This window comes from Olea europaea, chromosome 2 (genome assembly GCF_002742605.1).
Source record: "Olea europaea var. sylvestris chromosome 2, O_europaea_v1, whole genome shotgun sequence".
Lineage (NCBI taxonomy): Eukaryota > Viridiplantae > Streptophyta > Magnoliopsida > Lamiales > Oleaceae > Olea > Olea europaea.
Genome location: NC_036238.1, coordinates 1,116,714 through 1,220,789, shown reverse-complemented (window position 1 = coordinate 1,220,789; position 104,076 = coordinate 1,116,714). Strand labels below are relative to the sequence as shown.

General features: G+C 31.5%; 5 protein-coding genes across 5 annotated transcripts; all 5 read right to left on the bottom strand.

Annotated features, from left to right (window-relative positions):
• Positions 1–39,154: 39,154 nt before the first annotated feature.
• Positions 39,155–49,811, bottom strand: LOC111370894 (UDP-glucuronate:xylan alpha-glucuronosyltransferase 1-like). The gene is made up of 7 exons (XM_022992792.1): positions 49,683–49,811; positions 48,597–49,235; positions 42,992–43,059; positions 42,183–42,389; positions 40,560–41,170; positions 39,760–40,410; positions 39,155–39,537 (listed from the first exon to the last, which is right to left on the bottom strand). The coding sequence occupies exons 1-7, from the start codon at positions 49,809–49,811 to the stop codon at positions 39,155–39,157; spliced, it is 2,688 nt and encodes an 895-aa protein (XP_022848560.1).
• A 232-nt stretch (positions 49,812–50,043) lies between these two features.
• LOC111370882 lies at positions 50,044–52,999 on the bottom strand. The gene is made up of 7 exons (XM_022992786.1): positions 52,981–52,999; positions 52,280–52,642; positions 51,462–51,950; positions 50,889–51,038; positions 50,577–50,711; positions 50,224–50,323; positions 50,044–50,119 (listed from the first exon to the last, which is right to left on the bottom strand). Exons 1-7 carry the CDS (start codon positions 52,997–52,999, stop codon positions 50,044–50,046), a joined length of 1,332 nt encoding a protein of 443 aa, XP_022848554.1.
• Positions 53,000–70,959: 17,960 nt separating this feature from the next.
• LOC111370871 (ankyrin repeat-containing protein NPR4-like) lies at positions 70,960–73,453 on the bottom strand. The gene is made up of 3 exons (XM_022992775.1): positions 73,348–73,453; positions 72,471–72,907; positions 70,960–71,778 (listed from the first exon to the last, which is right to left on the bottom strand). The coding sequence occupies exons 1-3, from the start codon at positions 73,451–73,453 to the stop codon at positions 71,131–71,133; spliced, it is 1,191 nt and encodes a 396-aa protein (XP_022848543.1). The 3' UTR covers positions 70,960–71,130.
• Positions 73,454–74,223: 770 nt separating this feature from the next.
• On the bottom strand, positions 74,224–77,138 carry LOC111370863. Its single transcript, XM_022992766.1, has 4 exons — positions 77,124–77,138; positions 74,958–75,192; positions 74,371–74,631; positions 74,224–74,228 (listed from the first exon to the last, which is right to left on the bottom strand). The coding sequence occupies exons 1-4, from the start codon at positions 77,136–77,138 to the stop codon at positions 74,224–74,226; spliced, it is 516 nt and encodes a 171-aa protein (XP_022848534.1).
• Positions 77,139–77,738: 600 nt separating this feature from the next.
• Positions 77,739–96,262, bottom strand: LOC111370855. The gene is made up of 11 exons (XM_022992755.1): positions 96,079–96,262; positions 95,463–95,749; positions 83,778–83,846; positions 81,714–81,735; positions 81,226–81,564; positions 80,409–80,897; positions 79,816–79,965; positions 79,491–79,646; positions 79,143–79,190; positions 78,639–79,075; positions 77,739–78,549 (listed from the first exon to the last, which is right to left on the bottom strand). Exons 1-11 carry the CDS (start codon positions 96,260–96,262, stop codon positions 77,908–77,910), a joined length of 2,823 nt encoding a protein of 940 aa, XP_022848523.1. The 3' UTR covers positions 77,739–77,907.
• Between the last annotated feature and the right edge of the window lie 7,814 nt (positions 96,263–104,076).

Below are 104,076 nucleotides of genomic sequence, written 5' to 3'. Positions count from 1 at the left end.
AAGTACTTCAACAAGTTTTATAAAAAAAAAAAAAAAAAAAAAACACCATGGATACATCAACATTTAAAATGACAGAAACCAAAATGAACAAAGAACACAGTTGGGGCACCATATTCAGTAGTACCATATAGTATGACTAATAATATTATTTTTCTTCCTCAATAGTATCAAATACTATTTATTCAACCATATGCTCGAAACTTAGGAAAACAGGATTTCTTCTTAGGTTTATCAAATATCCCACCTACATAAGTCCGAATTGTCATCTCAATCAAGAGAGGAAACTGCAAGATGGAGAAAATTACTATTGGAATTGTTGAGAGGATGATGATCGGAATGGTAACCCAGGACAATTTCTCATGCAGAATCAAATACAATGCAGAACCAAAGGATGCCATCATGGTAACAATCGAAAAGAACAGACACGTCAATCCAATTATTAATTTCTTAGGTAAGGACTTGAGAAAATGTTCTTCTGCATAACGCGCCGTAAGAATTCCTAAGAACATCAACAGCGACGTAGTCGAACTGAAAATCGACAAGGCATTTGAAATCATGAAAATCAAGAATGGAGCTCTTTGAGTTTCCAGCATTGTCGGCAATCCTGTGTTGTTTCTATTACCACCTGGTATTGTGAAAGCTGTTGTGAACATTACAGCAGCAATTAGAGTGCCTACTATCATGCATGATGTTGCTGTGCTTTTCATCCAGTCCTCTTCTACTTTAACTAATTTCTCGTGTTCATCAGTGAATAACATTTTGGGTGTTTTGTTGATCGCATTTTTTTCCTCTTTGAGTTTGGGTTGTACTATGCTCTCGACTTCCTGTGTATCAGAAGAAACAACATAAGATGATGAAAATTAGGATGCTTTGACTCGAATAACAATCACAATGGGATACACAAATACGTTACCTTAAACCATTGCAGTTCTCTTTGCATTTGTAGGGCTGCTCCAGATACCTTCTCAAGTTGAGGAGGAGGAGATAATTTTGCAGCAAGATGTAAATGATTGTTCTTAAAAATATCACGCTTCTTTGTAATTATCCTCTTCTCTGTTCCTAAATCAAATATAAGGCTATAAATCTTTTCTTGACGCAAAGCAATTGCGTGTGAAAAAATTGTTCTCTTCTTTTTATCTCTTCTCCATATAATTTCAGGCTTATATTTAATCATTTCTTCTATAAATTCATGAATTCCATGCTTTATGGCATCATATATTATTGTATTCATGTCCATTTTATCGAGCTCTGATTTGTTCAGACGATGCACTTCTTTAAACACGACAATTAGGAGATTTGGAACTTCGACATGGACTAACTTCCTCTCGTGTATGTAATAGCTCTTTGGAGCTGGAAAATTAAGAAAAATTTCAATTCATATGTAGCAGAAATAATATATAAATAGGAAGATGCTACTTACCGAGGAATTTCAATATCCGCCAACCTAATTTGCACCCCAATTATAGAACTGCAAAACAAGAATTGACTTAGAGGTATCAAAATGTACCTTAACCAATGAAAGCACAGCCGGGTCCATCATAGGCCATGGTATGGTCAGCCTACATCTACATTTGGCTGGGCTCAACTGTGAAGGAACATGGTTTCACATGTTTAAAATAAATTTAGAAAAAGACTTGGGCCTGAGATGGACTGGCCGAGCAGAGCCAGGGGTGGTCCAGGAGTCAATCATGGCCCGATTTATACCTCTAAACTAAATTTAGGTGTGTGAAGGAGACCTGAACAAGAAGGGGAGGGACTATTTGATGTACCTCGAGTAGTCATAGTTAGGCCACCATGTGCATCTTCGTCGCTTGATTCGGAAATTTGAATGTTATGATCATGACTAGTACTTGATGTTTGCATTTCTACTTGCTCTTTTTCATGGGACCCATGATGACTGTCCCAAGGTGTATCTACTCTTATACCTTGTGTAAAATATTCAAAATACTTTTCAAAATGATCAACATTCAAACATGTGTATTTATATTTTTATATTGCATTAGACAGTATGAAAAGGAAACTAAAATTTATCTAAATGTACCTTTGTGGTAAATTGTCTGTGAATGAAATTAATAGGAGAGCATTTATATACTTACAATGGGAGATCCATCTTTCCCAAAAAGTAAGCTCAGTCCCACTAAGAAATGCTGAAGGCTTGTGAACCAATATTTTGAGAGTGGAATTGCCACTATGATCTTGGGTAACACCCAGCTTTGGATACTTTTTCAATAGCATAGAAGCAACATCTACAATAAGAAAAGAGTGAGAATTTGGTATCCATATCATATGGATTAAGCCTTAATCTCAATCGCGATTGAAACTTCTAGTAAACCGAAATAAAAAATAAAAAAAGAAAAAAAAGCCTATGTCTGGCAAAATTTATGATCAATTTATAATGAGGAATAGTAGTAAATTCCACAAATTTTGTGGATAGTAATGAGTAGTAATTATGAATACACATTTGAAATTAATCTTTGACTTTGACTGAATTTGTAAACAATTTATAAATTGTATTGAAATAGTGATTTTGAGTGCTTCACACACTCAAAGTGAGAACTATGTCTTCACTACCGTGAAACAAAATGGCCACCTAAAATATGAAGTATATATGCATGGATATTAGGTTTATCTGCAACTAACGAAATTATCCAAGAGTGTGATTAGACTTCACACATTATACATTCACATACCATAAATTTCGGCAGTAATAAGGCGATTGAGTAGTGTGACTCCGTTTTCACCCTTTTCGGGACTCAGCTCATCTTTTGGTGTTACATTGTATAAATAACGAACCATTTTTTCTTGTCCATACGATGCAGCTACAATAACAGGAAGATGCCCATCTTCATGACCTTTAGTTACTATTGTAACTAATTTTTTGTTCTTACTTATCATTTTTTCAGTCAGTTTGTTCTTGCCACAGATTGTAGCAAGAGATAAGGCAGTAGCTCCATATCCATTTGTCAGGTCTAAGTCTTGTGGCTCCATCGATTTTACAAGTTTTTCTACAATTTCAATTTGTCCAGACAAAGTTGCAATGTGCAGAGCTATCTCTGTGTGCTGAAACTCTTGCATTAAATGGCAGTTTGTTCCGTTGAAAGAATTCATTAGTAGCATGCCAGTTACCTTCTTTAATTGCCTTGTACAATAGCCCGTAATCAAGGTTCTCGCTCGATCCTGCAAATAATGAAGTCATCCTGTATGTAAGGTGGTTGTATCGAATACAGAGTTCATATAAAAAAGAGAAAATTGGCACCACCACATTGTTCTTGTGAAGGTATATCTCACTTAAAATTTATAGATAACTACCTAGGTTTGCATGACAATTTAACGAAGATTTGAACGATTTCTCCGAACTGATTGTGCAACTACAATAAAAGGTTGATAACTCGATCATCTTTAATGAATGAGAACCAATAGTGTGATTTCATGTTATAAGTGTTTCTTATAACATGATGAGATTTTAGACGAGCTAGTGCATCACAAGGATTGAAACATTACCATTGTCTTTGTCATAACTTTCTTCGTTGTCATCCCAATCTCTCTCATGAGTCAAATGAGTCCATGCGTTGTGAGCAGAAATGTGTCCTTTAATCTCAGAGTACATTGCTGATCTACATGAAAGTTGAATTGCGTGCAGAGCCAAAGCATTCTTTTTCTTCCATTTTTCATGCTTTGGTTTGTTTTTCTTATCTGGTTTAGTCTCCTTCCAAGAGACAACACCCCAAAGTCCATTCCCAACAAAATAATTTTTCAAGCAATTTTTCCAATTTTAAAAATTCTCCATAGTTAGCTCCTCCTGCACAATTCCCAGACCCGCTAGATTAAGCTTTACGTTATCTGTTCGCCAATCAAAATGGAAAGTTCAATGGCAAACTTAAAGCAAAGGAAAAAAAAAAGTTTGATGACTAAATAAAACAATGCTATAAGTTGGGTGGCAAACAGTTTTTGTATTAAAAAAAAAAGGACATTTTACATACATACACTAACAGTCAAGAAAAGATACAATGCCCAGCAATGTAAAGGAACCACAAAAAGTAATATATTCTTTGTTGCTTCAAGAGTTACATTCAAAGCTTAATATCAATAATGCTAGTTGAACTAGCAATTAAATAATAGAGCTCAAGAAGATAAGGAAACTGGAGACATCAAACACAAAAAATAAAAATAAAAGTAAATAATAATAATAACACAAATAAGTTAAAGTAACTTACTTGACTCTAATTCTGTCATTTTCTCTAGCGAGGAAGTCAATTGTAAATATGCTGTGATCATCAAGAAGGGCAAGTAGTATTTATAGATGAACTAATTAATATTTCTCTATAATCCCCCCTCCCCCCCCCCCCCTCTTTCTCTTTTTAATTAAATTACCGCGACAAAGTAAAAGCATTTATTTACTGAAAATAAAAATAAAATACAAATTTAGGAAGAAGACATGTAACCTATCTTCGGACTAATTAATTTTCTCATGGGTAAAATCTCAAATCTTTCAGATATATATACAACTAATGGATTATGCCACACCTCTTAATATGTTTTATAAAATGTTTGAGTGAAATAAGAACATTTACACATCAGCATGGAAAGTTTATATAATTTGCTCTAAATAAAATGTTATTTAGATAAATTACATAAGTGGGTCAGAAGTTTATAGGGCGACAGTCTGGCAACCACTTAGCTGAAATCTCACAAGATAATAGTAGTTTGGGCCAACTTCTTTAAATGAAATGGAAATTACACCACCTACCTAATATTTAAAAAAATTCAAAAAATACGTATTAAAATTTTTTATCCCACAATTACTACAAAAATATAAGTAAATATGAAATGTGAAAAACAACCCAATTTCTAGTAGTATTAAATATGGCAACTAAGTTTACTCCACTAAACATGCTCTTCCTATAAGTTGACAAATATCAAAATCTGTAATGGTTGCCCTTTCAATTTCTATGAATATCGATTATTGGAAGAAGGCTCCACCAAAGAAATCCAAAAATCATCCCAAAGATTAATCCTATACAGATGTACGGCAAATACCATAACCTATAATATCATTCAAGAAATCAATTTCAAGATCATCATGTTCCCGTGATTAGGGCTATGTAGTTCACACATAATAGTGATGATAAATGCTTGGCAAGCCATCACTACTGATCGAATAGGAATGATCGAGCCTCTTGTGAAGATTGTTACTGACGTTCCTCTTTTATATTGTAGCATCGGTGCAATCCCACACATTGAACTGAATTGAATCCTACATTTCGAAGTGTTCTTCATTGTTCTCCCCGTTTTCTTGGGATGAAAACATAGAGATATTCCAATTAAAATACACGAAATTTCACAATTGTAGCTGTAGAGATAGTACACAATGATATGTAACAGTCTTACATTTTTCACAATCAATTAGATAACATATACGAATTTCCAAGAAAAATCATATGACGTGATCTAAGATCCAAATAATCCACAATCATTTCTAGTTATTACAACTAGTAGAGATACAGCATCGCATACATGAAATCAGATACGTAGGTGGAAGTATAAAAAGTAAAAGGTTAACATTTACATTATTTCCCGAAAGACGTATGATATTCACAAAAATGTATGATTGATTCATATATCCTGGAAGGCATCTTCTTCAAAACACTGGTTGTCCCTATAGCTTCTAGGTTATGTGTTATTTCAACTTAGGCAATGTTTGATTGGACACATTTTCCATGGAACATTTTCTATTTTCCACCAAAATGTGGTGTTTGATTGCTAAATTTTCCAGGGAATTTGATTTCCACATTTTCCCCCACACATGTGCCCTTTCCTTGAAATGGTGGAAAACCAATTCCCACCATTTTGGTGGGAATTCGATTTTCCAGCTTTTCTGTTTTTTTTTTTATTTATTTATTTTCAACAATGGAAACAAAATCTATCAACAATTGTAAAAAAATTATCCATTTAATTGACAATTTTTATGAAAAATAAGATCAAACTTACACCAAAAGATTCAAAATTTTAACATTTTCCGCTTGAAAAATTATACCAATCAAACACAATAATTTACAATTCTCAGGAAAACAATATCTAGGCAATTCAATTCCTTGGAATTCGTTTTCAATTCAATTCAATTCCATCTTTGCAATCAAATGGACCCTTAATTTAGGAACAAAGCGATTGATTATTTGTAATCCTTATTGGAGCCATATCACCACCTACATCATATTCTATTTTGAGATCAGCCACCCTCTTATGAGTGTTCAATTCCTTGAAATGGTGGAAAACCAATTCCCACCATTTTGGTGGGAATTCGATTTTCCATCTTTTCTGTTTTTTTTTTATTTATTTATTTTCAACAATGGAAACAAAATCTATCATCAATTGTAAAAAAATTATCCATTTAATTGACAATTTTCATGAAAAATAAGATCAAACTTACACCAAAAGATTCAAAATTTCAACATTTTCCGCTTGAAAAATTATACCAATCAAACACAATAATTTACAATTCTCAGGAAAACAATTTCTAGGCAATTCAATTCTTTGAAATTCGTTTTTAATTCAATTCAATTCCATCTTTGTAATCAAATGGACCCTTAATGTAGGAACAACGCGATTGATTATTTGTAATCCTTATTGGAGCCATATCACCACCTACATCATATTCTATTTTGAGATCAGCCACCCTCTTATGAGTGTTCAATTTAGCTGAAATTATATGATGAGGTCCACATATTTGCAACCAATAATAACCAGAATTCCAGATGTATCAGTATTGCATGTAATGAAAACGTTAACTGAATCGACAACAGCATAAGATTTCTGTCACAGAAAGGCATGTTAATTAGAAGCACAATTAAACATAAAATCTTACTTTGTGAGGAGAATTAATAAACCAACCACCAGAAACATTGCAATCTTATATGCATCGAGATAACACAAATTCTGACGATAGATAATGGTACAAAGAATGTTCTTGAACCTAGAAATTTTACCTGAGGACATTACAGTCAATTATTAGTAAGAATCTATGTGATGGGTTGAATTAATTTTAAAAAACCCATATACGAAACGCACTAGTCTGTACCCAATTCAAAGAATTCAGATTCAGGGTAGATGAGTTTCCACACTACGGCAGCTTTATGTCATTATATCCAAAATCAATCACAGTTATATATCACGTTCAATAACATTACTGTTTCATCAAAATGCAAATTATATAAAATAATTGACAAAAACCAAAAGATAACAAACATGATGAAGTCGATTTTGATTTTTGTGTATTTCTCGCAGTTGTACAGTGACCATTTTTGTCGAATTCCAGAATCTTGTTCACGAGAAAAGTAATTGAATTTGAATTTTGTATATCCATTGCAATTACAATTTAATGAGCGTAATGTATTTAGATTTAAATTTCAATTACAAAAGAATAAAAGAGAAAGTTTTTAAACAGTATTATTTATATATTTATTTATGTTATACAGTATATTATAAATATATTATCATATAATAGTATATAATGGAATATTTTTTTTTCTCTTTATGGGTATATATGATTTCACTTAGGGCATTATACTGTTGATTTAATTGAGCCTAATAATGATGGAGCAATTTATTGTGGAGCAAATTAGGCCCAATGCTCTAAAAAATTTAACTAATTTGATTAATATCCTATTAATTAATTAAATGATTTCATCACGTATTTAATGCATTCTAAAACTATCAAACCCACCCGTCCCACTCCCCATGCCCCCAAACCATCGGTCCCTATTTTCAGAAAGCTCCCAAAGGAAACCCTCTCACCCAATCAATGTCATTGTGTTGCTACACCTGTATCGAAATTCAAACTTGAAGAATTTCAGACTTCATCGCTTGAGGTTTTGGAGGAAAAACAGTCGGTGATTGGTGAAAGTGAAGAATTCGTTTATGGAAGCTCAATTGCTAGTGATCACAGTGATTGTGACGAAGACTTGGAGGATGTATAGAGTTCTAAGATGGATGAGGAATTTAGAAGTGGCTACTACGGTCGATAAGGCATTGAATGAGTTGCAATTGCACCTTTTTGACTAACTGTGTGCTCTTCTTAGTATGTTTTCACTTTTATCCTTTGGGAGTTGAAAATGCTAAATTTTAATTGCTTCATGTGATAAGAAATGAACAAATACGACCACAATTATTATGCTATATATACACTTGTTACTTACATGAGTGAAATGGTGGGAAGAAGAAGCGGAGAATAGAAGGAAAAGCTACATAAATAAGTAGAAAAAAAGTTGTACAAATGGTGATTCAGAGGTTGGAAATCTGCATACAAGTATTGAAGTTTGCAATTCAGTTTGTTATCATCTTTGTAGATGCATTTGGCACTATTATGTATCAAACTACAAATTTATTAAATCACACGGTTCCTTCTGTGGTGTATATCGATATTCTCCAATTTTCTTGCTCCATTTCTATATCGGAGGAGTTTTTTTTTTCTTTTTTTTTTTCACTTTTTTAAATTCGTCACCTTTTAATTTTCTGTCACTTTTTTTGAATATGTGGAACGCCTTTTTTTTTTTTTTTTAATTTGTGTTACTTTTTAAATTCGTCACTTTTTAAAATTTCTGTCACTTTTTTGAATTTTATCACTTTTTTCAATATTGTCACTTTTTTTTTTTTTAGCATTTGTCACCTTTTTCAATCTTTTTATTTTTATTTCTGTCACTTTTTTTAGTGAGAAACATCACTTTTTAATAAAATTAACATTGTATGTTATTTTTTAATAAAAAAAGTGATACTAAATTTTTAAAAGTGGCATTGTGTCACTTTTTAATTTTACACAATATTTTTTATTTCCAAAAATTTTTTCATATGATTTTTCAAAACATCCCTAATTTTAAGGTTATTTTGTATGTTGCCCTTTATTGTGGATAGTTGGCCCAATGAGTCTAATTGAAGGTGAACTGAGAAAAGGGTCACCGTTGTTAGTGATGGAAAACTTGGGTCTAATGGACAAGATAAATTTGTTGGGGCTACATTGGGACATGGTATGTAGGGCCATGTTTCTTTTGAAGGCCCGTGCTTATAACTACTAAGCCTATCTTATTATTAAGTGAGCCTCTATGGACCGAAATTAATTATGCAGAAAATACAGGGACTGACTTACAAAGGATTAAAAGTCGCTGGACTCATCCATAAATTAAGATAAGGGCGTATTTAGCAGATTCAGCAACTCTTCTGTTAAGCAGGGGCTTATCAATCACTTTAAAATCACTGGCTCCATGCAGGTCCAAAATTGAGGGAAGCTATGGAGGATTTAGTGCATATTATTTCAAGGACTCCCAACATCATAAGAGCAAGCTAACTCTTTATTGGCGAATTAGGTTTAAGAACTTAACAGTACAGACAAAATCCGAGAAAACATTCAAAGTAATATTGACGACTGGGGCTTGTGGATTGAAATGTTAATGTTTAGGATGATCCATCTTCATTGAATGAGCACATGATTTCAACTATAATGCTCAACAGTTTGATCACCACTCTGCTAATTATACAAGAGATGCCTATGGCTACCTACGTGATGATTTTTTGGAAATTAGGGATTTCCCTGTTGGTTACAATCCGAAGTCACCTTCTTCTAGTGGGTCAACTATGTTGATGCTTCATATAATTATATCACGAGCCGCATGAAGACACATGAAAGGCAGAGATATTTTTAGATTTGACTAAGTTCTATTCAATTTCTTTTATATACTTTTTACATTAGTTGCAATAAGTCTCATTCGCTTTGTTCATCACTTGCTGAAGGTTAAGTCCAGCCCCCTTCTAAGTTGTACTCTTTTTATTTCTACTATTAATAAAACGCGCAACTTCGAGTGATTTTGATATAAAAAAATTGTTGAGCATATTATTTTTTATAAAATCAAATAAATGTTCATCGGTCACATTCATTATTATTAATTGATCACTTAAATTGTTGAGTGCATTGCTCACATTTATTATTTTAGATTGATCACTTATGTCGTTAGGTGCACAGGAATTCAATTTATAATGTGATCAAAACTAATTGAATGTAAAGTTGGACTCCTTTTTTTTTTTTTTTTTTGGCAAAGTTGTATTATCTCCATTGAACTCAAAAATTAGAATGACATTGTTCTCAACATATCCCTTGTCATCACCTTGCTAACTTATATATTATCTGCACATTTGGAGAAACTAGTCAAAGTTAAACGTGCATTACACGTTATTTTAAAATACTTTATAAGTGATGTAAAAGTAATATTTAGTACCAATTTGTTAGAGGATTTGATAAGTCTTAAACGAAATAAGGAAAATAAAATTTAGCATAGAATTTTAAGAAAGGAAAATTTTACTCAAATTGTACTCTCAAAACTCAATTTCTATGATTTAAAATTTTTATAATGATGAAATACTATAAATGATCGATATTTTTATATTACATTTGATACATAAAAATTAATTGTTAATACATAAATTTAAACAATCATTAAAATTTTAGATACATGAATATGAATAAATTCATTTATAATAACTCTATATTCATATAATTCAAAATTCATCAAATGAAAATTCATTGAATCTAGGTTAACATGAATGTTAATGTACTCTCAAAACTCAATTTCTGTGATTTAAATTTTTTGTAATGATGAAATACTATGAATGATCAATCTTTTTATATTATATTTGATACATACAAATTAATTGTTAATACATGAATTTAAACAACCATTAAAATATTTAAATACATAAATATGAATAAATTAATTTATAATAACTCTAGATTCATATATTTCAAGATTCATTAAATGAAAATTTATTGAATCTAGGTTAAAGTGAATGTTAATTGATTGAGAATTAATAACACGAATTTCATAAATGGCAATAATTATGTAGTATTTATTACTTATCCAAAAACAAAAAGTAAGATATTATTGAAATATTTGAAATGTAACAGGGTTAAAATCTTCCTTAAAATTATTCTCCATTGATGTAATATTTTAATATACTATAGATAGTTAGGTACCAAGATCTTTGTTTCATAAAAAGGACAAGTGATCGTTGGTAATCTGATGATCAAGTCAACTAGCAAGTCAATTAAGAACGAGAACATAGGGACATGGGATGTGGGAGAGACAAGAAAGTAGAGTTTTGGCTACAATGAAAAAATTGCGTAAATGTGATATTAACCTATGCAAGGATATTCGTTGGTGACTTTCGAGATTAAATTGTATTTATATGTTGCAAATCCTAATTCACCCGTGTAATGCCCCCATTGGCTGGGGAATTGTATTTGTGACTATTAAAATGTTGTTTCCTTTCCCAATTGAATTACCCTATTGAAGATCATTCTCCCAGATCCTTCTTGATCACAAATGATTCTAGGCGATTATTTAAAAATGATAGAGTGGTTTCCTTGTAGAACATATCAGCCTAATCCCACAGTCTAGTTGTCCAAATCATCATGACACAGAAGCTGATCATTGAAGGCAAAGGTCCTTTTTAACTGGCCCTTGTATGATGAACCTATTGAGTGCATCAACGCCCTTAAGCTTACGCGAGGTTCAACAAAAGCCGATGCTTGATGAAGACATTATTCATGTGAAGACCATTGTAGATGTAATGCTACTAGAGATGAGGTTCTTAAGTCATATTGCTACACCACATCTAGGTGAAGCGTATGGAAAACTCTTTTAGACGGGATGAGTTACCATGATTTAATATTTGTCTCTCTTGTTTCTTATTTCTTGTCTCTCATGTTTACTACTTTTCTCTCCCCTATAAAATATACACAAAAGCTCAAATTTGAATTATGGACAAAACCCATTGGAGATAAAGTATTTATGTGTCGTGTTTTGTAGTGGGATACAGAAATAATGGATTATTATTGGTTATTTAATAATATATCAATCATAGTTAATTATATTAAGGGTTTGATTGATATAAACTTTTTGAAAATAAATTCTATAAAAAATAATTTTATTTTAGAATGCGTGGCCAAAAAATAGGAAAAAGTTATAGGTCCATATGTGGTTGAAAATGAGTTTTTTTATAAAATAAGTTTTAAAAAATAAGCTAACTAAAGTTAACTAGGGCTGTATGTAAATATCTTTAGTTTAAGGACTTAAGCTGCAAATTTAAAATTGCAAAAGACAAATCTAGGACTTGGAGTGGCAAATGGGCCAAGCCGCTTGTCAACTCGCCTCGTCTTGGCCCATGGACCGCTTGGGCTCGTATTGAGATGAGCCATAGACCAAGTCAAGTTCAAAATATATTCATGAGCCAGGGTTCAACTCGCTTTTCGAATCATTTTTGAATTATTTTATTAAAAATGAGCAGCTCGCGAGCCGACTAGTGCTCAACTCGTGTCCACATGGGCCAAAGGGTTGAGTCAAGCATTGTTTGTGGCAAAATGGAGTTTGGCTCAGCTCTTGTCAGCATGGGCCTAGCCCAACTTGGATGTTCAAAGGTCGAGTCAACTCGGTCCATTGTCACCTCTATGTAGGACTACAAAAGAGTCCTATATATAGGATGCGCCACACTATACTTTGCATTCTGGGCACATGTATCCTAAGAAATAGAGAGAAAAAGTTGTTACATTTTTATTTTATTTTTATATTTTATGTTTTATTTAATTAGAATTAGTGATCACAACTAATGGTATTTTGTTATTAGTAGAGGGTATAAAAGCAATTAGTGTTCCTTACTTTCAAGAAATTACGTATAATTTATTTTTTATTTAAACTTTTAGGAGTCAATTTCGGTATTCATCTTTAGAATTATTGTCTCTAAATATTCAAGTATTCACATAATCAACGAATATTTGATTGTATTCTTCTTTTATTGTGTGATACCGCTTTACTCTACATTATTATTACCATCATAAATCAAATAGCAATATCGAGGACAACTTAATGGGATAATTGCACACTTTGATAGTAAGTGGACAATTTTAATCTTTCATTCGGTTTGTATTGCAAATTTAATCTTTCTATAATTTGTTATGAATCAAGGTATACCTCTTAATTGATTTATGTTCATGTGAAAATCATTAATTTCTAAGATTTGGAAATTAAGGTATATGCAAATTATGTTTTTACAAGAAATAAATAAATTCTTATACATAGGTAAAGAGCTTAGTTAAGGAATTTGTGATTTTCCAATTATTGTTCGCCTCAGTTATAGTTTATTTCGATGATTTAAATTATTTAAGTGTTGTTTTCGCTGGGACTTCATATTTTGACAAAATTTCTTTTGTAATTGACTAAACTGGTATTGATGATTAATATTTTACCATTAAGTCATGATTAAGTAAATCTCTTAGGGCCTGCTTAGTAGTTCCATAGTGCTGGTTATGAGCATTTTTTAAAGTACCAATTTTTTTAGCATTTATGAATAGACTCATTATGAGCAGTTTTAATAGTGATTTTTGAAATATTTTAACCCATGTTTTAGAATTTATTATTCATTGATTCTAATTTTTTTTTTAAAGTAATGTCACATATACGTCCCTTAGTGAAATTTTGAATTTATAGTTTCTTGTATGAAATTTTTTTACTTATAAAGGATATTTTACTTATATATAATTTTTTTTTACATATAAGTTAACTTAAAAAGTTAAATAAACATAAAATTTTACTTAAAATTTTATGTTAGCATTTCTTATTTATCTACAAACTTTATAATTATAAGTTAACTCTGTACTTTTAAATAATTTTTATTCATTAATGATTTTTTTTAACTTATAAATAACTTTTTATATTTTATAAGTAATTTTTTGTCTTATTAGTAAGAATTTTACACAAAAATAATGTTTTATCTTATAAGTATTACTTATAAGTAATATTTTACTTATAAGTAATTCCAGTTATTACTTATAACTAATATTTTAATTATAACGTAATTTTTTTGCTTACAAATAATTATTTTAGTTAGTAAATTTTTATTTATAAGTTAGTATCAAACAAAATATGTTTGTTGGAAATAATTATTTTATAGAGGGTAAAATTAGAAGAGAATTTGAGAAAAGGCAAAATATCGTTGATTTGATGGGTTGAGAGAGTCAATTAAAATTACGCTACTATATTTTCAGGTGATTTTTATTTTGTTTGAAATAACTATTTTATAGAGGGTAAAATTAGAAGAGAATTTGAGAAAAGGAATAATATCGTTGATTTGATGGGTTGAGAGAGTCAATTAAAATTACGCTACTCTATTTTCGGGTGATTTAAAAATCACCCTAGAACCGGTGCCAAAAGAACTAGCAATCACTGTTATTCCAACCCTTCATAAATGGTGCCACCCAAAATCGGTTCTTTTGAATCCTATCTAAATGCTTAAGTTAAAACTCAAGGAAATAATGCGTTCGTATATCTCTACATTTGCATGCTTTAGATAGTCCACTATTCAATGGGCTCAATTCTTTGATTTCACTTAGGTGTTCTGGGTCTAGAGTACTTAGCATTTCAAGTGGAAAAATATGCTGATCTCTCATATAACTGAACATCACAAATAAAAGATTTTCGATAAGTTATAGGAAAGATCAAACTGACTAAGGACTATATAAATTTGTGAAAAATCATTCTCAAACACCTTTGCTTGCTAACGCACTAATGGATACTCTAAACCACCATGAAATTTGATAATTCGTGAAAGAGCATGTTATTGAGATGTCTAATATAGTAGCAAGACTTAAAGATTATTGGAATGACTGCAGATGACAACTTAGTGATACAATATATTATCCAGCTCCTTGCTTACTGAATAAGGTCCACTACAAATGACCTATAATACTTCAAAGGACAAGGCTTAAATTAAAAGAACTAATTCCATTCATCATGTAAAGTCATCAAAGAGCTGAAAAGAAATATAAAAAGGAAGTTTAGAAAGGACATTAAGAAAGGACCACAAAGATAAATGAATCTTATGTCCAAATGCACAAGAAAGCTATGTGTCATTTTAGTATAAAAAAGGCTGCTTGAAATGTAAGGCAATGTTCAAAAGTAAAGGTAAGCCTAATGCTTATGTAGGTTAGGAAATAAAGGTAAAAGTAATGCTTATGTATATTTTGTTTGTTAAGTAAAAACTCAATGATTGAAAGTGCAATTGAAAGAAAGAAGCAAAAATTAGCGAAAATTGAGAATTTCCATAGTTTGGGGACCTAATTTTAAATATCTAGTAGTTAGTTCGGACCACAAGAAGATGATTGGAGATCACATAGGATCAACTGGATGTGATTAGAAGTCAAGTAAGTGAAGTATTGAAATATAGTCAAAGTATTTTCACCAATCCAGATTTTCAGACATACATCGAGACACCCATTTTTTCATATAGTAAAAGTTTGAATTGGAAAAATGATACTTCTAGAATAATTTTACTTCTTTGAGTTAGAGTTCTAACGCACTTTAAATCTAGTCAATTGAACATTGAATATCAAAATTTGATAAAAATACTAATGGCTAAACAGAGACATAACCATGCACAACGCAAAGACAACTTTTTTTATTTGATTGAAACTATTTCGGAACCCAACTTAGACATGTTTCTTGACCTAATTTCACATTCTGTAAATCAAGAACATAGGCAAACATTCAAAGGACCTCTCATACACTATGTTTCATGAATTATTACAAGAAAAGTGTGGCCAATTCATCAAACTTTTGAAAGAATTAAGAGGAAATTGAAAATTTTCAATCAATTGAAGATCCAATTTTGATTCTTAGGCAAAAAAGAGAAGATGCAATTGGAGATCAATAGAGAAATCATTAAGAGATTCAAAATTTCAAGATTTATTTTCTTCTTCTTCTTGTTATTAATTTATCAATAAATCGGGTGATGTTCTACATATTATTATGATTTCTTGTACTTTTGTAATGTTAGGCTAGATTTCTATTTACTAAGTTATAGATGAACCCTTGTTATGAAGCTTTGAATATAAATTCAATATTTGGATGCTCAATATGTGTTTATTCTGAAATGATTGTTATTATGTTTAATGCATTTCAATTACTTGCTCATTAATTGGATCGATTTGCGAATTTTATTGTTATTGAGAGAGATAATTGGAAATTCCACTTTTAACAACCATTATGAGGTCCGAGAAGAGATAGAGATACACATTATGATTTTTATGATTCCAATAGATGTTCTAGTGTTTTTAGTCCTTGTTTGGTCCCCGTTATTTTTAAAATACATTTTTTCTCTTATTTTCAACTACACATCCTTCAATAAATTAATATTACATAAAAATTCAAAAGTTTTTCTTATTTCCTAACTACATGTTCACCATCAAAATACTATATCAAAATACATTTTGGGCAAAATAGAGGGCTCAAATAGGCTCTTAATGCATATTTTCATGTTCACATCTTTCATAGATATACAAAAAGGTCATACGGGGGATGAATTTAATTTTCCTTGAGAGATATTATTAAATAATTTAGGAACATCGATCAACAAGAACACATACATATTATCATGATATTGAATTATAATAAAATGGACTAAGAATGGGGATTCAAAGTGTTAGTAATCATCTTATCTAAATTTACAAAGCTTTCCATAAGCTTTCCATAATTTGATCATTAGAATAATTTAATTAGTTAACTAGTATTAATTCTTCAAGCATATTTGGCTATTCGATTAAAGTTAACATTTACTGATCATAGGTAAAGTACATAGTTTTTCATGGGAACGATCTAGTTTTCATGAGAACGATACTTTACTTATCATTTTATTTCTTATTCATGATACCGGACTTTTTCAGAATTTAATACGGTCGGAGAGTATGATGTAAGAAGACAATACCCCGAAGTGTAATTTAATTTTTCTTTTCCCGTCTTTTTGAAGATATGCGATTTAAAGTTGATTGTGAATATAGATAAAGGGGTTTTTCATAAGGTAGTTCCAATGACTCAATTTAAATACTAGATGAGAAGGTAGCCTAGTATAAGGCACTTGCATGTTGGGGGTTGTAAGATAGAAGTAAGAATTTGTAGTCCACATGGGAAAAAAAATTAACTCAAGAGTGACACGTGAACTTTATTGGTTATCCAAAAAAAATTAAAAGGTTTTAGATTTTAGTATCCTGGCCATAGTACTATTATTGTTGAAACTGATTGAGAATGGTAAAGTTTGTGGGATTGTAGCACCATGTATTATGGAAATTCAAGAAGTTAGAGTTCAAATTCTTTTGTGTTCAACTTCTTCTAATGTTGTTGTTCTTCCAACTATTGGATGTTTGACAATTTACAAGAACAAAAAATTAATGATCAAACACATCACTATGAAGTTTTCATTAATGAACCTGCACAAAATGAACCATAAGAAACGATACTAAAAAGGTCCAAAACAACGTAGACTTTATATTCCTGATGATTATTAGTACACAACACCTTCATTCTTCTAAAAGTAGAATCATATTTGACAATTGATGAAGGGTTTTAGTTTTCTTCAAAGAAATGCCTCTAGATCTCCTAGGCCCCTTGCAAGGACATAACCTTTGATCTTTCGGCCGGCAATGAGAAAACATCGTTAGGAGAAGTAGGCACATGAAAGCTTTTCTTCTAGCAATTTCCAGTTGGAATTGGATCAAAATCAATCCTCGCTATGAAGGAAAAATTAAAGTTAGAAGTGTTTCAAGACAAAAAGAAGCTTTTAGTATGCACACTTACCTATCGTAGTTTCTATCCCATTGTTGTAAAAGTTTGAATTAGAAGGATGAAGCAGTCTCTCTGCTTTGCAAAGTTTTGAATTCAAATTAAGAAATAGAGTCACAAAAGTTTGAAGGTCAGCAAGTGCTCGAACCTCTAGCAGATTTTTTTCCTTTCATAGAAGGAGAAATGTTAATAAAAATCGAAAGAAAATCAAACGAGTGCAAAGATTAAATTCACAATACTCACAGTATTCGTTGAAAAAACAAGGCATGTTGTACTCGAATGAAGAGGGAACTTTCTTTCTAGTTATGCACCTCATTTGGAGTAATTACAAGTTTGGGGCAGGATTTGGGCAAGCAAGGAGAAAGATAATAAAAGCCATTTTAAGGATTAGCTTTTTTATTGGCATTTATTGGGTGATAGTTCGACCCGAAAATATTAGAGAATAATTCTACTACTTGATGTGATCCAGAGCCGAGCCAGACGAAGGGGAGTGCGAGACGAGACCCGTTGATAATCGAAGGTGGAACGATGACGCGATCGAAAGAAAAGTAAGTGAAACAAGCGATGGAATTGCTCGTTCAAGAAACCATTGATGGGACGATGTTCAGCATGCAAAATGGGATAACTTTCATGTTCTGGTCGAGAACCGCATCAAAGTGGAGCAATTCAATACAAACAGACGAAGCCGAGGGCAAAAGTGAAAGCTATGCGGTCGCATAACTATAATAGACATGCGACCGCATGCATAAAGGCAGGGACTATGTGAACATAGTTCAATTGAACTATGCGACCGCATAGGTTTACACTATGCGGTCGCATAGTGTTAAATCGGGCAGAATTTTTCTTTTTTCGCGTTTTTTCCATATTTTATTATAGTTCTATTTTTAGTCAAATTCTAGAGATATTGGACGAATATTTTTCAGATTCTACTAGATTATTAGAATTTTATTCCTTTTCGACTTCTATCTAGGATCTAGTATAAATAAAAGTACAATTCTTCATTGTTTTTTTTTACGAGACATTATATAAATAACGAACCATTTCCTTTTTTCCATACAATGCAGCCACAATCACAGGAAGATGCCCATCTTCATGATCTGCAGTTTCTATTGTAACTAATTTTTTGTTCTTACATACCATTGCCTTGGCCAGTTTCTTTGCACCACAGATCACAGCAAGAGATAAGGCTGTAGCTCCGTATTCATTTTTCAGTTCTAAGTCAGCTGCATCCATCGTGATTACAAGTTTTTCTGCAATTTAAATGTGTCCAGACAAAATTGCAATGTGCAGAGCTGTATCTTTGTGTGATGAAACTATTTCCCTAATCGCATCTTGATTCTGCCGAAGGATTTCTTCTATAGAATGCCACTTACCTTCTTCAATTGCCTTGTATAAGTGCTCGTAAGCAAGGTGCTTTCTCGACCCTGCAAACAATGTCGTCGACCTGTATGTGACGGGCTTGTGTCGAATTCATTAAATAAAAGGGAAAATTGGCGCCACCACATTGTTCTTGTGGAAGAATATCTAAGAGTTAAAATTTATAGATAGTTACTGAAGTTTACATCACAATTTAACAAAGATTTGAACAATTTTCGTCTTTGAGAACTGATTGTGCAACTGTAATAAATGGTTGATGACTAACTTACTCATTTTTAAATAAATGAGAACAAACAATGCAATTTCGTGTTTCTTATAACATGATAAGTTTTTAGACAAACTAGTTCATTACAAGTATTGAAATAGTACCATTATCTTCGACATGACTCTCTTCATCGTGATTTGAGCTTGGCGCTGGTTGTCGAACCCGAGCCCAATCCCTCTCAGTCAAATGAGTCCATACATAGTGAGCAGAAATGTATTGCTGATCCACATTAAAGTTGAATTGCATGCAGAGCCAAAGCATTCTTTTTCTTCCATTTTTCACGCTCATGTTTATTTGTCTTATCTGGTTTACTCTCCTTAGAGACAACATCCCAAAGCCCATTCCCAATGAAATAATTTTTCAAGCAATTTTTCTAGGTTTCAAAACTATCCTCAGTTAGCTCCTCCGACACAATAGCCACACCTGCTAGATTAAGCTTTGTGTTATCTGTTCGCCAATCAAAAAATGAAAGTTCAGTGACAAACTTAAAGCAAAATAAAAGAAAGTTTGATGACTAAATGAAACAATGCTATAAGTTGAGTGGCAAGCAGTTTTTCAAACTAGTCAAGAAAAGTTGCTGTTCCTGGCACTGCGAATGGACCATAAAAAGTACTATCTTCTTTGTTGCTTCGCAAGTTTTATTCGTGAACTAGCAATTGAATAATAGAGCTCAAGTTGAAAAAGGAAACTTGAGACAACAACCACAAATGAACAAAAAAAAATTAATAATAATAAAATAAAATAACGCAAAGTAAGTTGAAGCATCTTACTTGACTCTAATTCTGTCATTTTCTCTCACAAGGAAGAACAATTGTAAACATGCTATTATCATCGAGAAAGGCAAGCAGTGTTTATACATGCACTCTATAGTATTGCCCTATGCTCAAGTAAGGTACACTATTATTATTATTATATATATATTTTTACTTTTACTTTCTATCTTCTCTCTTTTTGTCTCCTTCTTTGCTGTCCACAGACCTGGTGCCTTCCTTAGCAATTATTCTCAACTTCTTGGATCCAACAAGGCAACAATGTGCTGCACATTGTGCAGAAAAACAATATTTACCCAAAAAAATTAGAAAAAAAAAGTTCCTAATTGAAATGTTTTCAAATTTTCCTTTTTTTTTCTTTTTAATTAAATTAACCACGACAAATTAAAAGTATTTATTTACTGAAAAATAAAAATAAAATACAAATTTACGAGGAAAACATGTAACTTAACTTTGGACTAATTAATTTTCTGATGGGTAAAATCTCAAATTCTTTAGATATGCAGATAATAGTAAAAGTATAAGAGATTATGCTACACCTCTTTATAAGTTTTGTAGTATGCGAGTGAAATAAGAAAATTTATACAATAGCCTGGAAAGTTCATGTAATTTGCTCTAAATAAAATGTTCTTTTTACAAATTTTTAAACTAATTTAAATAATTGTAAAAACAACATTTTATTTAGAGAAAATTATATAAATTACAGCAGCCATTTAGCTCAAATTCACAAAATAATAGTGATTTGAACTGGTTTAAAAAGATTCAACCCTCATTAATTTAAAAAATTAATTTTTCCATAACTCATTTTTACTACTTTCAATAAAATAATTTTACTTGTAAATCTAAAATTTTTCCTATTCTCTAACTGCACAATCTCCAAAAAATTATTATTATAAAATTTATTTTTTCGCAAAGAGCTCGAACAGAGCTTCAGCCTCTGTTGGTAGGATAGCATTGGAGCAAGGCAAGCCCACTTCTTTAAATGAACTTGGGCACTTCGCATTATAGGAAAACATGTAATTAAAATTATATTATCATTAATCAAGTTTTAACTAATTTTATTCAAAGATTAGGTGTTAATTATATTATCAAATAAGGTAGGATTAGTAATTAACCCAGATTTGCAAGTTGATTAACTAATTTCAAAATCATCAAAACCTAGATCTCTCTCTCACATGCAGATATTCACACTGTCGTTGATGCACTTGTTTAGTGTTTTTGGGACTTTTTTATTCTACTGAAATTCGAAAGGGAATGAATGTGCTAAGATGAGATTGGGAAATGTAGCTTTTGCAAAGCATAAAACCACCAAATTCCTGTTTCATCGTCTTCATAGATCTGCATTGGGCTTCCTTTTCTTCGTCTAGGCTTTCTCTTCTTTGTATATATTCTCATTTCTCATTGTAGAGGTGGTGATGATGGTTGTGATTGAGGATGTTGTGGTGGTGATGCAGGTTGTGGCGCTGTGGTGGTAGAAAGAAATTTAGTGCAGAAAATAGGCATTTGTGAATTATTTGGTGGTGGTGGTTAATGCGGCATTTGAGGTGTAGTTGGTGATGTTGGGTTGGAGGTGGTGGAGGATTTGATGTAGAGATGGTGATGATGATGGTAGTTTTGATTGAGGTGGTACTGGTTTTGAAGTGTTAGGGTTGATGCTGGTGGTGGTGGGAATGGGAGCAGGAGCGGGGAGGGATAGGTTTGAGAAAGAGTTGTTGTAGCCAGATAATTGTGATCAATAAAAAGAATAAATTGTGGTTAATAAATAACATTTGACCTAAAAATATGTGACCTGTGACTAAATTTGTAATTGTGACAATTTATATTTTTTGTGATCGAGAAATGAGTTTTCACCAATTAATTTGATAATTTGTGATCATGAAATATGTTATGACCTATAAAATTTGTGATTTGTAATTGAGAAATAAGTTGTAATTAATTTGATAATTTGTAATCGAGAATTAACTTACGACCAATTTGTGATCGTGAATAAGTTGTGACTTATAAAGTTTGTTATTGTGAGCGATAAATTTGAGAAATTGTGACCGATAAATAACATGTCACAACTAGACATATATCTAATTACATCTTCTAGGTCACTGGTTACAAGTTACATGTCATTGGTCACAAGTATCAAGTCACATTAGAATTGATAAAAGGTCACAATAAGACATATTTGGTCACAAATCCCAGGTCACATTATATACTGATAACAACTCACAACTAAACATATAACTGATTACAACTTCCAGGTCACTGGTCACATGTCATTGGTAACAGATCACAACTAGATAGGTATTTAGTTACAGCTATAGGGTAACAGTTTATAGATCAAAATGCCATATATCACAGGTCACATTATGCATTGATAACATGTAACGACAAGATATATTTGATTATAGCTCCTAGGTTACATGTCAAACTAAAGAAAAATATTTTCGAAGAATTTATACAGAAAAAAATTGATTACAGAGAATCTTGTCTTTGTAATTACACAAAATTTATGAAATTCTACTCAATATCCATTTAAAAGTACCCCTAATTCGAAATTCAAAGAAAAAAAATTGCACTTTCCAACAACAATCAAGTTTCAAAACAGATTTTAACCCTTTAAACAATTAAAATAAAATATAAAGAATAATACTAAATCCTTTACATTTCTCCCTCATCCGTCTCCTTCTCCAACCTCAATTCCCCCCATTCAATTGAATGACCAATACATAATAATTGTTGCAAACCAAGTTAATAACCAATTCTCGCTGTATACCTCCAACAAAAAGTTCTCACACTATTCAAAAACAATAGACTATGCAGACACTATCACTTTTTGTATCATTTCATGCACATATAGTAGACAGGCTCTGAGCATGAGACAATAATTGCTTTGTTGTTGAACAATCTGGTGACTTATCTGTATGACTTAGATGTTCGACGAGGAATCCTTCATTGCTAAATAGTGGCGTATTTCAAGGATGAAACACAATTTCTTATCCGGTACCACTATTTCCATCAACACTTTTTATATATACATCCACTTTTAAAAATTAAATTTTATTATATTTTAAAATCCTATGTAAATTTACTTAAATAGATATAAACAAAATTAAATAAAACTACATAACTCTAAATTGATCCACTAGTTTTTATTTTCATTTATGCTTAACTAGAATCCTAATAGAAAGAGAAAAAATACATGAATATAATTATAGGTGATGGTGGCCGTAAATGTGATTTCTGTGTCGGGAATTGACACGACTTGTCCCGAATCACCCTAGTGGACCGGAAGCGTGATGTGCGTCGAGGATAATGCTGACTAGATGTCAAATCTATCATCAAAGCTGACATAATACGATGGGCCCAAATTATTTACTTTGTGCTTCATCAAAATGAGTTATAACACTCAACATGTCGTGTGGCTCTCATTCCGAAATCATTAGGCTCTTCCAGCTAAAAAGAATCAATTTCCACCTGTAGGAAAATTATGGAAAGATATATGAGTTGATAGCTCGGTGAGTGGAGAAGTTCGAAAATAATTATAATTTTTCATTTTTACATTTTTATCGAAAATCGAGCTCATATAATTGATAACTCGTAAGATAACATCATATAATTATAGTCAAGACATGAAACATTCAGATAACGTGGTAAAATATCATTTCAAGTCATGATATAATCATAAGCTGGTAATCATGCTATAATCTCATCACATCAAATGTATTGGAAAATTCACCAAAAATATACCCTCTGACTAAAATCTGTAATCCGCCCCTTGGGCTAAGAACTTTCGCCATGGGCCTTTGGCCCCTTTGTGAACGAAAGCGGGTCTCAAAACCTCTAATAATCAATTCTAGAACATGGCCAAAGCCCCTCAGTGAACTATATATACACGATCACGATCCCTTCATCCCCAGTCGACCCCTCAGTGTAGTATAGAACACAACCAAGGCCCCTCTGTGAACTAGAAGAAGTACATAATCACGGGTACTTTTCTGGTCGATCTCAATATCACGTCTCACTTACCAAGCAAATCTCAATATCACATGTCTCATATACCAAGTTACAAACGTACAATAAATAATCCTTGAAATTTCACATGTATCATAATAAAAGAGATTTCCATAATAATCATGTAATTCGAACACATAATTGCACATACTTTAACAATATACTTAATTTATACATACTTTAAAAGTATATATATTTTTCCACTCACAGAGCTATGTACACCAATATCAACTCGATTGGTAATCTGTCCTGATATCTGTATCGCCGTTTGAAATATGATATAATTTTTAAATCAACAATTAACTATTTTAAGTAATCTCAATAATTAAATAGGCGATACCCAAACTTAATCATTTCATTTTTAAGCGATTTCTAAAGCCTCTTTAATCACTAAAACTAGTTTTTCTTTCATTTTACTCAATTTCATAGTTTATTATATTTAACCCCTTTAGTAAAATTGAATTTAATCTAACAATTTAACAACTATAAAATTAAACATAACTTGACAATAAGTAACTTTTTACTTACCTTTAACTTTGAAGAATTTAAGTCTAATAGTAGAAGAACTTATTTTCTAACACGTTAGCGAGTTTTCCATTTTTTTTTTTTTTGCTTTTTCTCCTTCTTTTGTTTTTTCCTTCTTCCTTCTCTTTCTTTCTCCCTGTTTCCGTTTCTCTCTACGTGTTTTTGTATGTGTAGGCAAATGGATTTGTTTGGCAATGGATTGATATAAAATAAATGCACCGCCTCACCTTTTTTGTATGCCCTTTTTTTTTTTTAATACTTTTGACTTTTCTTTTAATTAAACTAATGTTTTGTTTTTTTGACTTTTCTTTTAATTAAACTAATATATTACAAAACTCCCCCCCTTAAAAGAATTTTGTCCTCGAAATTCAATTAATTAAGTGCGGAAAAGTCGTGGATATTGAGAACGCATCTGCTTTTCCCTCTCCCATGTCGCCTCTTCTACAACATGATTTCTACAACGACCTTTAAAGTCCCAAAATTTAATTTTTCCTATCATACTTTTAATAACTTCCTAAGCCAATATATGATATTCTCATCCTTCATTTTTCTTTCTTTCTTTCTTTTTTTTTTTCCAAAACCTTAGGAAAACTCAATTATTTTTTCAAGTTGAAATTCAAGATACTTCTTTTTATGTTCTCCAAATCTTCACCTTACGTTCTAATTTAAACTATTCCCTAATCACATTCTTTTTCTATAACAATGGTTACATATTAAGATCGAACAACATTCTTTTGCCCATTTCATCATACGTCCTTGGAATATTTCAATATTATATATAACATCAATTATCGTCACTTGTGTCTAGTTTTTATATGTCAATTCCATGAAAATAAATAGTTATCCAATTCTCCTTTAATTAACCAACCATAATTGATAACCTCTCTTTGAACTTATCTTCAGAGTGTCTGACGTTCTACTCTTTTGAACTTGTCTTTATAGTGTCTAGCATTCTATCAAAAGAAGATGCACAATGTAATTTAATTATATAAGTTCTTACAACTAATCAAAGATAAATACTCCAATTTTACCATGTAATTAACAATATTATCTATAAATAATTTTATAAGTCTATCCTATGAGCTGACTATATCATTTAAAAAGAATCTTGTAACCTTAATTAATAAATACATAATAATTTAAATACTATTTTGCCTCCATTCCATATATTTGGAATCCCCAAACAAAAATATTTGAGGGTAACTGCCTCCATTTTAAATTAACAATATCTCCAAAAATTCAATTGTTCATAATTTTGTAAAATTCTAGTTATCCTCAACAAAACAATTGAGATAGCTCAATATGGTGTTCTTTTCCTTTAATTCTATATCACCCAATGATAATATATACACAATTTCCATTTCCACTATTTCGAATAAAATATACATTAAAGTCTGATGATTGATAACTATTGATATTTTTCTCAATGTGATGACAAAATCCCAATATAACCAACTTCAAATCATGTTTTAATCATGCATCTTTAACAATCTACAGTATCATCTATAATTTATAAGTTTACTTCAGAATACGTTCTAAACCTTAACATAAATCATTATTGATATCATCTTTAAATATAAGAGCAAATATTTCCTCATAATTTCCTAATAGCAAAACTTTTGACATTTCTATACCCATACAAAATTTGTTCTTTCTTTCTATAAAAAGAAAATAATAACATTTAATCCATGAAAATCTATTTTCTTACTCCATAAATAGGTCATTGATCTATCATTAATGCATCATCCTTCTTGTATATCACATAAAGATCTTTAATTAAGATGATATAACCTAAAGATACTATTTCACAATGAGTAAAATCTATATTTGATGATCATCTTAAACTTTAGACATAGCCAACATGTCCTACTTATATTCCTTAACAAATATATTTTGATAAAAATGGAATACTTTGTTCATAATCCATACAATTGAAAATAGCCCAAAAATTACATCACTAAAATTTCAATAAATTCATCTTAACTTCAAAATTTAACTCAATGCTTCTCAATCGTATGGAATATAACACAATAATCCAATGAATGGCCTTAACAAAATTAATTAACTTGATAACCCAAATTTATCATCACATTATTTTGCTATAGGACAACCATTATATTCATTTACATGCTATTCACCATATCATGTTATGATCATGTAACCTTGGCGTTTATCGTCATATCGTATGACCTAAAACATTTAATTATGTCAATTTTCCTTAATATCATAAGATGATAACCTTCATATTTATCAACTGAACATTTCACACATCAATATACCGCATGTTAATTTCCCAATCTCAACAAATTTCGATTCTACCATTCTATATTTTTTTTCCACATAAACATATCTAAATGCACATATCCATTTAATTCTATTTTTAAAGAAACAAATCACCCCATAATAGGTAATCATTATGAAATTCATTCCTATTATTCTCACATTCCTTGTAATCAAACCACTCATAAATAATCGAAATAATTGGAATTACCGTTAATTTCCTCAATGCCTAAAATACACCATAACACATTGTCATCTATCAATCAACAAATCATCATTTTGTCTTCCACAATTTCTTATCATAGAGCATAAATATACACCATTATGATTTCTATTATCATCCCATATAAGTGGCCACAAATCACCACAAAATTTTGATAACACCAAAAGACCATTTGGCTTCAAAAATAATTAAAATTCCACGCTAGTTGTAAAATCTATAACTTCGAATGCCCTGTAAAATCATCAAAATTTGTTCAAATCTTAATAGGTTACATATAAACATATTTTCAACCCAACAACTAATAACATTTCCAACCATCGGATCATTATACTAGTCTTTTCTGGATCTGTTAAAAATATCTTTCTATCATTTTTGGTTCCATACATTTGAGTTAGAGAGCCTGTGATTTCTGCAACCATGACATGCAATCATATTCACTGAACATGCATGAACCATAAAAATTTTCAAAACCATGCTCTGATACCACTTTGACACGACCCGTCCCGAATCACCCTAGTGGACCCAAAATGTGACGTGCGCCGATGATAGATGTTGACTAGATGTCAAATCTATCACCAAGATTGATTATGAGTTATTTCAAAAAATACAACAAAATCAAATGCTTATGTAAAACATAATGCGGTGGGCCCAAATTATTTACATTGTGCTTCATCAAAATGAGTTATAACACTCAACATGTCGTGCGGCTCTCATTCCGAAATCATTAGGCTCTTCAAGCTAAAAAGAATCAATTTCCACTTGTAGGAAAATTACGGGAAAATATATGAGTTGATAGCTCAATGAGTGGAGAAGTTCGAAAATAATTATACCTTTTCATTTTTACATTTTTATCGAAAATCGAGTTCATATCATCAATAACTCGCAAGATAACATCATATAATTATACCCAAAACGTGAGATATTTACATAACATGGTAAAATATCATCTCAAGTCATGATATAAATATAAGCTGGTAATCATGCTATAATCTCACCACATCAAATGTACTGGAAAATTCACCAAAAATGTACATTCTGACTAAAATCTGTAATCCGCCCCTCGAGCTAAGAACTTTCGCCATGGGCCTTTGGCCCCTCTGTGAACGAAAGCGGATCTCAAAACCTCTAATAATCAATTCTAGAACACGACCAAGGCCCCTCAGTGAACTATATATACACGATCGCGATCCCTTCGTCCCCAGTCGACCCCTCAGTGTAGTATAGAACATGACCAATGCCCCTCTGTGAACTAGAAGAAGTACATAATCACGGGTATTTTTCTGATCGATCTCAATATCACGTCTCACATACCAAGCAAATCTCAATATCACATGTCTCATATACCAAGTTACAAATGTACAATAAATAATCCTTGAAATTTCACATGTATCATAATAGAAGAGATTTCCATAATCATCATGTAATTCGAACACATAATTGCACATACTTTTACAATATACTTAATTTATACATACTTTAAAAGTATATATATTTTTCCACTCACAGAGCTATGTACACCAATATCAACTCGATTGGTAATCTGTCCCGATATCTGTATCGCCGTTTGAAATATGATATAATTTTTAAATCAACAATTAACTATTTTAAGTAATCTCAATAATTAAATAGGCGATACCCAAACTTAATCATTTCATTTTTAAGCGATTTCTAAAGCCTCTTTAATCACTAAAACTAGCTTTTCTTTCATTTTACTCAATTTCATAGTTTATTATATTTAACCCCTTTAGTAAAATTGAATTTAATCTAACAATTTAACAACTATAAAATTAAACATAACTTGACAATAAGTAACTTTTTACTTACTTTTAACTTCGAAGAATTTAAGCCTAATAGTAGAAGAACTTATTTTCTAATACGTTAGCGAGTTTTCCTTTTTTTTTTCTTTTTCTTTTTCTCCTTCTTCCCCCCTTCTTCATTCTCTTTCTTTCTCCCTGTTTCCGTTTCTCTCTACATGTTTTTGTATGTGTAGGCAAATGGATTTGTTTGGCAATGGATTGATATAAAATAAATGCACCGCCTTTATTTGATTCGACCATTTTTATAAATGTAAAATACATGCCAGTTGGGAGTGCATGAAATTTTTCTTTATCTGCTTCTTGCCAGATACAAAAGAAGTGATGCAAAGATATTCAACATTATTTTCTTGCATCGTCTCAATGTGATATTCATTGCAGCGAATATCTTTAAAACTAAGCAAATTTCTTTTGGATTTGTTAGAATAAAGTGCGTCGTCAATATATAATTTTGTATTATTTGGTAAAATAATATAAGCTCTTCCGGAGTCTTCAACGATATTCGACGCACCCGATATCGTGTTAACATTATTTTCAGCTAATATTAAGTCCAAAAAGTCTTTTTTTTGTCTTGAAGAATAGTATGTGTAGTTGCACTATCAATTAAGCAGCTGTCTTGACTAACCATCATGAATCTATAAATATAACAAAATGAACAAAATTTGAAAAAAAAAACTTGAATTTAGATTTAAAGAAGTAAACATTACTTAAAATCATGAAATAAACGGTGCATAATAGAGTTTTATTATTATTTTTATTTTTGTGCGGAAAAGTAAAAACATATTTCAAACTGAATTTTTAAAATGAAAGAAATACTAGTAAATTAATCTATATCTTCTATCACACCACCCCCAATCAAATGGTCAATATTTCCATTTGGATCAGTAAAGAAATCGGAGACATCCAAATGAGTCACATCAATTGGACCCTCATAATCAGCAAAATTAGTCTCAAATTTTTCTTTTCCCTTGATTGATCTCTGGTAGAGATCTACAAGATGTTTTGAGGTACGACACGTACGTGCCCAATGCCCTTTCATTCCACATTTGAAGCAACTTTCTTCATGCTCCTTTTTAGATTTGTCACTCTCGTTTGCTTTGTGCCTTTTGAATTTATTGCCTTGTTGTTGATAACTTTGTTGATTATTTCTTTCATGATTTATTCCACGTACACGTCCATATCCGTGTCCACGTCCAAATCTGTGTCCACGTCCACGTCCACATCCCCATCTTGATATTGTATTTGCTTCAGACAATGTAGTACCATTTACTTCAGGCAATGGTACAGAACCAGTTGGACGTAATCCATGATTTTTCATCAACAATTCATTATTTTATTCAGCAACTAGTAGGCAAGATATAAGTTCTGAATACTTTTTGAAGCCACGCTCATGATATTGTTGCTGCAGGAGCACATTCGAGGCATGAAAGGTGGATAAAGTTTTTTCCAGTATATCTTCATCGGTGATTTTTTTTCCACAAAAAGTCAACTTTGAACATATTTTGAACAATTCAGAATTGTACTCACTAACTGTTTTAAAGTCTTGCAAACGAAGGTGCATCCACTCATAATGGGCTTTGGGGAGGACTATAGTCCTCTGATGATCAAATCTTTCAGTTAACTTTTTTCAAAGAACTTGTGGATATTTCTCAGTGAGATATTCAATTTTTAATCCATCGTGAAGATAGTGACAAAGGAAAATGAGTGCTTTTGCACGATCCTGCAGGGATTCATTGTTTCCTTCTTTTATTGTCTTCCCCAGACCCTTTGAGACGAGATGGATATCAACATCCAGTATCCATGACAGATAATTTTTACCAGATATGTCAAGTGCAGCAAACTCAAGTTTCGTAATATTTCTCATTTGTTTAACTACACAATAAAAAAATACAATTAGTTTCGAAGAATATGATTAATCATCACATGTTAATCAAATAGTCAATATCAACACGACTTTAAGTTACGTGTTTTCCTCTAGGGATAAACACTAATTTGAAATAATATGTTCTTCAAAACATATGCTACTCTGGAGTACATTATATTTTGCTATTATTTCTCCAAGTGCAATATGTCAATATTCTTCTGGAATATTGAGAGTTATAATTTATGCTCTTCAGGAGCAAATAATATTCTTATAATGTTGTGCTATTTCTGGAGTAACAACGAATAGATCTATGATTAATATTCTTCTGAAATATTAATTATAATGTTGTGCTACTTCAGGAACAACAACAATTAAAAATAAATTTAATGTAATGTTTCACAACTAAACATAAAAAAAAATGATAATACATCCAATTGCTCACCATTAATTAAAATAAAATAATCAAATAGTCAATATCAACATGACTTTAAGTTACGTGTTTTCCTCTAGGGATAAACACTAATTTGAAATAATATGTTCTTCAAAACATATACTACTCTGGAGTACATTATATTTTGCTATTATTTCTCCAAGTGCAATATGTCAATATTTTTCTGGAATATTGAGAGTTATAATTTATGCTCTTCATGAGCAAATAATATTCTTATAATGTTGTGCTATTTCTGGAGCAACAACGAATAGATCTATGATTAATATTCTTCTGGAATATTAATTATAATGTTGTGCTATTTCAGGAACAACAACAATTAAAAATAAATTTAATGTAATGTTTCACAACTAAACATAAAAAAAAATGATAATACATCCAATTGCTCACCATTAATTAATATACAAACACATGTAAAATATTATTTTGAATTAATAACGTGAGTCGAGTGAAATACAAAAAAAAAAAAAAATTGGTGACATGTAGAAACCTATTCCCATATTATAGCACGAAATTCTAATTATGTGCAATTAAAAGAATTGAATTAGTATTAACCAATTAAAGAATGAAATTTGCAGAAACCAATGTCATTCACTAATAAACTTTAATGGACTTTCCATTTACAACAAAAACTACTATAGGTAAAAATAAACACTAATCCCACATTCTCTTATAATTGTAAAAGCTTCTTATAAGTAAAAAAATATTAATTTAAAATTTTTTGAGTACAAATATTTAGATATATTTAATTTTTTAAAATTAAATATTAATAAAAATATTACACTATATAGAATGTAAAAAGTTACTAATAAGTAAAAAAATAACTTCAAATTATTTAAAAGTAATACAAAAACATATATTTGTAAAAGCTACTTATTGAGAAAAAAATATTAACTTCAACATTTTTAAATAAACATTCAGATACATTTAATTTTTTTAAATTAAATATTAATAAAAAATTCATATAATTAAAATTAAAATATGCATGGAGTGAGATTTTTCACTCCATGCATTTGCATGGAGTTTCTGATGACGACTTCGTGTATGGAGTTTCTGATGACCACTTCGTGCACGGAGTCAACTTTTCTTTTCTTTTCTTTTCTTTTTTTTAAATATAGTAATTTTTTATTATTATTTAATTTAAAAATTAAATATATCTAAATATTTACTTAAAAATATTAAAATTAATATTTTTTTATCCAATTATAAGTTTTTGTTATTACTTTTTAAATAATTTGAAGTGATTTTTTTTTACCTATAAGTAACTTTTTACGTTCTATATAGTGCAATCTTTTTATTAATACTTAATTTAAAAACTAAATATATCTAAATATTTATACTTAAAAATTTGAAGTTAATATTTTTAACTTTTAAATAATTTGAAGTGATCTTTTTAGTTATAAGTAACTTTTTGCATTTTAGAAATAAAAAATTACTTTTATGTAAAAAAATATTATCACTAATAAAATAAATAGTAAACCTTACATTCTCTCTTTTAAGATATGGAGGGATTTTTTTAAAATTAAATATTTATTAATAAAAAATAAAATAAAATAATTATCATCACTCCGTGCACGGAGTGTTATCACTTTGTGTAAAAGGAGAAAACTCTCATTTTGAAATCAAAGATTCTCTCTGTCCACGGAGAGATTTTTTTTAATTTAATTTTTTCATTTTTAATTAAATAAATAATATTTATATATTATTTATTTTTATTTTTGTAACTTTCTTTTATTTTGTTTGTTTTATTTGGTTTAATAAAATAATTTTTATACATTTCTTATGATATAAAGATATTCGTTAAATTTGAATGAATAATGTTTATTTTTTTAAAAATCGTTTTAATTTAATTTAAAAACTTTATAATATATTTTTTTTATTTTTATTTGCAATTTTTTTAAATAATCTTTATATTTAATTTCATTTCTTTATTATATATAATGTATAGTATTGCCTTCAATCAAGTGAAGTAGTGTGAAAATGGAGAAATAGTGTAGTGGAGGTGACATCACAGTGAAACGACGTGTGAAAATGGTGAAATGGCGTGTGAGAATAATGCTACAGCGTCATTGAATAGAATAATTTACTGTTGCCAAATCGATTTCAAACCAGTTTCATATGAAAACTTATGTGATGAAAATGAACGGTAAACCTCACACTCTCTCTTTTTAAGATAAGGAGTGAATTAATATAAATAAAATAAAAAAATTTATCACCACTCCGTGCATGGAGTGTTATCACTTTGTGCAAAAGGAGAAAACTTTCCTTTTGAAAGCGGAGATTCTCTCTGTCCACGGAGAGATTTTTTATTTTTTTTAAATTTATTTTTTTAATTTTAATTAATTAAATAATATTTATATATTATTTATTTAATTTTTGTAACTTTCTTTTCTTTTATTTGATTTATTTGGTTTAATAAATTAATCTTTATACATTCCTTATGATATAAAGACATTCGTTAAATTTGAATTAAATAATATTTATTTTTTCGTTAAATCGTTTTAATTTAATTTAAAAACTTTATAATAATTTTTTTCTATTTTTATTTGCAATTTTTTTAAAAATAATCTTTATATTTAATTTTGTTTCTTTATTATATAATATATGGTATTGCCTTTAATTAAGTGAAGTAGTGTGAAACTTGTGAAATTGTGTAGTGGAGGTGACATCACAATGAAACGGCATGTGAAAATGGTGAAATGGCGTGTGAGAATAATGCTACAACGTCATTGAATAAAATAATTTACTGTTGTCAAACCGATTTCAAACCAGTTTCGTGTGAAAATTTATGTGACAAAAATGAACAGTAAACCTCACATTCTCTCTTTTAAGATAAGGAGGGAAAATAAAATATAAGTAGCTTCTGCCTTAGCGTATTCCGTACTGCTTCAACACATTATTGTATTGTGATTTTTCATCTTCAAATACATCCAGTTTTGCGTAGAGTATTTTGCATTCTTCCTCCAAGATTTAGACCTTCCAATTCAAACTGTTGACTCGGTTAGTACAATGTTTATTCTCAGTCTGGTGGTCTTAGAGTAGTACTGTAGCTCGCGACATTTGAACATCAATCATCTCCTCTTTCTGTAGTAGTAAGGTCCTTGCCCCATTTCTCTCCAGATTGATTAAAATAGGGATAACATCACTTGGCAATTTGAGCGACAAAAATAAGGATAAGATTTTCTTATCCAATTTATCATGATGGCACGGAATAAGAAAGAACCAAATTCAATGGTGGAAACATTCTTGAGATCAAGCTTTACCCGAATTCGTTTGACCTATTCTATTTTCCATTCCCATATGGTTTTTAATGACAACAACCCTAAACTAAAACATAAGCAACGGGAGACTACAATTCGCCTTACCCTCGTGATAGGAGGTTTGACTGCGTGATCAAATTCCAAACAGGAATGTAGGTAGCCCATCCAGGTTTGTAAGAGCCTAAATTCATGGGTGAAGAAGTTCCTTGACATTAGAAATAGTTAAGGGAATTAAAAAAAATAATAGAAGTAGTCAATGAAATACCTTGGAACTGTAGATAAAGAAATAAATGCATCAACTCACCAATGTTGGTTTGAACATCAAAGTTGTTGAAGTTAGAATTAAATGGATGAAGCAATCTCTCCGCTTCATGGATCTCAGAAGGCAAACAAAGGATAATGGCCACTAGGGTGCAAAATTCATTGAAAGCACGATTAGAATATAAAAGTCTAAACAAAAAGAAAAGCAACGAATTAACATATACTGTTATCACCATAAGTTTGAGGGCACTACTCTACTTGTAGGATACATGGATGATTACCAATTTAGAGCAGGCCTTGGAAAAGTGATGGGAAAAGAAATAATACCCCATTGTAGTATTCCCCAATGGAATGGGGTGGTACATTATACTAAATATATCCGATGAATGCTCCTCTAATCAAGATAGAAGATAAAAAGTTTTTACTCCATGTATATCCAATTCCAAAAGAGCTCCCCAATATTTAAGAGAAAATCCATTAAATAATTAGAGTTACGTCTAGAAATGGCTTGTTATCTATGTCCTATAGAAAAGAGCCATATCCCACATAAACCTACTATACGGTATAACCTTTTGTCTCAGTATGACTTGAAAGAGAGAGAGAGAACTTGATTGAGTAGAAAAGACTTTCTAGATTGATATGGACCACTTACTTGGTAATACATATATAAATAAAATGAAGTCAAATGAAGAAAGCAAATTCATGGATAGAGCAACTCATGAAGACAATATTTGCTATGTGAAAAAATATATGCCAAGAAATATCTAAAGCTGTTTTAGTAATCAAGGAGAAAAGACGACAGCACATGGAGACACATCACATGTTGATTCAAAAGAAGATACATGTTCAAACAAATCTAGCTTGGTAAGTGTAATTTAACTATAGACCTACTATTACTTAGCATATGTTTGTAAATTACCTTTGCAATTTCACATATTTGCAGGAAATGTGAATTCACTCCATTAAGTAAGAGTAAGGGCGTGTCACCTGAAACTTTTAAAAGAAATTTAAGAATATGTAGGTGAATAAATGATACGTCATATGCTCCTGTTAAATAAACAATATAAATGGATAGGTAAAAAAATAAATCAAATTGATTATTCAATTACTATCAATATTGTTTTGAAAAAAAATAAAAATAAAATGAAAACATCTGCCTTTTTAAGGAAAATAAATCAGAAGAGCAAAAGTAGATGTGATTTCCGAAGTATTTGACCAAATCTTCTTCGTTTGGTAATACCTAATTTAGGAATACTTTGACCAAATCAATATTATTTTAGAAATAATTGACCAAATCTGTGACGTTACGTAAGACCTAATTTAGAGTCAAAACTGTCAATTATTTGTTTTCAATCTTCTTACAAACAAATAAGAATCATGTTATTTGCACAAACTAAATTGACAAGCTTAATTTACTAAGAGCTTGTTTGGCAGAGTTTTTAAGCTAATTAAAATCAATTTTTTGTCTATTATTTCTCTATTTTAACTGTCATTTTTGAATTATTCTCTTACAAATAGGACCCACTTTATCTCTAACGATAAAAAAATTAATTATCAGAATCCCTACCAAATAAGCATTAAGTATGTGTTGACAACATTTAGACCAGTTATTTCAAAAATAATTTTTCAAATCAATAGAAATCAATGGGCTAAATGTTGTCAACAGTAAATTCGTAAGCAAATCTTGTACAAATAAATTAATTCATCGAATAAACATAATACCTACAGCCTATCTAGGCCGATTAATCCTAGTAATATAAACTAAAGAAATAAGCTGTTTGCAAAATGGACTTGTATGGCTGATTTTTTATTTTTATTTTTTTTAATTCAACATCCAGTGAAAAATGGCCACGTGGATCACAGTAACATAATCTGTACAAGTTAGTCCTTAAGAATGGAAATTTTCAGAGTATATGATCAATTGTTGCATAATTTTCGTAACTCTAATTTATGAAATTGAGTTTTGCATCACACCCTAGATCATCCAAGAAATTTTATTTTGGAAAAAATGCATTTTTAAATAGTGTATTGATGAGAAATATGTGATTAAAAAATGAGAAAAAATTTTGGATTTATTTTTAATATTATTTTATTGAAAACTGTGTGATTGAAATGATGTTAAATTTCTGATTAAAAATGTATTTTTTCCAAATAATGTAAATCAAACATGGCCTTAAAGTCGCATTCTCATAGGAATCCTTTCAAAATATTTAACAAAAATTTAAATAATTTCTTCTATTATCCTTTTCACTATTATTGATAATGCAACTATAAGGCTTTCTCTAATTACAAGTTAGTCCCCAACATATTTGTCTATGTTTGCAACTATAAGCCTTAAATATTGCATGATTCTCGTTGTATCTAATTATGGAACTAGATTTTCCTTTAGAACATGCTTAAAAATACAAAATAGAAGTTCATAGCGTAATAGGTTGAGGATTGATGGGATGTAATTATTTGTATAGAAAGTTAATTTGTCTGAGCCAAAACTCAATATTATCAAAGCTTAGCTTCTGTTTGTTTCCCATTATTTGTCTATTAAAATAAAAATATAATCGTTATTCATCACATCAAACCATTATATTTGATTTTCTATCTCTTATGTGGGATTCGTAACGACTATATTTTTCATTTTTAACGGTTCAAACGGGGCCTTAATTTTAAACATTGATCCTTTAAATTAAAGAATATCTTTTAACAAGATAATGTCTTACAATGCTCTAATAAGATGTAATTTTATCTAAACAAAAAAAAAACGTTATTTGCAATCGTTCACTGCGACAATCATCCTATGTAACACACACATGATAAATAGTTGTTTGATGCATAAATCAATAAAAAACTACCACGTTGTGTTAATGTGTCAAAGAACTACTTGTCACATGTATGTAACCTAAAACAACTGTCGTAGTGAGCAACTATAAATAATATTAATCCTAAACAAAACCTAAAATGCTTTACGTGTATGCCATCTAAGACAACTACCGCAGTAATATTACCCTAAACAAAAACCTAAAAGGCTTTACGTGTATGACACTTAAGACAATTGTCGCAGTGAACAACCGCAAATAATATTTACCCTAAACAAAAACCTAAAATGCTTTCCAGCATGTCCATTCACAAGCCACTTCCAACAGGATCAGTCCATTGCAATTTCAATATTTCAAAGGGCTAATACAAAATGTTCCGATCTCCAAGAAATCATTGACAAGAAAATATAAAGAGAAATTAATAGGAAACATTAATATAAATTGCAATATCAGCCGAGAATAGGCTCCTGAGAAAAATGAGTTCAAAACTTGGAGCCAACATTTATCGCCTACACAAGGAAACACGAACAATTCTAGGAAATATCAAATATTATGTTAGAACCTTAGACATATAAGTAGAAAACATTCCTAATAAGACAAAATTAAGAACACACTAAAATGGAACCTTCCTTGAAACGGTAACAGCACATAGTGGATACTTCATTTCACAAGACAGCTTCAAAACTTCACTAAGATCAACCAAATTAACCTCGTCCTCCGCCCAATTGGAGTTGTTGGACTTTCTATGTTTAGTTTAAGTTTGAATTTGTTTATTGATCCCAATTTAATATTTTCGAGACAAAGTTATGTGCGTTTAGGAGTTGCAAGGTTGAACAAGCACTCACACTTGAGTTGAAAAAATTGGCTCTTGCAGCTTTTTCATAATTTTTTTGCAAATTTGATTGTGCCTCTAATTTAAAATGTCTGCGTCGCCACTGCACGTAGGCTATAATATTTGTATCTAGTTTCACTTTTTTGCATGGTCTAATTGTGCTAAGCATGCTGTCAATGTGTTGTACATAATACTGAATGCAATTGAACAATAGGATCAACGAAGAAAAATAATTGAGAAATGCAAGTATTAAAAGTGGGAGCTATGCTACACGAAAGATGGAAAGAAGCTTATGCCTCTGTTTGGTACCGCTAAAAAAATTGTTAAAATCTAAGTCAAAGTTATCAATTAATTTTAACTATTTCATATAGCACACAACTTTTTAATCATACATATTCCATCAACTTTTATCAAAATTTATTAAAAATCTGATTGTAATCTCTACATTGGCTATAATGCATTGTTACGAGTAATTTTGAGCACTACATTGGCTTAACCCAGCCAGCCCCAACCTAATCTAAAATCTATGGGACGTGCTAGGTCTCTGGTTATTTAGATTGTCTTGTGTTCGATCTATAGCTTGCTGGCATAGGATTACATAAAAAGGGTCGGCCGATCAAACTCGCCTAACACTACCCTTTCTACTTGATCTTCCATGTAGAAAAGATCTTATGTAAAGTAGTTGAAAACACAAAACAAAGAAAACCCTGAAAGCATCTATAATTAAACTATATCATATAGCATTCAAATTTAAAACAAAATCTCAAAATAAGCAAGCTTATAATCCCAAAGAGCTTATATTTATTGCTGGTGGAGTGGGAATAGGCATTGCACTGTTTGCCGGTTGCGTCTCCCCCCAATGATTCAACATGCCTCGCCAGTTGCAATTATGCGGAGGATCAATGCACTTGTCAATGCGTTCATCTTTTATTTCGATTCTCCAATGCCCATCAGAATAGTTTGCCTTTTGAGCCTGCCTTCTGTCCCATTCCAACTGAGCCTTTTGTTTTGATCGCAATAGACAAAACTGTTGGAGTGTTTCTGGCATGGAGTCGTGAAGTTTCCACCACTTCTTGTGGGCTATGTCGCTTGCGAATTCTTGTAGGAAATCTGTGTTCCAGTTGCAGTCGTAGTCACGAAAGCACATCCATGGCTTGTTACCTGTTGAAACGACGAATACTCAAGTTTTTAGATGAGTTGGTTCAACATGTTAGAATGATTGTGGAATCAAGTTTCGCAACTGTCTATTCTTGAAAAATTTTGCACATGCCAAACTTATAGCTAATCTCATCTGGATGACCTTACTTTCGAGACAAAATAATTGAGATGAGATTTGAATACAAACAATGTCACCATTTACATGAAATAAGGCTAGAACATTACCCAAATAATGAAGAACGTAAATAACCGGTGGTTCTGCTGTGAAAAGCCGAATTTTCTTCTGCTTTACTTCTTCATCGTCCCCAACCCAAAAATTCTTCAAGAAATTCATATACCTTGGAAATCTATGCCACCATGTGAAAACCTCATTCAGGTATCCCTGATCTCCACCATTATATGATTCAATTTCATTAATATTATCCATCAAAAACTGGAATGTGCAATTCGATGGCTCAATCACCATTACTCCAGAATTGAAAAGTGTTCCATGGTTCCCCGTTGCAGAGATTTCTGGCATCGAAAACAAGAAATCGATGTTTTTGAGAATAAGCAGATCGGAATCGATGAAGATTATTTTGTCATAATCTGTAAGTTGCCATAATCTGAACTTGCTGTAGTTCCATTCGTTGTAGGCATCTTTTTCGGCCTTAGGATTTCTGATTCTTTGTATTATTCGGATTTTCCAGCCTGCTAATTCGAGTCCACTTTTGTGGTATTCGCTGATTGTGTCATCGACAAGGATAATGAGATCCCTGGTGGATCCAGCCATGCGGATGCTCTGGGCTGCAGCTATGGCTCCACACACATAGACGTTGGCCGAGTGCAGGACGGTAGCGTAAGCCTCTCGTTGCCTGTTTCTGGTGTAATCCTGTGCTGTTATGTGCCAAACAAATCTTTATACGATTAGTGAGTATTAAGTAACACGCACTTCGTGATGTTATCAAAGAATCAAGTTTGACGTTTGGCAAAATCCCATATTTGGTATCAAGAATATTTAGTGCGCGAAACTAGATAGAACTTACCTTTGGCTCCAAGGGGAAGTGCAAGTTCACATGATCCTATTGGAAGCTGAAGCTTTTTTCTAAGCACATCCATGTTCGGTTTATATAACCACATGTTGCCAACACGAACAACTCGATCCTTGCACGTGAACAAATTTGGTATCGGTGGGCACTTTGTAATTAAAAGAAGATGAACAGGGTATCTACCTTTGCAAGAGGCAGCTAAACCAGCCACTGATATCTGCAAGTGTAGTCGAGCAATATCTTTCGACCAATTCACTTTATTACGACAAGGGAGTTTGACAGAAACAAGATCAGGGCGATGTCTTGGGACTTTAAGGTTAGATAGACGAGGGCAACTAGGAACTATGTCATCCTGTTCTTCATCAATCCATTCAGGATACAAGGAATCCCAAGTAATGTTTTTCTGGGCATAATCCAGGTGTAGAACTTCGTGATTAGCCGTGGGAATAAGCTGTTTCCATTGATGGATTTCGCTCTTATCAAAATTGAGAAGGCCTACTCGTCGAATCTTATTATCTTCAGGTAACTGCTCCAGTGCTCTTAGAATATCATGCGAATTGATGTCTAAATCTGATACGTATCGAGGATCCAACTCGCCCCATATCCACCTGTTCACAAAATGTGGCTTCAATATATAAGCTATGCATTATTGAAAAGCGTCGATCATATATTTGATGATATTGTCGTTGACTCGTCGTTCATTTGATTTACGTGTACATAGTTTATACTAATACTAATTATAAAAAAATAATTGATAACGATTTAGAAGATGAAAAATTAACTGACATGTGAATAATATTATAAATAAAAGAAATAAAAGTGAAAATTATTTATTTAATTTTTTAGATAAAATATAAAAACGAATAAATATTTATTTAATTTTTTAAATAAAATGTAAAAACTAACTTATAAGTCCATTTAATTTTTTAATTAATTATTTGGAGTTCATTTGTATATTTATTTTGAAAAATTTGGGAGGCAATTAATTAATTATTTTTTATTTTCTTTTTGTTTTGTTTTGTTTTGTTTAAAGAGGAGGATATATTCGTTATTTTGCAAGGCTTTATGGAGAAAATGGAAAAAAGGTTGTATTCCTCAAAGAAAATGTCATATAGGGGGATTTTCCGCAAAAATGAAAAGGTCGTATTCTGCAAAGAAAATGTCAATAGAGCCAAAGGTTAGGGGTGTTTTGTGTCAGTTACCCTTTCTTGAGGTCTACTTCTATTATGGTCTTTTCTATAAAAGTTCGCGAACAAGGTTTTTGAACAAAAGCACGGGGCCTCTATGTGTTCTATAAGTTCAAGGGAGTTTAAAGCCTGCAATGGAAGAATATCTGACTCGAATTCGAAGGGCCACGCACTAACACTTTAAATGGGACATTATTTATTAAGACGGAATCAAAATAGAAGACTTGTACAAGCTCAATTAAACCATATAACAGAGCTGCGGTGAGTTGACAGCCAGAATAAATTTTAGCACATCCTATGATATGAATTCTAATGGATTGAAAGGACCAGCCAAAAAGGAGTCCTATAGTCGACCCTAAATTTATCTGAGAATAAAATTTAGTTTGTTGTTGTTGATGCACAAGTGAAAAAAGTTGTTGAATGTAGAATTTACCTGGAAAAGTTGTGAAATATACTTTTCTGTTGATAAACTGGTGGAGATAAAAGAATTGTTACAAGTGTTCCAAGAACAATGGTAATCAGGACAATTTTTAGTGGGTGGATCTTGATTCTAGTACTCTTCCCTGCAATGGCAAACTGGAAAGGATTCTCAACACTTCTAAATTTGATTTTCTGCAACCTTTTCTTATATGCATCATCTCTGTTAATAGGGCATGCAGACGCATGTTAGAGTAAACAAGATGAACTGAATCCGTAATAAACAAATAAATAAGAACAGTAAGAACCAGTATTACTTGAATGTGTGTGTGTATATATCTTTGCACGTTTATGGCTTGTTGATATATCAAATTAGGTATAACTGGTCATAACTTAAGAAAAATGCCACGTGAACAGACTTATTTTGGTTATGCGCATTTTCGAGCGCGTCAGGTCTGACTTAACAAACAAGCCGTTGTATTATTCTGTCACTTCATCATGTCAATTACATAGTCTTTTGAACTATTTCCTATGTTAAAAAACCTTATTTAAAAGCTTAAGTCGTTAAAAGGGAAATGATATCTTTTTATTTAGACTCGTCTCTCTTATAAAAGTACCGCTCAAATGCAAATCATAAACTCTATTTTTTTTTAAGAGGCAGGTGAATATTCACAAATTTACGGCAGACGGGACTTGAACTGAGTTCTTTACTACATATGATATAATACCATGCGAAACCTTCGCATTCACAATCTGATGATCAAAACCTTCCAAATTTTTTATCTTTCTCGTCAACAGGCGTAGGCCTCTAGCATGATGAAGTGCCTTAAGTTCTTAGAAACCGAATATACGACATTTTTCCCAAGGAAAAAGTTCATGCGGGGCTTAAAGTACTACATAAGATTGAATGTTAAGACAATTGAGAAGGAGAATCCATGGATAAGAAACATACCCAATACAAGAATGAACTCACATTCTTTGTCTAGTATCCATGAGACTTCCGGAAAAATTTATCACTGAAATATCAGTTTGAATGACGTGATCATTTTATCTGCAGCACAATATAGAATCCAGGTCATGACATCATGGCCCACAAACTTTAGTAAACAATAATATCATAGGGTCGTTTAAAAGAAAAATAGTGCACGAAGATTGTTTCAGAAACTCGAACATGTGATTCCTTCTCGAGGGCCATTCATACGTTGGAAACGCTGTAATAGAATCTCCGAATTTACCTTTGAAAATGCCACAACAATTTCCATCCCGCAAGGATCGAGAGGTTAAGATGAAAACCAAGAGAGAGAAATTTTGTGACTGATGGAATATAGAGCAAGTAGAGAGTACAGCCTACTAATATGAACAATCATATATTGAATTCATGTTTGGTAATGTGATTATATAACGTTACAATATCAAGAAAGAAAACGAAACTAAAATCTTGTCTTTTAATGTACTATTCCATATGATCTAATACCACGTAGAAAACGTGCAGTTATCTCTTTCTTTTAAAAGAATAAGAAAATATTTCCCATTGTTAAAAGAAGATAAAAATCTTTCCTAGCTTTGGAAATTTTGTAGGTAATTCTAGGAACGTTTGATCTGTCTTAAGGTTTCTATTTAATTAGGAAAAACCCTCTTGTTTAATTCATGAAAAACTTTTATCCCCCTTGTCAGAAGAAAATTTTTGATCCCCTTTTCCGTTCGTTATGTATAGGACACATTTCGAAAGGTCATTCGCCCATCAATATTCACTTCCATCGCTGTTGTTTTAGAAGAAGTCATAAGTAAAATACGTGTAAATTTCATTTTTTGTCACTTAACATTCGACAAAATCTCAATTGGATCATTAAAACTTCAATTTATTTTCTAATTTCACCATTTTATCACCTGCTTTCTCCAAATTAATGAAGACCATTTAATCAGCAGCCATGCCACAATGAATCTTCCATGTAATTGATGCATGGTATGTCAATTACGTGAAACTGTTAAATAAAAAAAATACATTTAAATATTTAATCTAAAGACATCGCTATAATCTGTGTCTTACCATTTTCATTTTAATAGAATGATGAAATTTGAAACCAGTGACCTAATTAATATGAAGTTTATTGACCCAACTGAAATTTACGTAAAATTTAGTGGCCGCAGATGAAATTTATCGACAAAACACCTTATTATTCAAGTGGATTTGAAATATGATTTCTAAAGGAAAAAAATTGAAGCTTGAACTCAAGATGTGCTAGTTGAATACCAGTATGTCCACCACCTCAGATGGTGTGAAGGTTGGGTAGCATTATCGAGCTCCACCACCTATATTTCTCCATGATGTATGTATAATTCAAAATCTTTAATGTCGCAAAATCAACTATACCATTTAGATCATATTCTATAAGTTAGAGGTCGATCCGTAGTACAATAAAAAAGATTTACATTTTATTCTTCTTCAATACTGTCCATTGTTGTAGTGTTCACCATGCCAAATTTGTCATAAATATTTTCTTAATCAAGTAAAACAAATATCATTTTCTTCTTGCCTTTATGGCTATACAAAACATTATAAAACAATGGGTGTATTAAATGTATCGAGTTAATATAACATGTGCAATGTCTTACCAAATGGCAAAATTGTAATAATCTTTTATACATAACGAGGTAGAATATCTCAATTGTAACATTTTAAATTTTAAAATTCTACTAGGTCTTTCTGTAATCCTTTTTTTAATCAATGCTTTCAAAGTTTAAAATCACACTCGCTCGTAGGCAAACATTATTCGCTTTTGCAAAGTGGTTTTCAATTTAAACCATGATAAGCCTCATCGCAACATACATATGAAGATAATTACATACCAACTCGAGTATTCTTCAAATTATAATGTTGAGATTATTTGTGTTCTATGTTTCCTTTTCTGCTGCACTTAAATTGAACAAAATTTTCTTATGGTCAACTGTCCACTTAGTCAACTGCAAAAAACACTGTAGAATCATGCAATGCAAGCTGCTCGTATGTTTCCTAATCGCAAGGAAAGTTTTTACATTTTATATAACAACTTTAACATCTTTTAATTAAATTTCTGGCAACTTTTTGGAACAGAATATATATCCATAAAATCCTTCACTCAGATCCCCAAAAAAATATAGAAACTTTTGCAACCTACATATTTCACAGAGTAGTTTGTGCTTCAATTCATAATCGATGTTTTTAATAACGTTTTGAAGTACTCACAGTGTATTTTGCAATGCATATTTCAATCTGCTAAACCGCTAACGATGAGATCAAAATAGTGCGTTGGAAATCTAATTCATAGCCATCACCTCTTTTGGCTTATTTTTTGGCCTATATTTCAATCTTTGGAAAAGGTTCTGGGTATCATTTTGAAAAACTCAGGATTAGCTATATATGCCACCACATAGTTTGAAATGAAAAACTGTTAAGTGGTGGACTTAAATAAAATGATATTTGATGTCAGTTATTATCAAATTTATAAGTATGGCTAATTTTCTGGTTGATACGAGTTGTATATATATTGTTATTTTAATTGAATTGGTGAATTGAAAATTTGATATTATTTCGTTGAATTTGTATATTGTAGTTCTCGGCACTAATACAGAGTTAATAAATAATGATCATTTTAGTCATTTGAGGAATTGCAAAAAGCAACGTAGGGGGTGTGTCCAATGAGACTTTTGAAAACTTTTATAGACTTTTTTTTAAGTGATAATTTTGAGTGAATTGTCCAAATGGTCATTGAACTTTGCAAAAGGTTTTCAAAGGATCATTGAGCTTTAAAAATCACATAAATGGTCACTAAACTTTGGAAAATATTTTTACGGAGTCATTGAACTTTAAAAATTATCTAAATGATCACTGAACTTTACAAAATGTTTACTAGGAATCACTGAATTCGGTGACCTCGTGGAAACCTTTTGTAAAGTTCGATGATCTCGTGGAAACCTTTTACAAAGTTCGGTGATCATTTGGGTGATTTTTAAAGTACAGTGATCTCGTAGAAATCTTTTATAAAGATCAGTGATTATTTAGGTGATTTTTAAAGTTTAGTGACCCACTGCAAACTTTCTACAACTTTCAGTGACCATTGGGCAATTCACTCGATAATTTTTGTAATTTTTTTGGACTTTTCTATAGATTTGTATGGAATCAATGGAAGTCATTCGTAGACTTCTGTAGACTTTCATTCTAAAACTTTTATAAACTTTTGTAGAATTCAAAAGATTTTGAAAATTTTCATTTAAAATGAAATTCACGTTATTCTAATGCAACAGTGTGAAGTTCTCACTTCTCACATCGTATGTGCGCTGTGGTTCATTGGTTTCTACATTCTCTTTCCTCTCTTTACGTAATAAAAAATATTTTTAAAATAACAAAAAATTGAGTAACCTCAATTAAATAAGTAGTAATCAAAATAACATACGCGCGCTCACACATATATAGAAAATCAATATATAAGTTTAATTATAAATTAGTACTTTTTTATATAAAAATCTTATAATTTAACTATATAGATATTTTTCATAACAAATTGTTAAATTTTTTTTATAAGCATCTTTAATTACAATTTATTTTCATAGAAAATAAAAATAAAAAATAAAATAGAAAAAAGAAAAATAGAAACAAAAATAACCCGTAGAAAAAAATAATATTTTAATCATGACTCTAATGTCCATAGAAGGGAAAAAGGAAATAGAAATATTGAAAGAGATAAAAAATACATAATAATATATATTTTTTATTTGTGAAAGTTTTCCAAAATCTTAGAATGAATGAGAGACAAATTTTAATATTTTACTTTTCTACTGTCTCCTTAAAAGTTAGCATGTTAGAGACTTTTATAAAAAAATTTATAAGTCATTGACAATTTACATACTCCAAACTTTTTAAAAAATTTTAATTGACTATGCCGCGATTTTAGAGGGTGTCAATTAGACTAGTCGGTTTGGGTCGCTCGTGTTAGACTCGAAAAAAGCTTTAGTCGGCCAGGCTCGAGGCTCTAGTCAAGCCCCATTTTGGAGCACTGGTTCGAACCCGAGCTAGAGCCATAGCCAGAGCCAGCCCATGTGGCTCGACGAACCACACTGGCAGCTCGTGTCACGGCCAATTTTTGATTAGTGACGAGCAGATTCTTAAAAAAATTATTGCAGCAATGTAGCTGCATGTACTATTGCTTGCTTGCAGGTTGCTTGTGTATATATTTACAAAAATTTGAGCGGGCCCAACTCGGCTCAATAAGGCCTGAGCCTAGATTTTTTGTTCGAGGAAAAGCTTGAGCCTAAAAAAATTGAACCATTTTTACTCGAGTCGAGCCTGGAACCTCAAGTTTCAGCTCGTGAGCCAGCTTGATTCGGCTCATTGACATCCCACGTGATTTTTAAAGATTCTTTAAAAGTCTATAAGTTTTCATTGAATATACCAATACTTTTAGAAAGTCTCAAAATGTTCATATTAAATACTTTTAAACTTTTTAAATTTCAAACAGACTTTAAAAGTCCCAATTAAGTACACCCCATACATTAGTTTTTTAAGGTACTAGTATTTCATGTTTTTGATACTTTTGTAATATTTTTGATTTCGCTTTTTTAGTCTTTTAAGGTAATGTATTGCATTAATTACGCAAATTTAAAGGTAAGTTTCACCATGCCCTCATTTTCATCATCCTACCTTTTTTTTTAAATTGATTTTTGACATCTTATATTAAGTTTTTTTACTTTTTACGGTTCCTTGTATTGTCAAAGTCATCTTTTAAAGAACTTGCAAGCCCCTGTCTAATTAATCCTGGGTCTGCCCTATTAAGTCACTATTACTTTTTTAGTTTTCTATTTTGTTTTAAATTTTTCTCAACAATATGTTTCTGCTTTCTATCATTATTTCAAGGTCTAATTAATCTTGGGTCCACCCACTCCAAAATTTGATTTATTGCATGATTTTGAAGTTGTGCGATTCCTAGGGGGTTCTATGCATTTATTTGAATGATTGGATTTATTTATGGATGACTGAATGTATATATGGTTGATGAATGAAATAATAATCAATTTTTTTCCATCATAATGAGGCACAAGGGAAACAAGATTGTTGGACATTGTTTTTTAAATTGATTTTTTCAAAGCCCTATTACCAGTTTGAAGGCAAGATAATTTGTAAGACATGTAATCTAAAATTAACTTCTAATTTTGCATTATAAAATACTGCAACATGCGAAATAGAATTCACAATGGCATGCCATGTGGCTATAAGGAGAACATTCCATCAAGTTGAATTCATATGAAAAAACACCATGGATGCATCAACAATTAAAATGACAGAGACCAAAACGAACTAAAGAGCACATTTGGAACATCACATTCAATAGTACTATACGATAAGATTTTAATTTCTTTTCTTCCTCAATAGTGGCAAACACTATTTATTCCACCAAACCAAACCTGCTGGGAACTTAGCAAAGTAGGATTTCCTCTTAGGTTTATCAAATATCCCAGATCCATAAGTCTGATATGTCATCTCAATCAAGAGAGGGAACTGCAAGATGGAGAAAAGAACTATCGGAATCGTTGAAAGGATGATGATCGGAATGGTAACCCAAGACAACTTCTCATGTAGAATCAGATACAATGCAGAACCAAAGGATGCCATCATCGTAACGATCGAAAAGAACAAACATGTCAATCCAAATATTAATTTCGTCGGTAAAGACTTGAGAAAATCTTCTTCTGCATAACGAGCCGTAAGAATTCCTAAGAACATCAACAGCGACGTACTGGAACTGAACATTGACAAGGCATTTGAAATCATGAAAATCAAGAATGGAGTTCTTTGAGTTTCCAGCATTGTTGGCAATCCTGAGTTTTCTTTATTACCACCTGGTACTGTGAAAGCTGTTGTGAACATTACAGCAGCAATTAGAGTGCCTACTATCATGCTTGATCCTGCTGTGCTTTTCACCCAGTTCTCTGCATCTTTGGTTAATTTCTTGTGTTCATCAGTGAATAACATTTCGGGTGTTTTGTTGATCGCATTTTTTTCCTCTTTGAGTTTGGATTGTACTATGCTCTCGACTTCCTGTTTATTGGAAGAAACAACTTAAGATGAGGATTTAAAACTTTAGATAAAATAGATTGACGTACCATTAGAGTAGATAAAATGTCGTGAATTCAAGAACATTTGTGAGTAGGGAAGAGAAAAATTACAACATATTATATGTCACTTTGGACTAATTTTTTTGGGATGAAATCACGTGCACAATTTGAACTCCATATCGAATCACCTCATATAAAGCTTAAACTTTTGGAAACAAGACAAACTTATATATGTGAATTAAGTGTTCAATAACTATCACCTATTTATAAAAATTGTACGTGTTGTAGAGAGGGAGCATGTTGAAGATAAAATTCAAATAAATAAGTATACGATATCTCTCAACAGCTTGAACTTTTAGATATTATGACTTGAATAACAACCACAACAGTAACATGCATGCTCACATCCACACACATACATTAACATTACCTTATACCATTGCAGTTCCCTTTGCATTTGTAGGGCTGCTCTAGATACCCTCTGAAGTTGAGGAGGAGGAGATAATTTTGCAGCAAGATGTAAATAATTGTTCTTAAACATATCATGCCTCCTTGCCATTATACTCTTCTTTGTTCCTAAAGTAAATATAAGGCTAAAAATCTTCTCTTGACGCAAAACAATTGCATGTGAAAAAATTGTTTTCCCTTTTTTATCTTTTCTCCATATAATTTCGGGTTTATATTTAATCATTTCTTCTATAAATTCAGAAATTCCATGCTTTATGGCATCATATATTATTGTATCCATGTCCATTTTTTCAAGATCTAATTTGCTCAGATGTCGCACTTCTTTAACCACGTGACTTAGGAATTTCACAACTTCGACATGGACTAACTTCCTCTGGTGTATGTAATTGATCTCTGGAACTGAAAAATTAAGAAAACTAATGTTAAATAGCCAATCATGTGTTATTTATTTTCAATTCATGTGTAACGGAAATTATATATTTATAGAGGAAGATGATACATACCAAGAAATTGCAATATCCCCCAACCGGATTTGCGCACCAACTCTAGAGCTGTACAACAGGATTTTACTTAGAGTGTCAAAATGTACTTGGTTATCAAAGCCTAGGCCCACATAACACATGAAAGCCAGCCAGACCCATCACAGGCCATGTTGTGGTCAGCCCACATCTACAGTTGGCCAGGCTCAACTGTGACGGATCATGGGTCCATGTGTTCAAACTAAATTTAGAAAAAGACTTAGGCATGGGATGAACTGGCCGAGCCGAGCCAGGGATAGTCAATGAGTCATCATGGCCTGATTTATGCCTCTAAATTAAATTTAGGAAAGGGAGGAATGTGGTGGTATTTGACATACCTCGAGTAGTCATAGAAATCCTTCCCATCAGATCTTCGTCGCTTGATTCATCAATTTGAATGATGTGATGATCACTAGTACCTGATGTTTGCATTTCTACATGCTCGTTGTCCCAAGGTGTGTGTACACTTACACCTTGTGTAAAAAGTTCAGATTACTTTTTCAAAATGATTAACGTTCAACATTTGCATTTAAAGCATGTTTATAAATTGCACTAGATAGTATGAAAAAGAAACCAATATTTATCTAAATGTGCCCTTGAGGTAAAATTGTTTGTGAATGAAATTAATAGGAGAGCATTTATGTACTTACAATGGTAGATCCATCTTTCCCAAAATGAAAGCTTAGTCCCACTAAGAAATGCGGAAGGCTTGTGAGCCAATATTTTGAGTGTGTAATTACCACCATGATCTCGGGTAGCACCCAACTTTGGATACCTTTTCAATAGCATAGAAGTAACATCTACAATAAGCAAAAAAGCATTAATTAGATATCCATATCATAGGGATTAAGCCCTAATCTCAATTTCTACTAAAACTTTTGGTAAACCGAAATAAAAAAACCATCTAGCAAATTTATAGATCAATTTATAATGAGAAATAGTAGTGAATTCCACAAAAAATTGTGGATAATAATGTGTGGTAATTATGAATTCGTATTTGAAATTATGTTAGATTCTGACTGAATTTAAAACCAGTTTATAAATTGCATTCAAACAGTGATTTCTAGTACTTCACACTCAACGTGAATACTCTGTCTTCATTACTGTGGAAAAAAATGGCCACCTAAAATATGTAGTATATATGCAAAAATATTAGGTTTATTTGCATTTGAGGGAATTATTCAAAAGTGTGATTGGACTCCACTCATTATCCATTCACATACCATAAATTTCAGCAGTAATAAGGGAATTGAGTAGTGTGACTCCATTTTCACCCTTTTCAGGACTGAGCTCATCTTTTGGCGTCACTTTATATAAATAACGAACCATTTCCTTTTTTCCATACAATGCAGCCACAATCACAGGAAGATGCCCATCTTCATGATCTGCAGTTTCTATTGTAACTAATTTTTTGTTCTTACATACCATTGCCTTGGCCAGTTTCTTTGCACCACAGATCGCAGCAAGAGATAAGGCCGTAGCTCCGTATTCATTTTTCTGTTCTAAGTCAGCTGCATCCATCGTGATTACAAGTTTTTCTGCAATTTCAATGTGTCCAGACAAAATTGCAATGTGCAGAGCTGTATCTTTGTGTGATGAAACTATTTCCCTAATCGCATCTTGATTCTGCCGAAGGATTTCTTCTATAGAATGCCACTTACCTTCTTCAATTGCCTTGTATAAGTGCTCGTAAGCAAGGTGCTTTCTCGACCCTGCAAACAATGTTGTCGACCTGTATGTGAGGGGCTTGTGTCGAATACAAAGTTCATTAAATAAAAGGGAAAATTGGTGCCACCACATTGTTCTTGTGGAAGAATATCTAAGAGTTAAATTTTATAGATAGTTACTGAAGTTTACATGACAATTTAACAAAGATTTGAACAATTTTCGTCTTTGAGAACTGATTGTGCAACTGTAATAAATGGTTGATGACTAACTTACTCATTTTTAAATAAATGAGAACAAACAATGCAATTTCATGTTTCTTATAACATGATAAGTTTTTAGACAAACTAGTTCATTACAAGTATTGAAATAGTACCATTATCTTCGACATGACTCTCTTCATCGTGATCTGAGCTTGGTGCTGGTTGTCGAACCTGAGCCCAATCCCTCTCGGTCAAATGAGTCCATACATAGTGAGCAGAAATGTGGTCTTTAAACTTAGAGTATATTGCTGATCCACATGAAAGTTGAATTGCATGCAGAGCCAAAGCATTCTTTTTCTTCCATTTTTCACGCTCATGTTTATTTGTCTTATCTGGTTTACTTTCCTTAGAGACAACATCCCAAAGCCCATTCCCAATGAAATAATTTTTCAAGCAATTTTTCCAAGTTTCAAAACTATCCTCAGTTAGCTCCTCTGACACAATAGCCACACCTGCTAGATTAAGCTTTATGTTATCTGTTCGCCAATCAAAAATGATAGTTCAGTGACAAACTTAAAGCAAAAGAAAAGAAAGTTTGATGACTAAATGAAACAATGCTATAAGTTGTTGAGTGGCAAGCAGTTTTTCAAACTGGTCAAGAAAAGTTGCTGTTCTTGGCACTGCGAATGGACCATAAAAAGTACTATCTTCTTTGTTGCTTCGCAAGTTTTATTCGAAGCATAGTTGAACTAGCAATTGAATAATAGAGCTCAAGTTGAAAAAGGAAACTTGAGACAACCACCACAAATGAACAAAAATAATAATAATAATAATAAAAAAATAAAATAACACAAAGTAAGTTGAAACATCTTACTTGACTCTAATTCTGTCATTTTCTCTCACGACGAAGAACAATTGTAAACATGCTATTATCATCGAGAAAGGCAAGCAGTGTTTATACATGCACTCTATAGTATTGCCCTATGCTCAAGTAAGGTACACTATTATTATTATTATATATATATTTTTACTTTTACTTTCTATCTTCTCTCCTTTTGTCTCCTTCTTTGCTGTCCACAGACCTGGTGCCTTCCTTAGCAATTATTCTCAACTTCTTGGATCCAACAAGGCAACAATGTGCTGCACATTGTGCAGAAAAACAATATTTACCCAAAAAATTAGAAAAAAAAGTTCCTAATTGAAATGTTTTCAAATTTCCCCTTTTTTTTTTCTTTTTAATTAAATTAACCATGACAAATTAAAAGTATTTATTTACTGAAAAATAAAAATAATATACAAATTTAGGAGGAAAACATGTAACTTAACTTTGGACTAATTAAATTTCTGATGGGTAAAATCTCAAATTCTTTAGATATGCAGATAATAGTCAAAGTATAAGAGATTATGCTACCCCTCTTAATAAGTTTTGTAGTTGTGAGTGAAATAAGAAAATTTATACAATAGCCTGGAAAGTTCATGTAATTTGCTCTAAATAAAATGTTCTTTTTACAATTTTATTTAGAGAAAATTATATAAATTAGTCATCTCTCAGATGTTTATATGGCCCAGTCCACTGCAGCAGCCATCTAGCTCAAATTTCACAAAATAATAGTGATTTGGACCGGTTTAAAAAGATTCAACCCTCATTAATTTAAAAACTTAATTTTTTCCATAACTCATTTTTACTATATATTCTTTCAATAAAATAACTTTACATGTAAATATAAAATTTTTCCTATTCTCTAACTGCACAATCTCCAAAAAATTATTATTATAAAATTTATTTTTTCACAAAGAGCTTCAGCCCCTGTTGGCAGGACAGAATTGGAGCAAGGTAGGCCCACTTCTTTAAATGAACTTAGGCACTTCGCATTACAGGAAAACATGGAATTAAAATTATATTATCATTAATCAAGTTTTAACTAATTTTATTCAAAGATCAGGTGTTAATTATATTATCAAATAAGGTAGGATTCGTAATTAACCCGGATTTGCAAGTTGATTAGCTGATTTCAAAATCTTCAAAACGTAGATCTCTCTCACATGCATACATTCACACTGTCATTGATGCACTGGTATAGTGTTTTTGGGGCTTTTTTATTCTGCTGAAATTCGAAAGGGAATGAATGTGCTAAGATGAGATTGGGAAAGGTAGCTTCTGCAAAGGATAAAACCACCAAATTCCTGTTTCATCTTCTTCGTAGATCTGCATTGGGCTTCCTTTTCTTCGTCTAGGCTTTCTCTTCTTCGTATATATTCTCATTTCTCATTGTAGAGGTGGTGACGATGGTTGTGATTGAGGATGTCATGGTTGTGATGCAGGTTGTGGCGCTGTGGTGGTAGAAAGAAATTTAGTGCAGAAAATAGGCATTTGTGAATTATTTGGTGGTGGTGGTTAATGCGGCATTTGAGGTGTAGTTGGTGATGTTGGGTTGGAGATGGTGGAGGATTTGATGTAGAGATGGTGATGATGATGGTAGTTTTGATTGAGGTGGTACTGGTTTTGAAGTGTTAGGGTTGATGCGGGTGGTGGTGGGAATGGGAGCAGGAGAGGGATGGATAGGTTTGAGAAAGAGTTGTTGTAGCCAGATAATTGTGATCAATAAAAAGAATAAATTGTGGTTAATAAATAACATTTGACCTAAAAATATATGACCTGTGACTAAATTTGTAATTGTCACAATTTATATTTTTTGTGATCGAGAAATGAGTTTTCACCAATTAATTTGATAATTTGTGATCGTGAAATATGTTGTGACCTATAAAATTTGCGATTTGTAATTGAGAAATAAGTTGTAATTAATTTGATAAATTGTAATCGAGAATTAACTTACGACCAATTTGTGATCGTGAATAAGTTGTGACTTATAAAATTTGTTATTGTGAGCGATAAATTTGAGAAATTGTGATCGATAAATAACATATCACAACTAGACATATATCTAATTACATCTTCTAGGTCACTGGTTACAAGTTACACGTCATTGGTCACAAGTATCAAGTCACATTAGAATTGATAAAAGGTCACAATAAGACATATTTGGTCACAAATCCCAGGTCACATTATACACTGATAACAACTCACAACTAAACATATAACTGATTACAACTTCCAGGTCACTGGTCACATGTCATTGGTAACAGATTACAACTAGATAGGTATTTAGTTACAGCTATAAGGTAACAGGTTATAGATCAAAATGCCATATATCACAGGTCACATTATACATTGATAACATGTAACGACAAGATATATTTGATTATTGTTCCTAGGTTACATGTCAAACTAAAAAAAAAATATTTTCAAAGAATTTATACAGAAAAAATTGATTACAGAGAATCTTGTCTTTGTAATTACACAAAATTTAGGAAATTCTACTCAATATCCATTTAAAAATACCCCTAATTCGAAATTAAAAGAAAATAAAAAATTGCACTTTCAAACAACAATCAAGTTTCAAAACAGATTTTAACCCTTTAAACAATTAAAATAAAATATAAAGAATAATACTAAATCCTTTACATTTCTCCCTCATCCGTCTCCTTCTCCTTCTCCAACCTCAATTCCCCCCATTCAATTGAATGACCAATACAAAATAATTGTTGCAAACCAAGTTAATAACCAATTCTCGTTTTATACCTCCAACAAAAAAGTTCTCACACTACTCAAAAACAATAGACTCTGCAGACACTATCACTTTTTTTTATCATTTCATGCACATATAGTAGACAGGCTCTGAGCATGAGACAATAATTGCTTTGTTGTTGAACAATCTGGTGACTTATCTGTATGATTTAGATGTTCGACGGGGAATCCTTCATTGCAAAACAATGGCGTATTTCAAGGATGAAAACAATTTCTTATCCGGTACCACTATTTCCATCAACACTTTTTATATATGCATCCACTTTTAAAAATTAAATTTTATTATATTTTAAAATCATATATAAATTTACTTAAATAGATATAAACAAAATTAAATAAAACTACATAATTCTAAATTGATCCAGATCCACCAGTTTTTATTTTCATTTATCCTTAACTAGAATCCTAATAGAAAGAGAAAAAATTGACTCGACTTGTTCCGAATCACCCTAGTGGACCAAAAGCGTGACGTGCGCCGACGATAAATGCTGACTACATGTCAAATCTATCACCAAAGCTAACATAATGCGATGGGCCCAAATTATTTACTTTGTGCTTCATCAAAATGAGTTATAACACTCAACATGTCGTGTGGCTCTCATTCGAAATCATTAGGCTCTTCCAGTTAAAAAGAATCAATTTTCACCTGTAGGAAAATTACAGAAAAATTTATAAGTTGATAGCTTGGTGAGTGGAGAAGTTCGAAAATAATTATACTTCTTCATTTTTACATTTTTATCGAAAATCGAGTTCATATCATTGATAACTCGTAAGATAACATCATATAATTATAGCCAAGACATGAGACATTCACATAACGTGGTAAAATATCATTTCAAGTCATGATATAATCATAAGATGGTAATCATGCTATAATCTCATCACATCAGATGTATTGAAAAATTCACCAAAAATGTACCATTTGACTAAAATCTGTAATCCGCCCCTCGGGCTAAAAACTTTCGCCACTGGCCTTTGGCCTCTCTGTGAATGAAAGCGGGTCTCAAAACCTCTGATAATCAATTTTAGAACACAGTCAAATCCCCTCAGTGAACTATATATACACAATCACAACCCCTTCATCCCCAGTCAACCCCTCAGTGTAGTATAAAACACGACCAAGACCCCTCTGTGAACTAGAAGAAGTACATAATCACGGGTACTTTTCTGGTCGATCTCAATATCATGTCTCACATACCAAACAAATCTCAATATCACATGTCTCATATACCAAGTCACAAGTATACAATAAATAATCCTTAAAATTCCACATGTATCATAATAAAAGAGATTTCCATAATAATCATGTAATTCGAACACATAATTGCACATACTTTAACAATATACTTAATTTATATATATTTTAAAAGTATATATATTTTTTCACTCACAAAGCTATGTACACCAATATCAACTCGATTGGTAAGCTGTCCCGATATCTGTATCGCCATCTAAAATATGATAAAATTTTTAAATCAACAATTAACTATTTTAAGTAATCTTAATAATTAAATAGGCGATACCCAAACTTAATCATTTCATGTTTAAGGGATTTCTAAAACCTCTTTAATCACTAAAACTAGTTTTTCTTTCATTTTACTCAATTTCATAGTTTATTATATTTAATCCCTTTAATAAATTGAATTTAATCTAACAATTTAAGAACTATAAAATTAAACATAACTTGACAATAAGTAACTTTTTACTTACCTTTAACTTCGAAGAATTTAAGCCTAATAGTAGAAGAACTTATTTTCTAACACGTTAGCGAGTTTTCCATTTTTTTTTCTTTTTCTCCTTCTTTTTTTCCCCTTCTTCCTTCTCTTTCTTTCTCCCTGTTCCCATTTCTCTCTGTGTGTTTTTGTATATGTAGGCAAATGGATTTGTTTGGCAATGGATTGATATAAAATAAATGCACCGCCTCACCTTTTTTGTTTGCCTTTTTTTTTTTTAATACTTCTGACTTTTCTTTTAATTAAACTAATGTTTTGTTTTTTTGACTTTTCTTTTAATTAAACTAATGTATTACAAAACTCACCCAAAGAATTTTGTCCTCGAAATTCAATTAATTAAGTACGAAAAAGTCGTGGATATTGAGAAAGCATCTGCTCTTCCCTCTCCCATGTCGCCTCTTCTACAACATGATTTCTACAATGAACTTTTAGTCCCAAAATTTAATCTTTCCTATCATACTTTTAATAACTTCCTAAGCCAATTTATGATATTCTCATCTTTCATTTTTTCTTTTTTTTCCAAGACCTTAGGAAAACTCAATTATTTTTTCAAGTTGAAATTCAAGATACTACTTTTTATGTTCTCCAAATCTTCACCTTACGTTCTAATTTAAACTATTCCCTAATCACATTCTTTTTCTATAACAATGGTTACATATTAAGATCGAACAACATTCTTTCACCCATTTCATCATACGTCCTTGGAATATTTCAATATTATATATAACATCAATTATCGTCACTTGTGTCTAGTTTTTATATGTCAATTTCATGAAAATAAATAGTTATCCAATTCTCCTTTAATTAACCAACCATAATTGATAGCCTCTCTTTTGAACTTATCTTCAAAGTGTTTGACGTTCTACTCTTTTGAACTTGTCTTTATAGTGTCTAGCATTCTATCAAAAGAAGATGCACAATGTAATTTAATTATATAAGTTCTTACAACTAACCAAAGATAAATACTCCAATTCCACCATGTAATTAACAATATTATCTATATATAATTTATAAGTCTATCCTATGAACTGACTATATCATTTAAAAAGAATCTTGTAACCTTAATCAATACATCCACAATAATTTAAATACTATTTTGCCTCCATTCCGCGTATTTGGAATCCCCAAACAAAAATATTTGAGGGTAACTGCCTCCATTTTAAATTAACAATATCTCCAAAAATTCAATTGTTCATAATTTTGTAAAATTCTAGTTATCCTCAACAAAACAATTGAGATAGCTCAATATGGTGTTCTTTTCCTTTAATTCTATATCACCCAATGATAATATATACACAATTTCCATTTCCAATATTTCGAATAAAATATACCTTAAAGTCTTATGATTGATAACTATTGATATTTCTCTCAATGTGATGACAAAATCCCAATATAACCAACTTCAAATCATGTTTTAATCATGCATCTTTAACAATCTACAGTATCATCTATAATTTATAAGTTTACTTCAGAATACTTTCTAAACCTTAACATAAACATTATTGATATCATCTTTAAATATAAGAGCAAATATTTCCTCATAATTTCCTAATAGCAAAACTTTTGACATTTCTATACCCATACAAATTTTGTTCTTTCTTTCTATAAAAAGACAATAATAACATTTGATCTATGAAAATCTATTTTCTTATTCCATAAATAGGTCGTTGATCTATCATTAATGCATCATCCTTCTTGTATATCACATAAGGACCTTTAATTAAGATAATATAACCTAAAGATACTATTTGAGAATGAGTAAAATCTATATTTGATGATCATCTTAAACTTTAGACAAAGCCAACATGTCCTACTTATATTCCTTAACAAATATATTTTGATAAAAATGGAATACTTTGTTCATAATCCATACAATTGAAAATAGCCCAAAAATTACATCACTAAAATTTCAATAAATTCAACTTAACTTCAAAATTTAACTGAGTGCTTCTCAATTGTATGGAATATAACACAATAATCCAATGAATGGCCTTAACAAAATTAATTAACTTGATAACCCAAATTTATCATCACATTATTTTGCTATAGGACAACCATTATATTCATTTACATGCTATTCACCATATCATGTTATGATCATGTAACCTTGGCGTTTATCATCATATCGGATGACCTAAAACATTTAATTATATCAATTTTCCTTAATATCATAAGATGATAACCTTCATATTTATCAACTGAACATTTCACACATCAATATACCGCATGTTAATTTCCCAATCTAAACAAATTTTGATTCTACCATTCTCTATTTTTTTTTCCACATAAACATACCTAAATGCACATATCCATTTAATTCTATTTTTAAAGCAACAAATCACCCCATAATAGGTAATCATTATGAAATTCATTCCTATTATTCTCACATTCCTTGTAATCAAACCACTCATAAATAATCGAAATAATTGGAATTACCATTAATTTCCTCAATGCCTAAAATACACCATAACACATTGTCATCTATTAATCAACAAATCATCATTTTGTCTTCCACAATTTCTTATCATATAGCATAAATATACACCATTATGATTTCTATTATCATCCCATATAAGTGGTCACAAATCACCACAAAATTTTGATAACACCAAAGATCATTTGGCTTCAAAAATAATTAAAATTCCACGCTAGTTGTAAAATTTATAATTTCGAATTCCCCACAAAATCATCAAAATCTATTCAAATCTTAATAGATTACATATACACATAGTTTCAACCCAACAACTAATAACATTTCCAACCATCGGATCATTACAAGTATCATAGTTACATACTAGTCTTTTCTGGATCTGTTAAAAATATCTTTCTATCATTTTTGGTTCCATACATTTGAGTTAGAGAGCATGTGATTTTTGCCACCACGACATGCAATCACATCCACTGAACATGCATGAACCATAAAAATTTTCAAAACCATGCTCTGATACCACTTTGACACGACCCGTCCCAAATCACCCTAGTGGACCCGAAACGTGACATGCGCCGATGATAGATGCTGACTAGATGTCAAATCTATCACCAAGGCTGACTATGAGTTATTTCAAAAAATGCAACAAAATCAAATGTTTATGTAAAACATAATGTGATGGGTCCAAATTATTTACATTGTGCTTCATCAAAATGAGTTATAACACTCAACATGTCATACGGCTCTCATTCCGAAATCATTAGGCTCTTCAAGCTAAAAAGAATCAATTTCCACATGTAGGAAAATTATGGGAAAATATATGAGTTGATAGCTCAGTGAGTGGAGAAGTTCAAAAATAATTATACTTTTTCATTTTTACATTTTTATCGAAAATCGAGTTCATAACATTAATAACTCGCAAGATAACATCATATAATTATAGCCAAAACATGAGACATTCACATAACATGGTAAAATATCATCTCAAGTCATGATATAAATACAAGCTGGTAATCATGCTATAATCTCACCATATCAGATGTACTGGAAAATTCACCAAAAATATACCCTCTGACTAAAATCTGTAATCCGCCCTTCGGGTTAAGAACTTTCGCCACGGGTCTTTGGCCCCTTCGTGAACGAAAGCGGGTCTCAAGACCTCTGATAATCAATTCTTGAACACGGCTAAGGCCCCTCAATGAACTATATATACACGGTCACGACCCCTTCATCCCCAGTTGACCCCTCAGTGTAGTATAGAACACGGCCAAGGCCCCTCTGTGAACTAAAAGAAGTACATAATCACGGGTACTTTTCTGGTCAATCTCAATATCACGTCTCACATACCAAACAAATCTCAATATCACATGTCTCATATACCAAGTCACAAATGTACAATAAATAATCATTGAAATTCCACATGTATCATAATAAAAGATATTTCCATAATAATCATGTAATTCGAACACATAATTGCACATACTTTAACAATATACTTAACTTATACATACTTTAAAAATATATATATTTTTCCACTCACAGAGCTATGTACACCAATATCAACTCGATTGGTAAGCTGTCCCGATATCTATATCGCCATCTGAAATATGATAAAATTTTTAAATCAACAATTAACTATTTTAAGTAATCTCAATAATTAAATAGACGATACCAAAACTTAATCATTTCATGTTTAAGGGATTTCTAAAACCTCTTTAATCACTAAAACTAGTTTTTCTTTCATTTTACTCAATTTCATAGTTTATTATATTTAACCCCTTTAATAAAATTTAATTTAATCTAACAATTTAACAACTCTAAAATTAAACATAACTTGACAATAAGTAACTTTTTACTTACCTTTAATTTCGAAGAATTTAATCCTAATAGTAGAAAAACTTATTTTCTAACACGTTAGCAAGTTTTCCTTTTTTTTCCCCCTTCTTCATTCTCTTTCTTTCTCCTTGTTTCCGTTTCTCTCTGCATCTCCCCCCCCCCCCCCCCTCTTCACTCTCTTTCTTTCTCCCTGTTTCCATTTCTCTCTGCATGTTTTTGTATGTGTAGGCAAATGGATTTGTTTGGCAATGGATTGATATAAAATAAATGCACCGCCTCACCTTTTTTTTTTTAATACTTTTGACTTTTCTTTTAATTAAACTAATGTATTACAGGAATCATATCAGATTTCGTTTGCATTCAAATGAAATCTGATGCAGTTTCATCATTTAATCAAGAAAGAAGAATAATTGTAGCCAACAAATTTAGTAAAATTCTGCTTGCTTAAATTGAACTTTATTCTTCTTTGTTTCTTTATCTTTTGTTGTTTGAAATATTCTAATACTCAAAACTTCAATAAACAAAGAATTTATTTCATGTTAATTTAATGTTCAATCAATTCAGATTTGTTCTTATTTAATTCATTTGGTTTAAGAGTTTATCATGTTAGGGATTGGGCGAATCTATAGTGTTAGGGATATATTTAAAGTGGGATGAATACATACAATTCATATGGATATATATTATTTAAATGAATGAATTTAATAAGGATAAGATTGGAATATGACATGGATGTAAATAGTATTTTTGTAAGTTTTTAAAATTTTATTAGGGATGAATTTAGAGTGGGATGTACTTATAAAAAATGTGGATGAAAATAGGAAAACTCTTTCTTATCTCTAATCCCATAATAATACAACCACTACGTGGGCACTTTCCTTCCCAACGATGACCAGATCTGGCTCGCCACTGTCGCTTCGCTTCAAATAATAATGGACCTGTCGCTTTACGTTCTCACTGAAAACAACCACCTCCTCCCACCCTATATACAAGGCCAGGGCTGTTGAACTTACCATTGCCTCCATTAAGTAAATTAAAATTATTTACACCGAAATTAATAAGACTAAATTATACACAAAATTAATAGAATGAAGTGAGGAAGAAATTAAGAGAGGTTAGATGAATTGGGAGATAATTTCGAATGAGATTTCCGTCCAGTTGAACGGAGAGATGGAATTTGATTGTAAAATATACCTATTTCAGTTTCCCTTAATTAATTTGTGATAAATTTAATTAAAATATTATTTATGACCTGAATTTTGAAAAGTAGTCCTTAAGTTTTTGATATTGGAAGTGGATATTTTTCCCTCGGGATTATAATGTTGATTTAATTGCCTAATCATGCTAGGCCAAGTGCTAAGCATCAAATTATGGACCAATTTCACATTTTCTTATCCTACAAATACTGAAATAAAGAAGTAAGAATGATAAATCATCAAGGGAAAATTGCAGCTGTGCTTCCAAACCTTTTAAATTTCATTTCTTGCAACCATGGTCCTAAACCATTCAAGTTCGTGTGGCCGAAGTCCAAATGGATGGAAACCGTCCACTTCTTTCATAGTATTCAATCACGCCCCAAATATCTCCGCTTATCTCAAATGCTAAATTTATATTATTTCTATCATGATCTCATGTCATGTATACCATATATATTTGAAAATTTATCTTTTCATTCTTTCTGCTCAATTCGCTACTTGTGGCTAAATAGTTGTTCTAGATTATCAATTGTTTCAAGCATTTGCATTTCCCCATTGAAAACGAACTTTAGAAAATAAAACCCATTCAAAATCCAATTCCCTTTTGTTCTGACGAATATAATTTAATGATCGAAATTTAGGGTGTATGGGGGAGGGCGAGGGTAGAAGAAGATGGGGTAGTCAACTTAAGAAAAGCCAAAATTCCAATAACGAAGAAGAGAAAAATAGAGATTTCTATTGCTAGAGATAGAACCAATGAAGCAGAGGATTTGAAAACGAATTTTTGGAATTCAGGAGTGACGAGTGATATTAATTCTTTAGGGAAAGATGAGGACTTGGTGAGTAGTAATGGAATTGATGTTGAATTGGAGGAATTAGAGAGGTAGCAAAATGGGTATTAAGATTTGGGGTTCTATTTTAAAAAGTCAACATTATTAATAGAAGTAATCTAATCTTTTATAGCTTAATCTATATTTTCATCTTTATTTGATGTGAGATTTTATTTTTTAACTTGCCTCCGCAAGATGTGGCTTGTTTGAGTAGATCGATTCTGAAATTCGTATGCTCATTTTTTAGTTTTAATTGGGCTGAATTGCTTATTAGAGTTTAATGAGCTCCGATACCGTATTAAAATTTGATGTTCAATCTAAAAATGTCAACCTCATTAAGAAGAGTAGTTTAATCTTTTATAAGTTGGTCTATATTTTGATCTTTATTTGATGTGAAATTTTATTCATTAACAATAGGGAGGCGATTTTGGTGGTGAAAAGCGGGAAGCAAATGTTGAGAAGACTGAATGTCATACGTACCTGATTTGACAATTTTTAAACTATGTATCGGTTACACGTCCAATGGATTCCAATGGATTGTAAAGAATGAAATTTAATGACAATATTATGAAGTAAACAAGATCACACCCCAAATAACAAGATTTAGTTGTAAAGAGGAACAAGAAGGATTAAATGCTGAGGAACGATATTTATTATTAAACAATATGGAGAAAATATTAGAGAACAGCAATAAAAGCTTCTTGGTTACTTATTCTAAATTGACAAAGGAGCCTTGTATTTATAGGCCACGTTCCAAATCCTAGAAGAGTCCTAAAAGGCAAAAAAAAATATTACAATTAGGAGACCCAATTTTAATGAGATTTTATTTCTTTGTTATTGAATGCAGTTAGACTCCTTTCTAACACCAACAACACGCTATTCAAGACTCCTATTTGAGTCACAACTCTAACATATACGTTCCATCTTATTACCACATGTTGCTATGCTATAAAATGATTTCTATATTGTTTCAAAGATATCCGGAACTCGTACCATTATTAATGTGCCCAAACCATGCCATGACTTGATAAAATTGAGTCAATTGAATTAATTATGATGTCTTTGATCTTACAGCTCACATCAACATGATCAGAAGCCACGATAGTGTGTAATGTATCTGAAATCTTCAATTAAGTTAACTTATCCTGCAATGGCGTTGCTTCTTGCTAGCTTATCCATCCTCTATTTTTCTCCAGCCTAGCATTATGACTGTACTCAAGGACTTAACTAATCGTGTCCAAGAATCCAACAGAAAGAAGAACAGATTATAGATTTTCAAATTGATGTGAAGTCTGATTTTCGGCTTGAGTAAACAGAGACACCGCATATGACAGTTTTTGTGATAAAGTATATAGAGTTCATAATCAATGATAAGATTCAAGATATGCCTGAAAAGTTCCTTCCAAATGTCACAAGGACATATTTGGCTTCTCAACTATACAACTACGAGAATCAAAAGTGAATCATTTAATGTGAAACAGACTATGTTCTAGTTCCGAGGAGTGTGAGGAAGGCGTGCAAGTCGATGAACGCCTAGAAGAAATTAAAAACAATTCACTGACGTTATTTAATTTTGTCAAGCCTGTATGTTGTCTAGATGTATTTCGTCAAACCTGCGGTGTATAGGGAGATGACAAACAAAATCATGCTTTGTCGTGTATCTCATTTGTGGAATGGATGTTAACTGTGGGTCATTAATCTCATCCTCTCTTGCATATTTTATCGATTTATTTTATTATCCTACCATGTTCAGATTTAGGCAGAAATCATGTGTATTTTTAATGCATCTGCACACATATCATATGTAAGATTCTGAATTTTGAGTCACATTTGGGAGTAGGAATTTTCAAATGACACTAGCAATTATCCTATTTTTTATACAGTTTATGCATCAGCCTATGGCTTTTGCCTAACATTATTAACACGAATATGTATCTATACAAGTACTTTGTTGTTTGAGGGTTTAACTTTGACAATCAAAAGCTCTTCTTCTTGAGTCCTTGGTAACTTATTCTTCTTTGATATAACTTCCCAGTGCAAGAACGTTGTCTATCTTCGTGGATCTGCATCAGAAGCAGTTGTTACTATTATGGCTGCAACTGTGCTCCAAGTTTCTTTATTGGCAAAAGTCAACGTTGTTAAGAATATGGTAAAAGGGAATGTTGTTCAAGCACGATCAAACACCAAACGTGCTAAAAGTGAAGGAGAACAATAAGTGTGAAACAGAGGAACAAAGATTTAAAGGTAAAGTTGTCCCAAAATTCACCTTTGAGGACAAGGACTTCTTAAAGGAAAAACAGATATTACGATTTTATTTAATTTGTAACTTTTATGTTAAATTTTTTGAAATGTGTATTGATTTAGAACTTTGAGCTTGTTAGTTATGGATAACTATACTGGAATCAGTTGTTAAATAAGCGAATAGAAGTAATAATAAGTTACTGAAACATATACTCATGCGCAAAGCAGGTTAAATGACTAGAGATGTGATCCAGTTGGTTCGTTACGTTACTGTTTTCCCCTTTCCTCTTTCTTGATTTTGGAATGAATACCCTGTTAACATCTTATGCTGCCACCGTTTTTTTTTTTTTTTTTGCCCTTTTTAGGCATAAGGTTGTTAGGTTTAGAGAGGATGTGTTTAAATAAAATATTATGCATTGAGAGTTTTCTAAACTTATCAATATTTAGGTATTCATCCTTTTTTTAAGGACATTCCAACTTAGACATTAGTAGGTTATCAGTCTAAACCTTCATAAGGTTTGGATTCCCCAACCTGTAATATATGTTGCAAATAAGTGGACACAAGGAGTGAAACTTCACCTTACCTCACCTCCACTATTACATCTTTTGCGGAATAATGGACCGATGAAGACTCTAAACAATTTATGCTTTTTTACAATGTCAAAGCATACAATGATAAGGACAGATAAAACTAACAAATATATACTATAAATATCACCAGAAGCCATATATTATCTTGTCCTTGATCTTCAAATATGATTTGTCATTCTAATCGATGTCAAACCCTGCTTATTAAATCAGATATGCTCTCTCACAATCCTTCAAATGCATCTAGTAACCTCATTTTAAAGCACTTTCCTTTATAACCAACCTTTGCAGTGCCCGTTTGACCAGTTTAAAGTATATGGTTCTTGTAAAAAAAACTTCGTGCAGGTCAGTTTTCTCTAAAACATCTTATAGTTAGATAAAGCATTTTCAGACAAAAATTCAAATAGGTTCAAAAGTAACTTTTCACTTTTGAAAAGCCTTGTTACGGCCGGCAATCTAGTCAGCGACACTACCGTCTTCCCTCCATATGCGAGTAATTTTACATCCGTTTTTCTATTTCTCTGTTGGATTAACATGTAAGCAATCTTCGAATCCTCATCTGCCCAAGTTCCAGAGTATCGTTATTGATAATGGATTTTAAGGCTTGTGGCAAGAGCTTTTATCTCAACTTCCAGAATAGAGCAAACCCCATTAAATTTTTGAAATCCCCAGAACATATCCCTTGAGTTGTTCCTTATCACACCCCCGCCAGCCGCTTATAGATCATCCTTAAGGGTACCATCAATGTTTAATTTAACCTACCCTTCATGAGGTTTCTTACATATTATAGTAACAGGAAATTTCTCTGGCCTATTAGTTCAACCTTCACCAGGTTTTCAGTAAGAAAGTCAATTCTCTTTATCAATTTCAGTATCGAATAAATGAATTATTGTCTCCAAATATTCAGGTATTCACATAATCAACAAATAGTTGGTTGTATTATTCTTTTATACCGTGATACCACTTTACTTTACATCATTATTAATATCGTAAATCAAATTGCAATATCAAGGACCATTTAATAGGATAATTGCACACTTTGATAGTAAGACCTTCTCCAACCTTGTACAAAACTAAAATTCATCTCCAACCATTACACCAGTACTTACACTAAATAAACAATGTTTAACCATTTTTTTCTCTTTTTTATTCTTAATAATTTATCTATTTGAAAATATTATTTATTTATTTTACAAATACATAAATTACTAAATAAATAATTATGTTAAATTAAGGAAAAGATTAAAATCATTAATAAATATAAAAAACATAGTACAATTATTAAGAACGCTACAAAAATAAAAATATTAAATCATACCATTTAAAAAATAGTGCAATGCATTTCAAATTTGGATATTATGATATTACGAAGACGAAATATCATTGCAATTTAATTCTCGAAATTCATATGTTATTCCCATAAATGATCGATTAATTTATGTATGTTGTTGTTTAATAAATTTCGGGGTTAACTTTAAATAATCGTGCTTGTTATATTTTAATTTTTTTTGTATTCTTGTTTTAATTAATTAATTCATTATTATTTTTTACATTTAAAATTTATTTTAAATGCAAATAATAATAATAATAATAATAATAATAATAATAATAATAATAATAATAATTTATTGTATTAAAAAATATATAACACAAATGACACAAATACTCTTAATCCATTTATTTGGGAAATGAAAATAAAAGGTAAAAATGACTTTGGACCATTTGCACCTAAATAGTGCAAAGTTTGGTATTGCATTGGAGGAGTTTTACATCATTTTTTGGTGCAATTTGATGGTTTGGTGCCAACATTGGAGATGTCCTAAGTAAGCAACTTTTAATGCACTGCTTTTGAAAGTTTCTCGCTCTGTTTATTAAAGTGCAAGTGTTCCAATCAATTACCTAACTTACAAGAAAAAGGCCAAGAAAGAGAAAATATTAGTTTCTCCATTGCGTTTGTTTTGCAAGTTTAGCAGCTCCTTTTTTTTCCCAAAACAAATTTTTCTAAAATTCATTTTCAACCACACATTTTCCTTTCAAATAAATTTACCCTCAAATTCAAAAAATAAAAAAAAATTCTCTTTTTATAATCACACATTCTCCAAAAAAATCACTATACAAAATTAAAATTTTACTGTAATAGCTGAAAATTTTGAATGTTGACTCTATATTTATTATTTGTTTTTCTTAAACAAATTGATGCATTTATTGAGCATTTAACGGAGTGTCTTCCATTGATGGGTGATATAAAAATATTGTACTCGCGTCAAAAAGTATAGCCATCCACAATTTGTATAGTAACTGAAAATTAATTGCCCTAGACTAATGAGCAAACTTTGACACTTTGTTTTAATAAGGTAATGGGATTAGCTATTGAAATATGTAATTAGTCTTGATCGTGAGTTGTGGCTAGACGATCTCAGGAGTTGTAAAACTAGTCCACCGAATGTGTCTCGAAGGGCATCAGGTAGAATATCTAGATAGAGCTTAATTCTATGGAATGATCGTGCGAAGAATTAAACTCTAAATAACTATTTTATATATAGATTACTTGAATTCGAAAAGGAGGTAGTGTTCGCTATTTGTGAACTTTAGAATATTTGTTGTGCAAACGAGTAAGATCTAATTATATGGTTAAACATCTCGATAAGTTAGGAGCTGAAAACGGACGAATTAGTGAACACATTCGTTTTCAAAATCCTTCAAGATCTAATTATATGGTTAAACATCTCGATAAGTTAGGAGCTGAAAACAGACGAATTAGTGAAAACGAATAAGATCTAATTATATGGTTAAACATCTCGATAAGTTAGGAACTGAAAACGGACGAATTAGTGAACACATTCATTTTCAAAATCCTTCCCTATGCAAATAGGCTAATGAACCAACTTAATTATTTTCTTCAATTTAAGTCTGATTTGGGAATGCATGAATAATCCCGAAATGTGTTTGTAAATTAAGAAAACTTAGAAAAAAATGGTAGCTTAAGTGACATAATAATTAAAAGGGAAAAACATTCATTTTGACCCGTCACTATTTAATAATTGTCTGTCGAACATATAGATAGCAAGTCAAAAGGATGTAACTATGGAGAATTGAAATAATATTCCTTATGCGATTTTATATAATTTGACAGTGCAGTTGTAGGCTTTTAGTGGAATAAATCTAAAATAATATTTGGATCGGACAATATGGATCCGAGATATTGGCCCCAAACTATCGGAAGCGTGAATTATATAAGTCCGATTAGGTACCTTTGATAGCTGCTAAAAAAAAAAAAAGTGGGATTTAATTATGGAAATAATTGAATTAACATGTAGCAAAGCTGATCGGGTCAAACTTCGACTGAAGTCAGCCCTTCATAAAAAGCAAAGACAATCTTTGATGAGTTAAAATGTGGGTTTGACCAAGTCATAAGAAGAATTTTATTATCAACATAACTTGGTTATCAAGTTTCCTTTATAATTTGAATCCCAATCGTGTTGGAACAATGGACAAGGCAATTTAGTTCTATATACATAAATCTAATGGGCCGTGAAAGTGCATACATATACCAATACAACTTCCATTATTGGTGCCACAAATCAAGTGCAACCAGGTTTTGGAGAAGATCAGAGAGAAGAGCCAAGGGTTAAAAGCTTGTAGATCAAGGCAGTAACAATTATTCGATGGGTTGGACGCTTGCAAATCAATCAACCTCAAGCAAGAAGATGATGAAATTAACTGCTCGGAATAGGTGTAACATCTAAACACTTATGTGGCAATAGATTAGAAATGCAACACATAGCAATCTAGTAAAGATCTGGTCCATTAAATTTATTTTGAATTTTTTTGTTTTGTTTTTCCTAGTCCTAACGGAGCAGCTTAGGTCTACAATTGTTTCTGATGAAATTCTAATTCTTGATTTATTGCAAGATTATATAGTTGAACGATTCCTAGGCTGGTTCTATGCGTTTATTTGAATGATTGGATTTATTTATGGATGAATGAATGGATGTATGTACGGTTGATGAATGAAATGATAACCAAATTTTTTCCAATTAAAATGAGGCAAAAGGAAACAAAATTATTAGGACATTGTTTTTTCTTTTTTCACAAATCTAACACCAGTTTGAAGGCAAGATAATTTGGGTTATAAAATACTGCAACATATGGTTCTATTTATACATGCTAAGAATTCAAGATGATTTCCCAAACAATGGAATTCTATGAGACACTTGACTGGATTCAATACATGAATTATTGTAGAAAATATGAGGGTCAAATTTGTCTTATTCCAACAGAACAGGCACATACGGTCTAATTAAATACTGGAGAAATAGAATGCATCAATGGCGTGTGGATAAAAGAAAATGATACTTCAGCGAGTTGAATTCATATAAACAACACACGATGGATACATCAACATTTAGAAAATGACAGAAACCAAAATGAACTAAGAGCACATTTGGGACACCATATTCAGCAGTACCGTATAGCATGATTGATATTATTCTTTTTCTTCCTCAGTAGTATCAAATACTATTTATTCAACCTTGCCAACATGCTCGGAACCTAGCAAAACAAGATTTCTTCTTAGGTTTATCAAATATCCCCGCTCCAAAAGTCCGAATTGTCATCTCAATCAAGAGAGGAAACTGCAAGATGGAGAAAATTACTATCGGAATTGTTGAAAGGACGATGATCGGAATGGTAACCCAAGACAACTTCTCCTGCAGAATCAAATACATTGCAGAACCAAAGGATGCCATCATGGTAACAATCGAAAAGAACAGAGACGTCAGTCCAATTATTAATTTAAAAGGTAAGGACTTGAGAAATTCTTCTTCTGCATAACGCGTCTTAAGAATTCCTAAGAACATCAACAGTGACATACTCGAACTGAACATCGACAAGGCATTTGAAATCATGAAAATCAAGAATGGAGTCCTTTGAGTTTCCAACATTGTTGGCAATCCTGTGTCGTTTTTATTTCCACCTGGTACTGTGAAAGCTGTTGTGAACATTACAGCAGCAATTAGAGTGCCCACTATCATGCTTGATGTTGCTGTGTTTTTCATCCGGTTCTCTGCTTCTTTGGCTAATTTCTTGTGTTCATCTCTGAATACCATTTCGGGGGTTTTGTTGAACTCATTTTTTTCCTCTTTGAGTTTGGGTTGTACTATGTTCTCGACTTCCTGTGTATTGGAAGAAACAACATAAGATGATGAATCAAAATTTTGGATAAGATAGATCAACGTAGCATTAGAGTAGATAAAATGTCATGAATTCCAATTTCGCCTCTTAATATGGAATAAAAAAACTATACGCTATGGTCAGTCTCTTGAGACTCCATTTTGGGATGAAATCATGTGCACAATTTTTCATAAATAGAGGGTGACACGACTTGAACTGGGGACCATTACCTAATTAGTACCTTATTATATTACCTCATCTAAAGTTTAAATTTTTAGAAACAAGACAAACTTATTTATGTGAATTACGTCTTTAATAATTGTTACCTATTTATGAAAATTGTACATGTATTGCAGAGAGAGAATATTTAGCCCTTCGCTATTATTTTGAAAAAATGATGTTTTGAATAGTGTTTTTGGAGAATGTATAATTAGAAAGTAGGAAAAGTTTTGGGTTTAAGTGCAAATTATTTTATTGTACGAATGTATGGGTGAAAATAGTATGAACATTAAAAAATTTTATTTTAAAAGGAGACAAACATGGACTTGATATAAAATTGAATAAATAAGTATATGATATCTTTCAATAGTTTGAACTTTAGATATGATAGCTCGAAAAAAAATCACAATGGGATACACACATGTGCGCACACACACACACACATACACGCGCTCGGCCGGGCACACATCATTACCTTAAACCATTGCAGTTCCCTTTGCATTTGTAGGGCTTCTCCAGATACCCTCTCAAGTTGAGACGGAGGAGATAATTTTGCAGCAAGATGTAAAAAATTGTTCTTAAAAATATCATGCTTCTTTGAAATTATACTCTTCTTTGTTCCTAAATCAAATATAAGGCTATAAATCTCCTCTTGACGCAAAGCAATTGCGTGCGAAAAAATTGTTTTTCCATTTTTATCCTTTTTCCTTATAATTTCAGGATTCCATTTAATCATTTCTTTTATAAATTCAAGATTTCCATGTTGTATGGCATCATATATTATTTGATCGATGTGCATTTTTTCGAGCTGTGATTTGCTCGGTTGTGGCATTTCTTCAAACACGACACTTAGGAGTTTCGCAACTTCGACATGGACTAACTTCCTCTGATATATGTAATTTATCTCTGGAACTGAAAATTAAGAAAACTAATGTTAAATAGCCCATCATATGTAATAGATTTCCAATACGTAGCAGAAATTTTATATATGGGAAGATAATACATACCAAAGAGTTGCAATATCCCCCAATCGAATTTGCGCACCAGAGCTGCAAAACAAGACTTTACTTAGAGGTGTCAAAATGTACTGGGTTATAAAAGCCTAATGCCACTTAATGAAAGCACAGACGGACCCATCATAGGCCACGACATAGTCAGCCCACTTCGAAGATCCATGGATCCACATGTTCAAAATAAATTAAAAATGATTTTGACCCAGGATGGACTGGCCTAGCTGAGCTAGGGTTAGTCCAGGAGTCATCCTTGCCTGATTTGTACCTCTAAAACTAAATTTAGGATGTATGAAGAAGACTTGAACAAGAAGAGGAGGAATATGGTGTGATTTGATGTACCTCGCGTTGTTATAGTTAGGCCTCCATGTGCCTTCCCTTCGATCATATCTTCATCGGATGATTCAATTTGAATATTGTGATCATCAATACTACTTGATGTTTGCATTTCTACATGCTCATTGTCATGAGAACCGTGATGACTTTCCCAAGGTGAACGTACTCTTAAACCTTGTGTAAAAAGTCCAGACAAGGAATACTTTTCAAAATGATCATGTTCAACATGCGCATTTATATCTCGTTTGTTATTTTGTACTAAAAATAAAATTTATCTAAATGTGCTCTTGTGGTACATTGTTTGTGAATGAAATTAATAGGAGAGCATTTGTATACTTACAACTGTAGATGCATCTTTCCCAAAATTTAAGCTTAGTCCCACTATAAAATGCAGAGGGCTTGTGAGCCAATATTCCGAGTGCAAAATTGCCACTAGGATCTGGGGTAACACCCAGCTTTGGGTACCTTTTCAATAGCTTAGAAGCAACATCTACATTAAGAAAACAGCCAGAATTAGGTATCCGTGTCGTGGGGATTATGCCTAATCTCAATCACAACCACAACTTTTAGTAAAATGAAATCAGAAAACATAGAGCCTCCATTTGAAAAATTAATAAATCAATTTATAAAGAGTAATACTAGTTGGTCCCATGGATAGGAATGAATAGTAGTTATGAATTGCGGCTGAAATTAATATCTGATATTGACTAATTTTATATGTGCATTAATATAAGGTTGATCTGCAATTGATGGACTCAATGCAGGGTGTGATTAGACTTTTCACATTATGCGTTCACTTACCATAAATTTCAGCTGTAATAAGACAATTAAGTAGTGTGGCTCCATTATCACCCTTTTCAGGACTTAGCTCTTGTTCTGGCGTCACTCTGTGTAAATAACGAACCATGTCCTTTTGTCCATACAATGCAGCCACAATCACAGGAAGTTGCCCGTCCTCATGATCTACACTTGCGATTCTAACTAAATTTTTGTTCTTAATCATCATTGTCTTAGCCAGCTTCTTCGCACCACAGATCGCAGCAAGAGACAATGCCGTAGCACCATGATCATTTATCTTTTGTAAGTCATCTGCGTTCATCAAATCTACAAGTTTTTCTGCAATTGCAATTTTTCCAAACAAAATTGCAATGTGCAGAGCTGTATCGTCGTGTAATGTAACTCTTGCCCTAATGGCATCTGGCTTCTGCTGAAGGAAAACTTCTGTATGATTCAAGTTACCTTCTTCAATTGCCTTATATAAGGACTTGTAATCAAGGTACTCTCCCGACCCTGCAAACAATGAATTCAACTTGTATGTGAGGTGTTGTGTCAAATACAAAGATCAAATAAATAAAAGGGAAAATTTGCTCGACCTCATTGTTCTATTGGAAGAATGTCTCACTTAAAATTTCTAGATAGCTACCCAAGTTTACATGACAATGTGATGGAGATTTGAATGGTTTTGGTCTTTGAGAACTGAGTGTGAAACTGTAATGAAAGGTTGATGACTAACTTGCTCATTTTTAACGATTGAGAACCAATATTGAAATTTCACGTTTCTTCTAATATGATAAGATTCTAGACAAGCTAGTTTATCACAAAGATTGATACATTACCATTATCTTCAATTGGATTTTCTTTAACATAATCTAAGACTGGCACTAGCTGTTGTGCCTTTCCCGAAGCTCTCTTAGCCAAATGAGTCCATGCATCTTGAGCAGAAAGGTAGGGATCTTTAAACTTAGAAAATAATGCTAGTCCACATGAAAGTTGAATGGCATGCAAAGCCAGAGAACTCTTTTTCTTCCATTCTTCATGCACTTGTTTATTTGTCTTATCTGGTTCAATCTCCTGACGAGAGACAACACCCAAAGCCCATTCCCAACCAAATAATTTTTCAAGCAATTTTTCCAAGATTCAATGTTATCTTCAGTTAGCTCCTCTGGCACAATTCCCAAACCTGCTAGATTATGCTTTTTATTTGTTCGCCAATCAAAATGAAAGTTTAGCAAAAAACTTAAAACAGAAGAAAAGAAAGTTTGATGACTAAATGAAACAATGCTGTAAGTTGGGTGACAAACAGTGTTTTCAAACTGGTCGAGAAAGTTGAAGTGCCTTGCATTGTAAGGGGACCACAAAAAAGTAATACATTCTTGGTTACTTCAGGAGTTTTATTCAAAGCATAAAACTGGCAATTCAATGATAGAACTTGAGACAAAAACGAAACTTTAGAAAAAACCAGAGACCCAACAAACAATGCAAAGTAAATTAAAATCATCTTACTTGACTTTAATTTTGTCATCTTCTCTCACTGGGATAACACTTGTAAGTATGCTATGATTAATTAAGAAGGGCAATTAGTCTTTATAGATGCATAATATAGAATTACTCTATGCTTAAGTAAGGTACATTATTTATTTATTTATTTACTTTTACTTTTTGTCTCTTCTCTCTCTCTCTCTCTCTCACTCTCTCTCTCTCTTTTTCACAGAATTGGTGTATTCCAAGCAATTGTTCTCAACTTTTTGGGGGGCCAACAATGTGCTGCACATTTTGTAGACAAACAAAATTCACAAAAAATAAAAATAAAATTTGGAAAACAAAAAAGTTCCTAATTAAAACGATTTCAAATTCCCTCCCCCCTTCTTCTTTTTAATTAAATTAACCACGAGAACGTAAAAGTATTTACGTGAAAATAAAATAAAATAAAATAAAAATTTAAGAGGAAAACATGTAACCTAACTTTGGATTAATTAATTTTCTGATAAGTAAAATCTCAAATCTTTTAGATACACAAATAAAAATCAAAGCGTAAGAGATTATGCTACACCTCTTAATAAGTTTTGTAGCGTGCAAGTGAAATAAGAAATTTTATACAACAGCCTGGAAAATTTATGTAATTTTCACTAAATAAAATATTTTTTTTATCTAATTTAAATAGTTGTAAAAGCAACACTTTATTAATAAATTTTTGCCATAACTTATTTTTAACCACATTCTCCCAATAAAATAGTTTTACATGGATACTTTTTCTCTTACTCTTTATTCCCACAATCTTCAAAAAAAAATCATTATTACAAAATTCATTTTTCACAAAAAATGGAGCTCAAACATAGCCTCAAACCATGTTGGCAGAGCAACATTGAAGCAAGGTGGCCCTACTTCTTTAAATAAACTTGGGCACTTCGACATTATAATGTTTACTTAATTGGGCCTAATCATGATCGGCCTAGTGCTAAGCATCAAAAGGAAAAGTACATATCTATTAGGGGAAAAAAAATCATATATAAGGTAGTTATAATAAACAATTTCAAAATTAATAAAATAATTTTAAAATTTCAAAAATTAGATCTTAATTAAGATTAATTAATTAAATAATACATTAAAAAATATTTCATTAATTAAATATATTAAGATTACAATATTGTACAATTTATAGTAGTAGTTACAAATTTTATAGGTCACAACTTATTTTTCAATCACAATTATCAAATTAATTTATCACGTAATATTTATCAGTCACAAATCACAAATTTTTTATGTCACAATTTATTTTATCGATCATGAATTATCAAATTACTAGGTCAGGTATTATTTCTCGATCACAATTCACAAATTTTACGGGTCACAACTTATTTTACAATCACATAATTTTATTATCAACATACCTTGGTTATCAAGTTTCCTTTATAATTTGAATCGCAATCATGTTGGAGCAATGGACAAGGCAATGTAGTTCTATATACATAAATCTAATGTGCCGTGAAAGTACATACATATACCAATACAACTTCCATTATTGGTGCCACAAATCAAGTGCAACCAGGTTTTGGAGAAGATCAGAGAGAAGAGCTCAGGGTTAAAAGCTTGTAGATCAAGACAGTAACAATTATTGGATGGGTTGGAAGCTTGCAAATCAATCAAACTCAAGCAAGAAGATAAAGAAATTTATTGCTTGGAATACGTGTAACTTCTAAACACTTCTGTGACAATTGATTAGAAATGCAACACATAGCAATCTGGTAAAGATCTTGTCCATTAAACTTATTTTGATTTATTTTTTATTTTTTATTTTTTGTTTTTCCTAATCCTAACGGACCGGCGTAGGTCTAGAATTGTTTGTGTTGTAAGTCTAATTCTTGATTTATTGCATGAGTTCATAGTCGATCGATTCCTAGAGTCGTTCTATGTGCTTATTTTAATGATTGCATTTATTTATGGATGAATGAGTGTATGTATGATTGATGAATGAAATAATAATCAATTTTTTTCCTATTAAAATGAGGCACAAGGGAAACAATATTGTTAGGCAACGTTTGTTAGAACAGGCACATAAGCTCTAATTTAATAAAGGCGAAATAGAATTCATCAATGGCGTGTGGCTAAAAGAAACGTACTTCAACAAGTTGAATTCTTATTAAAAAAAACACCATGGATACATCGACATTTAAAATGACAGAAACCAAAATGAACAAACAACACATTTGGGGCACCATATTCAGTAGTACCATATAGTATGACCGATAATATTATTTTTCTTCCTCAATAGTATCAAATACTATTTATTCAACCATAAGCTCGAAACTTAGCAAAACAGGATTTCTTCTTAGGTTTATCAAATATCCCACCTACATAAGTCCGAATTGTCATCTCAATCAAGAGAGGAAACTGCAAGATGGAGAAAATTGCTATCGGAATTGTTGAGAGGATGATGATCGGAATGGTAACCCAAGACAACTTCTCATGCAGAATCAAATACAATGCAGAACCAAAGGATGCCATCATGGTAACAATCGAAAAGAACAGACACGTCAATCCAATTATTAATTTCTTAGGTAAGGACTTGAGAAAATCTTCTTCTGCATAACGCGCCGTAAGAATTCCTAAGAACATTAAGAGCGACGTAGTCGAACTGAACATCGACAAGGCATTTGAAATCATGAAAATTAAGAATGGAGTTCTTTGAGTTTCCAACATTGTTGGCAATCCTGTCTCATTTCTATTACCACCTGGTACTGTGAAAGCTGTTGTAAACATTACAGCAGCAATTAGAGTGCCTACTATCATGCATGATGTTGCTGTGCTTTTCATCCAGTCATCTGCTACTTTGACTAATTTCTCGTGTTCATCAATGAATAACATTTTGGGCGTTTTGTTGATCGCATTTTTTTCCTCTTTAAGTTTGGGTTGTACTATGCTCTCGACTTCCTGTGTATCAGAAGAAACAACATAAGATGATGAAAATTTGGATGCACTGACTCGAATAACAATCACAATGGGATACACAAATACATTACCTTAAACCATTGCAGTTCCCTTTGCATTTGTAGGGCTGCTCCAGATACCTTCTCAAGTTGAGAAGGAGGAGATAATTTTGCAGCAAGATGTAAATGATTGTTCTTAAAAATATCACGCTTCTTTGTAATTATCCTCTTCTCTGTTCCTAAATCAAATATAAGGCTATAAATCTTCTCCTGTCGCAAAATAATTGCGTGTGAAAAAATTGTTCTCCTCTTTTTATCTCTTCTCCATATAATTTCAGGTTTATATTCAATCATTTCTTTTATAAATTCATGAATTCCATGCTTTATGGCATCATATATAATTGTATCCATGTCCATTTCGTCGAGCTCTGATTTGTTCAGACGATGCACTTCTTTAAACACGACAATTAGGAGATTTGCAACTTCAACATGGACTAACTTCCTCTCGTGTATGTAATTGATCCTTGGAGCTGAAAATTTAAGAAAAAATTCAATTCATGTGTAGCAGAAATAATATACAAATAGGGAGATACTTACCGAGGAATTTCAATATCCGCCAACCTAATTTGCACCCCAATTCTAGAACTGCAATACAAGAATTGACTTAGAGGTATCAAAATGTGCCTTAACCCATGAAAGCACAACCGGGTCCATCACAGGCCATGGCATGGTCAGCCCACATCTACATTTGGATGGGCTCAACTGCGAAGGAACATGGGTTCACATGTTCAAAATAAATTTAGAAAAAGACTTGGGCCTGAGATGGACTGGCCGAGCAGAGCCAGGGGTGGTCCACGAGTCAATCATGGCCTGATTTATACTCTAAACTAAATTTAGGTGCGTGAAGAAGACCTGAACAAGAAGGGAAGGGACTATTTGATGTACCTTGAGTAGTCATAGTTAGGCCACCGTGTGCATCTTCGTCGCTTGATTCAGAAATTTGAATGTTGTGATCATGACTAGTATTTGATGTTTGCATTTCTACATGCTCCTTTTCATGGGACCCATGATGACTGTCCCAAGGTGTATGTACTCTTATACCTTGTGTAAAATATTCAAAATACTTTTCAAAACGATCAACGTTCAACATGTGTATTTATATTTTTATATTGTACTAGACAGTATGAAAAGGAAACTAAAATTTATCTAAATGTACCTTCGTGGTAATTGTTTGTGAATGAAATTAATAGGAGAGCATTTATATACTTACAATGGTAGATCCATCTTTCCCAGAAAGTAAGCTCAGTCCCACTAAGAAATGCTGAAGGCTTGTGAACCAATATTTTGAGAGTGGAATTGCCACTTTGATCTTGGGTAACACCCAGCTTTGGATACTTTTTCAATAGCATAGAAGCAACATCTACAATAAGAAAACAATGAGAATTCGGTATCCATATCATATGGATTAAGCCTTAATCTCAATCACGACTGAAACTTACAGTAAACCGAAATAAAAAAAAAAAAAAAACAAAAAGCCTATGTCTGGCAAAATTTATGATCAATTTATAATGAAGAATAGTAGTAAATTCCACAAAATTTGTGGATAGTAATGAGTAGTAATTATGAATATACATTTGAAATTAATGTTTCACTTTGACTGAAATTGTGAACAATTTATAAATTGTATTCAAATAGTGATTTTGAGTGCTTCACACACTCAAAGTGAGAACTATGTCTTCACTACTGTGAAACAAAATGGCCACCTAAAATATGAAGTATATATGCATGGGTATTAGGTTTATCTGCAATTAACGGAATTATCCAAGAGTGTGATTAGACTTCACACATTATACATTCACATACCATAAATTTCAGCAGTAATAAGGCGAGTGAGTAGTGTTACTCCGTTTTCACCCTTTTCGGGACTCAGCTCATCTTTTGGTGTCACTTTGTATAAATAACGAACCATTTTTTCTTGTCCATACGATGCAGCTACAATAACAGGAAGACGCCCATCTTCATGACCTTTAGTTACTATTGTAACTAATTTTTTGTTCTTACTTATCATTTTTTCTGCCAGTTTGTTCTTGCCACAGATTGCTGCAAGAGATAAGGCAGTAGCTCCATAACCATTTGTCAGTTCTAAGTCTTGTGGCTCCATCGATTTTACAAGTTTTTCTGCAATTTCAGTTTGTCCAGACAAAGTTGCAATGTGCAGAGCTGTCTCTTTGTGTGCTGAAACTCTTGCATTAAATGACAGTTCGTTCCGCTGAAAGAATTCATTAGTAGCATGCCAGTTACCTTCTTTAATTGCCTTGTACAATGGCCCATATTCAAGGTTCTCGCTCGACCCTGCAAATAATGAAGTCGACCTGTATGTAAGGTGGTTGTATCGAATACAGAGTTCATATATAAAAAAAAAGAAAAAAAAGGGAAGATTGGCACCACCACATTGTTCTTGTGAAGGAATATCTCACTTAAATTTATAGATAACTACCCAGGTTTGCATGATAATTTAACAAAGATTTGAATGGTTTCTCTGAACTAATTGTGCAACTGCAATAGAAGGTTGATAACTCGCTCATTTTTAATGAATGAGAACCAATAGTGCAAGTTCATGTTTCTTATAACAATATGAGATTTTAGACGAACTAATGCATCACAAGGATTGATACATTACCATTGTCTTTGTCATAACTTTCTTCGTCGTCGTCCCAATCTCTCTCATGAGTCAAATGAACCCATACATCGTGAGCAGAAATGTGTCCTTTAAACTCAGAGTACATTGCTGATCTACATGAAAGTTGAATTGCATGCAGAGCCAAAGCATTTTTTTTCTTCCATTTTTCAAGCTCTTGTTTGTTTTTCTTATCTGGTTTAGTCTCCTTACCAGAGACAACACCCCAAAGTCCATTCCCAACAAAATAATTTTTCAAGCAATTTTTCCAATTTTCAAAATTCTCCTCAGTTAGCTCCTCCTGCACAATTCCCAGACCCGCTCGATTAAGCTTTATGTTATCTGTTCGCCAATCAAAAATGAAAGTTCAATGACAAACTTAAAGCAAAAGAAAAAAAAGTTTGATGACTAAATAAAACAATGCTATAAGTTGGGTGGCAAACAGTTTTGGTATTAAAATAAAAATAAAAATACCAAGACATTGTACGTACATGCACTAACAGTCAAGAAAAACTACAGTTCCCAACAGTGTAAAGGAACCACAAAAAGTAATATATTCTTCATTGCTTCAAGAGTTACATTCAAAGCTTAATATCAATGATGCTAGTTGAACTAGCAATTAAATAATAGAGCTCAAGAAGATAAGGAAACTGGAGACATCAAACAAAAAAAATAAAAATAAACATAAATAATAATAATAATAATAATAATAATAATAATAATAATAATAATAATAAGTTAAAGCAGCTTACTCGACTCTAATTTTGTCATTTTCTCTAGCGAGGAAGTCAATTGTAAATATGCTATGATCATCAAGAAGGGCAAGTAGTATTTATAGATGAACTAAATAGTATTACTCTATGATTAAGTAAGGTACATTATTTTATTTTTTCACTTTTACTTTTTGTCATTTCTGTCTCTCTTTTTTTATTCTTTTTTGCTGTCCACAGAACTCATGTATTCCTAAGAAATTATTCTCAACTTCTTGGAGGGCCAACAATGTGCAACACATTTTGTAGACCCATTTTTTCTTTTTAATTAAATTACCATGACAAAGTAAAAGTATTTATTTACTGAAAATAAAAATAAAATACAAATTTAGGAAGAAGACATGTAACCTATCTTCGGACTAATTAATTTTCTGATGGGTAAAATCTCAAATCTTTCAGATATATATATACAAATAATACTCAAAATACAAGGGATTATGCCACATCTCTTAATATGTTTTATAAGGTGTTCGAGTGAAATAAGAACATTTACACAATAGCATGGAAAGTTTATATAATTTGCTCTAAATAAAATGTTATTTAGATAAATTACATAAGTGGGTCATCTTTAAATGGGTCAAAAGTTTATAGGGCCCACTGTCTAGCAACCATTTAGCTGAAATCTCACAAGATAATAGTAGTTTGGGCCAACTTCTTTAAATGAAATGGAAATTACACCACCTACCCAATATTTAAAAAATATTCAAAAAATACGTATTAAATTTTTTTATCCCACAATTACTACAAAAATATAAGTAAATATGAAATGGGAAAAACAACCCAATTTCTAGTGTTATTAAATATGGCAACTAAGTTTACTCCACTAAACGTGCTCTTCCTATACTTTGACAAATATCAAAATCTGCAATGGTTGCCCTTTCAATTTCTATGAATATCTATTATTGGAAGAAGGCTCCAGCAAAGAAATCCCAAAATCATCCCAAAGATTAATCCTATACAGATGTACAGCAAACACCATAACCTATAATATCATTCAAGAAATCAATTTCAAGATCATCATGTTCCCGTGATTAGGGCTATGTAGTTCACACATAATAGTGATGATAAATGCTTGGCAAGCCAGCACTGCTGATCGAATTGGAATGGTCAAGCCTCTTGTGAAGATTGTTACTGACGTTCCTCTTTTATATTGTAGCATGGGTGCAATGCCACACAATGAACTGAATTGAATGCTACATTTCGGAGTATTCTTCATTATTCTCCCCGTTTTCTTGGGATGAAAACATAGAGACATTCCAATTAAAATTCCACGAACTTTCACAATTGCAGCTATAGAGATAGTACACAATGATATGCAACAGTCATACATTCTTCACAATCAATTAGATAAGATATACAGATTTCCAAGAAAAATCATATGACGTGATCTAAGATCCAAATAATCCACAATCATTTCTAGTTATTACAACTAGTAGAGATACAAAATCGCATACATGAAATCAGATACGTAGGTGGAAATATAAAAAGTAAAATGTTAACATTTATATTATTTCCTGAAAGACATATGATATTCACAAAAAACGTATGATTGATTCATGTATCCTGGAAAGCATCTGCTTCAAAACACTGGTTGTCCCTATAGCTTCCAGGTTATGTGTTATTTTAACTTAACGTAGGAACGGAGTGATTGATTATTTGTAATCCTTATTGGAGCCATATCACCACCTACATCATATTCTATTTTGAGATCAGCCACCCTCTTATGAGTGCTCAATTTAGCTGAAATTATATGATGAGGTCCACATATTTGCAACCAATAATAACCAGAATTCCCGATGTATCAGTATTGCATGTAATGAAAACGTTAACTGAATCGACAACAGCATAAGATTTCTGTCACAGAAAGGCATGTTAATTAGAAGCACAATTAAACATAAAATCTTGCTTTGTGAGGAGGAGAATGAATAAACCAACCACCAGAAACATTGCAATCTTATATGCATCGAGATAACACAAATTCTGATGACAGATAACGGTACAAGAATGTTCTTGAGCCTAGAAATTTTACCAGAGGACATTACAGTCAATTGTTAGTAAGAATCTATGTGATGGGTTGAATTAATTTTAAAAAACCCATATACGAAACGCGCTAGTCTGTACCCAATTCAAAGAATTCAGATTCCGGGTAGATGAGTTTCCACACTATGGCAGCTTTATGTCATTATATCCAAAATCAATCACAGTTATATATCACGTTCAATAACATTACTGTTTCATCAAAATGCAAATTATATAAAATAATTGACAAAAACCAAAAGATAACGAACATGATGAAGTCGATTTTGATTTTTGTGTATTTCTCGCAGTTGTACAGTGACCATTTTTGTCGAATTCCAGAATCTTGTTCACGAGAAAAGTAATTGAATTTGAATTTTGCATATCCATTGCAATTACAATTTAATGAGCGTAATGTATTTAGATTTAAATTTCAATTACAAAAGAATAAAAGAGAAAGTTTTTAAACAGTATTATTTGTATATTTATTTATGTTATACAGTATATTATAAATATATTATCATATAATAGTATATAATGGAATATTTTTTTTTTTCTCTTTATGGGTATATATGATTTCACTTAGGGCATTATACTGTTGATTTAATTGAGCCTAATAATGATGGAGCAATTTATTGTGGAGCAAATTAGGCCCAATGCTCTAAAAAAAATTAACTAATTTGATTAATATCCTATTAATTAATTAAATGATTTCATCACGTATTTAATGCATTCTAAAACTATCAAACCCACCCGTCCCACTCCCCATGACCCCAAACCATCGGTCCCTATTTTCAGAAAGCTCCCAAAGGAAACCCTCTCACCCAATCAATGTCATTGTGTTGCTACACCTGTATCGAAATTCAAACTTGAAGAATTTCAGACTTCATCGCTTGAGGTTTTGGAGGAAAAACAGTCGGTGATTGGTGAAAGTGAAGAATTCGTTTATGGAAGCTCAATTGCTAGTGATCACAGTGATTGTTACGAAGACTTGGAGGATGTATAGAGTACTGAGATGGATGAGGAATTTAGAAGTGGCTACTACGGCCGATAAGGCATTGAATGAGTTGCAATTGCACCTTTTTGACTAACTGTGTGCTCTTCTTAGTATGTTTTCACTTTTATCCTTTGGGAGTTGAAAATGCTAAATTTTAATTGCTTCATATGATAAGAAATGAACAAATACGACCACAATTATTATGCTATATATACACTTGTTACTTACATGAGTGAAATGATGGGAAGAAGAAGCGGAGAATAGAAGGAAAAGCTACATAAATAAGTAGAAAAAAAAGTTGTACAAATGGTGAATCAGAGGTTGGAAATCTGCATACAAGTATTGAAGTTTGCAATTCAGTTTGTTATCATCTTTGTAGATGCATTTCGCACTATTATGTATCAAACTACAAATTTATTAAATCACACGGTTCCTTCTGTGGTGTATATCGATATTCTCCAATTTTCTTGCTCCATTTCTATATCGGAGGAGATTTTTTTTTTCATTTTTTTAAATTCGTCACCTTTTAATTTTCTGTCACTTTTTTTGAATATGTGGAACACCTTTTTTTTTTTTTTTAATTTGTGTTACTTTTTAAATTCGTCACTTTTTAAAATTTCTGTCACTTTTTTAAATTTTATCACTTTTTTCAATATTGTCACTTTTTTTTAGCATTTGTCACTTTTTTCAATCTTTTTTTTATTTTTTTATTTCTGTCACTTTTTTTAGTGAGAAACATCACTTTTTAATAAAATTAACATTGTATGTTATTTTTTAATAAAAAAAGTGATACTAAATTTTTAAAAGTGGCATTGTGTCACTTTTTAATTTTACACAATATTTTTTATTTCCAAAAATTTTTTCATATGATTTTTCAAAACATCCCTAATTTTAAGGTTATTTTGTATGTTGCCCTTTATCGTGGATAGTTGGCCCAATGAGTCTAATTGAAGGTGAACTGAGAAAAGGGTCACCGTTGTTAGTGATGGAAAACTTGGGTCTAATGGACAAGATAAATTTGTTGGGGCTACATTGGGACATGGTATGTAGGGCCATGTTTCTTTTGAAGGCCCGTGCTTATAACTACTAAGCCTATCTTATTATTAAGTGAGCCTCTATGGACCGAAATTAATTATGCAGAAAATACAGGGACTGACTTACAAAGGATTAAAAGTCGCTGGACTCATCCATAAATAAAGATAAGGGCGTATTTAGCAGATTCAGCAACTCTTCTGTTAAGCAGGGGCTTATCAATCACTTTAAAATCACTGGCTCCATGCAGGTCCAAAATTGAGGGAAGCTATGGAGGATTTAGTGCATATTATTTCAAGGACTCCCAACATCATAAGAGCAAGCTAACTCTTTATTGGCGAATTAGGTTTAAGAACTTAACAGTACAGACAAAATCCGAGAAAACATTCAAAGTAATATTTTTTATGATAGTGTTGATTTTATACAAATAAGAGAGGTTCAAGATCAAGAAATTGGACAGAATAGGATAGTTCTCATTTGAAAACTAAATTAAAATGTTTAGGCATCGTTTGATTCAACAAAATTTTCCCTAGAAAATGGAATTTAGATTTCAACTTTCACAAAGAGGGTGTTTGATAGCTTATATTTACCATGTAATTGAATTTCTTAGATTTCTTGGAAATTGTATTTTTTCTTGTTTTCAAGGAATTTGAATTCTCACCATATAATTTGAATTCTCACCAATATGGTGAGAATTCAAATTCTAGTCTACTTTTTTTTTTTTTTTTTTTTTTTTTGTGGCAAAGTTGTATTATCTCCATTGAGCTCAAAAATTAGAATGACATTGTTGTCAACATATCCCTTGTCACCACCTTGCTAACTTATATATTATCTGCACATTTGGAGAAACTAGTCAAAGTTAAACGTGCATTACACGTTATTCTAAAATACTTTATAAGTGATGTAAAACTAATATTTAGTACCAATTTGTTAGAGGATTTGATAAGTCTTAAACGAAATAAAGAAAATAAAATTTAGCATAGAATTTTAAGAAAGGAAAATTTTACTCAAATTGTACTCTCAAAACTCAATTTCTATGATTTAAATTTTTTATAATGATGAAATACTATAAATGATCGATATTTTTATATTACATTTGATACATAAAAATTAATTGTTAATACATAAATTTAAACAATCATTAAAATTTTTAGATACATGAATATGAATAAATTCATTTATAATAACTCTATATTCATATAATTCAAAATTCATCAAATGAAAATTCATTGAATCTAGGTTAACATGAATGTTAATGTACTCTCAAAACTCAATTTCTGTGATTTAAATTTTTTGTAATGATGAAATACTATGAATGATCAATCTTTTTATATTATATTTGATACATACAAATTAATTGTTAATACATGAATTTAAACAACCATTAAAATATTTAAATACATAAATATGAATAAATTCATTTATAATAACTCTAGATTCATATATTTCAAGATTCATTAAATGAAAATTTATTGAATCTAGGTTAAAGTGAATGTTAATTAATTGAGAATTAATAACACGAATTTCATAAATGGCAATAATTATGTAGTATTTATTACTTATCCAAAAACAAAAAGTAAGATATTATTGAAATATTTGAAATGTAACAGGGTTAAAATCGTCCTTAAAATTATTCTCCATTGATGTAATATTTTAATATACTATAGATAGTTAGGTACCAAGATCTTCGTTTCATAAAAAGGACAAGTGATCGTTGGTAATCTGATGATCAAGTCAACTAGCAAGTCAATTAAGAACGAGAACATAGGGACATGGGATGTGGGAGAGACAAGAAAGTAGAGTTTTGGCTACAATGAAAAAATTGCGTAAATGTGATATTAACCTATGCAAGGATATTCATTGGTGACTTTCGAGATTAAATTGTATTTATATGTTGCAAATCCTAATTCACCCATGTAACGCCCCCATTGGCTGGGGAATTGTATTTGTGACTATTAAAATATTGTTTCCTTTCCCAATTGAATTACCCTATTGAAGATCATTCTCCCAGATCCTTCTTGATCACAAATGATTCTAGGCGATTATTTAAAAATGATAGAGTGGTTTCCTTGTAGAACATATCATCCTAATCCCACAGTCTAGTTGTCCAAATCATCATGACACAGAAGCTGATCATTGAAGGCAAAGGTCCTTTTTAACTGGCCCTTGTATGATGAACCTATTGAGTGCATCAACGCCCTTAAGCTTATGCGAGGTTCAACAAAAGCCGATGCTTGATGAAGACATTATTCATGTGGAGACCATTGTAGATGTAATGCTACTAGAGATGAGGTTCTTAAGTCATATTGCTACACCACATCTTGGTGAAGCGTATGGAAAACTCTTTTAGACGGGATGAGTTACCATGATTTAATATTTGTCTCTCTTGTTTCTTATTTCTTGTCTCTCATGTTTGCTACTTTTCTCTCCCCTATAAAATATACACAAAAGCTCAAATTTGAATTATGGACAAAACCCATTGGAGATAAAGTATTTATGTGTCGTGTTTTGCAGTGGGATACAGAAATAATGGATTATTATTGGTTATTTAATAATATATCAATCATAGTTAATTATATTAAGGGTTTGATTGATATAAACTTTTTGAAAATAAATTCTGTAAAAAATAATTTTATTTTAGAATGCGTGGCCAAAAAATAGGAAAAAGTTATAGGTCCATATGTGGTTGAAAATGAGTTTTTTTATAAAATAAATTTTAAAAAATAAGCTAACTAAAGTTAACTAGGGCTGTATGTAAATATCTTTAGTTTAAGGACTTAAGCTGCAAATTTAAAATTGCAAAAGACAAATCTAGGACTTGGAGTGGCAAATGGGCCAAGCCGCTTGTCAACTCTTGGCCCATGGACCGCTTGGGCTCGTATTGAGATGAGCCATAGACCAAGTCGAGTTCAAAAAATATTCATGAGCCAGGGTTCAACTCGCTTTTCGAATCATTTTTGAATTATTTTATTAAAAATGAGCAGCTCGCGAGCCGACTAGTGCTCAACTCATGTCCACATGGGCCAAAGGGTTGAGTCAAGCATTGTTTGTGGACAAAATGGAGTTTGGCTCAGCTCTTGTCAGCATGGGCCTAGCCCAACTTGGATGTTCAAAGGTTGAGTCAACTCGGTCCATTGTCACCTCTATGTAGGACTACAAAAGAGTCCTATATATAGGATGCGCCACACTATACTTTGCATTCTTGGCACATGTATCCTAAGAAATAGAGAGAAAAAGTTGTTACATTTTTATTTTATTTTTATATTTTATGTTTTATTTAATTAGAATTAGTGATCACAACTAATGGTATTTTGTTATTAGTAGAGGGTGTAAAAGCAATTAGTGTTCCTTACTTTTAAGAAATTACGTATAATTTATTTTTTATTTAAACTTTTAGGAGTCAATTTCGGTATTCATCTTTAGAATTATTGTCTCTAAATATTCAAGTATTCACATAATCAACGAATATTTGATTGTATTCTTCTTTTATTGTGTGATACCGGTTTGCTCTACATTATTATTACCATCATAAATCAACTAGCAATATCAAGGACAACTTAATGGGATAATTGCACACTTTGATAGTAAGTGGACAATTTTAATCTTTCATTCGGTTTGTATTGCAAATTTAATCTTTCTATAATTTGTTATGAATCAAGGTATACCTCTTAATTGATTTATGTTCATGTGAAAATCATTAATTTCTAAGATTTGGAAATTAAGGTATATGCAAATTATGTTTTTACAAGAAATAAATAAATTCTTATACATAGGTAAAGAGCTTAGTTAAGGAATTTGTGATTTTCCAATTATTGTTCGTCTCAGTTATAGTTTATTTCGATGATTTAAATTATTTAAGTGTTGTTTTCGCTGGGACTTCATATTTTGACAAAATTTCTTTTGTAATTGACTAAACTGGTATTGATGATTAATATTTTACCATTAAGCCATGATTAAGTAAATCTCATAGGGCCTGCTTAGTAGTTCCATAGTGCTGGTTATGAGCATTTTTTAAAGTACAATTTTTTTAGCATTTATGAATAGACTCGTTATGAGCAGTTTTAATAGTGATTTTTGAAATATTTTAACCCATGTTTTAGAATTTATTATTCATTGATTCTAATTTTTTTTAAAAGTAATGTCACATATACGTCCCTTAGTGAAATTTTGAATTTATAGTTTCTTGTATGAAATTTTTTTACTTATAAAGGATATTTTACTTATATATAATTTTTTTTTACATATAAGTTAACTTAAAAAGTTAAATAAACATAAAATTTTACTTAAAATTTTATGTTAGCATTTCTTATTTATCTACAAACTTTATAATTATAAGTTAACTCTGTACTTTTAAATAATTTTTATTCATTAATGATTTTTTTAAACTTATAAATAACTTTTTATATTTTATAAGTAATGTTTTGTCTTATTAGTAAGAATTTTACACAAAAATAATGTTTTATCTTATAAGTATTACTTATAAGTAATATTTTACTTATAAGTAATTCCAGTTATTACTTATAACTAATATTTTAATTGTAACGTAATTTTTTTTCTTACAAATAATTATTTTAGTTAGTAAATTTTTATTTATAAGTTAGTATCAAACAAAATATGTTTGTTGGAAATAATTATTTTATAGAGGGTAAAATTAGAAGAGAATTTGAGAAAAGGCAAAATATCGTTGATTTGATGGGTTGAGAGAGTCAATTAAAATTACGCTACTATATTTTCGGGTGATTTTTATTTTGTTTGAAATAACTATTTTATAGAGGGTAAAATTAGAAGAGAATTTGAGAAAAGGAAAAATATCGTTGATTTGATGGGTTGAGAGAGTCAATTAAAATTAAGCTACTCTATTTTCGGGTGATTTAAAAATCACCCTAGAACCGGTGCCAAAAGAACTAGCAATCACTGTTATTCCAACCCTTCTTAAATGGTGCCACCCAAAATTGGTTCTTTTGAATCCTATCTAAATGCTTAAGTTAAAACTCAAGGAAATAATGCGTTCATATATCTCTACATTTGCATGCTTTAGATAGTCCACTATTCAATGGGCTCAATTCTTTGATTTCACTTAGGTGTTCTGGGTCTAGAGTACTTAGCATTTCAAGTGGAAAAATATGCTGGTCTCTCATATAACTGAACATCACAAATAAAAGATTTTTGATAAGTTATAGGAAAGATCAAACTGACTAAGGACTATATAAATTTGTGAAAAATCATTCTCAAACACCTTTGCTTGCTAACGCACTAATGGATACTCTAAACCACCATGAAATTTGATAATTCGTGAAAGAGCATGTTATTGAGATGTCTAATATAGTAGCAAGACTTAAAGATTATCGGAATGACTGCAGATGACAACTTAGTGATACAATATAATCCAACTCCTTGCTTACTGAATAAGGTCCACTACAAATGACCTATAATACTTCAAAGGGCAAGGCTTAAATTAAAAGAACTAATTCCATTCATCATGTAAAGTCATCAAAGAGCTGAAAAGAAATATAAAAAGGAAGTTTAGAAAGGACATTAAGAAAGGACCACAAAGATAAATGAATCTTATGTCCAAATGCACAAGAAAGCTATGTGTCATTTTAGTATAAAAAAGGCTGCTTGAAATGTAAGGCAATGTTCAAAAGTAAAGGTAAGCCTAATGCTTATGTAGGTTAGGAAATAAAGGTAAAAGTAATGCTTATGTATATTTTGTTTGTTAAGTAAAAACTCAATGATTGAAAGTGCAATTGAAAGAAAGAAGCAAAAATTAGCGAAAATTGAGAATTTCCATAGTTTGGGGACCTAATTTTAAATATCTAGTAGTTAGTTCGGACCACAAGAAGATGATTGGAGATCACATAGGATCAACTGGATGTGATTAGAAGTCAAGTAAGTGAAGTATTGAAATATAGTCAAAGTATTTTCACCAATCCAGATTTTCAGACGTACATCGAGACACCCATTTTTTCATATAGTAAAAGTTTGAATTGGAAAAATGATACTTCTAGAATAATTTTACTTCTTTGAGTTAGAGTTCTAACGCACTTCAAATCTAGTCAATTGAACATTGAATATCAAAATTTGATAAAAATACTATTGGCTAAACAGAGACATAACCATGCACAACGCAAAGACAACTTTTTTTATTTGATTGAAACTATTTCGGAACCCAACTTAGACGTGTTTCTTGACCTAATTTCACATTCTGTAAATCAAGAACATAGGCAAACATTCAAAGGACCTCTCATACACTATGTTTCATGAATTATTACAAGAAAAGTGTGGCCAATTCATCAAACTTTTGAAAGAATTAAGAGGAAATTGAAAATTTTCAATTAATTGAAGATCCAATTTTGATTCTTAGGCAAAAAAGAGAAGATGCAATTGGAGATCAATAGAGAAATCATTAAGAGATTCAAAATTCCAAGATTTATTTTCTTCTTCTTCTTGTTATTAATTTATCAATAAATCAGGTGATGTTCTACATATTATTATGATTTCTTTTACTTTTGTAATGTTAGGCTAGATTTCTATTTACTAAGATATAGATGAACCCTTGTTATGAAGCTTTGAATATAAATTCAATATTTGGATGCTCAATATGTGTTTATTCTGAAATGATTGTTATTATGTTTAATGCATTTCAATTACTTGCTCATTACTTGGATCGATTTGCGAATTTTATTGTTATTGAGAGAGATAATTGGAAATTCCACTTTTAACAACCATTATGAGGTCCGAAAAGAGATAGAGATACACATTATGATTTTTATGATTCCAATAGATGTTTTAGTGTTTTTAGTCCTTGTTTGGTCCCCGTTATTTTTAAAATACACTTTTCTCTTATTTTCAACTACACATCCTTCAATAAATTAATATTACATAAAAATTCAAAAGTTTTTCTTATTTCCTAACTACATATTCACCATCAAAATACTATATCAAAATACATTTTGGGCAAAATAGAGGGCTCAAATAGGCTCTTAATGCATATTTTCATGTTCACATCTTTCGTAGAGATACAAAAAGGTCATACGAGGGATGAATTTAATTTTCCTTGAGAGATATTATTAAATAATTTAGGAACATCGATCAACAAGAACACATACATATTATCATGATATTGAATTATATTAAAATGGACTAAGAATGGGGATTCAAAGTGTTAGTAATCATCTTATCTAAATTTACAAAGCTTTCCATAATTTGATCATTAGAATAATTTAATTAGTTAACTAGTATTAATTCTTCAAGCATATTTGGCTATTCGATTAAAGTTAACATTTACTGATCATAGGTAAAGTACATAGTTTTTCATGGGAACGGTCTAGTTTTCATGAGAACGATACTTTACTTATCATTTTATTACTTATTCATGATACCGGACTTTTTTAGAATTTAATACGGTCGGAGAGTATGATGTGAGTAGACAATACCCCGAAGTGTAATTTAATTTTTCTTTTCCTGTATTTTTGAAGATATGTGATTTAAAGTCGATTGTGAATATAGATAAAGGGGTTTTTCATAAGGTAGTTCTAACGACTCAATTTAAATACTAGATGAGAAGGTAGCCTAGTATAAGGCACTTGCATGTTTGGGGTTGTAAGATAGAAGTAAGAATTTGTAGTCCACATGGGAAAAAAATTAACTCAAGAGTGACCCGTGGAACTTTATTGGTTATCCAAAAAAAATTAAAAGGTTTTAGATTTTAGTATCCTGGCCATATTACTATTATTGTTGAAACTGATTGAGAATGGTAAAGTTTGTGGGATTGTAGCACCATGTATTATGGAAATTCAAGAAGTTAGAGTTCAAATTCTTTTGTGTTCAACTTCTTCTAATGTTGTTGTTCTTCCAGCTATTGGATGTTTGACAATTTACCAGAACAAAAAATTAATGATCAAACACATCACTATGAAGTTTTCATTAATGAACCTGCACAAAATGAACCATAAGAAACGATATTAAAAAGGTCCAAAACAACATAGACTTGATATTCCTGATGATTATTAGTACACAACACCTTCATTCTTCTAAAAGTAGAATCATATTTGACAATTGATGAAGGGTTTTAGTTTTCTTCAAAGAAATGCCCCTAGATCTCCTAGGCCCCTTGCAAGGACATAACCTTTGATCTTTCGGCCGGCAATGAGAAAACATCATTAGGAGAAGTAGGCACATGAAAGCTTTTCTTCTAGCAATTTCCAGTTGGAATTGCATCAAAATCAATCCTCGCTATGAAGGAAAAATTAAAGTTAGAAGTGTTTAAAGACAAAAAGAAGCTTTTAGTATGCACACTTACCTATCGTAGTTTCTATCCTATTGTTGTAAAAGTTTGAATTAGAAGGATGAAGCAGTCTCTCTGCTTCGCAAAGTTTTGAATTCAAATTAAGAAATAGAGTCACAAAAGTTTGAAGGTCAGCAAGTGCTCGAACCTCTAGTAGACTTTTTTCCTTTCATAGAAGGAGAAATGTTAATAAAAATCGAAAGAAAATCAAACGAGTGCAAAGATTAAATTCACAATACTCACAGTATTCGTTGAAAAAACAAGGCATGTTGTACTCGAATGAAGAGGGAACTTTCTTTCTAGTTATGCACCTCATTTGGAGTAATTACAAGTTTGGGGCAGGATTTGGGCAAGCAAGGAGAAAGATAATAAAAGCCATTTTAAGGATTAGCTTTTTTATTGGCATTTATTGGGTGATAGTTCGACCCGAAAATATTAGAGAATAATTCTACTACTTGATGTGATCCAGAGCCGAGCCAGACGAAGGCGAGTGCGAGACGAGACCCGTTGATAATCAAAGGTGGAACGATGACGCGATCGAAAGAAAAGTAAGTGAAACAAGCGATGGAATTGCTCGTTCAAGAAACCATTGATGGGAAGATGTTCAGGATGCAAAATGGGACAACTTTCATGTTCGGGTCAAGAATCGAATCAAAGTGGAGCAATTCAATACAAATAGAAGAAGCCAATGGCAAAAGTGAAAGCTATGCGGTCGCATAGCTATAATAGGCATGCGACCGCATGCATAGAGGCAGGGACTATGCAATCATAGTTCAATTGAACTATGCGACCGCATAGGTTTACACTATGCGGTCGCATAGTGTTAAATCGGGCAGAATTTTTCTTTTTTCGCGTTTTTTCCATATTTTATTATAGTTCTATTTTTAGTCAAATTCTAGAGATATTGGACGAATATTTTTCAGATTCTACTAGATTATTAGAATTTTATTCCTTTTCGACTTCTATCTAGGATCTAGTATAAATAGAAGTACAATTCTTCATTGTTTTTTTTAATGAGACATTATATAAATAAATAACCATTTCCTTTTTTTCCATAAAATGCAGCCACAATCACAGGAAGATGCCCATCTTCATGATCTGCAGTTTCTATTGTAACTAATTTTTTGTTCTTACATACCATTGCCTTGGCCAGTTTCATTGCACCACAGATCGCAGCAAGAGATAAGGCCGTAGCTCCGTATTCATTTTTCAGTTTTAAGTCAGCTGCATCCATCGTGATTACAAGTTTTTCTGCAATTTCAATGTGTCCAGACAAAATTGCAATGTGCAGAGCTGTATCTTTGTGTGATGAAACTATTTCCCTAATCGCATCTTGATTCTGCCGAAGGATTTCTTCTATAGAATGCCACTTACCTTCTTCAATTGCCTTGTATAAGTGCTCGTAAGCAAGGTGCTTTCTCGACCCTGCAAACAATGTTGTCGACCTGTATGTGAGGGGCTTGTGTCGAATACAAAGTTCATTAAATAAAAGGGAAAATTGGTGCCACCACATTGTTCTTGTGGAAGAATATCTAAGAGTTAAATTTTATAGATAGTTACTGAAGTTTACATGACAATTTAACAAAGATTTGAACAATTTTCGTCTTTGAGAACTGATTGTGCAACTGTAATAAATGGTTGATGACTAACTTACTCATTTTTAAATAAATGAGAACAAATAATGCAATTTCGTGTTTCTTATAACATGATAAGTTTTTAGACAAACTAGTTCATTACAAGTATTGAAATAGTACCATTATCTTCGACATGACTCTCTTCATCGTGATTTGAGCTTGGCGCTGGTTGTCGAACCCGAGCCCAATCCCTCTCAGTCAAATGAGTCCATACATAGTGAGCAGAAATGTATTGCTGATCCACATGAAAGTTGGATTGCATGTAGAGCCAAAGCATTCTTTTTCTTCCATTTTTCACGCTCATGTTTATTTGTCTTATCTGGTTTACTCTCGTTAGAGACAACATCCCAAAGCCCATTCCCAATGAAATAATTTTTCAAGCAATTTTTCCAGGTTTCAAAACTATCCTCAGTTAGCTCCTCCAGCACAATAGCCACACCTGCTAGATTAAGCTTTGTGTTATCTGTTCGCCAATCAAAAAATGAAAGTTTAGTGACAAACTTAAAGCAAAAGAAAAGAAAGTTTGATGACTAAATGAAACAATGCTATAAGTTGAGTGGCAAGCAGTTTTTCAAACTAGTCAAGAAAAGTTGCTGTTCCTGGCACTGTGAATGGACCATAAAAAGTACTATCTTCTTTGTTGCTTCGCAAGTTTTATTTGTGAACTAGCAATTGAATAATAGAGCTCAAGTTGAAAAAGGAAACTTGAGACAACAACCACAAATGAACAAAAAAAATAATAATAATAAAATAAAATAAAATAACGCAAAGTAAGTTGAAGCATCTTACTTGACTCTAATTCTGTCATTTTCTCTCACGACGAAGAACAATTGTAAACATGCTATTATCATCGAGAAAGGCAAGCAGTGTTTATACATGCACTCTATAGTATTGCCCTTTGCTCAAGGTACACTATTATTATTATTATATATATATTTTTACTTTTACTTTCTATCTTCTATCTTTTTGTCTCCTTCTTTGCTGTCCACAGACCTGGTGCCTTCCTTAGCAATTATTCTCAACTTCTTGGATCCAACAAGGCAACAATGTGCTGCACATTGTGCAGAAAAACAATATTTACCCAACAAATTAGAAAAAAAAGTTCCTAATTGAAATGTTTTCAAATTTTCCTTTTTTTTTCTTTTTAATTAAATTAACCACGACAAATTAAAAGTATTTATTTACTGAAAAAAAAAAAATACAAATTTACGAGGAAAACATGTAACTTAACTTTGGACTAATTAATTTTCTGATGGGTAAAATCTCAAATTCTTTAGATATGCAGATAATAGTAAAAGTATAAGAGATTATGCTACACCTCTTTATAAGTTTTGTAGTATGCGAGTGAAATAAGAAAATTTATACAATAGCCTGGAAAGTTCATGTAATTTGCTCTAAATAAAATGTTCTTTTTACAAATTTTTAAACTAATTTAAATAATTGTAAAAACAACATTTTATTTAGAGAAAATTATATAAATTACAGCAGCCATTTAGCTCAAATTTCACAAAATAATAGTGATTTGAACTGGTTTAAAAAGATTCAACCCTCATTAATTTAAAAAATTAATTTTTTCGATAACTCATTTTTACTACTTTCAATAAAATAATTTTACTTGTAAATCTAAAATTTTTCCTATTCTCTAACTGCACAATCTCCAAAAAATTATTATTATAAAATTTATTTTTTCGGAAAGAGCTCGAACAAAGCTTCAGCCTTTGTTGGCAGGACAGCATTGGAGCAAGGTAGGCCCACTTCTTTAAATGAACTTAGGCACTTCGCATTATAGGAAAACATGTGATTAAAATTATATTATCATTAATCAAGTTTTAACTAATTTTATTCAAAGATTAGGTGTTAATTATATTATCAAATAAGGTAGGATTAGTAATTAACCCAGATTTGCAAGTTGATTAACTAATTTCAAAATCTTAAAAACCCAGATCTCTCTCTCACATGCAGATATTCACACTGTCGTTGATGCACTGGTATAGTGTTTTTGGGACTTTTTTATTCTGCTGAAATTCGAAAGGTAATGAATGTGCTAAGATGAGATTGGGAAATGTAGCTTCTGCAAAGCATAAAACCACCAAATTCCTATTTCATCTTCTTCATAGATCTGCATTGGGCTTCCTTTTCTTCGTCTAGGCTTTCTCTTCTTCGTATATATTCTCATTTCTCATTGTAGAGGTGGTGATGATGGTTGTGATTGAGGATGTTGTGGTGGTGATGCAGGTTGTGGCGCTTAGGCATTTGTGAATTATTTGGTGGTGGTGGTTAACGCGGCATTTGAGGTGTAGTTGGTGATGTTGGGTTGGAGGTGGTGGAGGATTTGATGTAGAGATGGTGATGATGATGGTAGTTTTGATTGAGGTGGTACTGGTTTTGAAGTGTTAGGGTTGATGCTGGTGGTGGTGGGAATGGGAGCAGGAGCGGGGAGGGATAGGTTTGAGAAAGAGTTGTTGTAGCCAGATAATTGTGATCAATAAAAAGAATAAATTGTGGTTAATAAATAACATTTGACCTAAAAATATGTGACCTGTGACTAAATTTGTAATTGTGACAATTTATATTTTTTGTGATCGAGAAATGAGTTTTCACCAATTAATTTGATAATTTGTGATCATGAAATATGTTATGACCTATAAAATTTGCGATTTGTAATTGAGAAATAAGTTGTAATTAATTTGATAATTTGTAATCGAGAATTAACTTAAGACCAATTTGTGATCGTGAATAAGTTGTGACTTATAAAGTTTGTTATTGTGAGCGATAAATTTGAGAAATTGTGACCGATAAATAACATGTCACAACTAGACATATATCTAATTACATCTTCTAGGTCACTGGTTACAAGTTACATGTCATTGGTCACAAGTATCAAGTCACATTAGAATTGATAAAAGGTCACAATAAGACATATTTGGTCACAAATCCCAGGTCACATTATACACTGATAACAACTCACAACTAAACATATAACTGATTACAACTTTCAGGTCACTGGTCACATATCATTGGTAACAGATCACAACTAGATAGGTATTTAGTTACAGCTATAAGGTAATAGGTTATAGATCAAAATGCCATAAATCACAGGTCACATTATGCATTGATAACATGTAACGACAAGATATATTTGATTATAGCTCCTAGGTTACATGTCAAACTAAAGAAAAATATTTTCGAAGAATTTATACAGAAAAAATTGATTACAGAGAATCTTGTCTTTGTAATTACACAAAATTTAGGAAATTCTACTCAATATCCATTTAAAAATACCCCTAATTCGAAATTCAAAGAAAATAAAAAATTGCACTTTCCAACAACAATCAAGTTTCAAAACAGATTTTAACCCTTTAAACAATTAAAATAAAATATAAAGAATAATACTAAATCCTTTACATTTCTCCCTCATCCGTCTCCTTCTCCAACCTCAATTCCCCACATTCAATTGAATGACCAATACATAATAATTGTTACAAACCAAGTTAATAACCAATTCTTGCTGTATACCTCCAACAAAAAGTTCTCACACTATTCAAAAACAATGGACTATGCAGACACTATCACTTTTTTTTATCATTTCATGCACATATGGTAGACAGGCTCTGAGCATGAGACAATAATTGCTTTGTTGTTGAACAATCTGGTGACTTATCTGTATGATTTAGATGTTCGACGGGGAATCCTTCATTGCTAAACAATGGCGTATTTCAAGGATGAAAACAATTTCTTATCCGGTACCACTATTTCCATCAACACTTTTTATATATACATCCACTTTTAAAAATTAAATTTTATTATATTTTAAAATCATATATAAATTTACTTAAAAAGATATAAACAAAATTAAATAAAACTACATAATTCTAAATTGATCCACTAGTTCTTATTTTCATTTATGCTTAACTAGAATCCTAATAGAAAGAGAAAAAATACATGAATATAATTATAGGTGATGGTGGCCCTAAATGTGATTTTTGTGTCAGGAATTGACACGACTTGTTCCGAATCACCCTAGTGGACCGGAAGCGTGACGTGCGCCGAGGATAAATGCTGACTAGATGTCAAATCTATTACCAAAGCTGACATAATGCGATGGGTCCAAATTATTTACTTTGTGCTCCATCAAAATGAGTTATAACACTCAACATGTCGTGTGGCTCTCATTCGAAATCATTAGGCTCTTCCAGCTAAAAAAAATCAATTTCCACTTGTAGGAAAATTACGAAAAAATTTATGAGTTGATAGCTCGGTGAGTGGAGAAGTTCGAAAATAATTATACTTTTTCATTTTTACATTTTTATCGAAAATCGAGTTCATATCATTGATAACTCGTAAGATAACATCATATAATTATAGCCAAGACATGAGACATTCACATTACGTGGTAAAATATCATTTCAAGTCATGATATAATCATAAGATGGTAATCATGCTATAATCTCATCACATCAGATGTATTGAAAAATTCACCAAAAATGTACCATCTGACTAAAATCTGTAATCCACCTATCGGGCTAAGAACTTTCGCCACGGGCCTTTGGCCTCTCTGTGAAGGAAAGCGGGTCTCAAAACCTCTGATAATCAATTCTAGAACACAGCCAAGGCTCCTCAGTGAACTATATATACACAATCACAACCCCTTCATCCCCAGTCGACCCCTCAGTGTAGTATAGAACACGACCAAGGCCCCTCTGTGAACTAGAAGAAGTACATAATCACGGGTAGTTTTCTGGTCGATCTCAATATCATGTCTCACATATCAAACAAATTTCAATATCACATGTCTCATATACCAAGTCACAAGTGTACAATAAATAATCCTTAAAATTCCACATGTATCATAATAAAAGAGATTTCCATAATAATCATGTAATTCGAACACATAATTGCACATACTTTAACAATATACTTAATTTATATATATTTTAAAAGTATAGATATTTTTCCACTCACAGAGCTATGTACACCAATATCAGCTCGATTGGTAAGTTGTCCCGATATCTGTATCGCCGTCTAAAATATGATAAAATTTTTAAATCAACAATTAACTATTTTAAGTAATCTCAATAATTAAATAGGCGATACCCAAACTTAATCATTTCATGTTTAAGCGATTTCTAAAACCTCTTTAATCACTAAAACTAGTTTTTCTTTCATTTTACTCAATTTCATAATTTATTATATTTAATCCCTTTAATATATTGAATTTAATCTAACAATTTAACAACTATAAAATTAAACATAACTTGACAATAAATAACTTTTTACTTACCTTTAACTTCAAAGAATTTAAGCCTAATAGTAGAAGAACTTATTTTCTAACACGTTAGCGAGTTTTCCATTTTTTTTCTTTTTCTCCTTCTTCCCCCCCCCCCCCCCCCCCCCCAACCCTTCTTCACTCTCTTTCTTTCTCCCTGTTTCCGTTTCTCTCTGCATGTTTTTGTATGTGTAGGCAAATGGATTTGTTTGGCAATGGATTGATATAAAATAAATGCACCACATCACCTTTTTTTTTTTTTTAATACTTTTGACTTTTCTTTTAATTAAACTAATGTATTACAGGAATCATATCAGATTTCGTTTGCCTTCAAATGAAATCTGATGCAGTTTCATCATTTAATCAAGAAAGAAGAATAATTGTAGCCAACAAAGTTAGTAAAATTCTGCTTGCTTAAATTGAACTTTATTCTTCTTTGTTTCTTTATCTTTTGTTGTTTGAAATATTCTAATACTCAAAACTTCAATAAACAAGGAATTTATTTCATGTTAATTTAATGTTCAATCAATTCAGATTTGTTCTTATTTAATTCATTTGGTTTAAGAGTTTATGATGTTAGGGATTGGGCGAATCTATAGTGTTAGGGATATATTTAAAGTGGGATGAATACATACAATTCATATGGATAAATATTATTTAAATGAATGAATTTAATAAGGATAAGATTGGAATATGACATGGATGTAAATAGTATTTTTGTAAGTTTTTAAAATTTTATTAGGGATGAATTTAGAGTGGGATGTACTTATAAAAAATGTGGATGAAAATAGCAGTACTCTTTCTTATCTCTAATCCCATAATAATACAACCACTATGTGGGCACTTCTCCTTCCCGACGATGACCAGATTGGACCGCCACTACCACTGCTGCTTCGCTTCAAATAATAATGGACCTGTTGCTTTACGCTCTCACCGAAAACCACCACCTCCTCCCACCCTATATACGAGGCCAGGGCTGTGGAACTTTCCATTGCCTCCATTAAGTAAATTAAAATCATTTACACCGAATTTAATAAGACTACATTATACACGAAATTAATAGAATGAAGTGAGGGAGAAATTAAGAGAGGTTAGATGAATTGGGAGATAATTTCGAATGAGGTTTCCATCCAATTGAACGGAGAGAAGGAATTTGATTGTAAAATATGGCTATTTCAGTTTCCCTCAATTAAATCGTAATAAATTTAATTAAAATCTTATTCATGACCTGAATTTTGAAAAGCAGTCCTTAAGTTTTTTTATATTGGAAGTGGATTTTTTTCCCTCGGGATTATAATGTTGATTTAATTGCCTAATCATGCTAGGCCAAGTGCTAAGCATCAAATTATGGACCAATTTCACATTTTCTTATACTACAAATACTGAAATAAAGAAGTAAGAATAATAAATCATCAAGGGAAAATTGCAGCTGTGCTTCCAAACCTTTTAAATTTCATTTCTTGCAACCATGGTCCTAAACCATTCAAGTTCCTGTGGCTGAAGTCCAAATGGATGGAAACCGTCCACTTCTTTCATAGTATTCAATCACGCCCCAAATATCTCCGCTTATCTCAAATGCTAAATTTATATTATTTCTATCATGATCTCATGTCATGTATACCATATATATTTGAAAATTTATCTTTTCATTCTTTCTCCTCAATTCGCTACTTGTGGCTAAATAGTTGTTCTAGATTATCAATTGTTTCAAGCATTTGCATTTCCCCATTGAAAATGAACTTTAGAAAATAAAACCCATTCAAAATCCAATTCCCTTTTGTTCTGACGAATATAATTTAATGATCGAAATTTAGGGTGTATGGGGGAGGGCGAGGGCAGAAGAAGATGGGATAGTCAACTTAAGAAAAGCCAAAATTCCAATAACGAAGAAGAGAAAAATAGAGATTTCTATTGCTAGAGATAGAACCAATGAAGTAGAGGATTTGAAAACAAATTTTTGGAATTCAGGAGTGACGAGAGTGATATTAATTCTTTAGGTAAAGATGAGGACTTGGTGAGTAGTAATGGAATTGATGCTGAATAGGAGGAATTAGAGAGGTAGCAAAATGGGTATTAAGATTTGGGGTTCTATCTTAAAAAGTGAACATTATTAATAGAAGTAATCCAATATTTTATAACTTAATCTATATTTTCATCTTTATTTGATGTGAGATTTTATTTTTTAACTTGCCTCCGCAAGATGTGGCTTGTTTGAGTAGATCAATTCTGAAATTCGTATGTTCATTTTTTAGTTTTAATTGGATTGAATTGCTTATTAGAGTTTAATGAGCTCCGATACCGTATTAAAATTTGATGTTCCGTCTAAAAATATCAACCTCATTAAGAAGAGTAGTTTAATCTTTTATAAGTTGGTCTATATTTTGATCTTTATTTGATGTGAAATTTTATTCATTAACAATAGGGAGGCGATTTTTGTGGTGAAAAGCGGGAAGCAAATGTTGAGAAGACTGAATGTCATACGTACCTGATTTGACGATTTTTAAACTATGTATCGATTACACGTCCAATGATTGTAATATTGTACACTCGAGATACTGTTGGGTGCGGAAGCTCGAATACAACTTGTTGATTCCAACGGATTGTAAAGAATGAAATTTAATGACAATATTATGAAGTAAACAAGATCACACCACAAATAACAAGATTTAGTTGTAAAGAGGAGCAAGAAGGATTAAATGCTGAGGAACGATATTTATTATTAAACAATATGGAGAAAATATTAGAGAACAGTAATAAAAGCTTCTTGGCTACTTATTCTAAACGGACAAAGGAGCCTTGTATTTATAGGCCACGTTCCAAATCCTAGAAGAGTCCTAAAAGGCAAAAAAAAA

Excerpts from the sequence above, each read along its gene's own strand:
- LOC111370894 (XM_022992792.1), bottom strand. The coding sequence starts at position 49,811 with ATGGCAAGGAGGCATGATATGTTTAAGAACAATTATTTACATCTTGCT. Across the intron at positions 49,236-49,682 it reads GGGAACTGCAATGGTATAAG|GAAGTCGAGAGCATAGTACA; the intron begins GTAATGTTAATG and ends TCCAATAAACAG. Across the intron at positions 39,538-39,759 it reads TTACGTTCTTCATTATTTGG|GTAACAAGCCATGGATGTGC; the intron begins GTAATGTTCTAG and ends TCGTTTCAACAG.
- LOC111370882 (XM_022992786.1), bottom strand. Across the intron at positions 51,951-52,279 it reads GAGTCATGTCGAAGATAATG|GGTCGAGAAAGCACCTTGCT; the intron begins GTACTATTTCAA and ends CATTGTTTGCAG. Across the intron at positions 50,120-50,223 it reads GGGGATATTGCAATTTCTTG|TTCCAGAGATCAATTACATA; the intron begins GTATGTATCATC and ends TTAATTTTTCAG.
- LOC111370871 (XM_022992775.1), bottom strand. The coding sequence starts at position 73,453 with ATGCAAACATCAAGTAGTATTGATGATCACAATATTCAAATTGAATCA. Across the intron at positions 72,908-73,347 it reads CCTAACTATAACAACGCGAG|TTCCAGAGATAAATTACATA; the intron begins GTACATCAAATC and ends CTTAATTTTCAG. Across the intron at positions 71,779-72,470 it reads GGGAACTGCAATGGTTTAAG|GAAGTCGAGAACATAGTACA; the intron begins GTAATGATGTGT and ends TCCAATACACAG.
- LOC111370863 (XM_022992766.1), bottom strand. Across the intron at positions 74,632-74,957 it reads AAATCCAATTGAAGATAATG|GGTCGGGAGAGTACCTTGAT; the intron begins GTAATGTATCAA and ends CATTGTTTGCAG.
- LOC111370855 (XM_022992755.1), bottom strand. The coding sequence starts at position 96,262 with ATGAGCGTGAAAAATGGAAGAAAAAGAATGCTTTGGCTCTACATGCAA. Across the intron at positions 80,898-81,225 it reads AAGTTATGACAAAGACAATG|GGTCGAGCGAGAACCTTGAA; the intron begins GTAATGTATCAA and ends CATTATTTGCAG. Across the intron at positions 79,647-79,815 it reads GGAAAGATGGATCTACCATT|GTATAAGAGTACATACACCT; the intron begins GTAAGTATATAA and ends ATTTTACACAAG.